The sequence below is a fragment of the Coregonus clupeaformis genome, unplaced genomic scaffold (genome assembly GCF_020615455.1).
Source record: "Coregonus clupeaformis isolate EN_2021a unplaced genomic scaffold, ASM2061545v1 scaf0140, whole genome shotgun sequence".
NCBI classification, from domain to species: domain Eukaryota; kingdom Metazoa; phylum Chordata; class Actinopteri; order Salmoniformes; family Salmonidae; genus Coregonus; species Coregonus clupeaformis.
Window position 1 is genome coordinate 539208 of NW_025533595.1, and position 143413 is coordinate 682620.

At 43.2% G+C, this 143413-nt stretch overlaps 6 protein-coding genes, 4 long non-coding RNA genes and 1 pseudogene across 18 annotated transcripts; 9 read left to right on the forward strand and 2 right to left on the reverse strand.

Annotated features, from left to right (window-relative positions):
- The first annotated feature begins 2523 nt into the window (after positions 1-2523).
- On the forward strand, positions 2524-6573 carry LOC121549685. Its single transcript, XR_005996850.1, has 5 exons — positions 2524-2922; positions 3864-3939; positions 4144-4368; positions 4507-4575; positions 6469-6573. It is a non-coding gene; the product is annotated as an uncharacterized LOC121549685 (long non-coding RNA).
- Positions 6574-6590: 17 nt separating this feature from the next.
- On the forward strand, positions 6591-9640 carry LOC121549687. The gene is made up of 3 exons (XR_005996851.1): positions 6591-6623; positions 9001-9052; positions 9184-9640. It is a non-coding gene; the product is annotated as an uncharacterized LOC121549687 (long non-coding RNA).
- Positions 9641-17610: 7970 nt separating this feature from the next.
- Positions 17611-32190, reverse strand: LOC121549688 (importin-4). Of its 4 annotated transcripts, none has more exons than XM_041861522.2 (29): positions 32092-32190; positions 27744-27830; positions 27496-27575; positions 27322-27363; positions 26990-27119; positions 26613-26792; positions 26441-26506; positions 26190-26291; positions 25994-26077; positions 25559-25714; positions 25347-25400; positions 25016-25125; positions 24563-24801; positions 24215-24328; positions 23837-23950; positions 23459-23582; positions 23170-23281; positions 22807-22931; positions 22547-22624; positions 21475-21532; positions 21246-21351; positions 20573-20766; positions 20059-20109; positions 19764-19889; positions 19273-19499; positions 18953-19085; positions 18558-18662; positions 18397-18466; positions 17611-18186 (listed from the first exon to the last, which is right to left on the reverse strand). In XM_041861522.2, exons 1-29 carry the CDS (start codon positions 32161-32163, stop codon positions 18056-18058), a joined length of 3270 nt encoding a protein of 1089 aa, XP_041717456.1. In that variant the 5' UTR covers positions 32164-32190; the 3' UTR covers positions 17611-18055. The 4 variants fall into 4 exon arrangements, with proteins under 4 accessions (XP_041717456.1, XP_041717454.1, XP_041717457.1 ...); XM_041861520.2 differs by having other exon boundaries at positions 26613-26822; XM_041861523.2 differs by lacking the exon at positions 32092-32190 and adding an exon at positions 28146-28555.
- LOC121549689 (homeobox protein NANOG) lies at positions 31182-34325 on the forward strand. The gene is made up of 4 exons (XM_041861525.2): positions 31182-31867; positions 32357-32709; positions 32840-32941; positions 33269-34325. The coding sequence occupies exons 1-4, from the start codon at positions 31489-31491 to the stop codon at positions 33431-33433; spliced, it is 999 nt and encodes a 332-aa protein (XP_041717459.1). The 5' UTR covers positions 31182-31488; the 3' UTR covers positions 33434-34325.
- Positions 34326-34725: 400 nt separating this feature from the next.
- Positions 34726-40351, reverse strand: LOC121549690 (transmembrane 9 superfamily member 1). 4 transcript variants are annotated; one of them, XM_041861528.2, is made up of 10 exons: positions 40062-40350; positions 39895-39937; positions 38714-38934; positions 38432-38563; positions 38200-38322; positions 37706-38064; positions 37325-37476; positions 36751-36936; positions 36096-36369; positions 34726-35753 (listed from the first exon to the last, which is right to left on the reverse strand). In XM_041861528.2, the coding sequence occupies exons 3-10, from the start codon at positions 38927-38929 to the stop codon at positions 35360-35362; spliced, it is 1836 nt and encodes a 611-aa protein (XP_041717462.2). In that variant the 5' UTR covers positions 38930-38934; positions 39895-39937; positions 40062-40350; the 3' UTR covers positions 34726-35359. The 4 variants fall into 4 exon arrangements, with proteins under 4 accessions (XP_041717462.2, XP_041717463.2, XP_041717461.2 ...); XM_041861529.2 differs by lacking the exon at positions 39895-39937 and having other exon boundaries at positions 40062-40351; XM_041861527.2 differs by having other exon boundaries at positions 39848-40351.
- Positions 40352-40459: 108 nt separating this feature from the next.
- fen1 (flap structure-specific endonuclease 1) lies at positions 40460-47516 on the forward strand. 2 transcript variants are annotated; one of them, XM_041861533.1, is made up of 13 exons: positions 40460-40565; positions 40766-40860; positions 40977-41079; positions 41221-41323; positions 41576-41639; positions 41755-41864; positions 44922-45058; positions 45254-45320; positions 45473-45604; positions 45799-45950; positions 46520-46634; positions 47250-47346; positions 47383-47516. In XM_041861533.1, the coding sequence occupies exons 2-12, from the start codon at positions 40779-40781 to the stop codon at positions 47325-47327; spliced, it is 1143 nt and encodes a 380-aa protein (XP_041717467.1). In that variant the 5' UTR covers positions 40460-40565; positions 40766-40778; the 3' UTR covers positions 47328-47346; positions 47383-47516. The 2 variants fall into 2 exon arrangements, with proteins under 2 accessions (XP_041717467.1, XP_041717466.1); XM_041861532.1 differs by having other exon boundaries at positions 47250-47516.
- A 1196-nt stretch (positions 47517-48712) lies between these two features.
- LOC121549691 (sialic acid-binding Ig-like lectin 13) lies at positions 48713-94036 on the forward strand. Of its 2 annotated transcripts, none has more exons than XM_045213697.1 (8): positions 48713-49220; positions 49480-49554; positions 49890-50276; positions 50404-50709; positions 50846-51112; positions 52086-52170; positions 52283-52340; positions 93760-94036. In XM_045213697.1, the coding sequence occupies exons 2-8, from the start codon at positions 49506-49508 to the stop codon at positions 94006-94008; spliced, it is 1401 nt and encodes a 466-aa protein (XP_045069632.1). In that variant the 5' UTR covers positions 48713-49220; positions 49480-49505; the 3' UTR covers positions 94009-94036. The 2 variants fall into 2 exon arrangements, with proteins under 2 accessions (XP_045069632.1, XP_041717464.2); XM_041861530.2 differs by lacking the exon at positions 93760-94036 and adding an exon at positions 52719-53185.
- On the forward strand, positions 85616-86071 carry LOC123483511. The gene is made up of 3 exons (XR_006658285.1): positions 85616-85702; positions 85798-85858; positions 86017-86071. It is a non-coding gene; the product is annotated as an uncharacterized LOC123483511 (long non-coding RNA).
- A 5688-nt stretch (positions 94037-99724) lies between the features above and the next one.
- Positions 99725-104955, forward strand: LOC123483510 (annotated as a pseudogene).
- A 16735-nt stretch (positions 104956-121690) lies between these two features.
- LOC123483512 lies at positions 121691-122486 on the forward strand. The gene is made up of 3 exons (XR_006658286.1): positions 121691-121722; positions 122204-122264; positions 122425-122486. It is a non-coding gene; the product is annotated as an uncharacterized LOC123483512 (long non-coding RNA).
- A 1679-nt stretch (positions 122487-124165) lies between these two features.
- On the forward strand, positions 124166-126110 carry LOC123483509 (B-cell receptor CD22-like). The gene is made up of 5 exons (XM_045213696.1): positions 124166-124221; positions 124451-124525; positions 124861-125247; positions 125367-125672; positions 125809-126110. Exons 2-5 carry the CDS (start codon positions 124477-124479, stop codon positions 126108-126110), a joined length of 1044 nt encoding a protein of 347 aa, XP_045069631.1. The 5' UTR covers positions 124166-124221; positions 124451-124476.
- Positions 126111-143413: the final 17303 nt, after the last annotated feature.

Sequence of the window (143413 nt, forward strand, 5' to 3'; positions counted from 1 at the left end):
GATAAAATGACGTCAAATCACGTTATATCTACAGTAGCTTTGATTGGACTGATCATGTCAACATCATACTTTCAAAATCTTAGCTAGCAGTCATCATCATGAATCAAGTCGACAATCTACTGGCAAATCCTTTTTAATCCTTGTCATATGAAGAGAAATAATGTAGAGAAATTATAGATAGAACGTATCGGTGCTCATCGGCCATTGGACATAAACATTACACAACAAGTTGGAAATCGCAAATTCAACAATGAGTGGTTTGGAAGCAATCAGTGGTTAACTGCAAGCATTGCAAAGCAATCACTAGCCTGCTATTCAGTGGAGTGGGTGTGTGGTCCCAAGACTGGGTTTAAGAGTCTCTTTGCCAAGCTTAAAATGATACACATTCAACATTGGCCATGGTGTCAATCCAGCATGATTTCTGCCGCGCTCAAATCAACTGTTAACTCAGAACTGGGAAATCTGACTTCAGTGAGTTCAAGACAACTGGGAACTCGGGGAAAAAAATGAGCTCCGACTGGGAAAATACGTTTTGAACGGTCATCCAACTCGGAATTGTAAGTCAAGAACTCTGGCCTCTTTCTAGAGCTCCGACCTGAAGAATACCGATGTCATCATGATTCAAACTAGTTTTTTTTCAGAATTCCCAGTTGTCTTGAAAGCACCATAAATCCAGAGAATGCCAGACTTTGATGACAAAATTTGCCCACGAAGGACCGCCGCGCCACCTTCCTGTTCAAGTGAGCACAACAAGGTGAGTCCCATGTTCTGAATTATGTCGCTGTACATTTAAAAAGTGCTGAACAAATAGTTATATTGACTACGTCCGTCCTAGCTTGCTCATTAATGTCTTAATCGAAATTACGGATTGCCTCTTATCCGCTTGTCATCCCTTATGCCATAGTTTGCACATCTCAATTGTCAGTAGAAACAACATTTGTTTAAGCAAGTCAGCCATATCAACTATGTTTTTTTAGTAAGTGAGGCTAAATAAACTGTTTCGCTGCCAGACAAGGCTCCGCTGATAGCCAGGTGTAGCAGTGGTAATATTTTATATTTGAGATTCTTCAAATATCCACCCTTTGCCTTGATAACAGCTTTGCACACTCTTAGCATTCTCTCAACCAGTTTCATGAGGTAGTCACATGGAATGCATTTCAATTAACAGGTGTGCCTTCTTAAAAGTTAATTTGTGGAATTTCTTTCCTTCTTAATGCGTTTGAGCCAATCAGTTGTGTTGTGACAAGGTATGGGGGGGTATACAGAAGATAGCCCTATTTGGTAAAAGACCAAGTCCATATTATGGCAAGAACAGCTCAAATAAGCAAAGAGAAATGACAGTCCATTATTACTTTAAGACATGAAGGTCAGTCAATACGGAACATTTCAAGAACTTTGAAAGTTTCTTCAAGTGCAATCGCAAAAACCATCAAGCGCTATGATGAAACTGGCTCTCATGAGGACTGCCACAGAAATGGAAGACCCAGAGTTACTTCTGCTGCAGAGGATAAGTTCGTTAGAGTTACCAGCCTCAGAAATGTGTTGGGACTGCTGTTGGGACAGCTTTATGTTGGCCCTAACAGTTTGTGGGCACCGTTTGTCGCCGTTATAGTGCAATTAATGTATTGTTTAGTATTGTGTTGTGTAGTGGCTTTGCTGGCATGCATCCCCAAATGTTTGTTTTTGTTTGGCCCACCAAGATTTACATGCTAAAATCGCCACTGGCTAGTTGTTGTGTATGTGTGTGTATATTTTGCAGTGAGCACATCATGGACTACGTGACGGTCCAGGTGGCTCCGCTCCGGTCTCCTTCGGCCTCGCTTCTCCCTCTACCTGTCCTCCCAGCTGCAGTATGGGGTGGACATCGTCTACCACCGCCAATGTGACTTCCTTCTGGGTGAGAAAGAGAGAAGGAGAGAGAGGGAAAGGGTCATTTCAGACACTTAATTTCAGACACTTCATTTCAGACACTAGATACAATTAATGGCATTCAGACTAACACCATGTAAAGAGATGCTTGTCGATAAAGGCCGTAATTAGAGTTGCAAAATTCCAGTAACTTTCCCAAAATTCCCAAGTTTTCTGAAAAACCTGGGAACTTTGCAACCCTAGCTGTAATTAGAGACAATATATAATGTATGTCTTGACCTCACCCACTCTCTTCCAGAGGAGATCCAGCAGGCCATGGAGTGCATGATGCTCTCCGAGAGACACACGCGTCGACCTGGCCGAGCCTGACGTCAGAACACACACACGGTCACCCCTATGTCCCACACACACACACGGTCACCCATATGTCCCACACACACACGGTCACCCGTATGTCCCACACACACACGGTCACCCCTATGTCCCACACACACACGGTCACCCCTATGTCCCACACACACACGGTCACCCCTATGTCCCACACACACACGGTCACCCCTATGTCCCACACACACACGGTCACCCCTATGTCCCACACACACACACGGTCACCCGTATGTCCCACACACACACGGTCACCCGTATGTCCCACACACACACACGGTCACCCCTATGTCCCACACACACACACGTCCTCTTGAGTTGTCAGATATATCTGTCACATATACTGTATGTTGATAATGGATTGGGTTTATGTAGTGTTTATAACTGTCACATATACTGTATGTTGATAATGGATTGGGTTTATGTAGTGTTTTTCATCAGGTCTCAAGGTACATTGTGTATATAGTATAGCATTCACCACCGATGTTTAGCACCCACCTGGGTGATACACAACAGCTATTTTGCAGCTACGTTCTGGTAATAACAGTAGCAGCCTTTCCTTCCCCAGGCAAGCCTTGAATGTCCCAGACTCCCTGTTCCTGCTGGAGGAGGCAGAGGGGGCACAGGACCTTTGAGCACGAGCTGCCTAGTCCCTATAGGATTCCTCAGGTAATGTCAATAATACAACCACAGTACAACCATTTCTACCAACCTAGTTAACACATTTTCAACAGTATTTCACGTCATTATTATTATTATTATTATAAATATGTGTAACCCCCATACAACCACAGTTAATTCCAATAGAGCTAACATTAATAATATGCATGTCAATCTCTCCTGGCTCAAAGTGGAGGAGAGATTGACTTGTATTTGTGAGAGGTATTGACATGTTGAATGCACCGAGATGTCTGTTTGAACTACTGGCACACAGCTCGGACACCCATGCATACCCCACAAGACATGCCACCAGAGGTCTCTTCACAATCTCCAAGTCAAGAACAGACTATGGGAGGCGCACAGTACTATATAGAGCCATGACTGCATGGAACTCTATTCCATATCAAGTAACTCATGCCAGGAGTAAAATTAGATTTAAAAAACAGATAACAATACACCTTATTGAACAGTGAGGACTGTGAAGCAACACAAACATAGACACGTGCATACAAACACACGATAACATACGCACTATACACACACGTACACATGGATTCTGTGTTATAGATATGTGGTAGTAGAGTAGTGGCCTGAGGGAACACACATAATATGTTGTGAAATCTGTTATGAATATATTGTAATGTTTTTAAAAATGTATAACTGCCTTAATTTTGCTGGACCCCAGGAAGAGTAGCTGTTGCCTTGGCATCAGCTAATGGGGATCCATAATAAAATACAAAAATACAATACAATACAAACATGGTTAACCCCCATAAAACCACAGTTAATTACAATGTAAACATAGCACACAAAAAGCCTTTTCACGACACAAATTGAACTTTACCCTCATTGAATCACCTTGTGAGTTGATAATGCGTTTATTGATTGAACACTGTTCTTACAACACTCCCTCTATGTGTCTCATTCTTCTGTATCTCGTTCACTTACAGCCATGGCAGCTGATGCGGAGCATGACTCAAGAGTGCCCCCTAGGGACCAGTCCTAGAACTGCACCAGAGGACGGAGGTTAGACCGAGTGAGGGTCTGATTTGTGATTCAAAATCCTTAGCAAGAAATCTGCATTATTAATGTTTTTTTCTCTCTCTATCTCTCTATCTCTGTCTCTGTCTCTCTCTCTCTCTGTCTCTATGTCTCTCTCTCTCTCTCTCTCGTCTCCCTCTCCGTCTCCCTCTCCCTCTCCGTCTCCCTCTCCGTCTCCCTCACCATCAGTTTGAAGGAGCTGAGCTTCCTGAAGCCACATGCAAAGAGATTGACATGCTTCTGGAGCAGCAGGACCAATTCCATGATGGTGAGAGAAGAGGGAGAGCAAAGAGTTAGGAGAGATAATAAGAGCTATAGAAACGGAAGAGGCGGGGTCGCAGACGGCAGGTGCAGATCTCCCAGGATGACATACGGATGTAGATCAAGGACAACAAGGCTGAGACTCTGCCCCTGGTAGGACTCAAGTCTTCCACTACTTCACTGAGAGATGAGATTAGTGATTACTTCAAAGAAGGAAGGGAGGATACGTTACAAAAGTGTTGGAACAAGACAGTCCCTGTTCTCATTGCCTTGTCTGTGCCTCTTCTTCAGCCTCAGGTGCTGATAAACCTCCCTACCCAGAAGCTCCTCAGCAGAGCTCTACAGCGCCCCCCTCTGGCTGTGAGTATTATAGCTCCTCAGCAGAGCTCTACAGCGCCCCCCTATGGCTGTGAGTATTATAGCTCCTCAGCAGAGCTCTACAGCGCCCCCCTCTGGCTGTGAGTATTATAGCTCCTCAGCAGAGCTCTACAGCGCCCCCCTCTGGCTGTGAGTATTATAGCTCCTCAGCAGAGCTCTACAGCGCCCCCCTCTGGCTGTGAGTATTATAGCTCCTCAGCAGATAGTAGTAATATGCTTTGATTCTAAGCAGCTCATAGTTCTTATATAGTATTATTGTATGCATGCTCCATGTGGGAATCAAACCCATAACCCTGATGTTGTCAGCACGGTGCTCATCAAACCCATAACCCTGATGTTGTCAGCACTGTGCTCCATGTGGGAATCGAACCCATAACCCTGATGTTGCCAGCACCGTTCTCCATGTTGGAATCAAACCCATAACCCTGATGTTGCCAGCACCGTTCTCCATGTGGGAATCAAACCCATAACCCTGATGTTGCCAGCACCGTGCTCCATGTGGGAATCAAACCCATAACCCTGATGTTGTCAGCACGGTGCTCATCAAACCCATAACCCTGATGTTATCAGCACTGTGCTCCATGTGGGAATCAAACCCATAACCCTGATGTTCCCAGCACCGTGCTCCATGTGGGAATCAAACCCATAACCTTGATGTTGCCTGCACCATGCTCCATGTGGGAATCAAACCCATAACCCTGATGTTGCCTGCACCATGCTCCATGTGGGAATCAAACCCATAACCCTGATGTTCCCAGCACTGTGCTCCATGTGGGAATCAAACCCATAATCCTGATGTTGCCTGCACCATGCTCCATGTGGGAATCAAACCCATAACCCTGATGTTGCCAGCACTGTGCTCCATGTGGGAATCAAACCCATAATCCTGATGTTGCCTGCACCATGCTCCATGTGGGAATCAAACCCATAACCCTGATGTTGTCAGCACCGTTCTCCATGTGGGAATCAAACCCATAATCCTGATGTTGCCAGCACTGTCCTCCATGTGGGAATCAAACCCATAATCCTGATGTTGTCAGCACGGTGCTCATCAAACCCATAACCCTGATGTTGTCAGCACTGTGCTCCATGTGGGAATCAAACCCATAACCCTGATGTTCCCAGCACCGTGCTCCATGTGGGAATCGAAACCATAACCCTGATGTTGCCAGCACCGTGCTCCATGTGGGAATCGAAACCATAACCCTGATGTTGCCAGCACCGTTCTCCATGTGGGAATCAAACCCTTAACCCTGATGTTGTCAGCACTGTACTCCATGTGGGAATCAAACCCATAACCCTGATGTTGCCAGCACCGTTCTCCATGTGGGAATCAAACCCTTAACCCTGATGTTGTCAGCACTGTGCTCCATGTGGGAATCAAACCCATAATCCTGATGTTGTCAGCACCGTTCTCCATGTGGGAATCAAACCCTTAACCCTGATGTTGCCAGCACCGTTCTCCATGTGGGAATCAAACCCTTAACCCTGATGTTGTCAGCACTGTGCTCCATGTGGGAATCAAACCCATAACCCTGATGTTCCCAGCACCGTGCTCCATGTGGGAATCAAACCCATAACCCTGATGTTGTCAGCACCGTGCTCCATGTGGGAATCAAACCCATAATCCTGATGTTGCCAGCACCGTGCTCCATGTGGGAATCAAACCCATAACCCTGATGTTGCCAGCACCGTGCTCCATGTGGGAATCAAACCCATAACCCTGATGTTGCCTGCACCATACTCCAACCAACTGAGCCACCTCAGAACTGCCACACTGTGAGGATAATGAAGGTATCACTGTGAGTCTTTTTTCTCCCTCTTTGCCCCAACACACCTCTCCTGCACTCTGACCTCTTGTCGCTATGGAAACAGTGTGCCGCCCTCACAATGCTCACTCGCTCCTGGGAGAGACGCAGCGGGGAGGAGACGGAGGAGGAGGGAAGGTCCGAGCTGGACAGAGAGATGGAGAGGGGGAGGAGACGGAGGTGGAGAAGGAGAGGAAGAGGAGGGACTCTAGCATGCGAGAGGTGAGTAGGTCTATATTTGCTATGTAACTTTCTGCATTTGTTTTCATCATGGCTATCAATCAATGAACAATAAAACAATTGAAGCTGTAATATATTCTGTGTCCAAAAGCTCTGACGAAGGCCTTGAGGACGATATGTAAAGCTTAATAAAGAGCAGTGATATTATCAAGAGCAGTGATATTATCAAGAGCAGTGATACTGTCAAGAGCAGTAATATTATCAAGAGCAGTGATATTATCAAGAGCAGTGATACTGTCAAGAGCAGTGATATTATCAAGAGCAGTGATATTATCAAGAGCAGTGATACTGTCAAGAGCAGTGATACTATCAAGAGCAGTGATACTATCAAGAGCAGTGATACTATCAAGAGCAGTGATACTGTCAAGAGCAGTGGTATTATCAAGAGCAGTGATACTGTCAAGAGCAGTGATACTGTCAAGAGCAGTGATACTATCAAGAGCAGTGATACTGTCAAGAGCAGTGATACTATCAAGAGCAGTGATACTATCAAGAGCAGTAATACTATCAAGAGCAGTGATACTATCAAGAGCAGTGATATTATCAAGAGCAGTGATACTGTCAAGAGCAGTGATACTGTCAAGAGCAGTGATATTATCAAGAGCAGTGATACTGTCAAGAGCAGTGATACTGTCAAGAGCAGTGATACTATCAAGAGCAGTGATACTATCAAGAGCAGTGATATTATCAAGAGCAGTGATACTGTCAAGAGCAGTGATACTTTCAAGAGCAGTGATATTATCAAGAGCAGTGATACTGTCAAGAGCAGTGATACTGTCAAGAGCAGTGATACTGTCAAGAGCAATGATACTATCAAAAGCAGTGATACTATCAAGCAGTTGCCGGTTTCTTATTTTTTCTCATCTTATTCAACTGTTACCATGCACCTGCAACAAAGATAACTCAGATATGCGAGTGCCTTTTGATTTTGTTTCCTTTATAAACAAATGAGGTCATGTGACACCGTGTTCTTCTATGTTACCAATGCCGCCAGGGGAAATCTCTAAACATTAGTTTACATAATAAAGACTTGACAGGGAATTCTAACATACCCAGGGGATGAGTTGAACAGAAGGACAATGAATACTGATGATATGTTCATATAGCTCCAGGCTGGTCTCATAGACTAGATCTAACACTCAAATTAGTATGATATGTTAGAGTGGTTGGTTGGTCGGGATGGATGGGTGGGCGTATAACGCGAACGTCTAGGAACCCAAAGGTTGTGTGTTCAAATCTCATCATGGACAACTTTAGCATTTTTGCTAATTAGCAACTACTTAGCATGTTAGCTAACCCTAACCTTAACCCTAACAATTCGTAACATATTGTACGAATTGTAATTTGTAACATATCATACGATATGTAATTCGTAACATATCATACGAAATGAATACATACCATACCAAACGTAACAATTTATAGTCTGGAATAACATATTTTTTATTTTTGTTATTTTACCTTTATTTAACCAGGTAAGCCAGTTGAGAACAAGTTCTCATTTACAACTGCGACCTGGCCAATATAAAGCATAGTAGTGCGATAAAAACAACAACACAGAGTTACATATGGGGTAAAAAAAACATAAAGTCAAAAATACAACAGAAAATATATATACAGTGTGTGCAAATGTAGCAAGTTATGGAGGTAAGGCAATAAATAGGCCATAGTGCAAAACAATTACAATTTATAATTAACACTGGAATGATAGATGTGCAAGAGATTATGTGCAAATAGAGATACTGGGGTGCAAATTAGCAAAATAAATAACAATATGGGGATGAGGTAGTTGGGTGGGCTAATTTCAGATGGGCTGTGTACAGGTGCAGTGATCGGTAAGCTGCTCTGACAACTGATGCTTAAAGTTATTGAGGGAGATAAGAGTCTCCAGCTTCAGAGATTTTTGCAGTTCGTTCCAGTCATTGGCAGCAGAGAACTGGAAGGAATGGCGGCCAAAGGAGGTGTTGGCTTTGGGGATGACCAGTGAGATATACCTGCTGGAGCGCATACTACGGGTGGGTGTTGCTATGGTGACCAATGAGCTAAGATAAGGCAGGGATTTGCCTAGCAGTGATTTATAGATGGCCTGGAGCCAGTGGGTTTGGCGACGAATATGTAGTGAGGGCCAGCCAACGAGAGCGTACAGGTCACAGTGGTGGGTAGTATATGGGGCTTTGGTGACAAAACGGATGGCACTGTGATAGACTACATCCAATTTGCTGAGTAGAGTGTTGGAGGCTAATTTGTAAATGACATCGCCGAAGTCAAGGATCGGTAGGATCTAGTCTACACTGCTTCGTTTTTCATGCTGACACTGTAGATGTCTAGATTAAATGTATTTTCTCTCCTGTATCCCCAGATCCCACGACAGTTGCTGGAGTCAGCAGCAGCCCCTCCATCTGAAGCATCAGGTCGGACATTGTTTCCATGTCACAGTTACTTAAAAATTCTAGAATGACACCCACAGAACTAGAATGAGATTTTTATTTCTATGATGACACCATTGCATTTTTGAAATCTGTTATGTGTTCTCTGTTTTCAGCTGAGGTTCTTCTGGATGCGTCCAAAGAGGTCAAATCCCTAGAGCAGATCTCTCCTGTGAGCAGACGGTGAGGAATGGAGAGAAAGAGAGAAACGGATGCTGGGAATCCCTCCCTAGATCAAAGCAGAGACATGGAAAGAGGGACAGAGAGAGGGAGGAGGAGAAGAGGAGGATATATTTGTATCACCGTTTGCAGTAGTAGTTGTCTTGGTCTTGGTTAGATAGCTCAGTGTCTGCTATTTTCAGGTGTCCTATGGAGGATATAGTGGAGGAACATGTGGCTCTACCAGACAGAGAACAGGAGACAGAGACTAGAGAGGTCACTGCTGAGGGTCTGTTGACATAAGGTCTTAATAATCACCCCTCTAGTCACTGAAATACTCTTTCTAACTCACCCATTACTGTACTGTTCCATCTATTCCCATAGGGCGGCGCAGCGTCGTCCGGGTTTGGCCGGTGTAGGCCGTCATTGTAAATAAGAATTTGTTCTTAACTGACTTGCCTAGTTAAATAAAGGTAAAATAAATTAAATAAAATATTCTCTATATCTATCTAACTCACCCATTACTGTACTGTACTCTACTGCTCCATCTATTCTGTCTAACTGTTACAGTCTGGGCAGTGTTTTAGACATGGCTATCCTCTCCCTCTCTGCTCCTTTCAGTGTGGTGTCCTCCTACCTCCTGAGTTTTGGGAAGGTCACCTTCTACTCTCTTCTGCCCCTGGAGGCAGACTGCAGTACTGCAGTTCACATGCTCTCCAAACTGCTAGGCCAGAGCTGACAGAGAGAACAGAAAAATAGAAATCGCATTCCAATATTGTGTATAATACTTCACTAACAAACGTGCATGCATTTTGTGTGTGTTGTAATGTGACGTGTGTGTGTTTGTCCAGAGCTGGTGTCTGCATCAGGCTGAACCCTTCAGCCCCATCACCGTAATCCCTGGACCACTCAGCACTGTGCACACCTGAGGAACACAGAGGATGTCCCACACACACACACACACACACACACACACACACACACAGAGGACGTCTGTCTTACACACACAGGGGGCGTTTGGCCATACTTTTAAAACTGATCATGTTCATTCAAGTCAAACATTTCATTCCTATGAGATCATCACCTCAAACTGTTTTGTAGCACACATGATGACCTCTTTGAGTTTTGTAACATTTTGTACAACTTTTTATAAGTGAAGCCTTTTTATAAAAAGTGAAATTACTGAGGAGTTTGTATTGTTGAAAGGTAAAGCTGTTAATATTGTGATTCTTTATTCAAAGTTGGTATTTATATTATTCATATCTATTGAAGTGTATTTATTAATATATTTAATACTATATATTTAGCAGGGGATATATTTTTTTATAATTTATTTGTCAACTGTCATGCAAGTTGATATTGTTGACAGAAACGTTTTTAATGAACCTTTCTCAGATGGTTTTTCTATAATATTGTGGTATGAGGTTGCTCTGTTCTTACGGTGAAGCATTTATGAGATGTATTACTCTTTAAAAAAGAGTCTACAAATGTAATTCTATTATTGGAACCATTATGTACCATTCATTTGTGATCTACTGAAGAGTTTGTGTTGTTGAACGTGGACTCATCCACATCTGAGATACGAAAACATGAACATCTGACTAACTTTGATTTGGGGCTGAACAATCCCTTCAAATTTCTGGTCAATAAATTGAATTAGATACTACCTAGTTTGCTTTACAGTAGAGTACAATTTAGGAATCGTCTGCAAAGGGACAATAAGGGACAGTAAAGGATGGCTAGTCAGACTCGGAAACTCAACAGCAGAGGTCTACTCTGAACTATGACCTCATCCCTCTCCTCTCTCCCCTTGACGTCATTGTGCCTGGCTGGCAGAAAAAATCAACATCTGATCTCATGGCTGAATTACTCAATACAATGAAACTTGTGGGCAGGAGGAGAAGGGGCTGTGCAGCCTGGATCGCTGAGTCACACCGCGCAAATGTAGCGGCGGGCTGCAATAAACAAAAGAGGCAGAGGTCACTGCTGTGGGACGTGAGGTAATGGTGACCGCCTGTTTCTCCGCTGAATGCAGAGCAGCCCAGGGGACAAAATGGGAGTGTTCATGTTTGGATAGAGAAGACGTGTTTCATGTTCTAAGCTAGCACTGAACTAGAAGAGAGCTGACATTACCAGTGTAAACCCCTTAGCCAAGATCATTATTGGTCTATTTTACTAGTCTTTTTAGGTCATTTACCATTTACTTTCCACATCCTGCTAAGGCCAAAGGTGGATGTCACCAAAGATCATGGTATACAGTGGGGGGAAAAAGTATTTAGTCAGCCACCAATTGTGCAAGTTCTCCCGCTTAAAAAGATGATAGGCCTGTAATTTTCATCATAGGTACACGTCAACTATGACAGACAAAATGAGAAAAAAAATCCTGAAATTCACATTGTAGGATTTTTAATGAATTTATTTGCAAATTATGGTGGAAAATAAGTATTTGGTCAATAACAAAAGTTTCTCAATACTTTGTTATATACCCTTTGTTGGCAATGACACAGGTCAAACGTTTTCTGTAAGTCTTCACAAGGTTTTCACACACTGTTGCTGGTATTTTGGCCCATTCCTCCATGCAGATCTCCTCTAGAGCAGTGGTGTTTTGGGGCTGTCGCTGGGCAACACAGACTTTCAACTCCCTCCAAAGATTTTCTATGGGGTTGAGATCTGGAGACTGGCTAGGCCACTCCAGGACCTTGAAATGCTTCTTACGAAGCCACTCCGTTGCCCGGGCAGTGTGTTTGGGATCATTGTCATGCTGAAAGACCCAGCCACGTTTCATCTTCAATGCCCTTGCTGATGGAAGGAGGTTTTCACTCAAAATCTCACGATACATGGCCCCATTCATTCTTTCCTTTACACGGATCAGTCGTCCTGGTCCCTTTGCAGAAAAACAGCCCCAAAGCATGATGTTTCCACCCCCATGCTTCACAGTAGGTATGGTGTTCTTTGGATGCAACTCAGCATTCTTTGTCCTCCAAACACGACGAGTTGAGTTTTTACCAAAAAGTTCTATTTTGGTTTCATCTGACCATATGACTCTCCCAATCCTCTTCTGGATCATCCAAATGCACTCTAGCAAACTACAGACGGGCCTGGACATGTACTGGCTTAAGCAGGGGGACACATCTTTCACTGCAGGATTTGAGTCCCTGGCGGCGTAGTGTGTTACTGATGGTAGACTTTGTTACTTTGGTCCCAGCTCTCTGCAGGTCATTCATTAGGTCCCCCCGTGTGGTTCTGGGATTTTTGCTCACCGTTCTTGTGATCATTTTGACCCCACGGGGTGAGATTTGCGTGGAGCCCCAGATCGAGGGAGATTATCAGTGGTCTTGTATGTCTTCCATTTCCTAATAAATTGCTCCCACAGTTGATTTCTTCAAACCAAGCTGCTTACCTATTGCAGATTCAGTCTTCCCAGCCTGGTGCAGGTCTACAATTTTGTTTCTGGTGTCCTTTGACAGCTCTTTGGTCTTGGCCATAGTGGAGTTTGGAGTGTGACTGTTTGAGGTTGTGGACAGGTGTCTTTTATACTGATAACAAGTTCAAACAGGTGCCATTAATACAGGTAACGAGTGGAGGACAGAGGAGCCTCTTAAAGAAGAAGTTACAGGTCTGTGAGAGACAGAAATCTTGCTTGTTGGTAGGTGACCAAATACTTATTTTCTACCATAATTTGCAAATAAATTCATTAAATATCCTACAATGTGATTTTCTGGAAAAAAAATTCTCAATTTGTCTGTCATAGTTGACGTGTACCTATGATGAAAATTACAGACCTCTCTCATCTTTTTAAGTGGGAGAACTTGCACAATTGGTGGCTGACTAAATACTTTTTTCCCCCACTGTATACTGACTTCACCTTCTTCCTCTCTGATGTCTGTGCAATGTGTGACCGCTGACCAGTACACAACATGAAAATCAACAATTCTCTCCAATTGTCATTTCACAGAGGGGAGGGGACTGAATGCATCACAAATTGATCGCTAAAATGTCTTGGCATTGGAAAATAATCTTACGTCCATGTAGAATTTATATTGGGTTGTTGGTGTGGTATGTAGGTGATAGGACTTGTCGTGAAACTCTGGTATGTTGCATGGGCCAGTCAGCATGTGTGTTAGTTGAAAAGGAACTCCCCCTTTTCTATACTGGGGACTGAACACACACACAGTTATGGAACATACACACGACACACACAGGCATGCAACCACACGTGCCACACATTCCTGCACACAGGAGAGACTTGTAAGGGTTATTGGGCAAACAGGTTTTTTTAACGCTTACAATGTGACACCACACTGCCAATGTTCCGTAAATCGATCATGGCTCATACACACCTGTCACACCGCCAGAGAGAGAGAGGGGGAGGAAGGGAGGGAAGGGGAGGGGAGGGGAGGAAGGGAGGGGAGGGAGAGAGGGGAGGAAGGGAGGAGAGGGGAGGAAGGGAGGGAGGGGAGGGGAGGAAGAGGGGAGGGAGGGAGGGGGGAGGGATGGAGAGAGGGGGGGAGGGAGGGAGAGGGGAGGGAGGGAGAGAGGGGGGAGGGAGAGGAGGGAGAGAGGGAGGGAGGGAGGAGGGGAGAGAGGGAGGGAGGGAGGGAGAGAGGGGAGGGAGGGAGAGAGGGGAGGGAGGGAGGCTAACAATCAGTTACGGTCCAAATATTTACAAGAGGTCAGCCAAAGTCACTCACTGCATATATCACAAATAAGCTACGTTTAATTATTGAGAAGCATAAATCTGCCAAAAGTGAATTGTAAAATGAAACATGTGGCAACATGCCCTTTTGACCCTACAGAACAGGTTTGCCCGTTGGCCCATCAATCTGACGTGTACATAGGATCGCTAGGTGTTCAAACACACCTGAGAAACCATTCTGAACAGTGCAGACTTTGTATTTTGTTTCAACTTTTGACCTAAAAGCCATTGACCTTGAAACACTAACCATGGATACATTGGCAGTGCTATGATTCACAAAGGGAGACCCCTGAGTTGATAGCGCGCGCACACACACACACACACACACACACAGGAAGAACAGCATGAATACAAAGACGGGGTAGAATCCCCTGGCAATAAAAACAATGTCAGTCCATCAGCATGCCCCTGACAGCCTAATAAACTTTGCATCTGACCGTCACATTACACACATTCACACCGACCGTTTAAATCATCAGGAGGGAGAGAACAACCCTGTACGCACCACCACACCGACCAGTCTCTACCACCCTGCTCATAGACGAGGAAAAAGGACCTGCTGTCATTCTGAACCATCCACTTGGACTTTAGTATCACAGACTAGCCTTTCTATTCTTCTGACCAAAGCAAGTGTAGAAGTAACTGAACACTACAGCAGTCTACTGGATAGATACTGAGAGGTAATCAGAGAAAGGAAAATAAGAGAAGGGTGGTAAAGGAGTAGTCCCATTTTACATAGTGGTCTGTTTTTTCAGTCAGGCTGGCCAAAGACACTGACATGGCGGAAGAGACGAACCACACCTCGGAGCCCCAGGAGGCACAGACCAACAGACAACCACACAGCCCAACAGACTCCCCCAGCCTGGGGAACATGGTACGCGCAGAGCTGGAATGGGACGTGCCCATGAGTGTCCCTTTGCCCATCGAGGTCATCAGTGCTGACCAGCCTTTCCCGTTCCTGGACACCACCCTGGCAGACCTGGGCATCGAAGAGTGAGTCCGCAAGTGGCAGGTTTGAGTGTGTGTGCCGTTGACATCTCTACATGACCAGTGAGATGATCAGTGTGTACTCGAAGTGTTGCAAGACATTTGACACCACATAATAATACACAATATGCTGTACACATGGAGTATGTTGAGATGGTGTTGGATGTTTTCTTTTTCTTTACATAGTTTTTCTCAGATGTGTATCGATGTTGATCGGTCTGGGGGAAGCCAGGTTCTGGTCTGAATTGTGAATTGTGTGCTCAGATCCGCAGTGAAGGAGCGGGTGGTGTGGGTGGACACAAAGCGGACGCAGGTGAAGAGCAAGTCAGGCAAACTGAAGGAGAAGGAGATCACCATCCTGGAGGTACGGGTCAAGGCCCAGATCCCCGGAGACAACAAGACCCAGGAGGTCCTCTACAGCACCGAGTCCCACACAGACCGCTCCTTCTGCCGGACCGGAGTGGACATCCTGCCCTGGAAGAGTCACACACAGACAGGTCTGGGACACACTCTCGTCAACAGCTATACAGTTGGATAGGTGTGAGTAAAATGATGATAGGTCTATGTAGTCTTCCTGGAGCTTTTGCCGTATTGCTTTCCACCGATCCAGTTCCTTCCGATGTGTAATCACAGACGGAATAGGGAATATGGCATGAGGTAAGGAGTTGGTTTGGAACCAGGCATAGCCCTAGCCTGGTCACCAGTATGTTTAACTACATTCCACTCCTTGTACTCCGTGTTTGACACATGACATAGTGGAATGTTAGATAAACAGACTGACAACCAGGCTAGCACAGGCCTAGGCTTTGTTGTCAAACTAAAAGGCACCCATGTTCTCAATATGAATGTCTCAATTTATCAATGCCAATGCCACCCATCCCCTTGGCCTGGTCACGGACATGACAAATGTTCAGCTGCCGAGTTCTCAAGGTGCTGTGGATTTAGACATGCACCAGCCGGCAATTCCTGTGACAAGAATCGAAGATGAGATCATGCTGCATGCCTTTGCATCATTAATAATCCACCCAGATATCTCACACTTTGACCCTGCCCCTCTGGTCTGCATAGCTTCAGAATGGTATTCTCTCAGTGGGCATTTGTGGTACTTGGCCCACTCAGCATAGACTTTACATAGTCGACTGTGGTTTCCTATTTGATATGACCTCATACTTAACCCTAGTACCACATTCCTGAGATGGCAAAGCAGATTCCTCAAGCTGACACTCATTATCATTCTGCTCATAGAAATGTTTTGATGTATTGGCATGCCTGTATTGAAGTCTTTTGTGCTTGTTTCAGAGGAGAAGGGCTTCCAGCCAGTGGGGATGACCATGGCCTTGGACATCGAGTCACAGCCCAAAGAGGAGATTCGAGAGGTGTGAGGGAACACTCAGGATCATCGGCAGAAAAAGCTATAACTTAATGATCAGTGCAATTACACATGGATCAGCCACTAGGGCTTTGAGTCGTATAAACATTTAAGCAAAAAAAAAAAAAAGCAAAGTCGACCGTAAGCTATCTATGCCTTCGCTGTTATACCATGTTCTACATCTAAATCAGGGATGGATAACTTTGATTGGGGTGGGGGCCACAAAATCTGAACCGCTGAAAATGTTGCTGCTTAAAGCAAGTTTGCTGCAATTCTACACATTTTCCCATAGGGTGGAGAGAAATGTTTGCAGTTTTTTTAATATATCAGCGTGAGACTGACTAACAAAATCAATGGGGGCCCCCCCAGCCACTAATTCGACCATGATCACTACAACTTTAGATGGCTGGCCGCTAGATTAATTTACCAATCTTAAACATTTTAGCTGACATGGGCTAATTGATTGACTATTAGTGTCTGACATAAGAGGAAAACTGCTGATGGACAAATTTCAAAATTGCACCTTGTATATTCTACTATTTTAACTCGCAAGAGTAAGTTGGAGACCCCAACTAAGGAAATTGATCCGAGGGCCTTCAAAAGGTCCGCCAGTTGCACATCCCTGATCTAAATCGTGCCATATATATATATATATATTTCTTTCCAAGTATTTGTTGTAATATTATTTTATAAACATTGTTTGCTATGTAATATTTTGCGTCTCTATAGACTTGGTTTGTCCAGCTATTGCTTGTAATATGCACATTCAAGATGGATTTCAGTAGGTGATGTAACTATTAGTTACTGATTGTGGGCTAAAAGAGCTGTTGATAGAATGAAACAGAATGAATAATTCAAAAAAAATGGAAGACATGTTTGTAGATTTGATTGCTGAACCCAGCAGAAAAAAAAATGTATGCACTCACTAACTGTAAGTTGCTCTGGATAAGAGTGTCTGTTAAATGACTAAAATGTAAAAAAATAAAAAATAAAAAAAGCTGTTAGGCAAGTGTGTTGAGTGTTTATCTGTAAGCAAGCATATGATGTCAATTGTGTCCGATGTAAAAAATAAAAATAAAATAAGTCATTATAATCCTGTCATTTGGGCACAAAGGAAGACCTGGACAATATGCACACCCTGGACGTCACGAGCCCTGGAGGTCACGAGCGCATTGTGGCAGATTTGCACCGATTCACAAAACCACCTTACTAAGCACGATGGGAAGCTCTCTGAATGAGGGACAGCGGAAAGAGAAACAATGGTACCGGGAAAAAAAGGGGTTTGATAACACGTGAGGGGAAAGGCAGAGAACAGTGCGTGACACCGACAAGTATGAGAAAAAGGCATTTATCATGAGTTCAGATCATTGCTTCACACTCAATACTAGTCATGCCAGTTGATCAAATGTGTGGTTAAAGGGGGACAGCAGCAAATAGATGGGAGGTTCACAGTTACAACAAGGTTAAACTGGTATCAGACTAGAAACAAACAAACAAAAACAACATTCTAGTGACACAAAAAAATGAAATCACATTTCATTATAAAAATAATTCTAAAAAAAAGCACAGACAATATAAATTAAAAAGTGAATGCTTGGAACATAACCTCTGAATAATTATAGAATACTAATAGTAGAATGGTTCAAGTGCAGGAGTTTGCTGGAGTTTTCCCAATTTGAACGTGTTCCAACTACTGTCCCATTTGTTATCTGTAGTAAAACAAATCCTACATTTCGCTGGCTTTGACTGGAGTGGAAGAGCTGGTTGGCGGGGTGTGCTAGGATTGGCTAACGGCCCCTGTCAGCTTCATCTTCTGCTCAGCAGGAAGTGACCTCATGGCGCCCTCGAATTCCTGGGAGTGGCGCTGAGCGACGTCTCGGAGCAGCATGACCAGGGTGTTCTGGGTTTCTGGAAGACAAAGTCCAACATTGTTATTACATTGTTATAACGTTGTTATATCCACATAAGACAAAACATTGTTATTACATTGTTATAACGTTGTTATATCCACATAAGACAAAACATTGTTATTACATTGTTATAACGTTGTTATATCCACATAAGACAAAATTGCTACACAACGAGGTGAGGAAACCTGTCTAGATTTAAAGTTCTCGCCTGTGTCAAGATCCTTGGTTCCCAGGACGTGGCTGGAAGCAGATACTATTGGCTGAATGTGACTCAGGACCTAAGGACACAACATAAATATCAGTACTAAAATACAACAGATGGGTATGTAACAACACAATGACATTAGTCAACATGGAAGATCATGGTACCAGTGCAGGGTTCTGTGAGTAGAGCATGGCCAAGCAGCTGTACACAGTCTTATTCTCCTCCATGTCCTCCTTCAGAGGGAGGCGAGCCAGGAGGGCAGGGAACACCTAGGACAGACGGACGGACAGACGGACAGAGAGAGGAGTTAGCTAAGCGAGCATCACCGAGGACACTCAGTTCATCAACTTATGTGTCTGTATGTCAATAAGCCTGTGGCAAACTCTTACATTGTAAATCTAACATACAGCATTTGGGACATTAAAGAACTGGAGACAAGTCTACAGACACAGGTCGCAGATATTCTCAGAGGGCCCAAATCTTCCAGAGTCTTGCACACACCTCCAGTTAGGCAGTGGCCCGGTATTAAATCCCATGACCGAACGTGCATAGACAGTACCTGTTCCAGAGGAACGCCCTCCATGTTGCTCATGATCATCCTGCAGAGGGCAGCACACAGGTTGTCAATCACCCTCCTGTCCTGTTCTTTGGACAGCAGGTTGGAGAAGAGGGCCAGCATCATGGGGTAGTCTCTGGGAGGGACAGGAGTTGAGGAAAAGACCCTGGTCTTCTGGGACAGGTCAATACAATAGTAACAGATTCTAATGATATGGTCAGTGCTGGTCAATGGGTCTAGCTACTCATCTGAACCATAGCATGGAGTTATCAGTGATCAATCCTGAACACACACACATACACTTCATCATTATTGAGGGATACTGTGCGACGAGGGGTCCAGCAGCCTGGGCCATAGCTCCCAGTGCAAACACGCTGTTGTTGCGAACCTCACTGTCGCTGTCTCTCACCCCAGCCACCAGGACAGGCAGCAGCTGATTGGACAGTTTGCCGGCACAGGCCCTGCCCCCAGACACGTTGACCAGGGATTGCAGGATCTCTCCGAGCGTACCCACGGAGAAGGAACGGTCAGCCACCGTGCACGACGACTTCTAGAGGAAGAGGAACAAATCCACTCATTCAATACATATCTAACTCAATCTAACTACGTATCTGACTAAAGGTTTATCCTTTCTGTGCTTATGGTGACTTTTTTTGCAAACTCAAAATAAATTGTAGAATTTCAACACAAAATGAACTAGGAATTAGGTCTATTCATGTCTATATGGATGGCTTGTCAACTGGAGTTAATGACTTATTGTTATTTTAACACGATGCTAAGGGAGAAAGGGTGTAGTGAGGGTAGTGGGACTCACGGCCTTGTTCATGATGAGCGGCAGCAGCTCGTTGAGATAGGGCTGGAAGGTGTCCGCTGGGACGGCAGAGGCCAGCAGGGGGATCCCCTCGCCTGCAAACTCCTGCAGCATGGCGTCGTACTCCGCCTAAAACGTTCATATCATACGCACCACGTTCATATCATACGCACCACGTTCATATCATACGCACCACGTTCATATCATACGCACCACGTTCATATCACGCACACCATAGACTTGAAAGTACAGCCGATCCTGCCAGTGATGGAGTGTGATAAAAGAGAGGAAATCCCACCTGCTGCTCGTCATCTTCTGCCTCGTCTCCTCCTCCGTCCTGACAGACAGTCTGTAGAGAGACGGGGGGGGTCAAAGGTCAAAGGCTTATCAGAATATTTTCCTATTTTTACTGTAGACATTTTAGGCTATGACGCTCTATAGATAAAAATACACCTTATGGAACAGCGGGGACTGAAGAGAAGCACACAGGCACATGATAACATACGCACTCCACACACACGTACACATGGATTTTGTGTTGTAGATATGTGGTAGTAGAATAGTGGCCTGAGGGAACACACATAATGTGTTGTGAAATCTGTTGTGAAATGTAATGTCATGTTTTTTAAAATTGTATATAACTGCCTTAATGTGTTTGGACCCCAGGAAGAGTAGCTGCTGCCTTGGCAGGAACTAATGGGCATCCTTAATAAATACAAACACATATCCTGATTTCAGATATCCTCAATTAATTAATCTGGGAGATCCCGTCTGAAGTGCGCTCAGGCCCAGCTTGGTTGGTCTGGGCTCACCCTCTTCTTGAGCACGTCTCGGATGGCCTGGCTGATCTCCTGCAGGAGCCCGGGGCTCTGCAGTGCCTCCCCCTGGCAGGCCTTCAGCACGGCGTTCATGGCCTCCAGCACGCCCATCACCACTTGGCGCTCACGCTCACTGTGGACCGCCTCCAGGAAGCTGGGCAGTACCACACCCAGCAGCTTCTGCAGAGCTGAGGGATGGACGGAGGAAGAGAAGCACAATTCCATTTTTTGTTTTAGAGAGAGAGACAGAGAGAAAGAGAAAGAGACAGGTAGAGAGAGAGAGAGAGAGAGAGAGAGAGAGAGAGAGAGAGAGAGAGACAGAGAGAGAGAGAGACAGAGAGAGAGAGAGAGAGAGAGACAGGTAGAGAGAGAGAGAGAGAGAGACAAGTAGAGAGAGAGGTATAAAGAGAGAGGTATAGAGGGAGAGAGGTAAAGAGATATAGAGAGAGGTATAGAGAGAGGTATAGAGAGAGAGAGGTATAGAGAGAGAGAGAGGTATAGAGAGAGGTATAGAGAGAGAGCGGTATAGAGAGAGAGAGAGCGGTATAGAGAGCGGTATAGAGAGGTATAGAGAGAGAGAGAGAGAGAGAGAGATAAATATAAGAGAGAGAGAGCAAGAGAGGTATAGATATATGTGATGTGCACAGAGAGAGTGTGAGCGAGATACCCTGGTGGTTGGCCTCAGTGGGATTCTCCTGCCACACTTTGTGCTGAGCTCGGCAGAACTGGCCCATGGCCCCGAAGGCAGCCCTGCGCACATCCTCGTGGGGAAACTGAGGGGAGGGGGACACAGAATGCATGGTCAGAGATACACACACACACACACTGACTGAATGCCCTTCATGGCTCATTACACAGAGGGAGAGGGGGTGGATGAGCAGCGCTACAGTACTTACATCACGCAGCTCATAGACCTGCTGAAAGCTGGACTCCAGGAAGGGCTGGAAGGCAGCACTGAAGGGGTGAACAGGAAAGAAAAAAGACAGTAACTACTAATGGACTTGACGCTTTTCCCGGTGCTCAAAGTGCTGACATTGTATACGAGGGGAAATACACTACATGACCAAAAGTATGTGGACACCCGCTCATCGAACAGGTCAGGCGCAGGCCAGTCAAGTTCTTCCACAACGATCAACAAACCATTTCTGTACGGACCTCGCTCTGTGCATGGGGGAATTGTCATGCTGAAACAGGAAAAGGCCAAACTGTTGCCACAAAGTTGGAAGCACAGAATTGTCTGGAACGTCATTGTAAGATTTCCCTTAACTGGAACTAATGGGCCTAGCCCGAACCATGGAAAACAGCTCCAGACCATTATTCCTCCTCCACCAAACTTTACAGTTGGCACCATGCATTGGGGCAGGTAGCATTCTCCTGGCATCCGCCAAACCCAGATTCGTCCGCCGAACTGCCAGTTGGTGAAACATGAGTCATCACTCCAGAGAACGTGCTTCCACTGCTCCAGAGTCCAATGGGGGCAAGCTTTACACCACTCCAGCCGACACTTGGCATTGCACATGGTCATCTTAGGAGTGTGTGCGGCTGCTCGGCCATGGAAACCAATTTCATGAAGCTCCCAACGAACAGTTATTGTGCTGACGTTGCTTCCAGAGGCAGTTTGGAACGCGGTAGTGAGTGTTGCAACTGAGGACAGATCTTTACGCTCTACGTGCTTCAGCATTCATTGGCCCAGTTCTGTGAGCTTGTGTGGCCTACCACTTCGCGGCAGAGCCGTTGTTGCTTCTAGACGTTTCCACTTCACAATAACAGCACTTACAGTTAACAGGGCAGCTCAAGCAGGGCAGAAATTTGTTGAACCGACTTGTCCAGAAAGGTGGCATCCTATGACGGTGCCACATTGAACGTCACTGAGCTCTTCAGTAAGACCATTCTACTGCCATTGTTTGTCTATGGAGATTGCATGGCTGACAACCACCACTAAAGATCTCTATGCTCTTGAGTCTTTACCCGGTGTTGAAGGCAATCTCTCCCAGGGCATCACAGGCATCCTCCTTCTCATCAATGTAGGCGTTTTCTACACTGAACCTGGGGAATGGAGAGAGAGCACACGGATTAGGATGGGGATGGAGAGGTCCCTCTGCCTAGCTCAGTTCCGGAAAAACAACATGTTTTCAATTGACACCTTTTATGACAGCTGCCTTGAAGGCTGCTTTGGGAACCTTTGCATTGTGCCTGAACTAAAAAAGACCATCATCTCAGACACGTACCCGGCGATGTCTGGGTCCACAGTGTCAGTCACCTCGTCATCCAAAATGGTGTCACCCTGAGCCTCGTCATCATCATCATCATCATCATCCAGCAGGACAAACGCCTTGTCCTCCTCAAGGTGAGCCTGATCAGGGAGAAAATAAAGAGTTCATCAGAGGATATATTCTTTCAGACATACCAGGATACCAGGATCAACTCCATTTCAATTCAGTCCATTGAAAATGCCATTATGTATCTGTGGACTTTTAATTCATGCATTTCATTTAACGTCCTGAATTGGCTGAGTTGAAATGGAATACACTGCCAAGTCCTGAGTGGTGATAATAGGAAGGGGTTTGGAGCCATGAAGCCCATTGACTGACCGTGACTCCCTCTGTGGACTTGAGGGACAGAAGCATGATGGTGGTGATGGCAGTGAGGTGGGGGTTCAGACAGTCTGGACTCACTGTGGACACGGCCGAGAACAGGCTGTACCTGCACAGAGAGAGAGAGACAGAGAGGGGGGAAGATGGAGAGATGGATTCAACACAAAGTCATCAACAAGTCAGAAAACAGCCATGAACTCTGAAAGCCCACCCCAAAAGGCTGGCAGGACTTCTACTAGAGAGCGTGAGTATCTCAGACACACACAGACACCCGTTAACGACGTACGTGCAGCGGCGCAGGTCTGGGTCGTCGATGGCGTTGGTGAGATTGAGTCCCAGCTGAACACACTCTGCAGCCAGGGGGCTGAACACCTCCTTACCTATGGTGCGGGCCAACACTGACAGAGTATCTGAAAGGACAATGTATCCCTATCAATCCCCATTCACAGGTGACTCACAGTTAAGTCATCTTTACTACACAAGACGGGTTCTGATAGCTCAGTTAGTTGGAGCATAGTGCTATGAAATATGAGAGTTTTAAGTTTGAAACCTACCAGGGTCACATACAGTATACTATCAAATCTAAGCTGTCAGTCGTATTGACTAAAAGTGTCTGCCGAGTGACCACATCAAACTGACTAAGCCTTAGAGATAGTTAGCCTACCCAGAGCCTGTGTCTGCAGAGCCCTCATCTCATCCCTGGTGTCAGTGAGGAAGCTCTTCAGACTCTCAATGACAGGCAGGAAGTAAGGAACTAGCTTCTCCTTGGCTGCATTGGCTGAAAGGAAGAGAAGGGATAAAGGGTTAATAGAGTTAGTGATATACACACCACTTGCATCTCAACAGTCTCAAGTGCCTTCCTATACTTGTGTCCTCTCCATCTGCACTGATCTGAAAACATAGGATCGTTTTTAAAACAACCGGGACTACCTTTTACCTTTCAGATCAGTGTGGATGAAGGAAGACACAAGAGCTAGATTATTGAGATGTAACATGCTCTGTTGAAAGGCCCAATCCTAAATGGACTTCTGCAGTGTGTTACCTATAGCTCCTATGGCACTGACAGCCAGCTCTTTGAGCTTCAGGTTCTCTGCGTTGCTGAGGGCAGACAACATGGTCTCCATCAGGGTGGGCAGGTAGGGTTCGATCTCCGACCCTGATAGGGGGATGAAACACTGTTAGTGAAAACATCAGCACAGAACAGAGGAGAAGACTAATTCAACCTCATCTTATGGGTTCCTTGAAAGTAGTCTAAGGACGAGACTAAAGAACAAGAGAGTCGGTGACTGTTTACCTAGCTACAGTTTATCTATTATAGAACATAACAGAACCAAATAATAGCAAGAGAGATGGGTATGGATCAGGATAACGTGAACGGGAGGATCCTCACCCAGGTTTTCCAGGAAGTTCTCCAGGGCGTAGAAGGCCTTGGTGACGTGTCCGATCTTGGCCTGGTTCAGAGCAGACATGTAGCCCAGCAACAGAGGCATCAGCTCGGCACAGTACTTACTGACCTCGGGCTGCAGGTGCTCCGAGAACTGGCCCAGGGCAAAGAGGCCGGCGCTGCGGACCACCTGGTTACTGTCTGACAGACTCTGGCACACTGTCTGCAACATGGAGGCCAGCATCCTGACAGACAGACAGAGTGGGATTAGCAGGAAAAATACAATCTCACCATTTGAATAATCTGAAAAAGTCAAACCATGCCTCTGGTTTATAGCTACCTCACACACTGAAGGACTGGACATTGCCAGGTGTAAAACTTTAAAACATTTAATAAACTGGTTTTTGGACAGGAAGCCACTGAATACACATCAGAAACAGCATTGCACAGGGGACTCACTTGGTCCGTATGTGGTCGGCACAGCCCTCAGCCAACACTGCCAGACACATCAGGCCAGCTTTCCTCTCATAAGGGTTCTCACTGGCCAGGCACGCTTGAGTCAGCGGCATCTGATGGACACACCATGGGTCAGACATACATACTTACTAAAACCATATGTACTTCTATGCATGGAAATTGGTGTACCTCAGTACAAGACCGCAAATTAGTAATAAATACTACTGCTGCTGCTACAATCATACCGCTACGTCACGGAGATGATAACAACATCAATTGAATTGACTGATTGGCAGGCAAATGATATATGAAGGAAGTGAGTGTGTTCACTAACCAGTTGGTGGAATAGTTTCTCAGGGGGCATGTGAAGAGCCATGGTGTCAATAACCTGCAAACAAAAACACATTCTATTTCAAACAGACATTAAAATTCACGCACAAAATGTGTTGCTCTCCAAAACAACATCCCCTATTTTCTGTGCATTATATTCTGCTATTCTTTATTTTCTTTGCTGTATGCCAGTCCAACAACAGAAGGGAAGTTGACCTGAGCAGCAAAGTGTTTGGGACTCTCGTTGTCAGTGTCGTCCTCATTGCTGTTCTCTTCGTCCTCAGGGTCCTCCTCCCCAGGTGGGGGCGCTGCACTCAGCACGGGGAACACTGTCTGCAGGATGGGATTGAGCAACTTCTGCTTTAACACTGTCTGAAGGGGAGAGAGAGAACAGCCAAGCATACATCACTTGACAAGCTCCACATATTTTAAGGAGAAAGGTTCATCTCTATGGTCTGAAGTGGTTTCCTCTCCTCTGAAAACACAGGCTAGGGAATTTGCGTTCACCTGTCCTTTTATTTGGTGAGAAGGGGGAAAGGAGACATGGGATGACGCCACTTGAGAGACATTATTGACATATACCTCAATTTAAGGACAAACAAGCTCACTGGAGGGTGAATGTAGGGCATCCATTTATATCGGGTGACTTACCTTGCTCTTGAGTCGGATGAGAAAAGCGATGCAGGACAGAGCCTTCACACGCAGGGAGTCGGTCAAAGTGATGTCTGCACTGACCTGAGACACACATGTACACATTTCATTGTCAACAAGACAAACCATGACATTTCCTACAATGGCATATAAGCTAAAAGTCATTAGAAATATTATTAGAGCTTCTTGTTCTCACCTCCAAGCAGAAGTGGACAATTTCAGCGATGTGTGGGACAATGATGGAAACCTCACTCTCCATCAGTTCATCCAACACCTCCATGGCCTCACTGGCCTGATCCTGGTCAACACATAGAAACAGTCCAATAACACCTCCATGGCCTCACTGGGACAATAGTGCTTTCAAGGCTCCATTTAACAGTCATCCCTGAAGACTGGTGCAATCATCAGTGCAGCTATTAAGGGCTGACATATTGAACTATCCCCTACCTGGTCTGCCTTGATGAGGTGTTTGAGAGCAATGATCAGTGTTGGGATGAGGGAGCGCATTAGGTTCTGAAAGACACAAGATATTTCATTTCAACACAGCCATGAAGGATACTGGTAGACTAAACTTCTGTTCACTCCAAAAGGGCATCAAATAGATTGATTCTGGCCTCACCATCTCCTCTGTGCCAGTGTAGGCAGTCATAGCAGTGAGGGTGAGGATGCTGTAGTACATGGCTGTGGGGTTGTCCAGGTCTTGCAGCACGGTGCCAAACAGCTGCAGCAGTTGGCGGTAGTGGGGCTTGAAGGACTCCGGGTTGGACTCCACCACTTTGCTGAGCAAGAGTAGACCCACCTGAGAGAAACATTTTGATCTATGCATATCCTGACCAATCAGTGAGCAACCATCAAGAGCTCCAATCAAATCCACATACAGCACAACCTCTCTGTGTTTACGTTGTCAGGACAAGCCAATGGAAGTCATTCTTTATTATCCCATGAATTACAACTAATAGATTGCAGTGTTTTAGTTCTACCTATAGAAGCTGGTACCTGTCTGTCCGTTGGGTTGTTGCTCTTGGTGGACTGGTTAAGGAGTGCGAATAGAGCAGGCCAGCGGTCTGGCGTCTCGTGTTTGACCATCACTGCACTGAGCTGCGAGAGGGAGTGGCGCACTGCGTGTCTGGAAACAGAGACAGGTGTTATTGTCAAGTTCAGATGTAGCAAGTTTAATTGGTGTGTACGGATGAGTTAGTGGTTATGGTCCGATACAGCTTCTAGCTATACATCTGTATGATAACCCATTGTATTTCCAGTATGTCTAGTTTTCCACCTCAAAAAAAATATGTGACTGTGTTTTTATGTAAAGGATCAAAGATACTTACTCTGTCTCCTGCTGGAAAGCTTGTAGGACCACTGCTTTCAGACTATGAAGCAAGAAAAACCCCATCTCAAATACAATGGAAATGTAAAACAAATCAAACTTAATTCAACAGTCCAATACAGAGGACTTGAAAATGGCTGATTGCTGGGGAATTAGACAACAAAGGGCATCCAACCTTTCTCTGTGATCAGGGCTAATCTTCTTCCAATGCTTCTTCACTCTCATCCTCAACATCACTGCAGCTGACTGGCGGATCTGATGAGAGGGGGGGGGACAACAATTAATTATCTGATGAGAGCCTGCAATAAGCCGCACAAAGAGAACACCACATGCAAACTCCTGGGTTCCACATATATATCACATTTAGCTGGCATCTTCACACAGATGATAAGTGTTAGTGTAACTCATGTGTAACCTACATACCTGTGAGTTCTGGGACCCAGTCATGACAGCACACAACGCTGGGATGATGGCTGGGTCTTTAAAAGCCAGCTTCAACTGGGCGGTGGCCTGTAGGGAAAAAACATATTGGATATGGCGAATACTAACTGAATAAAGAAAGCTAGCCAGGCAGCTAAAACGTTAGTGAACTGTCAAGTTTATAAAGTGATGGACAGTGTAGGAAAATAATTGTCTGTTAGCCACACTCGTTCGTGACATAATTTGGCTTGCTAACGTTACGTTAGCAATAGCTGTCCATTTTGATAACTAACGTTAACAGTTAACGTTAGATAGCCGGTTGGTGCTTGTTACCAAAGCATGCCAGGGTAACGTTAACTGTCAATCCCAATTTCACAGGCTCAATCAGGAGAGTCCACTCCTTACCTGCTGAATAACCGCATTGTCAGGCTGCGTGAGCTGTAAGAGAATCTGCTCTAGTTCCCCAGACATCTTGGCTCTTCCAAAATCTCAGTGCTTCTGAGATTTTATGTTATTATTCAAAATTATGCGCAAACTGTCACGCTAAAATATGATCCTTGACAGGGCTAAACTGGGAGAGCGCTCTGAATGGTCAAGTTTAGACAGTGCGCTAACTCGACTCATACGTCAACTAATTATCTCTAACTAGTTAGCAACTTTGCTAGCTAGCGTATCAAAATAGTTATGGGTAAATGTTCTCCACCGGTTTTAGGAACCCAAAAAAGGCGGCGGTTGAGGTTCGAGTGTCAATCCCAGTCTGGTTCATTCCATTAAATTGCCACGCGGGACAGTACCAAGCCATGGAGTGTTCCACGTGAACAGTGTTGTTAAGGGCACATATTGAAATACACACCAAAACCAGTTACACAAGTGTACAGCGCCTGCTTTTGGGCGGAGGGCAAACATGATCACCATTGTTAGTGAGCAAACTACAGTATAATATTCTTGCATGAGTGCATGTCTAATTCTACACGTTTTCAAGTTGTAAAAACGTTGTTGTTGTAGTTGAGCATGTCTCAATTGACATGCATAGTAGTATGAGGTGTAAATTTGCACTTTTAGGCAACAAAAGAGAGCGTCCCTCGTCTCACACCGTGACACTGAAGAAATCCATTACCGAAAAAACAACTTGCCTGACATTTAAGTCATTTAGCAGACGCTCTTATCCAGAGCGACTTACAGGAGCATTTAGGGTTAAGTGCCTTGCTTAAGGGCACATCGACAGATTTTTCATCTAGTCGGCCCGGGGATTAGAACCAGCGACCTTTCGGTTACTGGCACAACGCTCTTACCCACTAAGCTACCTGCCACCCTTACCGAGAGTCCTGTTCCTAGCTGTTGTTTTCATTGGCACAATATTTTTTGTATGCACAAGGTGAGGAACTCACTTTTTTTTATATAATAGGTATTTCTCCCTTGGTGCAGCAAAACAAAACAAGACTTCCACACAATCCTATTTTCACCTTTTAACAATCAAATAAAGACCTGCCCACGAACTGCTGGTAATAGATAGAGACACACTGACCTATGCCATAACATGCAGTTACATTTGTCCATGTTGTTTTGGGCATCTACAAAGGATACTAAATGCAATTCAAATAAAATATCCCTATGATTTAAATACTAAATGCATTTAGAATAAAAAAAAACATTTAGGATACTACTTTAGCTACATCTTCTATTCACTTGCCTACCCCCACAACTACCCCCCCCCCCCAAAAAAAAAACACATACACACCCCACACCTATCAACTCCCTCTGCCCAGGTAAAGATCAGTAGCTATGCTAATAGTCCCATAGGCTCAACATTATCACATATTTTCACCACTAACTGAACAATTACAAGTTCAATGCAGCCAAGGAGGTAGACTAAAAACAAGCATTTGAATGGTAATTCTTGGCCCAGTTTGGTCCCGTTTGTGAAAGCATTGCTACCAGGTGTTGACTGCATTTACATGTCCACCCATTGTAGCCGATTGTCTACATGTCCAGCCATTGTAGCCGATTGTCTCCAAATTGCCCGAAGTGAGCGACAAAAATCTGTATTTGAGGAGGGAAAATGGCTCAGGTAGAAAGTGATCAGTGATCACCTACCTTGTGTTTGAGTTGTACAGCATGGTCAACAGCACACTGTGAGAGACATGTAGATTCTGGCTTCAATTTGCACTTTTAAGCCAAACAATACAGATACATTACAAGACCTATAGATTAAATAATGGAGTGATAATCACATCTAACCAAGTGGAGTTGTCCCCTGACCCGGGTCTATGTCCTATGTCTGGGCAAAACTTGGGAGATTAAAACAGTCTGTAGGATACATACTAGTCAATGTTGGCATTGAATTCCAATAGCAAATTCAATACATTTCTGTAGGTTAAATGAATACATCTACAGTATTTCTACCACTCACAGCCACCATTGCTAAACACATTTTTGTAGCCTTTCTCTATAATTCAAGCATAATGCACCACCAGCAGTTGAGGTCCCTATTGCCTTGAGGCTACCTGAACAACAATGGGACAGCTCTGAAGAGACACTTTATGGCAGAGATGTAAGAGAATGAACATTCTGATCCGAGGAGAAATGTAATCATGTTTGACATGCGTTAGAAATGAGGCCTACACATAGAAGTGATATGACACTATGATTGACATGTGTTATAAATGAGGCCTACACATAGAAGTGATATGACACTATGATTGACATGTGTTATAAATGAGGCCTACACATAGAAGTGATATGACACTATGATTGACATGTCACTTATAGTGTTAACAATTCAAAAGTTGACTATAAAAAATGTGTAGGGCCTATCAAATTAAAATATAAGAGAAGCAGACTCTGCACAAAACTGTACTCATTAAAGTTTACATTTTGCAGACGCTCTTATCCAGAGCGACTTACAGGAGCAATTAGGGTTAAGTGCCTTGCTCAAGGGCACATCGACAGATTTTTCACCTAGTCGGCTCGGGGATTAGAACGAGCGACCTTTCGGTTACTGGCACAACGCTCTTAACCACTAAGCTACCACCACATGAATCAAACGTAGTCTTTTCAAGGTGAAGAGGGGATGAAATGTGAGATATACTACACAGACACACTATTACAAAATACTTTGACCATTAAGTGTCCACTCATTGTGTGACTTATTATTAATGAAACTTTTGAACTCATATATGTTTTAAAATATAAATGGTGATGATTTTACGGATATCTGATATATATGTTGGATAATGACTAATAAATTGCACCAAAATAAACCAACCATCAAATAGTTTCTGCCAAATACATTTTAAAAAACATTCTGAGAAAACTATTTTGATTCTTCAAATGACTCGTTCAAGAAATACAGTAAAACTTTAGGGGAGTGATTAAATGATTAAATGACTACAATATAAATACATGTCATTTCTTCTGAATGGACCTTTCAAGGGGCGCGGCCTCAACGCCACGATACCGGAATGGCTGAGACCTGACCCACACCTTTCCCTATAAATACCACCCCAGAATCGATGGAGAGTACAATATTAAAATTATTTCTTCAATGCAAGGGAAACGCTGTTACTACTACAACTTTGGTGGTTTCCAGGTGTTGGTAAAGTTAGTTTATACTAGCTAGCTACACCAAGAAGCTTTAAAACTTCTGCAAGGTTAGCTGCAGCATCCTCTAATTTTTTTGTGTGTGGCTTTTTGGGCGACCGTGACAAGTTTGGACATTTCTTGCTTGCAAAGAGGGCCAGTAGAAGAAATGGCAGATTGGAAGTTACCAGTAAGCTACAACCAATCCTACCACGGCTTTGCTTATGGTCTCATGTACCAAGCAGGGGCTGAGCAAAATCATCCCAACTTCTCCGGCTGGGCAGAGGCGGTGTACAACTCTGGGGTCAGCGGCGGCTACCACTTGCAAGCGCAGCATCAATCACCACCCAAGAGTCCCGAATACAACATTGGAGCTAGCAATTCCCACTACCCAGGTTCTGTCATGTATCTCGGCGACCCTCACAGCCATACTCCGAGTGGGCGCCTTTTCATTTCCCATAACCGGCCTCCATATGATCAGCGGCCGAAGGAGACGGAACAGCCAAGTAGCAACACTCCAAGCGAATCCGAGTCGCACAGATCACCAGGTAAATAGCTAGCCAAGTTAGTTAACATTACATTGGTTGTTTTGTGCTAGCTGGTTAAGAGCAGGTGTCTTTCCTTGTAAATATGGCCTACCGTACTCTAGGTAGTTTGTCTATGAAGCAGACTGTATGAAAACTAACTAAGTCGCTCTGGATAAGAGCGTCTGCTAAATGACTAAAATGTAAATGTATTGCCGACACAGTGGTAGTTATTGTACTGTACTTGCATTTGCTGGGTCTCTGGCTAAAGTAACGATCTCCCTCTCAAACAAGGTCCGTATGTTTGTATCAAACGCCATCTTGCTAACTACATGTTTGTGCTTGCGAACCGCCAAAAGTGTCCACTCTGGCGCGAGGGTTTACGGTTGGTCTGACTGCGTGGACAATGGTGCCACGCTGTGGCGTCATCGTGAACTGTTCAAATTCAACCAAGCCAAAATGCAGACTATGTACCGACAAGTGTACAACCTTCTCTCCTAATTTCTCGCTCAGATTCTTGGAGTTCGGAGAACAGCAACCCTCAAGCCAACCCCGCCACCTGTGTGAAAAAGGAGTTGGACGAGGAGACTGACAGTGTAAGCCCAGATGGTAGTGAGCATGTCTCCAGCTCCTACCCAGAGGAGAACACAAGCTTACAAATTATGGGGAGTGAGGACAACGCCGTGCAGTCGTTGCCCCCTTCTCTCCCAGAGAAAGCTGGCAAAAACAACCCCAGACAAAAAGCTCGGACTGCTTTCTCAACAGGCCAAATGGATGCCCTGACCCATCGGTTTAACATGCAGAGGTATCTCTCCCCTGCTGAGATGAAGGCCCTGGCTGAGCTGACGGGGCTAACTTACAAACAGGTGCGTTTCTTGATTAGCCTACTGTTATGAGCATAACCCACTCTTCACCAATGTGTCAAATCATACATTTAGCTGGTATTTGCTTCAGATGTTGGACTAATTTATATGCATGTGTTTTCCCCTCTTGTAGGTAAAAACATGGTTCCAGAATCGCAGGATGAAACTGAAGAGGCACCAGAAAGACAACAGTTGGGAATCGGCTGGCTACCTCAACATGCCACCACGCCCTCAGGTGAGCACAATTATAATGCTGTGTAAACCTGCAAAATAGACGTGTTCCTTTCCTAGTTGAAATGTTTGGTTATGTTGTACAATACTAAATTTGCATTTATAATAAATTATATATTTAACTCAAACTACAGTCTATTATTGCTCCACCAGTTGTCTAGCTTGTGCATGCTGTTGGTCGGTAACAGAGGCAATAGGCTTGGACATAGTGACGAGACCTGTCCCCAGTCTGGACAATGTCTTAACGGCAGGATGCAACATCGTTACACACATCAGCGCTTTAGCTTCACGCTGACCTTTGGTGATATTAACCACCATCTCTCTTTTCTAGTTTCAGGGAGAACCCCAAACGCAGCGCCAGGACCAAGAGTTCCGAGAGGCCATGTTCAAGAAGAGCCCTCAGCAGAACCTGCCTTACTACACTGGTGGATACCCTCAGCCATCCTCCTTTCCCCCCCAGCCCCCGGGAAACTGGCCCCCAGCTGTGACCCACTAAGTACCTAGATGGTTTCTACAGCACAGCATGGGCAGTGTAAAACACCACTCCAGCATCAAGTGACGAAGGGAACCCTACTCACACAAACGGCTCCATGCGCATGACCCTGTTTTCACTATGCTAGCCAATAACCCACACAGGTGAACGTCTCGGTGGTAAATCGACTGTTGTTTTTGTAAACGTATTACAATTTGTTTTGAAAGATTCTTACAATTAATGTTGAGATTCAGACACTGGTCATTCTCAAATGATGCCCGGGGTGTTGGCTAATTAGATCAATCCATCTTAATCATTTGCAGGAACTTTTATCCCTTGTTCATATGTTTTATCACAAAAAAAGTGGCCTTATTTTTATATACCTTCCAGAGTTCTTACCAGAGTATTTAATATCGTTGAAGGGTTCTTTGCTCCTTGTGCTTTGACACTCCCAACTCTGACAAAATGTTGCTGTGTCTGTTGGAAGTGGCAAGGTTTTATTCCATCACTATTAAACTACTGCTGCTACGTGGGACACTTCTCACTGCACTGAGGGTTTGTGGTTCCAAGCTGCAGCAGTATGATCTTCAATATTACTTCTATGTGTTTTGTTTTAAGTGTGTGGCACTGCCTTGCCCTCCATGTTAGGGTTTTGTTCAGTAGGCCCAAAACTGGAAAATGTATTGGAACTGACATGTGTTCAGATTGGGTAAAATCAAGTACTGCCTCTCCAGTTTTCAAGGTTTGGTGCCCCAGAACATTTCCCAGATTTTAAAAGTTATGCTTTTTTTTTTTTTTTTTTTTTTATTAACTATTTGTATCATAAACCCTGTTGGTGCACAGGCCACCTGTAATGAAATGATGTGGTCTTGGTGCTGGGATTTACTTTTCTGTCTTGATTACACAGGGCCTTTTTTTTAATATTTTAAAAAGAGGCAGATGTGTTTGGTGAACCTGCCAACTGATCTGGTATAAATGTAAATGTTAATAGCTCCACACTGAGCCACACCGAATGCTTTGACCAGGGTTTTTGGACTGGGTGTACAAATAAAGCATGTCTTATCCCAGCAAACACTAACTCCATACTTGGTTTGAGGTTGGGCCTCTACAACGTGTGCGGTATTAAGAGGGCAGCCATGTTCAGAGTGGGACGTACAGGTAAACAGTAACTTTGATTGGATAGGATTTCAGCAGCCATTTTCATTCTTTGCTGCTTTTGTATTAATCCCAAAGCTGTCCCAAGTAAATGGAGACTAACTTTACTGCAGCTGCGTCTTACTCGCTATAGCTAGCTCATTGTAAGTATTTTTATAGTGGAAAGTTGTAATAGATGTCTTTATTGAAAAGATTGCATTTACATTGGAACCAAACTCAGTCGATGGCAACTATATAGTACACAATATTGCGCCATCACTGGCATGCCATTATTCTAGAACTGATCCTTCTGCCAAACTGCAAGGCTGCATCATCACACTGGCACATTCACACTTTCACATACTCACGGGATACGTCCATCCCCTTATAGATCCCTTAAGATAAAGCCCGTTTCAGCCTTCATGGCATTCTGTATTTCATCCATATTTCTAGAAGGCCCCTGGATCCTGTTTCCCCCCCACAGGAGGTGTGTACACAGCCCCATCACAGTCATTTCCAAATGCATCCATCCCCACTTGAGGCAATCACTGGCCTGTATGTGATTGGCTGAGCAAACACTTTCACTTTGTTTCCACCAATCAGACTACCTTAATAACAAAATGACAGGACACACATTTGGCTGACGCACGCCAGATCTTACAGCGCCTGGGTAGGTATTTAACGTATCTGCTAACCACCTCCGTGTTATCTGGTGCCCGACAGCACAGTCAATGATGTGGCATGCAATGTCTGAGCAGGGGAACCCAACCTTAAACAGACATTCAAACTGGGCCGTTATGTGTACATTCCCTTCCCTTAGTCCATCTTGAGGCTGCGGTAGATGTAACGAATGAAGACCAGCGAGGTCCAGAAGGAGACCGTTCCCAGCATGAGAGAGAAGACCATCGCTGTGAGGAGAGAGTAACCAAAGAACTCTGCGCTCTGCACCAGGCCGCTCATACTAGAACGGTTGCAGTAGTAAAACGCGGAGTAAACGAAGATGAAGAGGCCCGTGGAACCCGTGCACAGCACGCTGCGCCACCACCAGCGGTAGTCTTCGCCCGACAGCAGGAAGTAGGTGAGCGCCAGCGAGATGCAGGCGCCTACTGAGAGGAGGATGGCGAACACGCAGAGGAGGATGCCGTACAGGGTGTAGTGCTCACGGCCCCACACGGTGGCAAAGATGTAGTACAGCTCCACTGAGATAGCACTGAGGGAGAGATTAGGCAGGAAATACACTCTTTATGTCATAGAGAAAGGGAGAGAAATGTTTAGCAACAAGACAAGGCTATACACAATAGATGGATTGTCGGTGTTCAGTGTTCTGTGACAAATAACTGAGCTACTAAAAAGCCAGACCACAAATAAAATGTGATCGATTAGTTTGATACATAATGAGTCATTGCCACCGAAGGGAGATTAGACAAGCTCAGAGCGACAGTCGTATAACTGAGACGGGGGAAAACGCTGACTCACGATTCAGCAATGGAACTCTGTGTTATATTGATCTTAATTTCACTAGGAACAAACACGCATTCACACACACACACACCTGAAAGGCAGGAAGCCCCCTATGGCCATGTGCACGGCCATGTGCTTGTACCAGGGCTGCGTGGGGATCTGGCGGGCAATGTTGCGTGTGCGACAGGGCGCCTGGAAGTTGCCTGCTTGGTTCTTGCCCACGATGCCCCCGATGACGGTGAGAGGGAAACCCACCAGGACCCAGGCCCCCAGCAGCAGCAACACTGTGGAGGCAGGCAAGGCCTGAGTGGAGCCGCTCCACCAGTGGACTGAGTTCACCACACTCCAAGTCAGGAACAGGGGAGCTGGAGGAGGGATGGAGGGTTAGGTGGCAGGGAGGGAGGGAGGGAGGGAATGAAGGAAGGAGGAAAAGAGGGTGGGTAGCAAGGAGAGATGGGTGGAGAGAGGGAAGAAGGGAGAGAAAAGGAGGGAGGGAGGGAAAGAGAGGGCAGAGAGTCAGGTGCAAGCAGAGACAGAGAGAAGAGACAGAGAAGCTTTAGGTTAATTGAGACTGAACAGTTCAAGGCACTGTACACACATCCTGCTGAAAAGTAAATAGACACATACTGTGTAAAAGTTTTATCGTAATTGAAACTCTACCAGACTTAACAAAAATATATATGGAATATAACATAACATTTACGATATGCATGGCATGATTCATAAGACCAAATCTGTCCAGTCACCTGAGAAGAGTGAGGAGGTGAGGAGGATATTCCAGACCCAGCGCTGGCCATGTATCTGTGTGTAGAAGCTACAGGAGCAGTATCCTGACACGCAGCTCGTCAACGCGTACAGCATGATGGCAGCCGAGTTGATGGCACCATGGCGATGCACGTTAAACATTCCCAGCAGCGCCATGACGATGATCCCTACAGCAACAAGACACACAGGGGTCAAATGGGAGAGCTTGGGGGAAGGAGTCTGTCGTGATAACAATACCTCTCAATTTCTACTGACTACTTTGTCACTGGCATATCCGTGTACATTCACACCCATGTTCTGTGTGTGTGCGCTTATCAGATTTCCAGTTCTTATGTCACACAGACATTCAATCCCCGTGCAATGGGAAGTAACAAGGGGAAAGGAATGCGATCGCATTTGCTGAACGCTAGAACTAGGTGTCAAACGTCACACAACCATAAACAAACGGTCAAATTCAACCTGATCTGCTCTTAGATTTTCCTGGATTACGATTCTGTATTCTGAGAGGCAGTAATTGTATGATTCTGAGTGTTAAACCGGTGTGTTGATGGTTACCTGTGGCCAGGGTTAGAAACTGAGCCCCCACTCCCAACACGGCACACAGCAGGCTTTTATAAGGGGGGAACCGGAAGACGTCCGTGTGGATGATCTTCCAGCCATTATCCCCTTGGTCCAGATCGTCACAACTGCCCTCCTCAACATTGTACCTACAGGAACAACAGGAAGCAAGAAAGAGCTTGAGCAATGGAAAAGTAATTCCCACACAATTTAGCTACCATTTCCAGACATAATCCCATTTAAACATGATTCATAGCCACAAATAGACCTACTCTTACATGCCCAAACTGTTGCATTCAATACCAATATGACCTCTCCGGTGAAACAGAGTATCATTACAATGTCTAATCATCCCCAGTCCGTCCCCTAATTGGTCACCTGGCGAAGTCGTTCTTGAGGACCCTCATGAGGATGATGATGACGAAGCCCAGCAGTAGCACCACCAGCACCAGAGAGTTGATGATAGATAGCCAGTGGATCTCCAGGGTCTTGGGGAAGAACGAGTAGTCCCTCAGCCTCTCTGCCCGCCGGGCGTGGGTCAGAGGGCTCTCGAACCAGTGCACGCTGTAGGTGAAGGACAGTGCCAGCCCGCCACCTGTCCCCACCGCCCCGTGTCCGGCACCACCGCCACCTTCCTCCAGGGGCACTGGCTTGGAGTCCTTCACTGAGACGTTGGCGAAGATCACTGAGTCGCCGTTGTACTCGATGTTGAAGTCCAGGTGTGTCCACAGCCCCACCTGTGTACACAAACACACACACAGACAGACACACAGACACACAGTGAGAGCAGATAGACATGTATCTGGGCTAAGCCATGGGTCTGTACTGGGATGTAAAGGGAGAGAGAACTAAAGGACGAACGACTGATCCACCTTATGACTATGAGGCAGGAAGCCACTCTCCTCCATGTACCCCACAAAGCCCCAGGTGGGAATGTCATCCAGAACAAACTCAAAGTAATACAGCTCCTCTATGGCGTCTCGGAGCTGGTCCACCTACAAGAAAGGAGCCATAAAGGAAAAACGTCACCAATTAGACTCAGGTACACCTTTCATTTATGCAATGTACTGTGAAGTTGTGTGTATTTTGTCCGAATGCAAATACCTCTTTTTCTGTTAATCTTAGCTGGCAGAGCGACTTTTTTTCTGTATTCTCCCTGAATTTGATTTCATACAGGGACTCTGCCATCCGATCTCCATCAAGCACTTCTCCCAGACTAAGGGACTTGTGGTGCACCTGGGGAAAAAAGGTTCTCAGACATTGTATGCCAAGTCCTAATAGAGATATTATATACAGTACTGCAAACATACATTTAATTTCACTGAAGAGCCGTACAAGCATAAAATCATTAGTCATATATTTGCATATGCATATGTATTCACTGACCTCTTTTGGCCTGCAAACAGGCAACATGTAGTAATGATATGTTTCCTGGGGGTTATGGTAAGGACCAACTTTATTGACGTATAGGGTTACGGGATCCCCCTGCTTGTAGCTCACTGTAGCCCATGTCATCTGTGGTAGGAGACACAGGACCAAGATGCAATAGCCTATCATCCTGCAGACTCCTTGCTGGGTAGGATGTTCCATTTCAGCCATCATGAGCCCTGTTGAAAATAAATAGAGTTTCAATTTATTAAGAATACAGTACCGCAAGAGTTGAACAGGTCAAGTGTCAAAAAGCCTAGACGTATATTCAGTGATTATAGCAAACTATTGCAAAACATTAGCATTTCACCATAGGTTCATATACACTGAGTATACAAAAGATTAAGAACACCTGCTCTTTCCATGACATAGACGGACCAGGTGAAAACTATGATCCCTTATTGATGTCACTTGTTAAATCCGCTTCAATCAGTGTAGATGAAGGGGAGGAGACAGGTTAAAGAAGGATTTTTAAGCCTTGAGACATGGATTGTGTATGTGTGCCATTCAGAATGGGCAAGACAAAATATTTAAATGCCTTTGAACTGGGTATGGTAGTAGGTGCCAGGCGCACCAGTTTGTGTCAAGAACTGCAACACTGCTGGGTTTTTCCACGCTCAACAGTTTCCTGTGTGTACCAAAAATGGTCCACCACCCAAAGGACATCCAGCCAACTTGACACAACTGTGGGGTCAATATGGCCAGCATCCCTGTGGAACGCTTTCGACACCTTGTAGAGTCCATGCCCCGTCGAATTGAGGCTGTTCTGAGGGCAACTCAATATTAGGAAGGTGTTCCTCATGTTTGGTATGCTCAGTGTACATGTATTTAGCCAATTCAACAGCCATCACCCATATAGCAACTGTCCATAGCTACCGTGAAACAACAACAACACATCGACAGTGCATTGCAGGAGTGAACTCTAAGCAAAGAGTCTGTAGTCAGTGTTGATTCTACTAACTACGTTATTACAGTTTCATAAACATGCATAGTACTTGCTTTCATCTAAAGATCTCTAGCTACATCGAAGAACTAGCTATCGTACCGTGCATCTACTAGCTCTAGAACAGACTTATTTCTATGGTATCAAACCTCTCTGTCCGCTGGATTCCTCAGATTCCAGGCCCAATAATACTTACTCGCGTCCTCTCTCCTCCTCAGCAATGTCCTGCTGGGATTAATCTAAATATTGATAAACATTTTTAATATTTCATTTAGGTTCAATTGTGCTACTTCGGTTATCTAGAAATCCAGATATGTATCGTACTTTTCAAGACACATGAATCGAATGGGACCACCACGTCACCTTAAAAAATTCAAATAACGACGGCTGACTTTTCCGGAGTGGGCGGGATGAAGAAGCAAAAAACACACCTCCACTACAGAGTTTCTAAACCTGTCTTTGCCACCTCTTTAATCTATCTTCAAATGATTATTCAGTAACCCCTAATATTTTACCATTTAAATAATATATAATAAACATAATTATTTCGTGTGTGCATAGTCACTGCTGTGATGTGTCCTGTGCACTGAGCTATAATAAGAACGGTAATGTGTTTCCTGAATTACTGATGTTTCTCTCGACCGGATTTCCCTTAATCTCACTAACCAATCAAATATGATTATTTACTTTCTGCCAAAGACACAGGCATTTTAATCAGTTATCGGTCAATCGATGAATGATAGTTCATGCCGCTTTATTCGAACACTCGATTTGTAATGCCTGGATTTGGATTTCGCGCGAAATTGACGCATTTTCTTCGCGCCCGAAACAGCGGACTCCGGGAAAGTGTTACGAGTAGAACAGTCGGTGAGTCGTGATAAATATGTATTTTATGAACGTCAATTTAGCATAAAATATCAACATTAAAATGTTATCATGCAACACCAAGTAAAATATCATACTAGAGCGCGAGGAGGACACAATCAGTCTTCCCTGTACACAATGCATAGCTAGCTAGCTGCTAACTTGCTCTCACTCTGCTACCTCTCGCATTCATTGTTATGCAGAGAACATTCCACCATGGGAATTCACGGGCTTGCAAAGTTGATTGCAGACCAGGCACCATCTGCCATAAAAGAACAAGACATCAAGAACTACTTTGGTAACCACCTAAAATTACTGTTATTTTTGTTGGCAACCAAGCTTTCTCGTCAAGCAGTGGTTGTTTGGAGTGTATCGTGCCATTGCAATGTTGTCATGTTCTCTTGACTACTTTAGGGCGGAAGATTGCAATAGACGCCTCCATGTGTATGTATCAATTCCTTGTCGCCGTCAGACAGGATGGAAATGTGCTGCAAAACGAGGATGGAGAGACCACAAGGTAGGTAGTTAGCTACATGTTCCCGCATGCCTACTGATCTACTCGTGCATGTGTGCGATATATAACGTTAACAAAGTCTAACCCCATTCTAATATGGTATTTTCAGTCAGTTTTGTCATGTGAATTCTCTTGCATCCTCAGCCATCTCATGGGCATGTTCTACCGGACCATCCGCATGCTTGAGCACGGGATCAAGCCTGTCTATGTGTTTGATGGCAAGCCCCCACAGCTGAAGTCAGGAGAGGTGAGACAGGCTGGGGTCACATTAGCCCCTATGAATCCGAGTGTGGACTGGACAAGCCTCCACTCTTGTCTCTAACTTTTAGATACACATTTTTTCAAACAGTCCCTTTACAATTCAGAATGTAGAATAAACTTCATTTTAACTTACTCTGTATCAATGACTGTATGATAAAAGGTTAGTCAACATGTATTTACTCAAATGTTTAACAATGTGTCAATCACTGTCTGTCTCTGTCTGTGTGTGTGGTTCTAGCTGGAGAAGAGAGGTGAGAGGAGAGCAGAGGCTGAGAAACTGCTGGCCCAGGCCCAAGAAGCAGGTAGAGCAAATCACCCACACCAAACAAACATTGATTTACATAATGTTAGCAAGCATACAGAAATTACACCATGGCGTTGTGTGTAATGACTACCTATTTTCCTATTCACCACTAGGGGAGCAGGAGAACATTGATAAGTTCAGTAAACGTCTGGTGAAAGTCACCCGGCAGCACAATGACGAGTGCAAGAAGCTGCTCACCCTGATGGGGGTGCCATACATCGAGGTTTGTCCAGATCTCTGTTCAGTTCCTTTCCTTAGCCAAGCATAAACAGTTAAATCTCATGTGAATGTAGTTGGTTACACCTATGTCCATTCTAGGGCTGACACCAATTAGTCGACTGGTCGATCGTTTGGCCGATAGGCTGTTGGTCGACAGATTAATTTTTTTGTCGAGCAGTAGCAAATAATATATATTTGTATTTGCGCCAATCTCAGTGAACTAATCCGTCGCGAGGCCTAGACTAAAAGCCAATTTATGCTTGAGCTGAAAATGTGGTCGGTGGCTCCATATGGAGGGTGTGATGCGATTGCGGAGCCTCCAGAGGCATGCAGAGGTCAACTCGAGCTCTGTACTGCATCGCCATGCGCCTCCCAAATGTTGTAACAATGTAGAGGGCACTGTATAGCTCCGCATTGACGTCATTGGTTGATGGTAGGTGAGGGCGGTACATCCTGTATAAACACAAACTCACTTCCTTCACAACTGCTCTGCACTGAATGCCCTGACTTTTGCAGAGGCCCTATCACCGTAAAGGCTGCATGGCCAATGCAGATGTCAGATTGACCATGCAGCACCCACATACACAATGCACTTCTCTCTCCAGAATGCTCTTCTCTCTCCAGAATGCACTTCTCTCCCGCCAATTTGTGCACATTAATTGTTTCATAACTTCATTTTGTGAATTGTTGGCGTTTGATTGTTAGTGTATATCAATTCCCCGTTACATATATCACCAGTAATACATTTACCGTTAATTCCTATAATTTCTAATCTGCAATGTTTGTTTGGCTACGGTAATTTCTGTAAATACATTCAATATATTATTATTCCATTTACCGTTCTCGTTGTCGGAGTGGACACATTGTTTGAAGAGCGCACAACCTATGCTACACTTGTGAGAAACAATTTTAGGTTTATTTAATTCCATTTAAGAGTTTTGTCAATTCAATTTAGTCATTGTCTTTTGTTTGGAGTGCTGTCAACGTTGTGTAAGGACGCGCACCCGATTATGCTTAGAAGTAGGCCTATATGCTACCTGTTCTGTGAAGTAGGCCTATATGCTACCTGTTCTGTGAAGTAGGCCTATATGCTACCTGTTCTGTGAAGTAGGCCTATATGCTACCTGTTCTGTGAAGTAGGCCTATATGCTACCTGTTCTGTGAAGTAGGCCTATATGCTACCTGTTCTGTGAAGTAGGCCTATATGCTACCTGTTCTGTGAAGTAGGCCTATATGCTACCTGTTCTGTGAAGTAGGCCTATATGCTACCTGTTCTGTGAAGTAGGCCTATATGCTACCTGTTCTGTGAAGTAGGCCTATATGCTACCTGTTCTGTGAAGTAGGCCTATATGCTACCTGTTCTGTGAAGTAGGCCTATATGCTACCTGTTCTGTGAAGTAGGCCTATATGCTACCTGTTCTGTGAAGTAGGCCTATATGCTACCTGTTCTGTGAAGTAGGCCTATATGCTACCTGTTCTGTGAAGTAGGCCTATATGCTACCTGTTCTGTGTGCAAAAGTAGGCGTAAATGTGCCCATTTGGGGATCTGATAGTATTTCTGTTTGGCTTAACACAACACAACTAATGAGCTGTGGAGCTTCTCAAAGTAATGTTTTCTTCAACTCAAACCGCAAGTGAACAAAGTCTGTTTTTACATCCATTGAGAATGACCATAGTTCCTCAATGTAGGCGGCAGGTAGCGTAGTGGTTAAGAGCGGAGTGCCAGTAACCGAAAGGTCGCTGGTTCTAATCCCCGAGCCGACTAGGTGAAAAATCTGTCAATGTGCCCTTGAGCAAAGCACTTAACCCTAATTACTCCTGTAAGTCGCTCTGGATAAGAGCGTCTGCTAAATGACAAAAAAATGTAAAATGTAGTTGAAAAATCTTTCCAGCTCTCCCTTAGGATAACCACTCGGCGTGAAAGAGAAAAATGTCATGCTCTGATCCAGTGGAAATGTCATAAAATAGGCCTACCTGATTACTTCTTATCAGTGCTTGACTTGGACTGAAATAGGTTCCTGTACTCATTTTGGGTGCTGGTACTGCTTATGTAGGTGCAGGAGCTCCACAATACTTTTTAGCTAGTATTCTATAAGAGGAACAGGGGCTCAATCAGTAGAACATTTGAGGTGTCGGTACTCAGCTTCGGTGAGCTCCTGTCCAAGTCCAAGCACTGCTTCTTATCCCTTGTGCAACTAGCCTACAGCTGTGTCTGTCCCGAGCTCACTGGCACAGGAAACTCTTGAGGGCCCAGAATATTTCATACAATGTTGCAAGTTCGCTTGTGCAAGCTTTGTCGGACCCAACTTAATTGATACAATGTTTCAAGTTCGTTGCAGACAGGCCATGCGTAGCCAATGTGATTTATAGTATATTTATTTTTATCAGGATATTTTCTACCTGCAGGCTGCAGTTTCTATTTGTTTGGCTTTATGTAGGCTATTTTTACATAATTGGCAATGACAATAGAAGTTACTTTTTAGGTTTGTATCACTTTCATTTAGATAGAATTGATTAACCACATGACAATGATTTAGAGATATTAAGACATTATTATAAATTAAATGAAACTGTTCCACGAAAATGTGCATATGAAAACCATAACTGGCACGCAGATCGGTAGAAATGGTAAGATAAATTGGCATTCCACATGAGAATGGTTGCAGACTCCTTGTGTAGCCTATTACCAGGAACTTCAGGAGAGTAATGGCAGAATCTGTGAAAGCCAGCAGGAGCGGGAGGAGAATAGTTCGGTCAGGTTTTTTTTCCTTCTGGTTATCTAGATTTCTGGCGCCCTCTTGAGGCATTTGTCTTATTTCATCAAACCGTAATCTTAAAGCATCAGACAAGCTCAATGCATATAGTTGAATTTATTAAAACACATAGGGTGTGTCTATATATGGAAAAATACACGTTTAAACATTTCCAACAATCAATTGGTCGAAAGAACAGCCTTTCGGTCGACCAATTTTTTTATTTATTTTTTCACGGACAGCCCGAGTCCATTCGTTCTGTTTTGAATGTATCTTATCTGGGGTCTATCTTCCATCTCACCCACTAGGCTCCATGTGAGGCAGAGGCGAGCTGCGCTGCTCTCGTTAAGGCTGGGAAGGTGTTTGCCACAGCAACAGAGGATATGGACGGTCTGACTTTTGGAACAGGCGTCCTACTAAGGCACCTCACCGCCAGCGAAGCAAAGTACTACTGCAGTTTCTATACTACCTTAATCATTACCCATCTTTCCTCCCATTATACAGTATGTGCAGCATCACAGCCATACAGTTTGTGACTCTATTTTAACAGTAGAAGAAGCGGTGTATGTTATTGGATTCGGCGTGTGCTGGATATTCGTTTTTTGAGGTTTCTTAAAACATTTCTGTTTCTCTATCCTAGAAAGCTTCCTATCCAGGAGTTCCAGTTCACTCGCCTTCTGCAGGACATTAATCTGACCCATGAGCAGGTATCTCCAAACATACCCCCCCTGTCTTCTGTTGTCAAGAACTGTCAGTGTTTTGTCATTTTAATGTGATGATGTGACATCCGAGCATGACCTTTTGATTGTAAGTGTCTTCTATCCCAGTCACTCTCCCCTCTGTATTGCCTCTGTCTCAGTTCATTGACCTGTGCATACTGCTGGGCTGTGACTACTGTGGTACCATCAAGGGAATCGGGCCCAAGAGAGCCATCGACTTGATCAGACAACACGGCTCCATCGAGGAGATTCTGGAGAACATCGACCCGTCTGTGAGTTCACCTGCTGTAGCTAAATAGTGTTCAGTGATACATTCTCTGTTGTTATGACTTGCTCCTCTTCAGCGCACACATTCACGACACTCCCACATTACTAACAGTCCTTAGTTTAATTTCAAAACAATGACGCAGCAGTTCTCCCAGTCCCAGAAGTCAATCTGAGTGTCTGTCTCCTTGGCCCCTTGCAGAAGCACCCTGCCCCAGAGGACTGGCTGTATAAGGAGGCCAGAGGTCTGTTCCTGCAGCCTGACGTGGTGGACTGCTCCACCGTAGACCTCAAATGGAGCGAGCCTGACGAGGACGCCCTCATCCAGTTCATGTGTGCAGAGAAACAGTTCAGGTGACTGATTCGATGATTGATAGTATGAACAATTAACCTCATTGGCCCCATTTTTACATGGCATAAGAGTAACACCTGTGTCAAACAGAGCTTTAATACTCTTAACTCAATGATTTATGTGAGTTTAGAATGGCAGGGGCGAATCTTAATTTCTCCCATTGAGGTCAATGCATGACTAAGGGGAAATTTGACTTAAGTGGAAGTTGGGATTTGCCCCAAATGGTGTAAATCGTGGAATTGATACTTCAGTCACACTTCTGTTTTCTAAATCAGAGACTAGCACTGCTTTTTCACTGTTGAAATGTTAACATTTACATTGTAGCCGATGCTATTATCCCGAGCGACCTTACAGGAGCAATTAGGGTTAAGTGCCTTGCTCAAGTACTACTGCAGATTGTTAACCTAGTTGGCCCAGTGATTCGAAGCAGCAACCTTTCGGTTACTGGCCCAACGCCCTTAACCGCTAGGCTATCTGCCACCCCAATCTCACACCACATGATGTTATGTCATGGTTGGTATGAGTGATGAAGTTTGACATCCTGTGAGATGTGTGTGTGATGTGTTTTCAGTGAGGACCGCATCAAGAACGGCTGTAAGAAGATTATGAAGAGCCGACAGGGCAGCACACAGGGACGACTGGACTCCTTCTTCACCATCACCGGGTCTCTGTCATCAAAGCGCAAGGTGCTTAGGACACTACATCACATACTTGACAGCATGGTACACATATGGGCTTCAGAGAGAGAGAGAAGTGTGTGTGTGGCGCTATAAACCTGTAGGAAGGACAAATTAAGCTTAATGACAATTGTGTTAGCTTTAAAGCACACAGTACAGTTGTCTATCATCTAAGATGAAGGGGGGTATGGAACGTGGCAATCCCACGTGTTATACATTGAAGAGGGGGGGGGGGGAGAATCACTTGGGTGCCAATATGTACAGTATGTCTTATATAATAGATAAGCTTGCCAAGAAAACTCAGTAGAGAGGAGAGTGCTGATCTGAACCAGATGTTCCTTGACTATATAAGTTAAAATGTATTTATGTCTAAGAGAGTCCAATGCTGGCTGCGTCCAGAAAAGGTCTCCCCTGCGCAGGTCGCTATTGAATAAGCCCTGGGGAATTATTAACAGTTTTCTCGACTACGAGCTGATTTTTTTTTTCTACAACGCCTGTACATTCGAAACAGTTGACAGTTCGGTTTATTACAGATTGTCTTTAGAGAAAAACAAACAAACATGAAGTCTCTTGACCATACTGTATACATGTTAAAATAATCCTCTCTACTTCCTCCTTATTTAGGAACCTGAGATAAAGGGATCTGCTAAGAAGAAACAGAAGACCGGTGCAACCCCAGGCAAATTTAAGAAGGGTAAATAGACTTCAAACAGGAAGTGAAGCAAGAAAAGCAGAAGTTAGTGCAGGAGTGTATGAATCACTTAGCTACGATTAGTTACTACAATTATAGTGCATCTGACCATGTCTGTTTTTTTTCATGTTGAGCTCGAATTGAACTAGTCAAGTTTTATTAATGTTATTTTTTTGTTGTTGAATAAAATAAATAATGGATTTTGGCTTGTGATTTAAAAACAAAAACAAATTAAATCGTACATGCATTCCCATTCAAGTCTGAGAGCTAGGAGAGAGGGAGATGCTTCTATTGCTGACACCTTTGTTTGTTGCATTTATTGTTGTTGCATTATAGATATGACTGAAACAAAATGTGCAAGAGTAGAGTCTTTAGAAAGGGGAAATGTTTTTATAGCACATTCATTTGCATACTTGCATAGACATTTAAAGCATCCTGTTAAATAAATACTGTAGTTTATATATTATGCATATAATTAGAAAATACACTACTTGCTTTTGAAAATGAAAATAATTTAAGCAAACCATTTTGTGCACTTATTAGGAATATGAAGTCATCACTATCGTGACACTTGTCCCATTTGAATTGCAACTCTTCAGTTTGTCAGAACCCGCTACAGGTGTGAGATAGGATCTCCTTTCCTGTGATCGGGGGGCCAGTATTAAAAAAAATATGTATTCACTAACTGGAAGTCATGACGTAAATGTAAATGATGGGTTTTCAAGATTGGAAGGCAAGTGTCGACTTCTTATCTATCTTATCTTTTCATTTTAATGTTCAGACTAAATGAAATGTTATTACTAGTAATGATTTAAAATGTTCAAAGTGCTGCTCTTGGTTCATGTATTAACTTCACAACTGAAAGACATACAGTATGTGATGTTGGGATTTAAGGTTCAGTGTAATACATTTGACATTGTAGTTATTTAGCAGGCACTCTTATCCAGAGGGACTTACAGATAGTGCATTCATCTTAAGATGGGTCGGACAACCACATATCACATTCATAGTACGGTAAGTATATTGTTCCTTAAAGCAGCTATCAGCAAAGTCAGTGCTATAAGGGGGTGGGGGACTCTACCTTCTGAAAAGGTAGGTTTTCGGAAGATGGGCAGGGACTCTGCTGTCCTCCCTTCAGGGGGAAGCTGGTTCCACCATTGGCGTGTCAGGACAGAGAAGAGCTTGGACTGAGCTGAGCGGGAACTGTCCTCCCGTAGGGGTGGGAGGACGGAGTGCTAGGGTGTAGGGTTTCAGCCTGAAGGAAGGAAGGGGCAATGTGTTGTGTGAGTTGCTACACTAAAAGTGTGTGCGTTTGTCCTGTTTCAGGTTCATCAGTTGTGTGGGAGTTCTCACATGGCTTGTCCTGAGAACATGATTTTTCATACAATGTCCCCCCACATTAACTGCAATTAATGTTATTATCCCACAATGAAAAACGTATTGTATATAATTGTTTCATTTCTGGCAGTAATGAAATGTATAGGCCATATAAAGCTGTTGAATCAGTGGCTAACACTCACTTAACCATTAAACATCAGTCAGTGGGCAGCTGGGGTCCATTTCATTTGAAACTGGTGAAACATGGCTAAGGCCACCTCTGCAATGTTTCAAGTGACTGAAACAAATTGTGCAACATTAGAAGGTTCATTAGAAAATGGAAATGTTCTTAACACTTATTTTTACAGTGTTTTCACAACTGATGAGGACACCCAGTACATAGACTATTCAAGCATCCTGTTAAATAAATACTGTAGTATTCTTTTAAATTAATTTCTAACACTTATTACGAAGTACGTCACTGATGAGATGTGAGATGTGTCACATAAATTTCATCATTTTAGTTTGTCAGACCACACAATGGGTGTGTGATAGTCTCTCCTGTGGACCGTTTACATCATTGGAAGGCAAGTGTCGACTTCTTCACTGTCTTATCTTTACATTTTAATGTTCAGATTACATTTAGGAAATTAATTACAAGTAATGAGATTCAAAATGTTCAATGTACGGCTGTTAGTTCATGTATTAGCTTCACAACTGAAATACCTATGTGATGTTGGGACTAAAGCTTACATGCGATACAGTATGTGTCATGTGAGTTACTATACCAATGTGTTGTGTGAGTTAAGCTACTCTACCAGTAAGTGTGTGTTTGTCCTGTTTCAGGTGATCAGTAGTGTGTGAGTTCTCACATGGCTTGTCCTGAGAACATGTTTTTTCTCATTGGCCTCTTTATGTCAGGTGAGTCTTCCACACAGCAACAACTAGTTATGAATCAGACAGAGGAATAAGCACAAGTGATGATATTTCATGGTATGAGCTATATTCCCATCTGTCTCAATGTGTAGAAAAGTGTACAGTTGACTCCTGATAAGTACAGTTTAATATTCTGGATTCAAACATTCTTTGCTCCAGATATGTCCATAATCCAGTTTAGGGCATGGAGTCATGACATCAGGAATCACCTGTACATTGAAATGAGTTCATATTTTTTGCTGAAGAGGGAGAAAATTGGGAGAGAGTGACTGTACTGAAAAGATCACATAACCTCCCTGATGTTGTCCTTTATGTTGCAGGTGTTTTGGCCTGTTTTGGCCAACGAGGTTTGATCGCCACAATGCCAGTTAGACTGGATGTACTGACTGGCTCCTGTGTGCAAGTCCCATGTGCATTTGAAATTCCTGACAAAAAGGACTATACATTTAACAGCACAATACTTACCTTTGGAGTGTGGATTAAAGAATCACCACAGTTTGCTCAGAGTCCGGACAATGTTGTATTTAACAGTAGTAAGAAGGTCAACAGCTATCAAGGGAACATAACTGGAAACATGTCCCAGAAGAACTGCACCATAGTCTTCTTCAATGTAAACTGCAGTTACTCTGATAAATACTTCTTCAGGATTGAAAGTCAACCATACCGTGCAACAGACATTGAAAAGTCTGTTAATATAGATGTCAGGGGTAAGAGACAATTTAACTGTTTACCAACTATTTTTTTCCAGTTTAGATTCCTTGCATCAAAGATAAGTTGAACTAATGGACAGTTGAGCTATTAGTGTAAAATATCTTTATTTTTAATGTATTACAGATTTGCCTCCCAGCCCCATCATTACTGTCTCAGGTGAGGTGAAGGAAGGGACCCCTGTCAGTTTGAACTGCTCTGCTGTCGCTCCCTGTCCCAAACACCCCCCTGAGTTGATATGGACTCTCCCAACACAGTTCACACCTGAGAACCAACTGCAGGAGAATCCAGACCAAACCAAATCAGTTCTCTCCATGGTGACCTTCACTCCGTCATACCTTCATCATGAGAAGAACATCACTTGTACTGCAGTCTACCCAGTAGGGACAAGCAACAAGACAGCTGAACATACCATGATGCTTAACGTTTCATGTAAGATTTAGTCACAGTTTCCTGTAGAATAGATCATTCTATCATGTTTTCACTGATGATATTCATAGAGTGGTTTTGATTAGACTGTTCAATATACCACATCCAGATACATTCTAAATGAACCCCTCTCCCTCAGTCTCTCCTAAGAACACCTCAGCCTCCATCAGTCCAGCTGGTCCAGTATTAGTGGGCAGCTGTGTTAATCTGACCTGCAGCAGTACAGCCAACCCTCCTGTGACAAACTTCACCTGGTTCCAGATCAGTGGGGGTAAACCAACACAGGTAGCATCTGGACAGAGTTACACCCTCAATGTGACTGTTGGTGATGGAGGACTGTACTACTGTGAAGCAAGAAATGGTCACGGCCGTGGGAAGTCAAATGAAGTGCAGCTGGCTATTAAAGGTGAAACGGGCACGTTGGGCACAATGTTAGATTAGACATAGGCTATATCTACGAAAGTATGTGGACACCCCTTCAAGTTAGTTGATTTGGCTATTTCAGCCACACCCGTTGCTGACAGGTGTATACAATCGAGCACACAGCCACGCAATCTCCATAGACAAACATTGGCAGTAGAATGGCCTTACTCAAGAGCTCAGGGACTTTCAACGTGGCACTGTCGTAGGATTCCACCTTTCCAACAAGTCAGTTCGTCAAATTTCTGCCCTGCTTGAGCTAACCCGGTCAATTGTAAGTGCTGTTATTGTGAAGTGGAAGCTTCTAGAAGCAACAACATCTCAGCCGCGAAGTGGTATGCCACACAAGCTCAGAGAACGGGACTGCCGAGTGCTGAAGCACATAGTTCGTAAATATCATCTGACCTCAGTTGCAACATTCACTACCGAGTTCCAAACTGCCTCTGGAAGCAACGTCAGCACTAGAACTGTTTGTCGGGAGCTTCATGAAATGGGTTTCCATGGCCGAGCAGCCGCACACAAGCCTAAGATCACCATGCGCAATGCCAATAATCGTCTGGAGTGGTGTAAAGCTCACCGCCATTGGACTCTGGAGAGGAGGAAACCGGATCTCTGGAGTGATGAATCCCGCTTCACCATCTGGCAGTCCAACGGACGAATCTGGGTTTGACGGATGCCAGGAGAACGCTACCTTCCCCAACGCATAGTGCCAACTGTAAAGTTTGGTGGAGGAGGAATAATGGTCTGGAGCTGATTTTCATGGTTCTGGCTAGAACCCTTAGTTCCAGTGAAGGGAAATCGTAATGCTACAGCATACAATTACATTCTATATTCCATATTAATGCCCATGATATTGGAATGAGATGTTCGACGAGCAGGTGTCCACATACTTTTGTTCATGTACTGTCCTTTAGAGATCTTTTTGTGAGAAATGACCATAATATGTGCTGTATTTTCAGGGCAAATAGAGCCTGTGGTGTTTGGGGTTGCAGCAGGAACTCTGGGGGTCTTTCTGCTTATCAGCCTGGTCTGTCTTTTTGGATGGTAAAAACTATTCCTGGCATCAATGCAAAACTATTTATTTATGTTGTGTTTGTCCTTTTGCATATGAAAACCCTCTCAGTGGATTCAGAATACCTTTCTAAATGTCTTCCAGGAGGAGAAACTCTAGGCTCCCCGATGGACTTGAAAGGACGGACAATCCACAGGGACAGGTGGGAATAAGGCTCAACATTCAAAAACCATCTACAAAGTGTATCTAAGGAAGTACTGAATTAATGATGAAACTACCCAAAGCCATGAGGTTAACATCATTTTAGAGAATGTTTAGGGTGAGATGACCACACTGAAAGCAGTTCCACATCCTGTAAGAACATTGAATGATAACAGAATAGCTGTTGGACTTTGACAGTATTTTCTGTAGATTGGAGCTCATTTGTTGTCAAAATGTAATTATTTTCTTCTGTCAGTTTAATTGACATTGTCATTGACATCCCCTCAGTATGTGTTGTGTAACCTGCTGACTTTAGAGTTTTACAAATGACTGAGCTTAGAACTTTACACCTGTTCCTCTCTCTGTGTTCTCTCCACAGAACTCCCCGGTTGGGACGGTGTGTGTTAACCAGACCCCAGCCGGAGAGAAACCAGAGGAACCTGCAGAAGACCAGCCTGAAGAGATCCACTATGGTGACATAGACTTCTCCAAACTACGGCCCAAAGAGACCCCAGCTGCAGCCCAGGACGGGAACAGGGTCCAGGGGCAGGAGAGTGAGTACGCTGAAGTCAATGTGACCAGGAGAGGGCCCCAGGAACCACACCTTAACTACATAGATGGGCATTATGCACAAGTGAATAAAAGAGGTGCATTTTAAGTATTTGGGGTATATACAGTATGTCTTGTGTGCACTGAGCTCCAACAGTACTGGGACAGTGCCATTTATTTAACTTTTTAGTCTCTGTTCTCCGGAACTTTTGATTTGAAATGAAACAGTTACTATGAAATTAAAATGCAGACTGTCAGCTTTAATTCCAGGGTATTTTCATCCATATCGGGTGAACTGTTTAGAAATTACAGCACGTTTTGTACATAGTCACCCCATTTTAGGGGACCAAAAGTATTGGGACAAATTCACTTATGTGTATTAAAGTAGTAAAATGTGTAGTATTTGGTCCCATATTAGCACACAATGACAACATCAAGCTTGTGACTCTACAAACTTGTTGGATGCATTTGCTGTTTGTTTTGGTTGTGTTTCAGATTATTTTGTGCCCAATAGAAATTCATGGTAAATAATGTATTGTGTCATTTTGCAGTCACTTTTATTTTAAATAAGAATACAATATGTTTCTAAACACTTCTACTGTACATTAATGTGGATGCTACCACGATGACGCATAATCCTAAATGAATTGTGAAAAATGATGAGTGAGAAAATATCATACTCCCCCCCCAAAATGCTAACCTCCCATGTTATTGCAATGGTGAAAGGTTAGCATGTCTTGGGGGTATGATATTTGTGACTCTCTGAACAAAAGAGAAGATAAATCATTGATAAAGTCAATCATAAATCAATCTGGATTAATACAAGTTGCAACAGGGAGACAACTTCCAGCATAGAAGCAGAGATAATGTCTAACTGGCCTCTTGGAGACCAGCCCTTTATTTCCTAATCAGACACACAAATGTTCTGTCAACACCAGCCTGAGAGGCTTGTAGGAAGTCAAAAGAAAAGACAGTGGCTTTGTCAGCTACTACAGAATCAGTGTTTCACAGAATACAATAATAATCAGTGTGTCCTCGGTCCTTGGACCTCCAGTCTGGAGTCAATCACTATCAACAGTTATGAGTTTAATCCATAACATACAGCATTGATTCTAGTGACCATCATCCCGAGTGTTAGAAACAGAATACTGGAAATCATTTACATTTTAGTCATTTAGCAGACGCTCTTATCCAGAGCGACTTACAGTTAGTGAGTGCATACATTATTTTTATTTTTTCATACTGGCCCCCCGTGGGAATCAAACCCACAACCCTGGCATTGCAAACGCCATGCTCTACCAACTGAGCTACACAGAAAGGGAAACTATATCAATATTGCTAACATTATGTTTATCACTCTAACCTGAATGTGAACTTTATTCATCTTAAATATTCCCATTACATATATATTTTTAATGTATATATTTTGGGGAGTTATGTCAGTTTTTATATGTTGTGTTGATCAAGAGACACAATTGAGGCTGAAATTGATGTTTGTTTATTAATTGCACTGTAATAAAAACTTTACATTAAATGTCCATGAAGTCTCAGTTTTATTGGTCCAACATGTTGCATCATTAGATCATAATGATTTTTATTGGAAATAATACAAAAGTGAGAAGAAATGCTAATGAATCTTTCCCCCTGAGCCAACCAGATGTATTTCCTCCACATGTTCGTAGCCAATGGCCATTCAGTAATCCCAGGGACTAGTGAGCAAATAAAAGGATATTGAGGTAACATTCTGCAAGAAATTTTGAAATTAATATGGATATTAAAGCTTGTCATGATTAGATATGATTCTTTGGGCTATAACTTGTAAACATCCAATGCCGTTATACTTCATTGCACGATGTCATTAAGGTACTGCTAAACACTGATTCTGCTCTATCACCTAATATCTACTCATATAGCCACTGACAGTGTGTGGTAGCATGAACTGCATGCAGACACCTCGTTTCATTGTATGTTCTTACATTTTAGAACCTTTGGGTTAAATACCCACATATACTCAATGCAAAATTGCAATGTGCTTGTCAGTGATTGTTTTTATCAGTCCCACCCTATCCCCATCCCCATTATTGCAGCATCAGTGTGTAATGTCAAAAAATAAAAAATAAAAAAATAAAATAAATAATCAAAATAATGTAGTGTCCAATAGTCATAGCTTTCTCTCTTCAAACATTCCCTTCTGATTCAATTCATTCCTGACCTTGTCCTCCAGAACCTTCAGCTCTCCCTCCTCCTGTTGGGGGAGGTCAGCTCCCACCTGCTGGGTAAAGTACGCCCTCAGCTCCTGGGTCTCCTTCTCCCAGAAGGCCTTGGGCAGGTCGAAGAGGGTTTATTTATAGAAAGAATACAGCTTTTGTGAAAATGGACTTTTCCTAGCAAATTTAGGAGAACTTGTGCAGCAGGTTAGGATAATTAACGTAATAGTTTGGATGATTAAATTAAGGTAAGGAAAAGGTTCATGGTTAGCTAAAATAAAAAATGTAATCATCTTTTGACGTCAATTTGACAAAAGTTGTTTCCCATCTAGACATTACCATTGAAGAGGGTGCCCATGTCCACCTTGCTGACCAGGCCCTGCAGGTCGATGGCTCCCTCCTGTGGCTCCCAGCCCACCATGCTCTTCCTGGCAGATAGAAGTGAAGCAATGAAAGAGGAAGTGTGTGCAGGAGAAATTGAGGAGTGTGTGATAATCCGTCAGCTACAATTACAGTTACTCTGTCTCTGACGAAGTCTATTTTACGTGTTGAAAGATAATGTGAGAACCGGGTATCATTTACTGAACTCAAATTTAACTAGGCAAGTTGGATGGATTTTGGTTTAAGATTGAGCTACATATTTGTTAAAATACCAAACACATTCCCATTCACGCCTGGGAGATAGGGGAGAGGGAGATTTTATTTTATTTTATTTAACCTTTATTTAACCAGGTAAGACCCATTGAGGTTAAAAACCTATTTTGCGAGGGCGACCTGGCAAGATGGCAAAACAGGGAAATAGCAGCATGTGCATAAAATATTACAGAAAAATACGAAATACACACAAAAGACAAAGAGTCACAAGTTCCAGATACAATTGAAGATTAGAAACAACTGCAGCTATCACAAACAGTGTTGTCGATCAGAGTCTTAAAAACAGGCAAGGACACTAACTCCCTGAACTTTAATATCTTTTGAAGCATGTTCCAGGATGAAGGGGCATTATGGGAAAAATACTGTTTCCCCATCTCAGTTCTAGCCTTAGGAACAGACAAGGAAAGCAGCGACTGTGAACGAAGACTGTATTGAGTGACTGATCTGGTCAGTAAGGAACAGAAATACAAAGGGAGTTGTCCTATCAATACTTTGTACACAAAAGTGTACCAGTGCTTTAGCCTCCTGGTGGAGAGAGAGGTCCATTGCACCATTGCATTCATCGCACTAATTGACAACATACTAACCAATTGAAAAATCACCTGTACATTGAAATAAGTTAATATTATTATCATGTTAATATTATGCATCCTCCATAAAAATTAATTAAATTCTACACGTGAAACCAACGTCAGTATGCTGCTAACAGTATAGCTTCCTCCACTGTCCTTATCCCCATACTGGGATCAACCTAGTGGTCATCTGCTCGCAAACACACGTCATCGCACTCCTTGACAACATACCAACCAATTGAAAAATCACCTGTACATTGAAATAAGTTAATGTTATTATTATTGGGAGAAACTGTAGCAATGATGTGTATCGCACTGCTTTGCTTTATCTTGGCCAGGTCGCAGTTGTAAATGAGAACTTGTTTTCAACTGGCCTACCTGGTTAAATAAAGGTGAAATAAAAAATAAATAAAAAAAAAACCTGGATCGCTGATGCTATGTAACGGCCAATGAGAGGCTTTGAAACCACCGATCGCTATATTGGTACCCCCAGAAGAAGCATCCTCCATAAGAATTAATGAAATTCTACACTATTTAAATCATATGTTTCAAGGACAAAATTACATGTATTTAAGTATTTTGTTGTAGAGGGGACGGTAAAATTAGTACTCTATAAAAAAAATACTTTAATGTCTTTACATGTTTCTTTTTTTATTTTTAATGTTCAGGTCATATAAAAAGCATGAGCTGTCACACCCAGAGAGAATTACTGAGGTGCTGAATAACAGAGAATAAACTGGAAGATACAAAAACAAATAGAGTTTCACACTATACATACAGTGCCTTCGGAAAGTATTCAGACCCTTTGACTTTTTCACATTTTGTTACGTTACAACAATACCCCATAATGAGAAAGCGGAAACAGTTTTTTAGAAATTTTAGCAAATGTATTAAAAATTAAAAACAGAAATACCTTATTTGCGTAAGAATTCAGACCCTTTGCTATGAGACTCGAAATTGAGCTCAGGTGCATCCTGTTTCCATTGATCATCCTTGAGATGTTTCTACAACTTGATTGGAGTCCACCTGTGGTAAATTCAATTAATTGGACATGATTTGGAAAGGCACACACACCTGCCTATATAAGGTCCCACAGTTGACAGTGCATGTCATAGCAAAAACCAAGCTATGAGGTCGAAGAAATTGTCCGTAGAGCTCTGAGACGAGATTGTGTCGAGGCACAGATCTGGGGAAGGGGAAGAAAAATGTCTGCAGCATTCAAGGTCCCCAAGAACACAGTGGCCTCCATCATTCTTAAATGGAAGAAGTTTGGAACCACCAAGACTCTTCCTAGAGCAGGGCCTTGGTCAGGGAGGCCCTTCTCCGGGGCAGGGACTGGGAGACTAGTCGGGATTGAGGCAAAGATTAACAGAGCGAAGTACAGAGAGATCCTTGATTAAAACCTTCTCAAGAGCGCTCAGGACCTCAGACTGGGGCAAAGGTTCACCTTCCAACAGAACAACGACCCTAAGCACACAGCCAAGACAACGCAGGAGTGGATTCGGAACAAGTCTCTGAATGTCCTTTAGTGGCCCAGCCAGAGCTCGGACTTGAACCCGATTGAACATCTCTGGAGAGACCTGAAAATAGCTGTGCAGCAACGCTCCCCATCCAACATGACAGAGCTTGAGAGGATCTGCAGAGAAGAATGGGAGACACTCCCCAAATACAGATGTGCCAAACTTGTAGCGTCATACCCAAGATAACTCAATGCTGTAATCGCTGCCAAAGGTGCTTCAACAAAGTACTGAGTAAAGGGTCTGAATAGTTCTAAAAGCATTACTGTGCCTTCTTCAGGGTAATGTCATGAATGTTTGAACTAGGTTGTGTAGACAAAAAGCGCAATTAGTGCAACCATTGACAATAGTGAGGGGTGCGTCATAATTATGAGGTTAAATAGAATGAATTGAGTGAAACTGTTAAAAGACAATAGTTTACAGCATATTGAATATATTAGGCTATTGTTATCATTAACTTTAGCATAACATTAGCATCAACATACATTATTGTTTAATTTAATTTCACATATATGTAATTGTTTCCAATTTCATTAAATGTTGTTACATGTAATCTTTTGGTTCAACCATAATGCATAATAAGCATCATCAACAGGGGGAACATATTGGGTGTACGCTGACAAGCTGTAGAAAGAATATATTCATTTATAAGACTTGTTCATAGAAAATGACTGTGCATTTGAGGGAGGAGGTGGGATGGTTAGCTTCAACAAAGTGTTCTTACACGTGAATGAGCTGCGGTGTTCAGCTATGCGTTGTTTTAATTGTCTTTTCGTTTGTCCTATGAAGGCTTTCCAACATGAACAGGTGATGAGATAGATTACTCCCTTTGTCTTGCCAGAGATGATAACCCTAACGAGAGTTTTCGACCTGTATGTGGGTCTCTGAAGATGGATGTTTTTGTAGTGCTATTGCACTGTGCGCATGAGCCACATTTGTAGTTCCCATTTGGAATGGGTGTCAGGAGTGTCTGAGTGGGCTCAGGGGGCAGGTCAGATCTCACCAAGCTATCCCCAATATTGCGACCACGCTTACAGACCACCAGTGGGGGTTCCTTGAAGAGGTGTGCAATTTTTTTGTCTGATTGCAGAACATGCCAGTGCTTTTTCAGGATTGCTTTCATTTTCTCTGAACACTTGGTGTAACACTGTTGCGTTGTTTTTCTTCTTTGGTTTAGTTTTTAGCATTTCCTCTCTTGGTTTTTGAGATATTTTCATCATTGCAGCATCAAGAGTTTTGTCCTTGTAGCCTCTCATTTTGAATTTATCTGTCATTTCCATAGCATTGCTGTCAAAATCTGATTTGTTTAACCCTGCATAACTGGCTATATGGTAGACCATTCTTGAGGGGAGGAGGATGCATACTATCCGCACGTAGCAAGGTATTGCAGTCTGTTGGCTTTGTTTATAAGTCTGTATGTAATGCATCATTCTCTTTGATGATCCATAAATCCAGGTAGATTATTATTCTCTCATCAGACTGCATGGTGAACTTGAGATATTCAGAGCTCTCGTTTAGCAGAGTTTAGAATTAATTTAGTTCCTGCTGACTTCCTTCCCAGAGCACAAAGACATCTATGTATCTCTTCCATAGGAGGATGTTCTAGAAAGTAGGGGGTGTGTCTCTATTTTGTAAATGAGTGCTTCCTCAAATTGTCCCACATACAGGTTCGCATAGTTGGGCAAAGGGGGAACCCATGACTACACCCCGAATTTAAAGGAAAAAGTCTGACTCAAAGATGAAGCAGTTATTGGATAATACCAGCTCAGTGAGTTGCAAGATGCAATCATTAGATGGAGCAAGGGTAGGGTCTCTCTGCTGAAGGAAGTATTGCAGGTCAAAAAATATAATACAAACGTTTGCATTGTCTGCAATAGAATATACTTGTCAAAAACACATGTAGACATTAAAAAATGCATTTCTATAGCTTCCAAAATCTTTTTTACAATAGAGGAGTAAAAATATGGGTGTGCGGTGGCTTCCAAACAGCGGACCCTGTCAGTCATCTAGTGTTAATACATATCATTGGATCTTGTCAATGATCTCAAGGCAGCTGGGACCATAGTCACCAAGAAAACAATTGGTAACACACTACGCCATGAAGGACTGAAATCCTGCAGCGCCCGCAAGGTCCCCCTGCTCAAGAAAGCACATATACATGCCCGTCTGAAGTTTGCCAATGAACATCTGAATGATTCAGAGGAGAACTGGGTGAAATGTTGTGGTAAGATGAGACCAAAATCGAGCTCTATGGCATCAACTCAACTCGCCGTGTTTGGAGGAGGAGGAATGCTGCCTATGACCCCAAGAACAACATCCCCACCGTCAAACATGGAGGTGGAAACATTATGCTTTGGGGGTGTTTTTCTGCTAAGGGGACAGGACAAATTTACCGCATCAAAGGGACGATGGACGGGGCCATGTACCGTCAAATCTTGGGTGAGAACCTCCTTCCCTCAGCCAGGGCATTGAAAATGGGTTGTGGATGGGTATTCCAGCATGACAATGACCCAAAACACACGGCCAAGGCAACAAAGGAGTGGCTCAAGAAGAAGCACATTAAGGTCCTGGAGTGGCCTAGCCAGTCTCCAGACCTTAATCCCGTAGAAAATCTGTGGAGGGAGCTGAAGGTTTGAGTTGCCAAACGTCAGACTCGAAACCTTAATGACTTGGAGAAGATCTACAAAGAGGAGTGGGACAAAATCCCTCCTGAGATGTGTGCAAACCTGAAACGTCTGACCAACAAGAAACGTCTGACCTCCGTGATTGCCAACAAGGGTTTTGCCACCAAGTACTAAGTCATGTTTTGCAGAGTGGTCAAATACTTATTTCCCTCATTAAAATGCAAATCAATTTATAACATTTTTGACATGCGTTTTTCTGGATTTTTTTGTTGTTATTCTGTCTCTCACTGTTCAAATAAACCTACCATTAAAATTATAGACTGATCATTTATTTGTCAGTGGGCAAACGTACAAAACCAGCAGCGGATCAAATACTTTTTTCCCTCACTGTACATTCTAAATGAGCCCCTCTCCCTCAGTCTCTCCTAAGGACACCTCAGCCTCCATCAGTCCAGCTGATCCAGTATTAGTGGGCAGCTGTGTTAATCTGACCTGCAGCAGTACAGCCAACCCTCCTGTGACAAACTTCACCTGGTTCCAGATCAGTGGGGGTAAACCAACACAGGAAGCATCTGGACAGAGTTACACCCTCAATGTGACTGTTGGTGATGGAGGACTGTACTACTGTGAAGCAAGAAATAGTCACGGCCGTGGGAAGTCAAAGGAAGAGAAGCTGGCTATTAAAGGTAGAAGCAGTGGCACATTCAATATATATATATTTTTTTATCTTTATTTTAACAGGGAAAAACAGACTGAGACGTGGATCTCTTTTATGGCTGTGCCCTGTGTAAACATGTTGACATGTACAGTTTTAGACATACAGACAAGAACATTTCAAACATACAAAACGAAAAACACAATTCAACAGAAACAATCACAGACAACATCATATTGATCCTCCATAACATTTTTAAAATGGGCAAGGGACACCAGAGTGTCTAACTTAAGTTGGATCTGCAGTTTGTTCCATAAATAAGGTGCAAAGGAACTGAAGGCAGTCCTACCCAACTCTGTGGAGACCACATAAGTCTCTAATGTAATCCACATCTGTGATCTGGTTTTAAAATGAGTATATCTAGTAGACATTAATGATGATATATATGGAGGTAGTTTTAAAAGAAGTGCTTTATAAATAAACAAGAGAGCATGTTGCTCTCGCCTCACAGATAGAGAGGCCCAACCCACATGTTGATATAGGATACAGTGATGAGTTTTGTAACTATTGTCGTGTATTAGGATTATGCCTTTGTTAAATGTTTTTATGATCTTAGTTCAAATGTAGCCGTTTGGAGGGTGACGCCCCAGGGGACAGGTGATTGGACGAAAAAGGGAGCAACCCATTTTTGCCATTGTTTATAAGTAGGAGCTAGACAAAGGGGGAGTCAGAAGCATTCAGATTAATTTGGGAAGGTGCTTCTCCAGACACCGCGGGTCTGTAACTTATGCTGTAAACGTGTGATATTAATAAAAGCCTCTAATCACGGTGCAGCCTAAGCGGACTCTTTGTTGACAGCAATAACCACCCACATCCGACGGGACACGATAAAATGGAGGCTCCGCTGAGATATTGATTGCATCGTTCTTGGTTCCTTTCCTGAGTCGCGAGTTGACTACTGCCCAAGTCGGCTTTAAAGGTGAGATTACTCACAAAATTTGGGCATTAGTTATTCCGCTGATTCATGAGAGGGCATTGAAGGTGTACAGTTAAAAGTACTTGGGTCGTTGTTGATGTGGCGCCATGGCGGTCGACTAGGAGTCTGTAATAATATTCTAAAATGTGGTTCCATTGGTAAACGTGTAACGATCCCGGCTGTCTGAGTCGGGTCCTGTCTGGTGACTAGTGTTCCTGTTCGTAATCTCCAGTTTCCCGAGGGTTCGGGAACGCTCCGGGGAGCGCTCTTGTTTCCGCACCTGCATCCCATCAGCAATCTGCACACCTGGTCCTGATCATCACCCTTCTTAGGCTCTGGCCCAACATCCAGTTCCTGCCGGATCGTTAGCCATGAACAGTATGTTTGTCAGCGTATCAGTCTCTGAGCCACTAGTGTTAGTTTTGTTGTTTTGCACCTTTTGACTTGCTGTGTACTGACCTCCGTTTTGTTCTGTCTGCAGTCTCTCACCCGAACCTTCACCCAACCTCTGCCTGATGGTCGGCGGCTGCCGAGCCAGTACCGGACCAACCACTGCACCCTCAACAACCCATCCACGCCACCCGCTCTGTTCCCTGGATTATTCAGCCTCACTGGAATCTATTAATAAACACTCACCTTTGTCTCAACGTACCTTGTCCTGGTCTGCTTCTGGGTTCTGGCTTAGTTAACCGTGACAGAACGATCCGGCCAGTAATGAACCCAGCGGACCTGGACTCTGTTCGCCATGCTATTACCCAGCAGGAGAAGATGTTGGGCCATCATAGCACGGTACTACAGGAGATCGCGTTGTCAGTTCGGAACCTTTCTACCGGTCTGACGGAGGTCCAGAACCAACGCAAGTGTCCGGTGGAGGATCCACTACCGGTTTCACCCATCTCGCCTGCCGCTTCTGAAGCTGTGTCCATCCGTGAGCCCAAGGTTCCGACGCCGGATAAGTATGAGGGGGAGCTGGGAAGATGCCGTTCCTTCCTTATGCAGTGTGGACTAGTGTTCGATCTACAGCCCTACTCTTATGCCACAGACAAGGCTAGGATAGCCTTTGTGATTGAGTTGCTGCGTGGTCGAGCGCTGGAGTGGGCTTCAGCCGTTTGGGAACGACAGGATCCCTGCATGGCTTCATACCAGGGGTTCACGGCCGAGATGAGGAAGCTCTTCGACCATTCCGTCCGAGGGAGGGACGCAGCTAGGCGCCTGTTTTCGCGCCAAGGAACTCGCAAGCGTGGCCGACTTCGTGATCGAGTTCAAGACGTTGGCTGTGGAGAGTGGGTGGAACGAGGAGTCTCTGCAAGCGGCCTTTTACCAGGGTCTGTCGGAGCAGCTCAAGGATGAGTTGATCTCCTATCCGGAGCCTAGTGACCTGGACAGCTTGGTAGCTTTGTCTATTCGGGTGGATAATCGAGTCCGAGAGCGAAGGAGGGAGAAGCAATGGGGTCCGTCCAATCGATCAGCTTCTCAGTTCCCAGTCGGGTCGGGTGGTGGACCAGAACACGTCGATCATTCTCCACCACAATGGATTAGTGGAGAGGTCCTCTCTCCCGATTCTGAACCCATGCAAGTGGGGCGGCACGGGTTAACCAAGGAGGAGCGTCAACATAGACGTAAGACCAACTGCTGCTCTCTACTGTGGTAGCTCGGGACATTACATCTCCACTTGTTCCCGGCGGTCGTCAAACTGCCCGGCTCGCTAAAGTTGGGAGGACTTTTAGCGAGCCAGTTTCAACCTCTCAGTACCTCTGTCAGACCCCGTTTCCCGGCTACCCTTGTGAACAGGAATCAGAGCTTAGCGCTTAACGCTTTTATCGATTCAGGTGCCGATGGAAGCTTTCTTGATGCCGAGTTGGTGGAACAGCTGGGGCTTTCCAAGGAGCAATTGCCGGAAGCCATTGAAGCGACCACTCTGAACGGCAGTAGTCTGGCACGTATCACGATGAGGACGGAACCGGTTAAGATGCGGTTGTCGGGGAATCATTCTGAGATGATTTCATTCTTCATTCTGCCGTCTTCCCATGTTCCTCTGGTCCTTGGATACCCCTGGCTGAAGGAACACAATCCCACGTTCGATTGGGTGACGGGCAAGGTAACGAGTTGGAGCCTTGATTGTCATGCTAACTGTCTCAAGACTGCCTGCCCCCATTCGGTTCCCAGTCAGGTGATTGAGGCTAAACCCTAGATTTGTCCCTGGTTCCCGAGACATATCACGATTTGGGGAAGTTTTCAGTAAGCAGAAGGCTCTGTCACTCCCTCCCCACCGACCATATGATTGTGCCATCAACCTGGTCCCTGGAGCTGTCTACCCCAAGGGAAGGTTATACAGTATCTCCCGACCTGAACGTGAGGCGTTGGAGACCTACATCAAGGAGTCCCTAGCTGCTGGTCTCGTTCGTCCCTCGTCATCACCCCTGGGGGCAGGATTCTTCTTTGTGGGTAAGAAGGATGGCTCTCTTCGACCGGTATTGATTATCGGGGGTTGAATGACATCACGGTCAAGAACAAGTATCCCCTGCCCTTGATGAGTTCTGCCTTCGACTCTTACAGGGTGCTACGGTGTTCACCAAGCTAGACCCTACGCAATGCGTATCACCTGGTCCGGATCAGAGAGGGGGACGAGTGGTTGACGGGTTTCAATACACCGATGGGTCACTCGGTATCAGGTGATGCCGTTTGGACTGACCAATGCTCCAGCGGTATTCCAGAGTATGGTGAACGACGTCCTGAGAGATATGATCGGTCTCTTTGTGTTTGTTTACCTGGATGACATTCTGATCTTCTCGAAGGAACCTTCCGACCACGTCCAGCATGTCCGGCAGGTTCTGCAGCGATTGTTGGAGAATCGCCTGTTCGTGAAGGCCGAGAAGTGCGAGTTTCACGCCCACACGACATCCTTTCTCGGGTACATCATCTCCAGGGAGAGATTAGGATGGACCAGGAGAAGGTTAGAGCGGTTCTGGAATGGGCCCAGCCCGGTACGAGATTGCAGCTCCAGAGATTTTTGGGGTTTGCGAATTTCTACCGCAGATTCATCCGGGATTACAGCCGTGTGGCCGCCTCCGTTAACTGCCTTGACTTCCAGTATCAGGACCTTCAAGTGGAATCCGGAGGCGGATCGAAAGCGTTTCTGGATTTGAAGAGGCGATTCACCAACGCACCGATTCTCTCTCAACCGGACACGGCCCGTCAGTTCGTCGTTGAAGTGGACGCGCGTCTGATGTGGGAGTTGGCGCCATCCTGTCGCAGCGATGCTCCACGGACAGTAAACTCCATCCCTGCGCCTACTACTCTCGTCGCCTTTCGCCTGCGGAGAGGAATTACGATGTGGGTAACCGGGAGCTTCTCGCGGTGAAACTTGCCTTGGAGGAGTGGCGCCACTGGTTGGAGGGGCGGAGCAAACCGTTTATTGTCTGGACGGACCACAAGAATCTTGCTTACGTGCAATCGGCTAAACGTCTCAACTCCCGTCAGGCCAGGTGGGCGTTGTTTTTCGGACGATTCAAGTTTGCCCTGACGTTCCGACCTGGATCTAAGAACGCGCAAGGCGGACGCCTTGTCCCGGATGTTCTCCAAGACGGAGGAGAGTGGGTCCAAGACCGAGACAATCCTCCCCCGAACTGCGTCGTGGGAGCAGTTATGTGGAAGATTGAGGAGGAGGTGCTGGCGGCCCTTCGGACTCAGCCCGGTCCCGGTAACGGTCCACCCGGTCGGTTGTTTGTGCCTGAGTCGGTTCGTCCTGCTGTCCTCAAATGGTCCCACGCCAGCAAGATGGCTTGTCACCCTGGCGTGGCTCGGACAATGGCGTTTCTTCGCAGACGTTTTTGGTGGCCTGCCATGGCCGAGGATACTCGGGGTTTGTTGCTGCCTGTCCAGTGTGTGCGCAGAATAAGAGTACCAATCGGCCCAGCTCTGGACTACTTCACCCCCCTTCCTATTCCCCGGCGACCATGGTCGCATCTGGCCCTGGACTTCGTCACGGGGTTGCCCGCTTCTGAGGGGAACACGGTCGTGCTGACTATCGTGGACAGATTCAGCAAGTTCGCCCACTTTGTGCCAATTGCCAAGCTTCCTCTGCCTCGGAGACGTCCGAGATCCTGGTTAGGGGAGGTTTTCAGGGTCCACGGTTTGCCCAGTGATATCGTTTCCGACCGTGGCCCTCAGTTTACCTCTGCTGTCTGGAAGTCCTTCTGTTTGGCCATTGGAGCTACTGTCAGTCTCACATCTGGTTTTCACCCCCAATCCAATGGTCAGGCGGAGAGAGCCAACCAGAAGATGGGAATCAACGCTACGCTGTCTGGTCTCTTCCAACCCCACCTCCTGGGTCTCTCAGTTGCCTTGGGTTGAGTATGCCCACAATACTCTTCCTACATCTGCCACTGGGATGTCTCCCTTCCAGTGCCTGTATGGCTACCAACCTCCCCTGTTTCCTTCTCAGGAGAAGGAGCTCTCAGTGCCTTCTGTTCAGGCCCACATTCGCGTTGCCACCGGACCTGGCATCGGGCCAGAAAGGCGCTCCTTAGAGTTTCCGGACCGGTATCAGCTCCAGGCGAACCGTCGCCGGATCCCCGCCTCCCACCTATACCATCGGAGATAGGGTTTGGTTGGCCACACGGGATCTTCCGTTACGGACTGAGTCTAGGAAGTTGTTACCGAAGTTCATTGGTCCGTTTGTGGTGGAGAAGGTGATCAATCCAGTGGCAGTTCGACTCAAACTACCGAGGACGCTCAGAGTCCATCCCACCTTTCATGTCTCCTGCCTCAAGCCTGTCTTCCTCAGTCCTCTGTTGCCTCCTCCGCCTCCTCCTCCTCCTCCTCGGATGATCGGAGGTGGTCCTGCCTACACGGTGCGTCGCATCATGGATTCCAGACGGGCGGGGCCGGGTCAGTATCTCGTGGACTGGGAGGGGTATGGCCCTGAAGAGAGGAGTTGGATTCCGCGGCGACAGGTCCTAGATGCGGACCTCATCAGTGACTTCTACCGCTCCATCCTGGCGCTCCGGGGAGTCCGCCCGGTGGCGTTGGTCGGAGGGGGGTACTGTAACGATCCCGGCTGTCTGAGTCGGGTCCTGTCTGGTGACTAGTGTTCCTGTTCGGAATCTCCAGTTTCCCGAGGGTTCGGGAACGCTCCGGGAGCGCTCTTGTTTCCGCACCTGCATCCCATCAGCAATCTGCACACCTGGTCCTGATCATCACCCTTCTTAGGCTCTGGCCCAACATCCAGTTCCTGCCGGATCGTTAGCCATGAACAGTATGTTTGTCAGCGTATCAGTCTCTGAGCCACTAGTGTTAGTTTTGTTGTTTTGCACCTTTTTGACTTGCTGTGTACTGACCTCCGTTTTGTTCTGTCTGCAGTCTCTCACCCGGAACCTTCACCCAACCTCTGCCTGATGGTCGGCGGCTGCCGAGCCAGTACCGGACCAACCACTGCACCCTCAACAACCCATCCACGCCACCCGCTCTGTTCCCTGGATTATTCAGCCTCACTCGGAATCTATTAATAAACACTCACCTTTGTCTCAACGTACCTTGTCCTGGTCTGCTTCTGGGTTCTGGCTTAGTTAACCGTGACAAAACGGCAGATAATTGGAATTTTAGAGCATAAAACGGTAGGAATTATGTATTGGCAGGTGTACAATTAAGGCAGATATGCATACATTAGGGCATTGTGAATCTGATAAAGACCCCAGGTTAAGGGGCCATCATATAGGGATGGGCCATAAATCCTGATTATGCATTCGGTGTTTCAGGTTAGTTCTAGGAACTATGAGGTGGACGGTTATATTGTAAGTTATTCTCATCTTGTAGTCGACGGGGTATTTGCATGGGGTAACCGCTCATATATAATATCCATAACTTACGGCAGCATAAAGTTAGCAGGGGATAAATGGACAATGATTTAGGCACAATGCAGGGTTACTAGTTGCGTGGGGTAGGCCGCAGTTAGCTAAAGGCTAAGGCTAATGTTAATGCTAAATGCTGGAGTGTGGTTCATGCCACATTGTACATAGAGGCTAATGCTAAAGGCTAAGGCTAAATGCTAATTGTGTTGCGTGCTACATGCTAACGTGTCCTTAGAGGTCTCATTGCGATGAGATAAGCCTCTTAAATGTGTTTGTGTGTGGGTGGAATTCAGAGTTCTACGCAAATGTGAGCTCTGTTATGTGTAATTGTCTGACTATAAGTGTAAAATAGAGAACTGAGGTAGAACGCTGGCGTTCAATTGTGTGGCAATCGTATTGTTAAATTGATTTGCGCATGCGCTTGATTTTACGGCGCTAAAACTACGACACGAGGTGATTTGCTAAAACTACAACACGGGATTGTGGGTAAAGGGTCATATTTCTGTGGGGTTACACTGCAGGGGGAGAAATAGCCACAGACAAGGGGTATTTGGACACGAATCTTCTAAATCGTTAAAGTGACTGTTGTTCGAACATGAAACTATTTGTTGGGATGTATTGAATTTATAAATCAAATATATGTTGACGGAGTATAATGAATTCAATTAAATGACGGATTAAAATAAAATAAAAATGTTTTTGAGCGATCTATTTAGTCCTGAGTTCAGTCTTATAGCGAATATGAGTGGGGGAATATTGAATGTGGATAACTTAGTTAAGTGTATAAACTTTAAATGCTTGTCTGTCCCGTTTTGTTCCCTTGTCATATGAGAGGCGATAGGACGAGAGCAAAGGAGAGAGAGAGGAGGGGCTAACGTGTGCGTGACGTGACAAGGTGTGACGCAGGCAGAGGATCAGTCAAAATCAGGCCAGTGCTTTTTTGTTTACAAATCTTCCCCTACAGGATGTTTGATGTTATGACAATTTCTCAGACGCTTGGCAACAGACTGATCATTTGAATAAAATTTGCATTTTGGAGTCTCTGTGCATTACTTGGCTTGATTAGGGGTTCGGTTGGAAAGTAGGTACTGACATTATTCTGTGAAATTAAGATACTTGGGTGCATATTAAACAATGGAATTTATGAGTGTGGTAGGGTTGTAGATTGGAAGTCGTTGTTTTTGGGATTGCTGTGAAGTTGACTACTGGTATTCACTTTCCGGATGGGTTAAGGTAAGTGGGCCACTAATTGATAAATCGGTAAGATAGGTGTAGGAATAAAAGATTGGTGTTAATTATTCATAAGTTTAATTGATTTTTAATTGATTTTTTTATTGATTTTTTTTATTTTTAATTTAAAAAAAAATTTGAATAAAATTTTGAATTGAATTTTTTGATATTCATATTTTTATGGATTTTTTGGGGTTGTTTAGGTTATATTAATAATTAAAGGGGGGAAGCCATAGGCTATATAGGCTATATAGGCTAAAATACAATATTTCACAATAAAGGAATATAAAAGAGTAGTTACAATGGGGAGAAAGGACAGCAAGGCTATGAAAGTTATTACACCGGTTGATATAGTGGAACATAGTAATCCTTTAGTTAAGGGTATTGCGAGGTTATCCGGCAAATGGAACAAACGTTGGCCTGACATTGAACAACCATGGCCAGTGGAAGGGACTCTTAACCCTGACGTCATCAACATCATGAAAGTGCTTCTGTCAATTTACAAGGCAGAGCAGAAGAAGGGAAACCAAAAGGAACGACGTAAAGAAAAGAGACAAAGGGAGCTGGGTGTTCTTAAGCTGTTTGAAGATGAAGGACAAAAACTGATGAAAGATACCAATGATAAGGGAAGCAAAGGTATGGAGAAAAGGCTAAAGGAAGAGAAGTCGACAGAGAAACTAAGGGTAGAAGTCAGTGTACCTTTCTCACATACGGATTCAGCGAAAAGACCCCCACCTTACGAGAAGGAAGTAGAGCTTAGGGATGTTTATCCTCAGCTTCCAGTGATCCTCCAGCAGGGTGATTATTACATCAGAGATGAAGATGAACGAATAATAGAGAGAGGACAAGCAGAAACGACCATAAAAATGCATCCAAGCTCCAAAGGTAAAAAGAAAACGAGAAGTCTGGAATGAGGTTAAGTAGGATGAAACTGGATGAGGACGATGATGATCAGAGTGATTTAGAGGGGATCATGGGTGGATATGATCCTGTGATCAAACGGAGGTTGGCCAGAACGGAGAGAAGGGGTGAGGAAGGTTGGAAGAAGAAGGATACAAGATATTACAGTGCTGAGGAAGGTTTGAAGAAGAAGGATACAATATATTCGAGTTCTGAGGAAAGCAAAGATGAAGACAGCGATAAAGAGGAGACTAAAGGTGCTGTGTATTCGAAATGAGTTTATCCTGCAAAGACTGGCACAGAAGAAATAGAAGGAGATATAGACCGATGCTTATCAGGCCTGGAGGAAGCGAGGACTTTGGGAGAGGTAAGAGAGCTAGAGGAACAGCTCGAGACGCTGAAGATACAGAAGGAGAAACTGCGGAAAAAAGAATCCAGAGAAGCTGAGAGAAAATATGCTTTAAGGTCAAGAAAAGAGGCCACGAGTAAAATGACACCAGTTATCATTCGGGGTCAAAACTTTGAATATAAGCCGTTGCAAAATACCGATATGTCAAATATACTTGAGAAGCTGCCTATTCTTCAAAATGTGGCCTATCCTTGGATTTTGAAATTGGAAGAAATTACGGTGGGAACACAGTCAGCCATAGGAGACGTTAAGATACTGTTGGCTAATCTCATTGGGATTCCAGATATGGAAGAAGTCTTTCAGAGAGCTGGACTCATTAGATATGTAGGGACTGCAGTGAACGATCCTGAATTGTTGGCTGCAAGTAGGAATCGTCTGTGGAGAGCATTGAAAGATACATTTCCAACAAATGTGCATCCTGATAATATTCTGATTGACCCGCTAGGACAACAAGAAAGTCCGAGAGCCTATATGTCAAGAGTTCATCAAGTGTGGAGAAATATTACTGGAAATGATCCAGATGTGAGTCAAATTGAGCAATCAATTTTGAGAGCTAAACTGCAAATGGGACTGCCCTCACCAGTAAGGAGCAAACTGGCAGAAGTGGTTGGACTTGGAAGCATGACAAAAGGTGTCTATACAGATCACATAGCTCATCAAGTGGATCTGTACAGGAAAAAGGAACACAATCAGAAAGAACAGGACGAAGAAACTCTCAGAAAACTCAATCAAATACAACTGGGGGAGAATAAAAAGGATAAGAAACAAGCTTTGGTTATGCAGAGTCAGTGTGCACCAAATCAACAATCACTGCCACAGCTTCAACCAGAACCGGTCCAACCACTAATGGCGGCACCAGTTGGTTCATATCCACAGCCAATTTCTGGACAGACACAGAATTGGAGAGGAAGATTAGAAAGGGGAGGAAGATTTAAGCCATACTTCCCGCAGTCTCCAGAGGTGTGTTATAATTGTGGACAGGTTTGTCACTATGTCCGTGAGTGCAATTGGTCAGGAGGAAAAATTAGAGGGAATTTTAGAGGAAGATACAGGGGCCAGTCAAGATCATCTGGAGGACCGGTGAACCCCTACAGGGGTCCGGAGCAAGGATTCTAGAGGTGCCTAGATGATCCGAAAGGGGGGTGTCAGCTGGTAGCATCAGGACCGGAAAAAGATCCAACAATTGAGGTGAAAATAAACAACCGACCATTGGAAGTGATGGTGGATAGCGGAGCTGCGTTCACCTGTGTTCGGCCTGAATATGCTACACATCTCCCTATGTCCAATCAACTCATTAGGACAATCGGATTTGAGGGAATAAAACAGCTGATTCCTCTTACGGAACCAATTGAGCTCTGCTATAAAGATCAGAAAATTACAATACCCATACTAGTATCAGAACATACACCTGTTGCATTATTGGGAAGAGATGCATTGTGTAAGTTGAACTGTACAATAAGATGTACACCAGACGGCTGTCTGATAGAAATGCCAAAGGAAAAGGTTTACCAATTGTCGATGATGACAGAGATGGATTCGTCTTCAGTATTCTGGATTGGAAATCTCAGTGAAGATTTTATGAAGCAGGCTAAGATATGGGAAAGATTTATTGTTGCAAATATGCCGGATGCATATCCATTCCATTGTACGCTCAAGTATTTCAAGAAGGCTGCTCAACCACACTCAGAGGAATGGTTGAGTCATCAACCAAAGAATGTTCAACTTAGCTCAAGTTGCATTATTTTAGGACCACAAGGAGCAGCTATGAAGATAAACACAGACGACTATCTGAATAAAGAATTTGAGATTGAGAAGAGTGTGCCACATGTTACCTTGTTGGTTTCGGAAGGCTATGAGCAAAAGCAAATAGGAGAAATGATGACAGAAGCAGAGAAACTTAGTTTCAGACCAATGAAAGAGAATTTGGCGATCTGGAGAAGTGAAGATCAACGATTTCTTAAAATAATGATTTCGGCTCAAGGACAAGGAGAGCCACAGGCTGTAGGAATGACACATGAATCTATTTGCAATATGAAGATGGATTCAGACTCTATGAAAGAGGAGATGTTGCAACAAGTTCCAGAAGGGTTGTGGTCTCAACACAGTACCGATATTGGACTTGTGAAATCAGCCCAACCTGTGAAAGTTGAAGTTAGACCAGGAGCCAGACCTCCATGGAAAAATCAGTATCCATTGAAAGATGAAGCAATCCAAGGGATTGAACCACAAATTGAAGGACTTTCAAAAGCAGGGGTTTTAAGGACAACAAAAAACCCTCGGAGTAACACGCCTTTGTGGCCTGTGGAAAAACCAGATGGAACTTATCGTGTAGTTCATGATTTGAGAGCAGTAAATGAGGTAGTGACTGACTTTCCAGCAGAAGTGCCAGACCCTCATACCTTGTTAGCCCAAGTTCCTCCTGATGCGACACATTTTACAGTACTAGACTTATGTGGAGCATTTTTCAGTGTTCCACTTAGTGTAGAGAGTCAGAATTTATTTGGGTTCACATATAAGGGACAATTCTATAAGTACAGTAGAATGCCACAGGGGTACCGGCATTCGCCTCATATCTTCAATAAAGTACTGAAGGAGGATTTGGTAGGGATAGATCAGATATTGCAGAGCACTGTCATTCAGTACGTGGATGATATAATGGTTTGCTCGCAAAATAAGGAAACATGTCATAGAGACTCAATTAAATTACTACAGGTATTGGCAGAAAAGGGGCATAATGTTTCACAGAAAAAGCTGCAATATTGCCAGGAGAAAGTTGTGTATTTAGGTCAAAACATAACTCATGGCCACAGAAACATTTCGGACAGGCAAGTGGAAACTATTCGTAAGGCTCCAAAGCCTAGAACAGTCAGAGAGATGATGACATTTCTGGGTATTGCTGGTTATTCCTCAGCTTGGGTAGAGGATTATACTAGTTTGATGGCACCTTTGAGAGCTATGGTTAGGGGTACTGAGAGTGGTCAACTCCATAGCAATCTTTCCTGGACACAGGAAGGCCATGTGGCATTTGAAACGATCAAACAGAGGTTGCAGGAGGCACCTGCACTTACACTGCCAGATTACTCGAATAACTTTTTGCTATATGTGTCTACTTCTACTGGAGGTAGATATGCGTGTGCGGTTCTTTGTCAACCGACAGGCACGGGGACGAATCCTCAGCCTATTTCCTACTACTCTACTGCTTATTCAGAGGTAGAATTAGGGTTACCACTGTGCTACAGAGCAATGGTGGGAGTATATTCAATGTATGACAAAGCATCATTGGTCACGATGGGCTACCCAGTAACAATTCTTACCCATCATAGTCTCAGAAATCTTCTGAACTATGGGAAATATACATTGACTATGCCTAGGCTCAGAGACTATCATAGGCTCTTAGAGCAGGAAGATGTCACCCTAGTGAGATGTGATACAGTAAATCCAGCCGAGAGTTTACCAACTTCAGAGGATGGTGAGCCACATGATTGTGTCCAAGAAGCAGAAAGATATTCGAGGCTTAGATCAGATCTACAAGCCTTTCCATTACGTGAGGCAGACCTGGAGTATTGGACTGATGGGTCTTGTTATCGGGTGGGAGATAAATTATGTGCTGGTTATGCAGTAGTTAGAGGCAGAGGAACGGGGTTTGTTGTGGAAAAGGCTGAAGTAATACCACAGCCTGCGTCTGCACAACTTGCTGAACTTGTGGGGCTAACAGAAGCATGTTTGTTAGCAGAAGGAAAGCGAGTATCCATATACACTGATTCAGCATATGCACATAGTGTATGTCATTTGTTTGGGGCAGTATGGAAAGGTCGAGGGTTTAAAAAAACGGATGGTTCTCCGATACAACATCATGCGCAGATAATGAAACTGTTGCATGCTATGATGAAGCCTAAAGAGATAGCGATAGCTAAGTGTGCAGCTCACAAGACAGATATGTCAAGAGTGACACAAGGGAACAAAGCTGCTGATGAAGCTGCAAAAGCCGTCGCAGGAGCGGATAAATTGGGAAAAGTTTTTCTGGTCACTCATGTAGTGGACTTGGAAGACAAAATTACGCTTCGGGATGTAATTTTGATGCAAGAAGCTGCTTCTATGATCGACAAACAGCTATGGCTAGACCGAGGAGCGGTCAAAGATGCTACTGGTCTGTGGAGAAACCATGAGGGGTTGATAGTAGCGCCTCTAGACCTCTTAGGTCTGATGATTCAGGAAGCACATGGGTTAGCTCATGTTGCAAGGGGGGAGGTTAACAGGAAGATCACAAAGGAATATGGTTTTTGGGCTCCATATTTGTTTGAACAAATTGATTATATGATAGGAAGGTGCACTATCTGTCTTAAAAATAATGTTCGAAGAGGGATACCTGTTCATCAAGGTTACATTCCTACACCAAGGGGTCCTATGCGTGAGTTGGTTATTGACTTTGTTGATATGATAAAACCAGTTGATGGGAAAAGATACATGTTGGTGGTTGTAGATAGATTTTCACGATGGACGGAAGCTTGTCCAACCAAGCGTAAGGATGCTCAGTCGGTTGCCAAGTTCTTGTGTAAAGAAGTCATAAGCAGGTGGGGATTACCCGATCGAATATCCTCAGACAATGGAAGGGAATTTGTGGATAAATCAGTTAAATTGATGTTGCAAAAATTGGGAATTAAGCAACGTCTTGGAGCAGTTTATCACCCACAAAGTCAAGGGATGTGTGAAAGAATGAACGGTGTCTTGAAAAAATCGCATTGTGAAAATTTGTCAACATACAGGTCTAAACTGGATAGCGGCGCTTCCTTTAGCACTAATGGTGTGTCGCTCAAGTGAGTTACGTGATCTATGTATGACACCCCATGAGTTGGTAACAGGAAGAAGGATGCCTACGCCTTGTTTGCGAACAAGCGGAAAGGGTCCAAGCTTGGCTCTGTTGGAAGATGAAATGAGAGCGTACGTTACATATATGGCCAATTTTCATAAAAAGTTGTCCACATATGTTTCTGACAGGCAAAGACAAGAAGAGGTGCAGAAGGCGCTTGAGGAGGATAAGAGGAATACAGTACAACCGGGAGACAAAGTATTCGTAAAGGTATTCAGAAGGAAGTGGTATAACGAACGTCGTGAAGGACCATTTGAAGTGGTTCGTAGTACTGGAACAGCTGTCCAGGTTAAGGGGTCTCCTACGTGGTATCATTTGTCACATTGTGTTAAAGCGCCTACAGAAGAGGTGCCACGCGCAGAGAGAGAGGATGGAGAAAGGGGAGAACAGGAAGAGGGAGAGATTGTCAATGTTGGGGTTAACGTTGATAATGGTGACACTTCTGATGATGCCAGAGATGACTATGCAGGGGATGGAAAGGAAAGGGGATTTGGGGAAATTGATTTCCAATACGTCCCAGAAGCAACAGGGAATATTTCAGTGGGATGTGAAGCAGCAGAGACCACCAAGGGCAACTCTGTTACAGGAGAAGCTAGTGATTCAGTTAGACAAAGTAGGCCTAGACCAGTTAGGAGAAAAGTCAGACCAAAACGTTACGAAAACTAGGGATGAAGTAACAACAATGACATCAACACTTCAGTCTGTTATAACAACAGTGGGAAGCAATTTAACTCTTTCAACATTGACAGTTATTAAAGCCATAAATATATCGCATTCGATTACAAGGGAACCAATAGCTCCAGCACCAATTTTAGAAGAAAAGACTGTTATTGAGGTTAGGAGGGGTGAGACAGCTCATCTTCCGTGTAGCTGTGAGAGATGGAGTGGGGGAGGGGACGTTCCTCCCACATGGAGAGATAATTATGGAGAAGAAGTATTGTTATCAGGACCAGATGTAGAAGCGGTGCCCCCTAGTCAAAGAAAATATATTTTGTACAACAATATGGAGGGGAAGAGGGTTGTGAATGATTGTTCACTTATTTTGCGTAATGTTACAGAGAAAGATCAGGGAGAATATATGTGTACTTATCTAGTGCAAGCATTAACATTTGTTCCGGTTAAGAATTATTGGTTAAAAGGCTATGTAGTTCGTAAAGTAACGCTTATAATGGAAAAATTGAGGTCTGTTGTAGCCTCCACAGTCACCGAAGGAGTTCAGGATAAGTTTATTACAGTAGTCACTCCAACAATAAATAATACACAGAGTATATCGGTAACTTTCCCACTAGAAGTAATTAAGGGTGTTAATTCATCAACTAAATCAACTACTTTAATGGTAACTTTGGAAGGATTTAATGGTACGACGGCAATAACAAATGTAGGAAGTATGACACCGACACCGACAACAACTTTTCTAAAAGTAAAGGATGTAGCAGGAATGACTCAGCAAATAGTGGTAGAGAATAATATAGGTTCATCTGAAATAGTACAGGATAATATCATGGAGGTACAGGATGAGTTCTTTGGGTTCAACCTAACATCAGAAGATACATCTGATCAATACCGCTCGTTAGGGAAAAGAGAAGCTAAATGGAAAGCATATGGATTTGATTAGTCTGTTTTAAAGATTAAAGATGAGTGGGCAGGGAGAAATCTTTGGTTCCAGCAGTTAACTCATTCTGTAAGATCAGTGAGGAATCTTGAGGGTCCATGTCTGTTGAGAATTCCAGCACCAGAGACGTGGGATTCCATTTTAGAGACGGTCGCTCAACCGCTATCAAGTGTGTGTCAGTCCTATGCGTTGAGATGGCTGTTGTATCAGCAACGAGCATTGACAGATAAAGTAATGTCGTTGTCACAACATTTGTTTAAGCCTAGGTATAAGTGTTCTTGGTTAAATGAATTACCCTATGTGAATTTGTTGGATGGTAAAGAAAGTCAGGTAACAGCGAACCCTGAAGCATTTGAGGTGAAAGCAGTGAGGGCTAAAAGTTGTTTTTGTTCTAATAAAACAGATGATGTAAAGGGTATGTTCATGGGAATATCAGATTGTGATGATTATATGATGACTTTGGATAAGCACGAACATAAGGTTAGAGAGGACAAATATAATGTAACTTTTTATGTACCAGGTAGTAAGAAGAGCAGGACTTTGATGGTGAAAGATCAGCTTTTGCCTGTCAATGTAACTATTGGGAATTTTAGAGATATTTGGTGGGTTTGTGGTGATAAAGCATATATATTCTTACCCTATGGATGGACAGGATGTTGTTACATGTCGACGTTGAAGCTTCCATATGAGGTTTTTACCATTAAAAGAGGGGTAGCACCGAACACAGATCAATCTGAAACTAGAGTTGAAAACAGGGTGAAAAGAGACATGGCTACATTTAATAATCTTGAAGCCTACCATTGGAGAATAAGTCTGGGAGAGAAGTGGGGACTCGGTCTTTTTCCATGGTATGGTGTAACATTTTTGGCAGATCATATTGATAATATTACATATACGTTGCAGGGGTTTGCGAATGAAACAATAAGAGGGTTTAACCTCCTGTCAAATACTCAAAGAAGTCACAGACTGACGCTGTTGAAACATGACATGGCTCTTGACTATATTTTAGCAAAACAAGGTGGCTTATGTTTGGCTATGAATCTAACGGGGGATGATTGTTATACTTTGATCCCAGATAGTTCCGATAATATCACGAGTGTTATAGATGCGTTGAAGAATATAAGGGATGCGTTTGGGAGATCTGAGGGAGCTGGATGGTCAGCGAAGTCTTGGTTGCAAGATCAGTTAGGCTCAATAGGAGCAGTGATGGTTCAGATTTTAGTTGCAGCTCTGATAGCGTTGTGTGTCATGTTTTGCTTTTGTACTTTGTTACTGACCTTTGCGAAAGCTATGATATTAAGATGGGTTGGTGTTGTGATGCCTGGAGACAACACTCAGATGCCGTTGTTGACTGTTCCGGATCTGGATGAAGATGGACAAGGGGGTCTGGATGGAGTACTAATGGATAAATATCCTTTTTGATTATTTGATCATTTTTCATTTTTTTTTCAATATTAGTGTGATTTTTTGTATGATTTTATGAATCAAAGGGGGGGAATAGGATAATGTGATTCATACATCATTTATATATCATTTTTATATTCTTAGTTGATATCATTTATATATCATTTTTATATTCTTAGTTGATATTGATGTTTAATTTGAAAGTGTTGTTTTGCAAAAGATACAGTTTGGTCTTTTCTTTTCTTCCAGAAGCATTTGGGGGAACATGTAGAGATTGAAATACTCAAACAAGGACAATATGAAGGGACAATGACTGGAGGAGATGAAACAAAGAGGGTGTGGAAAGATTCCGAATCCATCATCAACAATCCATTGGAAGTCGAGACTACGGGAAGATGAAGTGTAGTGGACTACATTCCAGTGTCTGCAATGAAATATAGACATATTTCATGTGTAATACATAATTTGTGTCATGCTCTTACGTATTAATTTTTGTAGAATGATGTTTGATGTTATTGGATACATGTGGGGATCTTAGATGTTTTTGTTTATTTCGTTGATGCTTAGGGACACGGAGTCTAGGCAGGGAGAGGTCCACTGTAGGGTCCAATGGGTTGACCAGCCTTAGAGTGGACATTTTTGGATAGTATTTTGTTTGCAGGGGCTTACATGTGTATTTAATTGCATCATAGTTTCAAATGCATTTACATGGTTTATGAGTTTATCTGGAGTATCTAGGTGGTTGCCTGGGGCAGAGGGACCGTGAGAGAATTTTACTGTCTTGATTGATGGATGGATGGATTTGGAACGAAGGTTGCCGGACAGTTTTTTCGCTCTCACACTCCATAAAGATTTGTTAATATTTCATAGTAATGTATTCACACTTCATAAACAGTTATTCATATTTCATAGAAAGGTATTTACACTCTAGAGAATAATGTTTTTTGGTTTAATGTTAAAGATACTCAATAAGATAAATTGTTACTTGTCATAATCCTATTCTGTTTGGTTTCGAGACTTTTAGGTAGTCTCGAAGGGGGGAAATGTCGTGTATTAGGATTATGCCTTTGTTAAATGTTTTTATGATCTTAGTTCAAATGTAGCCGTTTGGAGGGTGACGCCCCAGGGGATAGGTGATTGGACGAAAAAGGGAGCAACCCATTTTTGCCATTGTTTATAAGTAGGAGCTAGACAAAGGGGGAGTCAGAAGCATTCAGATTAATTTGGGAAGGTGCTTCTCCAGACACCGCGGGTCTGTAACTTATGCTGTAAACGTGTGATATTAATAAAAGCCTCTAATCACGGTGCAGCCTAAGCGGACTCTTTGTTGACAGCAATAACCACCCACATCCGACGGGACACGATACTATCACCCGTGATAAACCTGAGTGCACAATGGTAAATAGCATCCAGTGGTTTTAATGTGTTTGCCGATGCATGCATATAGATAATATCACCATAATCTAAAACGGACATAAAAGTAGCCTGCACAATTTGTTTTCTATTTACGGAGGACAGACAAGCCCTGTTTCTGTAAAGGAACCCTATCTTGAATTTGAGCTTTTTTCCCAATTCAGTAACATGTTTTTTAAAAGAAAGCCTATCATCTAACCATACCCCCTAAGTATTTATATGCAGAGACCTGTTTGATTTGAGTACCATCCAAGCTAGTGATTACAAAAGTGTTTCTAATTGAGAGTTTAGACCTAGAAAAAAACATGACATTTGTTTTCTTAGCGTTTAAAACAAGTTTAAGCTGTAAAAGAGACCCCTGTAGTATCCTAAAATCAGACTCCAACTGCATTAAAGCTTGGTCCGCTGTTGGAGCAATAGAGTACATCACTGTGTCATCTGCATATAAATGGAATTTACAATATCTGACATCATCACCAATGGCACAACATTAAGAACAATATAGAGATAGATACAGTGGGGGGAAAAAAGTATTTAGTCAGCCACCAATTGTGCAAGTTCTCCCACTTAAAAAGATGAGAGAGGCCAGTAATTTTTATCATAGGTACACGTCAACTATGACAGACAAATTGAGGGAAAAAAATCCAGAAAATCACATTGTAGGATTTTTATGAATTTATTTGCAAATTATGGTGGAAAATAAGTATTTGGTCACCTACAAACAAGCAAGATGTCTGGCTCTCACAGACCTGTAACTTCTTCTTTAAGAGGCTCCTCTGTCCTCCACTCGTTACCTGTATTGATGGAACCTGTTTTAACTTGTTATCAGTATAAAAGACACCTGTCCACAACCTCAAACAGTCACACTCCAAACTCCACTATGGCCAAGACCAAAGAGCTGTCAAAGGACACCAGAAACAAAATTGTAGACCTGCACCTGGCTGGGAAGACTGAATCTGCAATAGGTAAGCAGCTTGGTTTGAAGAAATCAACTGTGGGAGCAATTATTAGGAAATGGAAGACATACAAGACCACTGATAATCTCCCCTCGATCTGGGGCTCCACGCAAGATCTCACCCCGTGGGGGTCAAAATGATCACAAGAACGGTGAGCAAAAATCCCAGAACCACACGGGGGGACCTAGTGAATGACCTGCAGAGAGCTGGGACCAAAGTAACAAAGCCTACCATCAGTAACACACTACGCCGCCAGGGACTCAAATCCTGCAGTGCCAGAGGTGTCCCCCTGCTTAAGCCAGTACATGTCCAGGCCCGTCTGAAGTTTGCTAGAGTGCATTTGGATGATCCAGAAGAGGATTGGGAGAATGTCATATGGTCAGATGAAACCAAAATAGAACTTTTTGGTAAAAACTCAACTCGTCGTGTTTGGAGGACAAAGAATGCTGAGTTGCATCCAAAGAACACCATACCTACTGTGAAGCATGGGGGGTGGAAACATCATGCTTTGGGGCTGTTTTTCTGCAAAGGGACCAGGAAAAGGGACTGAAAACCTCCTTCCATCAGCAAGGGCATTGAAGATGAAACGTGGCTGGGTCTTTCAGCATGACAATGATCCCAAACACACCGCCCGGGCAACGAAGGAGTGGCTTCGTAAGAAGCATTTCAAGGTCCTGGAGTGGCCTAGCCAGTCTCCAGATCTCAACCCCATAGAAAATCTTTGGAGGGAGTTGAAAGTCCGTGTTGCCCAGCGACAGCCCCAAAACATCACTGCTCTAGAGGAGATATGCATGGAGGAATGGGCCAAAATACCAGCAACAGTGTGTGAAAACCTTGTGAAGACTTACAGAAAACGTTTGACCTGTGTCATTGCCAACAAAGGGTATATAACAAATTATTGAGAAACTTTTGTTATTGACCAAATACTTATTTTCCACCATAATTTGCAAATAAATTCATAAAAAATCCTACAATGTGATTTTCTGGAGAAAAAAAATCTCATTTTGTCTGTCATAGTTGACGTGTACCTATGATGAAAATTACAGGCCTCTCTCGTCTTTTTAAGTGGGAGAACTTGCACAATTGATGGCTGACTAAATACTTTTTTCCCCCACTGTATATATAATGAAGAAGAGATATACTTGTTTTTGTGGAACAGACCAGAGAAAGCATGCCTGCTATATGTATTGTGATGTCACGAGAGGCTGTGTCCTGGAGGGACGTTACATCCCCCTGAGGTGGCTGCAAACCCAGACAGCTATGGCTCCATCTGCTGGTATGGTCGGGAACTCCACCCCTGTATGGCCAATCTTCCCACGCAGCTGAAACAAATGAGGAGCTGATGAGCTGAAGGTTTGTGGAAGGGAAGAGACACACTGAGGGAGTGTGTGGGGGGTGAAGAGACACAGTCTCCAACCTGGGCTCTCTGGAGGACAAGAGTGCTGCACGTCCACTTCCATGAGGAATATAAGGATTTGGAGATACTTACCTTTGGGAAATACTCACCTTTGGATATATGCACCTGTGGAAATACGTGAGAGATTTTGGAAGGACTTTTGGCTGGGTTGGCCACTAGCTGCAACGTGGACTACAGTAAGGCTGGGGAAAAGTTATCTGAGCGAGTGAGAATTATGATTTTGGATGTGGAAGAGACATCCCTGAACTGTTAACCCTTAAAGAGCCACAAGAGAACAGAATTTTGTTATATTTTCGTTAATTTCCCAAGACCTATAATAAAATCCTTGTTTTGTTTGAACCTTGTCTCCTTGCACTACTTGAGCAATCCCGCTGAAAGCTGTGTAGCCTCTCGTGACGTCACAGATGGTGGAGAATACGGGCACGCTCAAGCGTTAATAGTGCATGTCAGAGGAGGATACCGAAGGTTTGATCACCCAGTTTTCCAAGTTGGCCGTAGGCTCCCCGCCGACTGAAATGGAGGACATATTGAAAGCCCTTGTTGCTGGCCAGCAAGCCCAGATGCAAGCAAACGTGGCTCTCTTGGAGGAGCAAAGAAAGCCAACCTTCTGAAGGCAGAGGAATTGCAGTTGCAGAGACAGAGGGTGGTCCAAAATACCCGCCCAATAAAGGCAAGTGACTTTATATCTAAGATGGGAGCTACCGATGACATTGAGGCATACCTGCATGCATTTGAGGCCACGGCCACTAGGAAGCCTGGCCCAAGCAACAGTGGGTTGGTCTGTTAGCCCCCTTTCTAACCGGGGAATCGCTGAATGCTGTCCGGGACCTGGGCCCTGACCAGGTTACTGACTATGATGCCCTGAAGTCTGAGATCCTCAGCAGATATGGACTCACAAAGTTTGGTATGGCCCAGCGCTTTCACAGCTGGACCTTCCAACCAGACCAACCTCCTCGGGCGCAGATGCATGAACTTGTCCGAATCGCAAGGAAATGGCTGGATCCGCAGAGGAATACAGCAGCGGCGGTGGTGGAGGCCGTTGTGGTGGATCGTTACCTACGCGCCCTGCCTTATGAGGCAAAAACGGTTCATCAGTCAACAGGCCTTGACCACGGCTGATCTGACCGTGGAAGCTGTGGAAAAGTACCAGGCCACAGCGGAGATGCTGAATGCTTCCCGAAAAGACCCCAGGAGTGCGGCCCCACCACAAATGGGAAGAACCCGTCCAAAGGACCCCAAGGTCTCGAACCCAGCCACGCCAGGACTTATCCCGGCTCCAGGGGGAGCCAGAAACCAGGCGGGTCCAAGAAGAGTACACCAGGAGGGGGAAACTTCGACAGTGTTACCGGTGTGGGGAGATGGGACATATCTCCTGGCAGTGTGGGGAAACCAGCTGATGAACCTATGCCCACTGCGGAGTCCTCCAGCTCAGCACCCACACACCGTTTTGCCTCGCTCTTGGGAGTCGTAGATGGCGGCCCAGATCGACCCCCACCTGCCCGGTAACTGTGAATCACCATGATGTGGAGGCCTTACTGGATTCTGGTAGCCGGGCCACCCTGGTGCGTAAGGATTTGGTGGGCCCAACGTGTCTGACCCCGGGGAAAGTCCTCCCAGTTTCCTGTGTCCATGGGGACACCAGAGAATACCCCATTACTGAACTTACAATGACCAGCACACGGGGAACCATACACACGACGGCGGGGGTGGTTGATTCCTCCCCGTCCCTGTCCTAATTGGACGAGACTGCCCAGCCTTTTACCCACTCTGGAGAGAGTCTCAGGAGAGGATAACCCGAGTACCTCGGAAACGGAGAGGCAAGACTCATCCTGGGAAGGCTCCGGTGCAATCCTCCGAGTTACTCACTCCCGCCCGGGCTCTGATAGGGATGGCAGGTGCCCAGACCGACACAGAGACGGAGTTACAGAATCTGGACAAAGAACTGTCTGGTCTGAAGGGGACCGCTGAGAGGTATCGTTTGTTAAAGCAACAGTTAGACATGAAGACAGAAGAGTTAGATATCCTCCAGGCTAAACTCCAACAGAGCTCCTTCCTAAGCAACAGGAGGAGCTGGAGAGGCTGCGCAGGACCATCGAGGAGTGTGAGGAGACCCTGCGCAGTAGTAAGGAGGTCCAGAAGAAGGCAGAGGAGAAGTACAAGGTGTTGGAGAAGAAGATGAAGAATGCGGAGGCAGAGAGAGAGAAGGAACTGAAAGCTGCTCAACAGAAGCTAAACTCAGCTAAAACCAAGGCTGATGCGTTCAGTAAGAAACTCAAGGAGAGACAACAGGAGGCTGAGTCCCTGGTCCTAGAGTTGGAGGAGTTGAAGAGAGAGCAGTCTGGCAAGCACCACGGCAATGCGGACGCCCTCTCCCGGCGGGATGCCTTCTTCGCTGCCTTTACCCCGACGAGGACGTCGGTCCCGAGGAGGGGGATGTGTGATGTCACGAGAGGCTGTGTCCTGGAGGGACGTTACATCCCCCTGAGGTGGCTGCAAACCCAGACAGCTATGGCTCCATCTGCTGGTATGGTCGGGAACTCCACCCCTGTATGGCCAATCTTCCCACGCAGCTGAAACAAATGAGGAGCTGATGAGCTGAAGGTTTGTGGAAGGGAAGAGACACACTGAGGGAGTGTGTGGGGGGTGAAGAGACACAGTCTCCAACCTGGGCTCTCTGGAGGACAAGAGTGCTGCACGTCCACTTCCATGAGGAATATAAGGATTTGGAGATACTTACCTTTGGGAAATACTCACCTTTGGATATATGCACCTGTGGAAATACGTGAGAGATTTTGGAAGGACTTTTGGCTGGGTTGGCCACTAGCTGCAACGTGGACTACAGTAAGGCTGGGGAAAAGTTATCTGAGCGAGTGAGAATTATGATTTTGGATGTGGAAGAGACATCCCTGAACTGTTAACCCTTAAAGAGCCACAAGAGAACAGAATTTTGTTATATTTTCGTTAATTTCCCAAGACCTATAATAAAATCCTTGTTTTGTTTGAACCTTGTCTCCTTGCACTACTTGAGCAATCCCGCTGAAAGCTGTGTAGCCTCTCGTGACGTCACAGAATCTTGGCATGATACAGTTGTAGGATCTTAATTTGATCACTATTTTGTTGCTGAGAAGTTTCTTGCACCGCAGGAAATGCAGATAAGCTTTGTGATATACATAAATTCACTAAACACCTGCACCAAAAAAGTGGTTATATTAATAGTATTGCACTTTTCATGTAGCCTTATTTTGGAGAGCTAATAGCCTAACCATCAATGGAACAACATTATGGACTAGACGTTAAAATACTTTTTGCTGCAGGATTATTTTGCTGCAACAATACTGGTCAAATTAAGATCTTACATCTGTACATCTACAGTACACGTGTAATTTGTAATATTAGACAATGTGCTAAATGTTTCCTCTTTTTGGAACAGATGACCATAATATGTGCTTTATTTACAGGGCAAGATGAGCCTGTTAACCCAAAGGTTTATGAGATTATAGGAAAAACCTTGCCGTTGTTTTTCCTTTTCAGCCTGATCGTGTTCTTTGCATGGTAATAAGCTATTCCAAGCCTCAATGCAAACATATTTATCATGCTGTTTGTGCTTTTGTATATGAAAACCTAAATGATTTATTCTTGTCTTCCAGGAGGAGGAGAACATCTAGACTCTCCAATGGGTTTGAAATGACAGACCGTTCATAGGGACAGGTGGGAATGTTAGTCATCTTTTAAAACCCATCTAGAATGTGCATTTAAGGAAGAATTGAATGAAAAATGTGTTGTATAACCAACTGTAACTATGAAGTCATTCTTCTTCTGAAGTGTCGGTCCTGACACCTGTTCCTTTCTCTGTGTTCTCTCCTCAGAACTCCCCGGTTGGTACGGTGTGCTCTAACCAGGCCACAGTCGGGAGAGGGGAACAGGAACCACCACTTAACTACCTAGATGGGCTTTATGTACAAGTGAATAAAAGAGGTGCATTTTAAGTATTTTGCCAATGGGTATTAAGTGTTTATGTAGATTCATGTCATTATGTATCTGTTTTCTATTGGTACTTTAGTTACTTTTATATTTGTGTGCTCTTTGATTATATGCATTTTGTATAATTTATTTTGAGCCAATTCATTTTGAGTGTTGAGTTCACAGAGCATCCGTTTAATGGGTTCCAGTATAGAGGAACTGCTGAGTTCAACTATCTTACTGAAGGCAGTTTAAGACCATATAAAGTCAATGATGACTTAGGAGAGAAGACACAGTTAGTTGGAGAGACAGTGGTCTGATACAAGACAGGAAGTTGGTGAAGTATGTCTACATGACGGCAGAATGGTGTTAACATCTACTAGTCACTGTTTCTCTGCATCTTTTGTGCAGTTACCAGAATAATAATATTATCTATTTTAACTTTATATCTATTTAGAAGTTATTGTGTCAGATTTTATGTTGAGTGTTAAACCAGACAAACAATTGGGACTGAATTTAAGGTTGTTTATTAATTGCACTGTAATCAAAACATTTACAATCAATTTCCATGAAATCTTTTGGTCTTATTGGTCCAACATTTTACATATCTCATTAAAATGTAATACATTGAGATGTTGTGTCACTGGCCTACACACAGTACCCCATAATGTGGAATTATGTTTTTTTTTTAAATAAAAAAAATAAAAAATGAAAAGCTGAACTGTCTCGAGTCAATATATATTCAACCCCTTTCTTATGGCAAGCCTAAATAAGTTCAGGAGTAAAGATTTGCATAACAAGTCACATAAGTTACATTGATTCACTCTGTGTGCAATACTAGAGTTTAAAATGATTTTTGAATGACTACCTCATCTCTGTACCCCACACATACAATAATATGTAATGTCCCTCAGTCGAGCAGCGAATTTCAAACAGATTCAACCACGAAGACCAGGGCGCTTTTCCAATGCCTCACAAAGAAGGGCACCTATTGGAAGATGGGTGTATCCCTTTGAGCATGGTGAAGTTATTAATTACAATTTGGATGTTTTATCTATACACACAGTCACTAAAAAGATACAGGCTTCATTCCTAACTCAGTTTCGCTCGTGGTAATGTGTTTCATGCCATTCCATTTGGACCGTTCCAGCCATTATTATGAGCCGTTCTCCCCTCAGCAGCCTCCACTGATTTCACCATTAGGCCATTGGTGACTTTAAAACAGTTACAAAGTTTAATGGCTGAGGATGGATCAACAACGTTGTTGTTACTCCACAATACTAACCTAAATGACAGAGTGAAAAGAAGGAAACATTTACAGAATCAACATATTCCAAAACATTCATTCTGTTTGCAATAAGGCACTGAAGTAAAACTGCAAAACATTTGGCTAAGAAATTAACTACATGTTCTGAATACAAAGTGTTATGTTTGGGGCAAATCCAACACAACACATCACTGAATACCACTATTCATATTTTCAAGCATGGTGATGGCTGCACCATGTTATGGGTATGCTTGTCATCAAGTTTTTGATTGTGCAAATGTTGTACAATCCAGGTGTGCAAAGCTCTTAGAGACTTACCCAGAAAGACTCACAGCTGTAATCGCTGCAAAAAGTGACTCTAACATGCATTGACTCAGGGGTGTGAATGCTTATGCAAATGAAATATTTCTGTATTTCATTTTCAATAAAACTCCAAACTTTTCTAAAAACATATTTTCACTTTGTTATTATGGGTTATTGTGTGTAAATGGGTGAGAAAACAAATACATAATCAATGTTTTATTCAGGCATTAACACAACAAAATGTAGAATAAGTCAAGGGGTATCAAAACAAAGCAGTATTGCAGTTCTTGACACAAACCGGTGCGCCTTGCACCTACTACCACACGTCGTTCAAAGGCACTTAAACATGTTTGTCTTGCCCAATCACCCTATAAATGGCACACATACACAATCCGGCCCTGTGTCGCGGTTCCCCAAATGCCGTAGTCCGGCCCTGGTTAGGAGAGCATTTTCACTAACCATACCCCCCCTCTACATAAACTGCTATTATGCTAAGCACAGGAAAAATGCTGGAGGAAAACCTGGTTCAGTCTGCTTTTCAAAAGACACTGGGAGACAAATTCACCTTTCAGCAGGACAATAACCTAAAACACAAGGCCAAATATACAGTGAAGTTGCTTACCAAGATGACATTGAATGTTCCTGAGTGGCCTAGTTACAGTTTTGACTTATATCGGCTTGAAAATCTATGGCAAGACTTGAAAATGGCTCTCTAACAATGATCAACAATCAACTTGACAGAGCTTGAAGATTTTATTTATTTATATTTCAGTCATTTAGCAGACGCTCTTATCCAGAGCGACTTACAGTTAGTGAGTGCTTACATTTTTATTTTATTTTCATACTGGCCATCCGTGGGAATCGAACCCACAACCCTGGCGTTGCAAGCGCCATGCTCTTCCAACTGAGTTACACAGGGCTCATTATTGAAAATAATGTGCAATTATTGTACAATCCAGGTGTGCAAAGCTCTTAGAGACTTACCCAGAAAGACTCACAGCTGTAATCGCTGCCAAAGGTGATTCAGTCATGTATTGATTCAGGGGTGTGAATACTTATATAAATCAGATATTTTTGTATTTCATTTTCAATGAATGTGCAAACATTTCTAAAAACATATTTTCACTTTGTTATTATTGGGTATCAATACTTTCTGAAGGCACTGTATACTTCATTGCAAGATGTCAGTAAAGATGCTGTTAAACATTGTTCTGATCTATCACCTAATACCTACTCATATATCCATTGACAGTGTTCGGTAGCCTGAACTGCATACAGACAAGTCTTTTCATCGTATTATTTTACCCACATATAGGCAAAGCAGTTTCCACCAAACTGAAATGAGCTTGTTAGTCCCTTTTCTGTCAGTCCCACCATATCCCCATCCCCACCATATTGCAGCATCAGCATAGTGTAGTGTCCAATAGTCCATACTTTCTCTCTAAATCATCTGGTCCCTCCACCTCTCAATTCCTGACCCTGTCCTCCAGAGCCTTCAGCTCTCCCTCCACCTGTTGGGGGAGGTTGGCTCTCAACTGCAGGGTAAAGTACGCCCTCGGCTCCTGGGTCTCCTTCTCCCAAAAGTTTGATGAGGTTTTTGTCTAGAAGGGATACAGCTTTTGTCAAAATTGACTTTTACTAGCAGGTTTAGGAGAACATATGCAGCAGGTTCGGATACTTAACGTGGCAGGTTAGGGAAATTAGATTAAGGTAAGAGAAAGGGTTATGGTTAGCTAAAATGCTAAACAAATTCAACTTTTGAAATCAATTTGACAAAAGCTGTATCCCATCTAGACATTACTGAAAGGGCGACCATGTCCACCTTGCCGCTCATGCCCTGCAGGTCGCTGGCTCTCTCCTGTGGAACCCGGGACACTCTTTTCAAGCCACTTAAATAAGAAGTGATTTTGGTAGCAGGTTAGGAGCAGGGCTGCATTACTGAATGGCCCCAGACAGCATATGATAGCAAAATGTGTAGAATAGCAGGAAATTAGCTTTAAAGCTGCAACATTTTCTGTCAGCTTCATGACAAAATGTGTAGAATAGCATTATAAAACTGTAAATACTTATCCCTGCACCATGACAAAATGGGTTGAAATGCACTCTGCACCATGGCAAAATGGGTTGAAATGCTCTCTGCACCATGGCAAAATGGGTTGAAATGCTCTTTGCACCATGGCAAAATGGGTTGAAATGCTCTCTGCACCATGGCAAAATGGGTTGAAATGCTCTCTGCACCATGGCGAAATGGGTTGAAATGCAGTAAGTAAAGGGGGGGTTGTGCCGCGGTGCCCCAAAGGCCGTAGTCCGGCCCTGGTTAGGAGAGCATTTTCACTAACCATAACCCTTAACTGTAATCCTCCTAACTTGAAAACGACTGAAAACTACGAAAATGTCCATTCCATATCGAAGTGGCGTGAAAAGAGTGTTTCTATGTGGCATCCAGCCCACCAGGCTCTGCTTGGCAAATAGACTTCAAAGAGGAAGTGAAGCAAGAAAAATAGGAAGTTATTGAAGGAGAAGTTGAGTGGTGTGTGAGAATCAGTCAGATACAATTACAGTTACTTTGTTTCATACCAAGTCTGTTTATCAGTTTGAAAAATGATGTGAGAACAATGTGTTTTGTATCGAACTCAAAGTTAACTTTCTTTTTCTGTCTTGTGTAAAATTAATAGTGGATTTTGGTTTATGATTTAGCTCAATAAAAAAAAAAAATCCACGTACATACCCATTGAAGCCTGGGAGACAGGGAAGAGGGAGATGGTTATATTACCTAAAGTTTCCTTTATTATATTTATTGATGTATCAGGGGAGGACTTAGCAATTTGGGGGCCTGTTTCAACATGCTGTTGAGGTGTTCTTCTACCCCCAAAAAGGGACATTACCCCCCCCCCCCCCCTACATAAACTGCTATTATGCTAAGCACAGGAAAAATGCTGGAGGAAAACCTGGTTCAGTCTGCTTTTCAAAAGACACTGGGAGACAAATTCACCTTTCAGCAGGACAATAACCTAAAACACAAGGCCAAATATACAGTGAAGTTGCTTACCAAGATGACATTGAATGTTCCTGAGTGGCCTAGTTACAGTTTTGACTTATATCGGCTTGAAAATCTATGGCAAGACTTGAAAATGGCTGTCTAGCAATGATAAACAATCAACTTGACAGAGCTTGAAGATTTTATTTATTTATATTTCAGTCATTTAGCAGACGCTCTTATCCAGAGCGACATACAGTTAGTGAGTGCTTACATTTTTATTTTATTTTCATACTGGCCCTCCGTGGGAATCGAACCCACAACCATGGCGTTGCAAGCGCCATGCTCTACCAACTGAGTTACACAGGGCTCATTATTGAAAATAATGTGGAATTATTGTACAATCCAGGTGTGCAAAGCTCTTAGAGACATACCCAGAAAGACTCACAGCTGTAATCGCTGCCAAAGGTGATTCAGTCATGTATTGATTCAGGGGTGTGAATACTTATATAAATCAGATATTTTTGTATTTCATTTTCAATGAATGTGCAAACAATTCTAAAAACATATTTTCACTTTGTTATTATTGGGTATCAATACTTTCTGAAGGCACTGTATACTTCATTGCAAGATGTCAGTAAGATGCTGTTAAACATTGTTCTGATCTATCACCTAATACCTACTCATATATCCATTGACAGTGTTCGGTAGCCTGAACTGCATACAGACAAGTCTTTTCATCGTATTATTTTACATTTTACCCACATAGAGGAAAAGCAGTTTCCACCAAACTGAAATGAGCTTGTTAGTCCCTTTTCTGTCAGTCCCACCATATCCCCATCCCCACCATATTGCAGCATCAGCATAGTGTAGTGTCCAATAGTCCATACTTTCTCTCTTCTCTCTCTGAATCATCTGGTCCCTCCACCTCTCAATTCCTGACCCTGTCCTCCAGAGCCTTCAGCTCTCCCTCCACCTGTTGGGGGAGGTCGGCTTTCACCTGCTGGGTAAAGGACACCCTAAGCTCCTGGGTCTCCTTCTCCCAGAAGGCCTTGGGCAGGTCCAAGAGGGTTTTGTTCAGAAGGGATACAGCTTTTGTCAAAATTGCCTTTTACTTAGCGATTTGGGGTCCCGTTTCAAAAAGCTGTTGTCTTGTCCTAACCCCAAAAAGGGATTTACCCCTCCCCCCTCCCCCCACTTTGTGTTAAGAATCAGTCAGTGGGCAGCTGAGGCCCATTTCATTTGAAACTGGTGAAACATGGCTAAGGCCACCTCTGCAATGTCTCAAGTGACTGAAACAAATTGTGCAAAAGTAGAAGGTTCATTAGAAAATGTCAATGTTCATAGCACTTACAGTGGGGAGAACAAGTATTTGATACACTGCCGATTTTGCAGGTTTTCCTACTTACAAAGCATGTAGAGGTCTGTAATTTTTATTGTGAAGTGGAATCTTCTAGGAGCAACAACATCTCAGCCGCGAAGCGGTAAGCCACACAAGCTCAGAAAACGGGACAGCTGAGTGCTGAAGCGCATAGTTCGTAAATATAATCTGACCTCAGTTGCAACATTCACTACCGAGTTCCAAACTGCCTCTGGAAGCAATGTCAGCACTATAACTATTTGTGGGGAGCTTCATGAAATGGGTTTCCATGGCCGAGCAGCCGCACACAAGCCTAAGATCAACAAGCGCAATGCCAAGAATCGTCTGGAGTGGTGTAAGGCTCACCGCCATTGGACTCTGGAGAATAGGAAACCAGTTCTCTGGAGTGATGAATCCTGCTTCACCATCTGGCAGTCCGACGGACAAATCTGGGTTTGACGGATGCCAGGAGAACGCTACCTTCCCCAATGCATAGGTCCAGCTGTTATGTTTGGTGGAGGAGGAATAATGGTCTGGAGCTGATTTTCATGGTTTGGGCTAGATCCCTTAGTTTCAGTGAAGGAACATCTTAATGCTACAGTGGAGGCTGTTATAACAGCAAAGGGGGGACCATGTCACGATCGTTACCGGATGAAGCGGACCAAGGCGCAGCGTGATAAACGTACATACTTTATTCAGTACTTAACACGAACAAAACAACAAACGAAACGTGAAGTCCTAGGTTAAATAACACAAACCTTTCGGAACAAGATCCCACAATTGACTAGTGCCAAACGGGCTGCCTAAGTATGGTCCCCAATCAGAGACAACGAGCTAAAGCTGTCTCTGATTGGGAACCACCCTGGCCAACATAGAAACTAAACGATCTAGAACAAAAACCAATGAAAACTAAACATAGAAAATCCACACCCTGGCTCAACAATTAAGAGTCCCCAGAGCCAGGGCGTGACAGACCAACTCCATATTAATATTAATGCCCATGATTTTGGAATGAGATGTTTGACGAGCAGGTGTCCACATACTTTTGTTCATGTTGTGTACTTTAGTGATCTTTTTGTGAGAAATGATCATAATATGTGCTGTATTTTCAGGGCAAGAAGAGCCTGTTAACCCAATGGTTTCTGGGATTGCAGCAGGAACTCTGGGGGTCTTTCTGCTTATCAGCCTGATCAGTCTTTATGGATGGTAAAAACTATTCCTGGCATCAATGCAAAACTATTTATTTATGTTGTGTTTGTGCTTTTGCATATGAAAACCCTCTCAGTGCATTCAGAATACCTTTCTAAATGTCTTCCAGGAGGAGAAACTCTAGGCTCCCGATGGACTTGAAAGGACGGACAATCCACAGGGACAGGTGGGTATAAGACTCAACTTTCAAAACACATCTACAAAGTGTATCTAAGGATGTACTGAATTAATGATGAAACTATCCAAAGCCATGAGGTTAACATCATTTTAGAGGAAGTTCAGGGGGAGATGACCACACTGATAGCAATGCTACGTCTTGTGAGAACATTGAATGATAACAGAATAGCTGTTGGACTTTGACAATGTTTTCTGTAGATTGGAGCTCATTTGTTGTCAAAATGTAATTATTTTCTTCTGTCAATTGTCATTGACATCCCCTCAGTATGTGTTGTGTAACCTGCTGACTTTAGAGTTTTACAAATGACTGAGCTTAGAACTTTACACCTGTTCCTCTCTCTGTGTTCTCTCCACAGAACTCCCCGGTTGGGACGGTGTGTGTTAACCAGACCACAGCCAGAGAGAAACCAGAGGAACCTGCAGAAGACCAGCCTGAAGAGATCCACTATGGTGACATAGACTTCTCCAAACTACGGCCCAAAGAGACCCCAGCTGCAGCCCAGGACAGGAACAGGGTCCAGGGGCAGGAGAGTGAGTACGCTGAAGTCAATGTGACCAGGAGAGGGCCCCAGGAACCACACCTTAACTACATAGATGGGCTTTAAGAGATAAAAGAGGTGCATTTTAAGTATTTTGCCAATGTGTAGTAAATGTTTTTACGTACAGTATCGTCGTTGTGTATTTGTTTTCTGTTGGTACTTTTGATACATTTATAATTGTGTGCTCTTTGATTATCTGCATATTTGTAGAATTTTCTGGGATTAAAAGTGTTTAACTGCTACTATAGTGGTGATACGATGATGTAGGCTACTCTTTATTTTAGACCATTCATTTTGAGTGTTGAGTTCACAGAGCATCTGTTTAATGGGTTCCAGTATAGAGGAACTGCTGAGTTCAACTATCTTACTGAAGGCAGTTTAAGACCATATAAAGTCAATGATGACTGAGGAGAGAAGACACAGTTAGTTGGAGAGACAGTGGTCTGATACAAGACAGGAAGTTGGTGAAGTATGTCTACATGACGTGTCACTGGCCTACACACAATACCCCATAATGTGGAATTATGTTTTAAAACATTTTTACAAGTCAATAAGTATTCAACCCCTTTCCTCAACCCCTTTCTTATGGCAAGCCTAAATTCTTTCCGGAGTAAAGATTTGCTTAACAAGTCACATAATAAGTTGCATGCACTCACTCTCTGTGCAATAATAGTGTTTAACATGATTTTTGAATGACTACCTCATCTCTGTACCCCACACATACAATTATCTTAAAAGGTCCCTCAGTAGAGCAGCGAATTTCAAACAGATTCAACCACAAAGACCAGGGAGCTTTTCAAATGCCTCGCAAAAAAGGACACCAATGGTAGATTGGTAAAAAGAAAACAAATCTGACATTTAATATTCCTTTGAGCATGGTGAAGTTATTAATTACACTTTTGCACATGCAAAACGCAAGAGGAAAACCTGTGTAGCTCCTCCAGTGACAGGCATGATTTGAATACAGGGCTTTAATGCTGGTCAACCCGTGAGAACTCATTGCTGCTTATCACACAGAGGTGCTAAACATCCTTTTAAATGTCCTTTATCTTCTTCTGTATACTTTCTTTGTAAGTATGCACTTAAACACGATAACAGTGGAAAAATAATTCGCTTTTTTTTGCGGTAAAGTTTCCTCGGTGCGTCGCTAAAGGCGTATCCTTACTTATAGTAATCCTTCACCTCACCAGAATAATTTGGCAATTTCCCAACAACCGACAGATAAAATATCTCCATTTCATTCCCCCCAAAAAATATTTGCAGAATGATTAACATACAGTGGGGCAAAAAAGTATTTAGTCAGCCACCAATTGTGCAAGTTCTCCCACTTAAAAAGATGAGAGAGGCCTGTAATTTTCATCATAGGTACACGTCAACTATGACAGACAAATTGAGAAAAAAAAATCCAGAAAATCCCATTGTAGGATTTTTAATGAATTTATTTGCAAATTATGGTGGAAAATAAGTATTTGGTCACCTACAAACAAGCAAGATTTCTGGCTCTCACAGACCTGTAACTTCTTCTTTAAGAGGCTCCTCTGTCCTCCACTCGTTACCTGTATTAATGGCACCTGTTTGAACTTGTTATCAGTATAAAAGACACCTGTCCACAACCTCAAACAGTCACACTCCAAACTTCACAATGGCCAAGACCAAAGAGCTGTCAAAGGACACCAAAAACAAAATTGTAGACCTGCACCAGGCTGGGAAGACTGAATCTACAACAGGTAAGCAGCTTGGTTTGAAGAAATCAACTGTGGGAGCAATTATTAGGAAATGGAAGACATACAAGACCACTGATAATCTCCCTCGATCTGGGGCTCCATGCAAGATCTCACCCCGTGGGGTCAAAATGATCACAAGAACGGTGAGCAAAAATCCCAGAACCACACGGGGGGACCTAGTGAATGACCTGCTGAGAGCTGGGACCAAAGTAACAAAGCCAACCATCAGTAACACACTACGCCGCCAGGGACTCAAATCCTGCAGTGCGAGACGTGTCCCCCCTGCTTAAGCCAGTACATGTCCAGGCCCGTCTGAAGTGCATTTGGATGATCCAGAAGAGGATTGGGAGAATGTCATATGGTCAGATGAAACCAAAATATAACTTTTTGGTAAAAACTCAACTCGTCATGTTTGGAGGACAAAGAATGCTGAGTTGCATCCAAAGAACACCATACCTACTGTGAAGCATGGGGTTGGAAACATCATGCTTTGGGGCTGTTTTTCTGCAAAGGGACCAGGACGACTGATCCGTGTAAAGGAAAGAATGAATGGGGCCATGTATCGTGAGATTTTGAGTGAAACCCTCCTTCCATCAGCAAGGGCATTGAAGATGAAACGTGGCTGGGTCTTTCAGCATGACAATGATCCCAAACACACCGCCCGGGCAACGAAGGAGTGGCTTCGTAAGAAGCATTTCAAGGTCCTGGAGTGGCCTAGCCAGTCTCCAGATCTCAACCCCATAGAAAATCTTTGGAGGGAGTTGAAAGTCTGTGTTGCCCAGCGACAGCCCCAAAACATCACTGCTCTAGAGGAGATCTGCATGGAGGAATGGGCCAAAATACCAGCAACAGTGTGTGAAAACCTTGTGAAGACTTACAGAAAACGTTTGACCTGTGTCATTGCCAACAAAGGGTATATAACAAAGTATTGAGAAACTTTTGTTATTGACCAAATACTTATTTTCCACCATCATATGCCAATAAATTCATTAAAAATCCTACAATGTGATTTTCTGGAATTTTTTTTCTAATTTTGTCTGTCATAGTTGACGTGTACCTATGATGAAAATTACAGGCCTCTCTCATCTTTTTAAGTGGGAGAACTTGCACAATTGGTGGCTGACTAAATACTTTTTTTCCCCACTGTAAATGGTAAGACACATTTGAATCCCAAGATTGATCAACACATTCACTGCCTTTAGTTTAACTACAGCAATAATTAGTTCCGTCTTGCTGTAAACGTACAATTCAGAAGAAATTAAATAATAAAAAGTGCAAATACATGAAATAAACTGGCGACAGAGGCAGTTACAACCTGGTTCAGTCTGCTTTTCAAAAGACACTGGGAGACAAATTCACTTTTCAGCAGGACAATAACCTAAAACACAAGGCCAAATATACACCAGAGTTGCTTACTAAGACAACATTGAATGTTCCTAAGTGGCATTGTTACAGTTTCGATCGGCATGAAAATCTATTGCAAGACTTGAAAATGGCTGTCTAGCAATGATTAACAACCAAATTGAAAGAGCTTGAAGAATTGTTTTAAGAATGATGTGCAAATGTTGTACAATCCAGGTGTGCAAAGCTCTTAGAGACTTACCCAGAAAGACTCACAGCTGTAATCGCTGCAAAAAGTGCATTGACTCAGGGGTGTGAATGCTTAAGCAAATTAAATATTTCTGTTTTTAATTTTCAATAAAACTCCAAACTTTTCTAAAAACATATTTTCAGTTTGTTATTATGGGTTATTGTGTGTAAATGGGTGAGAAAACAAATACATAATCAATGTTTTATTCAGGCATTAACACAACAAAATGTGGAATAAGTCAAGGGGTATGAATACTTTCTGAAGGCCCTGAGTATACCAAACATTAGGAACACCTTCCTAATATTGAGTTGCACCCCCTTTTGCCTTCAGAACAGCCTCAATTCATCGGGGCATGGACTCAACAAGGTGTCGAAAGCGTTCCACAGAGATGCTGGCCCATGTTGACTCCAATGCTTCCCACAGTTGTGTCAGGTTGGCTGGATGTCCTTTAGATGGAGGATCATTGTTGATACACACAGGAAACTGTTAAGTGCGAAAAAACCCAACAGTGTTGCAGTTCTTGATACAAACTGGTGCGCCTTGCACCTACTACCACACGTCGTTCAAAGGCACTTACATTTTTTTGTCTTGCCCGATCACCCTATAAATGGCACACATACACAATCCATGTCTTAGTTGTCTCAAGGCTTAAAAATCCTTCTTGAACTGGATTCACCTTGTCAGTCTATGTCATGAAAAGCGCAGTAAGATACTGCTAAACGTTGGTTCTGATCTATCACCTAATACCTACTCATATATCCATTGACAGTGAGTGGTTGCCTGAACTGCATGCAGACAAGACGTTTCATTGTAATTTCATACATTTTACCCACATATAGGAGAAGCAGTTTCCACCAAACTGAAATGAGCTTGTTAGTCCCTTTTCTGTCAGTCCCACCATATCCCCATCCCCACCATATTGCAGCATCAGCATAGTGTAGTGTCCAATAGTCCATACTTTCTCTCTTCTCTCTCTGAATCATCTGGTCCCTCCACCTCTCAATTCCTGACCCTGTCCTCCAGAGCCTTCAGCTCTCCCTCCACCTGTTGGGGGAGGTCGGCTCTCAACTGCTGGGTAAAGTACACCCTCGGCTCCTGGGTCTCCTTCTCCCAGAAGGCCTTGGGTAGGTCGAAGAGGTTTTTTTTTTCTAGAAGGGATACTGCTTTTGACAAAATTGACTTTTGCTAGCAGGTTTAAAGCAATTTATGCAGCAGGTTCGGATAATTAACGTAGCAGGTTAGGAAAATTAGATTGATGTAAAGAAAAGGGTTAGGGTTAGCTGAAATGCTAAAAAAATGCAACTTTTGACATTAATTTGACAAAAGCTGTATCCCATCTACACATCATCGTCGAAGAGGGTGCCCATGTACACCTTGCCGCCCAGGCCCTGCAGGTCGCTGGCTCCTTCCTGTGGTAACACGGCCATGCTCTTTTCATGAAATTTCAATAAGAAGTCATTTTGGGTGTAGGGCCCGATTACTGAACGGCCCCAGATAGCATATGATAGCAAAATGTGTTGAATATCAGGACATTTGCTTAAAAACAGCAAAATTTCTGATCAGCTTCATGACAAAATGTGCGGAATAGCATTATAAAACTGTACATTTTTCTCTCTGCACCATGGCAAAATGGGTTTAAATGTAGTAAGTAAATTCCTCGGGGGAAATAGACCTCAAAGAGGAAGTGAAACAAGAAAAACAGGAAGTTAGTGCAGTAGAAGTTGAGTGGTGTGTGAGAATCAGTCAGATACAATTATAGTTACTCTGTTACATACCAAGTCTGTTTTTCATGTTAAAAAAATATGTGAGAACCATATGTTTTGTATCGAACTCAAATGTAACTTTTTTTTTTGTCTTAAAGAAATTAATAGTGGATTTTGGTTCATGATTTAACTATATGTTTTAATCCCACATACATTCCCATTGAAGCCTGGGAGACAGGGGAGAGGGAGATGGTTATATTACCTAAAGTTTCCTTTATTATATTTATTGATGTTTCAGGGGAGGACTTAGCAATTTGGGGGCCTGTTTCAACATGCTGTTGAGGTGTTCTTCTACCCCCATTAAGTCACATTTAATTAAATGTATAGGCCATATAAAGCTGTTGAATCAGTGGATAAAACATAATTTGTCTTTAGAATCAGTCAGTGGACAACTAAGGCCCATTTCATTTGAAACTGGTGGAACATGATTAAGGCCACCTCTGCAATGTCTCAAGTGACAGAAACAGAAGGTTCATTAGCAGAGCAGAAGGTTCATTAGAAAATTGAAATGTTCTTAGCACTTATTTATGCATACAGTGTTTTCACAACTGATGATGACACCCAGTACATAGACTATTCAAGCATCCTGTTATACAAATACTGTAGTATTCTTTTAAAATAATTTCTAACACTCTTATTAGGAAGTACGCCACTGAAGAGATGTGAGATGTGCCACATACATTTCAGCACTTTAGTTTGTCAGACCACACTATGGGTGTGTGATAGTCTCTCCTGTGGACCGTTTACATCATTGGAAGGCAAGTGTCGACTTCTTCACTATCTTATCTTTACATTTTAATGTTCAGACTAAATGAAGGAAATGAATTACAAGTAATGAGATTCAATATGTTCAAAGTACTGTTATCCGTTCATGTTTTAGCTTCACAACTGAAAGACATACACAGCATGACCAAAAGTACAGTGGGGAGAACAAGTATTTGATACACTGCTGATTTTGCAGGTTTTCCTACTTACAAAGCATGTAGAGGTCTGTAATTTTTATCATAGGTACACTTCAACTGTGAGAGACGGAATCTAAAACAAAAATCTAGAAAATCACATTGTATGATTTTTAAGTAATTAATTTGCATTGTATTGCATGACATAAGTATTTGATCACCTACCAACCATTAAGAATTCCGGCTCTCACAGACCTGTTAGTTTTTCTTTAAGAAGCACTCCTGTTCTCCACTCATTACCTGTATTAACTCTACCTGTTTGAACTCGTTACCTGTATAAAAGACACCTGTCCACACACTCAATCAAACAGACTCCAACCTCTCCACAATGGCCAAGACCAGAGAGCTGTGTAAGGACATCAGGGATAACATTGTAGACCTGCACAAGGCTGGGATGGGCTAGAGGACAATAGGCAAGCAGCTTGGTGAGAAGGCAACAACTGTTGGCGCAATTATTCGAAAATGGAAGAAGTTCAAGGTGACGGTCAATCACCCTCGGTCTGGGGCTCCATGCAAGATCTCACCTCGTGGGGCATCAATGATCATGAGGAAGGTGAGGGATCAGCCCAGAACTACACGGCAGGACCTGGTCAATGACCTGAAGAGAGCTGGGACCACAGTCTCACAGAAAACCATTGGTAACACACTACGCCGTCATGGATTAAAATCCTGCAGCGCACGCAAGGTCCCCCTGCTCAAGCCAGCGCATGTCCAGGCCCGTCTGAAGTTTGCCAATGACCATCTGGATGATCCAGGGGAGGAATGGGAGAAGGTCATGTGGTCTGATGAGACAAAAATATAGGTTTTTGGTCTAAACTCCACTCGCCGTGTTTGGAGGAAGAAGAAGGATGAGTACAACCCCAAGAACAACATCCCAACTGTGAAGCATGGAGGTGGAAACATCATTCTTTGGGGATGCTTTTCTGCAAAGGGGACAGGACGACTGCACCGTATTGAGGGGAGGATGGATGGGGCCATGTATCGCGAGATCTTGGCCAACAACCTCCTTTCCTCAGTAAGAGCATTGAAGATGGGTCATGGCTAGGTCTTCCAGCATGACAACGACCCGAAACACACAGCCAGGGCAACTAAGGAGTGGCTCCGTAAGAAGCATCTCAAGGTCCTGGAGTGGCCTAGCCAGTCTCCAGACCTGAACCCAATAGAACATCTTTGGAGGGAGCTGAAAGTCCGTATTGCCCAGCAACAGCCCCGAAACCTGAAGGATCTGGAGAAGGTCTGTATGGAGGAGTGGGCCAAAATCCCTGCTGCAGTGTGTGCAAACCTGGTCAAGACCTACAGGAAACGTATGATCTCTGTAATTGCAAACAAAGGTTTCTGTACCAAATATTAAGTTCTGCTTTTCTGATGTATCAAATACTTATGTCTTGCAATAAAATGCTAATTAATTATAAAAAAATCATACAATGCGATTTTCTGGATTTTTGTTTTAGATTCTGTCTCTCACAGTTGAAGTGTACCTATGATAAAAAGATTACAGACCTCTACATGCTTTGTAAGTAGGAAAACCTGCAAAATCGGCAGTGTATCAAAAACTTGTTCTCCCCACTGTATGTGGACACCTGCTCATCAAACATCTCATTCCAAAATAATGGGCATTAATATGGAGTTGGTCCCCCCTTTGCTGTTATAACAACCTCCACTCTTCTGGGAAGGCTTTCCAGTAGATGTTGGAACATTGTTGCGGGGACTTGCTTCCATTCAGCAACAACAGCATTAGTGATGTCGGGCATTAATGTTGGGCAATTAGGCCTGGCTCGCAGTCGGCGTTCCAATTCATCCCAAAGGGTTTCAATGGGTTTGAGGTCAGGGCTTTGTGCAGGTCAGTCAAGTTCTTCCACACCGATCTCAACAAACCATTTCTGTATGGACCTCGCTTTGTGCACGGGGCATTGTCATGCTGAAAAGGAAAGGGCCTTTCCCAAACTGTTGCCACAAAGTTGGAAGCACAGAGTCGTCATTGTATGCTGTAGCTTTAAGATTTCTGTTCACTGGAACTAAGGGGCCTAGCCCGAACCATGAAAAACAGCCCCAGACCTTTATTACTCCTCCACCAAACTTTACAGTTGGCACTAGGCATTTGGTCAGGTAGCGTTCTCCTGGCATCCGTCAAACCCAGATTCGTCCGACAGACTGCCAGATGGTGAAGCGTGATTCATCACTCCAGAGAACGCGTTTCCACCGTCCAAAGTCCAACGGCGACGAGCTTCAGACCACTCCAGACGATTCTTGGCATTGCGCATGGTGATCTTAGGCTTGTGGGCGTCTGCTCGGCCATGAAAACTCATTTCATGAAGTTCCCGATGAACAGTCCTTGTGCTGACGTTGCTTCCAGAGGCAGTTTGGAACTCGTTAGTGAGTGTTGCAACCGAGGACAGACAATTTTTACCAGCTACCCACTTCAGCACTCGGCGGTCCTGTTCTGTGAGCTTGTGTGGCCTACCACTTCGCGGCTCAGCCGTTGTTGCTCCTAGACGTTTCCACTTCTCAATAACAGCACTTACAGTTGACCGGGGCAGCTCTAGCAGGGCAGAAATTGGACCTATGATGGTGCCACGTTGAAAGACACTGAGCTCTTCAGCATTGCCATTCTACTGCCAATGTTTGTCTATGGAGATTGCATGGTTGTGTGCTCAATTTATAGCCAAATCCACTCATTTGTTGGGGTGTCCACATACTTTTGTACACATAGTGTATTTGATATGGGGATTGTTCAATGCAATGTGTTGTGTGAGTTAAGATATTCTACCAGTAAGTGTGTGTTTGTCCTGTTTCAGGTGATCAGTAGTGTGTGAGTTCTCACATGGCTTGTCCTGAGAACATGTTTTTTCTCATTGGCCTCTTTATGTCAGGTGAGTCTTCCACACAGCAACAACTAGTTATGAATCAGACAGAGGAATAAGCACAAGTCATGATATTTCATGGTATGAGCTATATTCCCATCTGTCTCAATGTGTAGAAAAGTGTCCAGTTGACTCCTGATAATGTAGAGGGTTCTTTACACAGTGCTGATATTCTCTTATTCTTAAACAAACTTTAAACTTTAGAAAATGACACAGACACTGAGTATATGTAAAATATCTTTAGTTATGCAATTGTAGGCAGACGTTAATATTGAGTCAACAGCGAAATGTAGCTCTTCATAAGTTCTGCAAAGTGTCCAAACAATCTCTGCTTTTCGTACATGCACGCCCCTCCCTGGCAGATCAGGAGTCACCTTGTTTTCTTCTTGTGGCTATGTGTAAGCAACGAGAAATTGAAACAATACAGGTCTCTGTTCCTCAAGTTTATCTCTATCCCATGTCCTTGACTACACGCCCAGACCAGCTGCAGGGAGCTGGAGGGAACCATCCTTACGAAAAGCACAGCATTGGTAGTTAAGAAATGTCTCTGCTATTGTTAAGCATATTAATTGTTAACTATTAATATTAAACAAATCAGGTAAATACGTGATCTTTCTCTCACAGCATAATAGATAATATATTCCCCATTAATAAGTATAGTTTAATAGTCTGGATTCAATGCTGGATGAATGCTCCAGTTTAGGGCATGGAGTCACGACATCAAGAATCACCTGTACATTGAAATGAGTTCATATGTTTTGATGCAGAGGCAGAATATTGGGAGAGAGTGACTGTACTGAAAAGATCACATAACCTCCCTGATGTTGTCCTTTATGTTGCAGGTGTTTTGGCCTGTTTTGGCCAACGAGGTTTGATCGCCACAATGCCAGATAGACTGGATGTACTGACTGGCTCCTGTGTGCAAATCCCATGTGCATTTGATATTCCTGACCAAAAGGACTATACATTTAACAGCACAATACTTACCTTTGGAGTGTGGATTAAAAACTCCTCACAGTTTGGTGACAATCTGGCCAATGTGATATTTAACAGTAGTAAGACGGTCAACAGATATCAAGGGAAGATAACTGGAAACATGTCCCAGAAGAACTGCACCAGTCTTCTTCAATGTAACCACCAGTTACTCTGATAAATACTTCTTCAGGATTGACAGTCAACCATACCGTGCAACAGACCCAGACAAGTCTGTTAATATAGATGTCAGGGGTAAGAGACAATTTAACTGTTTACCAACTACTTTGTCCAGTTTAGATTCCTTGCATCAAAGATAAGAGTAGAACAAGTGGACAGTTTAGCTATTAGTGTAAAATATCTTCATCTGCAATGTATTACAGATTTGCCTCCCAGCCCCATCATTACTGTCTCAGGTGAGGTGAAGGAAGAGACCCCTGTCAGTTTGAACTGCTCTGCTGTCGCTCCCTGTCCCGAACACCCCCCTGAGCTGACATGGACCCTCCCAACACAGTTCACACCTGAGAACCAACTGCAGGAGAATCCAGACCAAACCAAATCAGTTCTCTCCATAGTGAACTTCACTCCGTCATACCTTCATCATGAGAAGAACATCACTTGTACTGCAGTCTACCCAGTAGGGACAATCAATAAGACAGCTGAACATACCATGATACTTAACGTTTCATGTAAGATTTAGTCACAGTTTCCTGTACAATAGATCATTCTATCATGTTTTCACTGATGATTGTCATAGAGTGGTTTTGATTAGACTGTTCAATATACCACATCCAGATACATTCTAAATGAACCCCTCTCCCTCAGTCTCTCCTAAGGACACCTCAGCCTCCATCAGTCCAGCTGGTCCAGTATTAGTGGGCAGCTGTGTTAATCTGACCTGCAGCAGTACAGCCAACCCTCCTGTGACAAACTTCACCTGGTTCAATATCAGTGGGGGTAAACCAACACAGGTAGCATCTGGACAGAGTTACACCCTCAATGTGACTGTTGGTGATGGAGGACTGTACTACTGTGAAGCAAGAAAAGTCACGGCCTTGGGAAGTCAAAGGAAAAGAAGCAGGCTATTATAGGTGAAACGGGCATGTCGGGCACAATCTTAGTACACAAACACTGTATATACAAATGTATGTGGACACCCCTTCAAAGTAGTAGATTCGGTTATTTCAGCCACACCCGTTGCTGACAGGTGTATACAATCGAGCACACAGCCACGCAATCTCCATAGACAAACATTGGCAGTAGAATGGCCTTACTCAAGAGCTCAGGGACTTTCAACGTGGCACTGTCGTAGGATTCCACCTTTCCAACAAGTTAGTTCGTCAAATTTCTGCCCTGCTTGAGCTAACCCGGTCAATTGTAAGTGCTGTTATTGTGAAGTGGAATCTTCTAGAAGCAACAACATCTCAGCCGCGAAGTGGTATGCCACACAAGCTAAGAGAACGGGACTGCCGAGTGCTGAAGCACATAGTTCGTAAATATCATCTGACCTCAGTTGCAACATTCACTACCGTGTTCCAATCTGCCTCTGGAAGCAACGTCAGCACTAGAACTGTTTATCGGGAGCTTCATGAAATGGGTTTCCATGGCCGAGCAGCCGCACACAAGCCTAAGATCACCATGCGCAATGCCAATAATCGTCTGGAGTGGTGTAAAGCTCACCGCCATTGGACTCTGGAGAGGAGGAAACCGGATCTCTGGAGTGATGAATCCCGCTTCACCATCTGGCAGTCCGACGGACGAATCTGGGTTTGACGGATGCCAGGAGAACGCTACCTTCCCCAACGCATAGTGCCAACTGTAAAGTTTGGTGGAGGAGGAATAATGGTCTGGAGCTGATTGTCATGGTTCTGGCTAGAACCCTTAGTTCCAGTGAAGGGAAATCTTAATGCTACAGCATACAATTACATTCTGTATTCCATATTAATGCCCATGATATTGGAATGAGATGTTCGACGAGCAGTTGTCCACATACTTTTGTTCATGTACTGTCCTTTAGAGATATTTTTGTGAGAAATGACCATAATATGTGCTGTATTTTCAGGGCAAGTAGAGCCTGTTAACCCAATGGTATTTGGGGTTGCAGCAGGAACTCTGGGGGTCTTTCTGCTTATCAGCCTGATCAGTCTTTATGGATGGTAAAAACCATTCCTGGCATCAATTCAAAACTATTTATTTATGTTGTGTTTGTGCTTTTGCATATGAAAACCCTCTCAGTGCATTCAAATACCTTTCTAAATGTCTTCCAGGAGGAGAAACTCTAGGCTCCCCGATGGACTTGAAAGGACGGACAATCCACAGGGACAGGTGGGAATAAGGCTCAACATTCAAAAACCATCTACAAAGTGTATCTAAGCAATTACTGAATTAATGATGAAACTACCCAAAGCCATGAGGTTAACATCATTTTAGAGAATGTTTAGGGTGAGATGACCACACTGAAAGCAGTTCCACATCCTGTAAGAACATTGAATGATAACAGAATAGCTGTTGGACTTTGACAGTATTTTCTGTAGATTGGAGCTCATTTGTTGTCAAAATGTAATTATTTTCTTCTGTCAGTTTAATTGACATTGTCATTGACATCCCCTCAGTATGTGTTGTGCAACCTGCTGACTTTAGAGTTTTACAAATGACTGAGCTTAGGACTTTACACCTGTTCCTCTCTCTGTGTTCTCTCCACAGAACTCCCCGGTTGGGACGCTGTGTGTTAACCAGACCACAGCCGGAGAGAAACCAGAGGAACCTGCAGAAGACCAGCCTGAAGAGATCCACTATGGTGACATAGACTTCTCCAAACTACGGCCCAAAGAGACCCCAGCTGCAGCCCAGGACAGGAACAGGGTCCAGGGGCAGGAGAGTGAGTACGCTGAAGTCAATGTGACCAGGAGAGGGCCCCAGGAACCACACCTTAACTACATAGATGGGCTTTATGCACAAGTGAATAAAAGAGGTGCATTTTCATTATTTGGGGTATATACAGTATGTCTTGTGTGCACTGAGCTCCAACAGTACTGGGACAGTGCCATTTATTTAACTTTTTAGTCTCTGTTCTCCAGAACTTTTGATTTGAAATGAAACAGTTACTATGAAGTTAAAATGCAGACTGTCAGCTTTAATTCCAGGGTATTTTCATCCATATCAGGTGAACTGTTTAGAAATTACAGCACGTTTTGTACATAGTCACCCCATTTTAGGGGACCAAAAGTATTGGGACAAATTCACTTATGTGTATTAAAGTAGTAAAAAGTGTAGTATTTAGTCCCATATTAGCACACAATGACAACATCAAGCTTGTGACTGTACACACTCGTTGGATGCATTTGCTGTTTGTTTTGGTTGTGTTTCAGATTATTTTGTGCCCAATAGAAATTAATGGTAAATAATGTATTGTGTCATTTTGCAGTCACTTTTATTGCAAATAAGAATAGAATATGTTTCTAAACACTTCTACTGTACATTAATGTGGATGCTACCACGAGGACGGATAATCCTAAATGAATTGTGAAAAATGATGAGTGAGAAAATATCATACTCCCCCCCCAAAATGCTAACCTCCCATGTTATTGCAATGGTGAAAGGTTAGCATGTCTTGGGGGTATGATATTTGTGACTCTCTGAACAAAAGAGAAGATAAATCATTGATAAAGTCAATCATAAATCAATCTGGATTAATACAAGTTGCAACAGGGTGTCACGGATTCTGCCGAGGCTGCTCCTCCTCCTAGTTCGGGCAGGCTTCGGCGTTCGTCGTCCCCGGAGTACTAGCTGCCACCGTTGAATGTTTCTATGTTTGATTGCTTTTGTCTGTCTATTACACCTGTGTCCGTTTGAGTCTGATTACGTGTTCTATAAGTTGCCTGTGTTGTATTGGTTAGGTTGTGTGTTGTTTTTCGCCTGTCCGTAGTGCTGCGTGTTTTTTCTCTGTTTTGTTGTTTTATTGTTTTACGCATAGTTGCGTAATTGCTCGCCTCTGTTTTGTTTTGAGGCCGTTCATTGTATCTTTGCCTTGTGGTTTCACAAGTAAACTTTGTTGGACTAAGCTTCGGTGTCCTGCGCCTGACTCCCACACCACATACACCTCAGCCTTGACAGAACAACACACCTGTATGGAGTCAGCAGGAGCAGTGGCGGCACCCAAGTCGCTGGAGGATCGGATCAGCGACCAAGACACCATGATCCGGCAACTTGGGGCCGCCATGAACGAGGTGTCCAACACTCTGCGCCGGTTGGTTACGGGAGAGGTGCCCACGCCTTCTCACACCATACCATCACCAACGGCCAGTCCTCCTCTCTCAGCACCGGAACCCAGTGCCATTCGGCTCTCGCTCCCGAGGGCATATGATGGTTCTGCAGCCGAGTGTCAGGGGTTCCTCCTGCAGGTGGAACTCTACCTGGCCACCATACACCCAGCGCCCTCGGGATACGAGAGCGTCTCCGCCCTCATCTCCTGTCTATCCGGCAAGGCGTTGGAGTGGGCCAACGCCGAATGGAGGGGAATAGACGCCGCTACCATCACCTACGCGGAGTTCTCCCGCCGCTTCAGGGCTGTCTTCGATCATCCACCTGAGGTGAAGGTGGCGGGGGAGCGTCTGTTCCACCTCCGACAGGGGAAGAGGAGCGCACAGGAGTTCGCCTTGGAGTTCCGGACTCTAGCGGCGGATGCGGGGTGGAATGAGAGGGCCCTCATCGACCATTACCGGTGTAGCCTACGAGAGGACGTTCGTCGTGAGCTGGCCTGCAGGGACACCAACCTATCCTTCGACCAGTTGGTGGACATCTCCATCCGTCTCGACACCCTGCTGGCTACCCGCGGACGTCCCTAGTGGGGGTCGTCCATTCCACCCTCCAGCACCTCCGAGCCGATTCCCATGGAGCTCGGAGGTGCTGGCGCTAGAGAGAGGAGGAGAGAGAACCCGAGGGGGCCATCCCTGCACCAACTGTGGCCGTGGAGGACACACCGCGGCCAGGTGCTGGGGAGGGTCTCTGGGAGAGGGGACAACAGGTCACGCACTGGGGAGTCATTTCAGGTGAGTAGGCGCCCCACTTACCCAGAGCTCTCTGTTGGTCACATGAGTATACCTGTGAGATTTCCACAGGTGGCACCTCATTCCCAGCATAAGGCGCTAGTAGATTCAGGCGCAGCTGGAAATTTTGTTGATCGTGCATTTTGTTATAGGTTAGGAATTCCCCTTCGGCCGGTAGAAGCCCCCTTTCCTGTTCATGCCCTAGACAGCCGGCCGTTGGGGTCGGGGTTGATCAGAGAAGTCACAGCGCCACTTAAGATGACGACGCAGGGGGGTCATGAGGAGATCATTCAGTTTTATCTGATTGACTCTCCTGCGTATCCCGTGGTGCTGGGGCTTCCCTGGTTAAGCGCCCATGATCCTACCATTGCGTGGCAACAGAGGGCTCTTATGGAGTGGTCTGCCCAGTGTGTAGGGAGATGTCTAGGTGTTTCCTTAGGGCGACTTCGGTAGAGAGTCCGAACCAAGTGCCCGCAATGTGCATTCCCCCTGAATATGAGGATTTAGCACTTGTGTTCAGCAAAACGAGGGCAACACGGCTACCACCTCATAGACAGGGGGATTGTGCGATAGATCTCCAAACAGGAGCGGCACTTCCACGGAGCCGTGTGTATCCCCTGTCTCAAGAGGAGACAGCGGCTATGGAGACTTACATAGCCGAGTCCTTGGCACAGGGATACATACGGTCCTCCACTTCCCGGTTTCCTCGAGTTTCTTCTTTGTGAAGAAGAAGGACGGGGGTTTGCGCCGATGTATTGATTACCGTAGTCTCAATCAGATCACGGTTAAGTACAGTTACCCTCTTCCACTGATTGCGACTATGACAGAATCATTACGCGGAGCGCGGTTCTTCACAAAGTTGGATCTCAGGAGCGCAGTACAATCTGGTGCGCATTAGGGAGGGGGATGAATGGAAAACAGCATTTAGCACCACCTCGGGTCATTACAGTATCTCCGTCATGCCATACGGGTTAATGAATGCTCCTTCAGTCTTCCAATCCTTTGTTGACAAGATTTTCCGGGACATGCATGGGCAGGGTGTGGTAGTATACATCGACGACATCCTAGTGTACTCTTCACACGAGCCGAGCATGTAGCCCTAGTGCGCTGAGTGTTGAGGAGACTGTTGGAGCATGACTTGTATGTCAAGGCAGAGAAATGCTTGTTCTTCCAGGAGTCCGTCTCCTTTTTGGGTTATCGGTTGTCCGCGTCTGGTGTGAGAGATAGAGGTTGACCGTGTGTTGGCGTCGCGTAGTGGCAAACTCCAACCACTGTAAAAGAGGTGCAGCAGTTTTTGGGTTTTGCTAATTACTACCGGAGGTTTATCCGGGCTTTGGACAGTTGCAGCTCCCATTACGTCCCTCAAAGGGGGGTCCGGTTCGCTGCAGTGGTCAGCTGAGGCAGACAGGGCATTTGTCAAACTGAAAAACCTGTTCACCTCGGCTCCGGTGCTGGCGCATCGGATCCCTCTTTACCATTCCAAGTAGAGGTAGACGCGTCCGAGGCCGGTATTGGGGCAGTCCTGTCGCAACGGTCCGCACGCCACCTAAGCTCCGCCCCTGTGCATTCTATTCTAAGAAGCTCAGCTCGGACGGAGCGTAATTATGACGTGGGGACAGGGAGCTGTTAGCTGTAGTCCAGGCCCTAAAGGTGTGGAGGCATTGGCTTGAGGGGGCTCAACACCCTTTCCTCATTCTGACTGACCACCGTAACCTGGAGTACATCCGGGCAGCTAGGAGATTGAACCCTCGTCAGGCTAGGTGGAACATGTTCCTGACCCGGTTTGTTTTAAGATCAAATACATCCCAGGGTCCCAGAACAGTAAGGCAGATGCCCTGTCCGGCGGTATGACACAGAGGAGAGGTCCTTGAGCTACTCCCATACTGCCGGAGTCTTGTCTGGTGGCTCCGGTGGTGTGGGAGGTCGATGCGGAGATCGGCCGGGCACTGCGTGCCGACCTACTCCCCGAGTGTCCTGTGGGGCGGACGTACGTTCCGCTCGAGGTTCGTGATCGCCTTATTTATTGGGCTCATACATCACCCTCCTCTGGACATCCAGGTATTGGCCGGACAGTGCACTGCCTTAGCGTGAAATACTGGTGGCCAACGTTAGCTAAGGATGTGAGGGTTTATGTCTCCTCCTGCTCGGTGTGCGCCCAGTGTAAGGCACCTAGACATTTGCCCAGGGAAAGTTACATCCCCTGCCCGTTCCACAACGACCATGGTCCCACCTCTCGGTGGATTTTGTGACCGACCTACCCCCCCTCCCAGGGAATACCACCATTTTGGTCGTTGTAGATCGATTTTCCAAGGCCTGTCGTCTCCTCCCAATGCCGGGTCTCCCTACTGCCCTACAGACCGCTGAGGCCCTATTTACCCACGTGTTCCGGCACTATGGGGTCCCCGAGGATATTGTGTCTGACCGAGGTCCCCAGTTCACCTCCAGAGTCTGGGGGCGTTCAGGACGCTTGGGGGTCTCGGTGAGCCTTACCTCGGGTACCACCCAGAGAGCAATGGGCAGGTTGGAACAAGTCCAACCAGGATGTGGGTAGGTTTCTGAGGTCCTATTGCCAGGGCCGGCCGGAGGAGTGGTCTAGGTATATCCCTGGGCAGAGATGGCCCAGAACTCTCTCCGCCACTCCTCCACCAATTTAACACCTTTCCAGTGTGTTTTAGGGTATCAGCCGGTCCTGGCACCATGGACGGAGCCAGATCGAAGGCCCCTGCGGTGGATGAGTGGATTCGGGCGCTCGGAGGAGACGTGGGGACGCTGCCCATGTCCATCTGCAGCGGGCCATCCGTCGACAAAGGCGGCGCCGATCGCCACCGAGTGAGGGACCGGTGTACGCACCGGGAGATCGAGTCTGGCTCTCGACTCGAAACCTGCCCCTCCGCCTGCCCTGCCGGAAGCTGGGTCGGCGGTTTGTGGGCCCTTTTAAAGTCCTGAGAAGATTGAACGAGGTGTGTTACAGGTTACAACTGCCTTTGATTACAAGAATATTAACCCCCTCGTTCCATGTGTCTCTTCTCAGGCCGGTGGTAGCTGGCCCACTACAAGAAGATGAGATAGGAGAGACCCCTCCGCCCCCTTTGGACATCGAGGGGGCCCGGCGTACAGGGTCCGGACCATCTTGGACTGGCGAGGCGCCGGATGAGTGGTCTCCAGTATCTCGTGGAGTGGGAGGGGTACGGTCCGGAGGAACGGTGCAGGGTGCCTAGGAGGGACATCCTTGATCCATCCTCCTGACTGAGATCCACCGTGGGCATCCCACGCGCCCGGGTCACGTCCTCCTGGCCGTCCCGAGGCCGGGTCGGCGCACGGCTGGAGCCACGCGTCAAGGGGGGGTACTGTCACGGATTCTGCCGAGGCTGCTCCTCCTCCCTAGTTCGGGCAGGCTTCGGCGTTGTCAGTCCCGAGTACTAGCTGCCACCGTTGAATGTTTCTATGTTTGATTGCTTTTGTCTGTCTATTACACCTGTGTCCGTTTGAGTCTGATTACGTGTTCTATAAGTTGCCTGTGTTGTATTGGTTAGGTTGTGTGTTGTTTTTCGCCTGTCTGTAGTGCTGCGTGTTTTTTCTCTGTTTTGTTGTTTTATTGTTTTACGCATAGTTGCGTAATTGCTCGCCTTTGTTTTGAGGCCGTTCATTGTATCTTTGCCTTGTGGTTTCACAAGTAAACTTTGTTGGACTAAGCTTCGGTGTCCTGCGCCTGACTCCCACACCACATACACCTCAGCCTTGACACAGGGAGACAAGTTCCAGCATAGAAGCAGAGAAAATGTCTAACTGGCCTCTTGGAGACCGGCCCTTTATATCCTAATCAGACACACAAATGTTCTGTCAACACCAGCCTGAGAGGCTTGTAGGAAGTCAAAAGAAAAGGCAGTGGCTTTGTCAGCTACTGCAGAATCAGTGTTTCACAGAATACAATAATAATCAGTGTGTCCTCGGTCCTTGGACCTCCAGTCTGGAGTCAAGCACTATCAACAGTTATGAGTTTAATCCATAACATGCAGCATTGATTCTAGTGACCATCATCCCGAGTGTTAGAAACAGAATACTGGAAATCATTTACATTTTAGTCATTTAGCAGACGGCTCTTATCCAGAGCGACTTACAGTTAGTGAGTGCATACATTATTTTTATTTTTTTCATACTGGCCCCCCGTGGAATCAAACCCACAACCCTGGCGTTGCAAACGCCATGCTCTACCAACTGAGCTACACAGAAAGGGAAACTATATCAATATTGCAAACATTATGTTAATCACTCTAACCTGAATGTGAACTTTATTCATCTTAAATATTCCCATTACATATATATTTTTAATGTATATATTTTGGGGAGTTATGTCAGTTTTTTATGTTGTGTTGATCAAGAGACACAATTGAGGCTGAAATTGATGTTTGTTTATTAATTGCACTGTAATAAAACTTTACATTAAATTTCCATGAAGTCTCAGTTGGTCCAACATGTTGCATCATTAGATCATAATGATTTTTATTGGAAATAATACAAAAGTGAGAAGAAATGCTAATGAATCTTTCCCCCTGAGCCAACCAGATGTATTTCCTCCCATGTTCGTAGCCAATGGCCATTCAGTAATCCCAGGGACTAGTGAGCAAATAAAAAGGATATTGAGGTAACATTCTGCAAGAAATGTTGAAATTAATATGGATATTAAAGCTTGTCATGATTAGATATGATTATTTGGGCTATAACTTGTAAACATCCAATGCCGTTATAATTGCACGATGTCATTAAGGTACTGTAACACTGATTCTGCTCTCTATCACCTAATATCTACTCATATAGCCACTGACAGTGTGTGGTAGCATGAACTGCATGCAGACACCTCGTTTCATTGTATGTTCTTACATTTAAATACCCACATATACTCAATGCAAAATTGCAATGTGCTTGTCAGTGATTGTTTTTATCAGTCCCACCCTATCCCCATCCCCAACATATTGCAGCATCAGTGTGTAATGTAGTGTCCAATAGTCATAGCTTTCTCTCTTCAAACATTTCCCTTCTGATTCAATTCATTCCTGACCTTGTCCTCCAGAGCCTTCAGCCTCCCTCCTCCTGTTGGGGAGGTCAGCTCCCACCTGCTGGGTAAAGTACGCCCTCAGCTCCTGGGTCTCCTTCTCCCAAAAGGCCTTGGGCAGGTTGAAGAGGGTTTATTTATAGAAGGGATACAGCTTTTGTGAAAATTGACTTTTCCTAGCAAATTTAGGAGAACTTGTGCAGCAGGTTAGGATAATTAACGTAATAGTTTGGATAATTAAGGTAAGGAAAAGGTTCATGGTTAGCTAAAATAAAAAATGTAATCATCTTTTGACGTCAATTTGACAAAAGCTGTTTCCCATCTAGACATGACCGTTGAAGAGGGTGCCCATGTCCACCTTGCTAACCAGGCCCTGCAGGTCGATGGCTCCCTCCTGTGGCTCCCAGCCCACCATGCTCTTCCTGGCAGATAGAAGTGAAGCAATGAAAGAGGAAGTGTGTGCAGGAGAAATTGAGGAGTGTGTGATAATCCGTCAGCTACAATTACAGTTACTCTGTTTCTCGACAAAGTCTATTTTACGTGTTGAAAGATAATGTGAGAACCGGGTATCATTTACTGAACTCAAATTTAACTAGGCAAGTTGATGGATTTTGGTTTAAGATTGAGCTACATATTTGTTAAAATACCACACACATTCCCATTCACGCCTGGGAGATAGGGGAGAGGGAGATTTTATTTTATTTGATTTAACCTTTATTTAACCAGGTAAGACCCATTGAGGTTAAAAACCTCTTTTGCTGGGGGCGACCTGGCAAGAAGGCAAAACAGGAAATAGCAGCGTGTGCATAAAATATTACAGAAAAATACAAAAATACACACAAAGACAAAGTGTCACAAGTTCCAGATACAATTGAAGATTAGAAACAACTGCAGCTATCACAAACAGTGTTGTCGATCAGAGTCTTAAAAACAGGCAAGGACACTGACTCCCTGAACTTTAATATCTTTTGAAGCATGTTCCAGGATGAAGGGGCATTATGGGAAAAATACGTTCCCCCATCTCAGTTCTAGCCTTAGGAACAGACAAGGACAGCAGCGACTGTGAACGAAGACTGTTTTGAGTGACTGATCTGGTCAGTAAGGAACAGAAATACAAAGGGAGTTGTCCTATCAATACTTTGTACACAAAAGTGTACCAGTGCTTTAGCCTCCTGCTGAGAGAGAGAGGTCCATTGCACCATAGCATTCATCGCACTAATTGACAACATACTAACCAATTGAAAAATCACCTGTACATTGAAATAAGTTAATATTATTATCATATTAATATTATGCATCCTCCATAAGAATTAATGAAATTCTACACGTGAAACCAACGTCAGTATGCTGCTAACAGTATAGCTTCCTCCACTGTCCCTATCCCCATACCGGGATCAACCTAGTGGTCATCTGCTTTCGCAAACACACGTCATCGCACTCCTTGACAATATACCAACCAATTGAAAAATCACCTGTACATTGAAATAAGTTAATGTTATTACTATTGGGAGAAACTGTAGTAATGATGTGTATCGCACTGCTTTGCTTTATCTTGGCCAGGTCGCAGTTGTAAAATGAGAACTTGTTTTCAACTGGCCTACCCTGGTTAAATAAAGGTGAAATAAAAAATAAAAAAATAAAAAAACCTGGATCGGGCTGATGCTATGTAACGCCAATGAGAGGCTTTGAAACCACCTGTCGCTATATTGGTACCCACAGAAGAAGCATCCTCCATAAGAATTAATGGAATTCTACACTATTTAAATCATATGTTTCAAGGACAAAATTACATGTATTTAAGTATTTTGTTGTAGAGGGGACGGTAAAATTAGTACTCTATAAAAAATACTTTAATGTCTTTACATGTTTATTTTTTTATTTTTAATGTTCAGGTCATATAAAAAGCATGAGCTGTCACAACCAGAGAGAATTACTGAGGTGCTGACTAACAGAGAATAAACTGGAAGATACAAAAACAAATAGAGTTTCACACTATACATACAGTGCCTTCGGAAAGTATTCAGACCCTTTGACTTTTTCAAATTTTGTTACGTTACAACAATACCCCATAATGAGAAAGCGGAAACAGTTTTTTCGAAATTTTAGCAAATGTATTAAAAACAGAAATACCTTATTTGCGTAAGAATTCAGACCCTTTGCTATGAGACTCTAAATTGAGCTCAGGTGCATCCTGTTTCCATTGATCATCCTTGAGATGTTTCTACAACTTGATTGGAGTCCACCTGTGGTAAATTCATTTCATTGGACATGATTTGGAAAGGCACACACACCTGCCTATATAAGGTCCCACAGTTGACAGTGCATGTCATAGCAAAAACCAAGCTATGAGGTCGAAGAAATTGTCCGTAGAGCTCTGAGACGAGATTGTGTCGAGGCACAGATCTGGGGAAGGGTAAGAAAAATGTCTGCAGCATTCAAGGTCCCCAAGAACACAGTGGCCTCCATCATTCTTAAATGGAAGAAGTTTGGAACCACCAAGACTCTTCCTAGAGCTGACCGCTCGGCCAACCTGAGCGATCGGGGGAGAAGGGCCTTGGTCAGGAGGTGACCAAGAACCCAATGGTCACTCTGACAGAGCTCTAGAGTTCCTCTGTGGAGATGGGAGAAACTTCCAGAAGAACAACCATCTCTGCAGCACTCCACCAATAAGGTCTTTATAGTAGAGTGGCCAGACGGAAGCCACTCCTCAGTAAAAGGCACATGACAGCCTGCTTGGAGTTTGCCAAAAGGCAACTAAAGACTCTCAGACCATGAGAAAAAAGAGTCTCTGGTCTGATGAAACCAAGACTGAACTCTTTGGCCTGAATGCCTAGCGTCACGTCTGGAGGAAACCTTTGTACCATCTCTACGGTGAAGCATAGTGGTTGGCAGCATCATTGCTGTGGGGATGTTTTTCAGGGGCAGGGACTGGGAGACTAGTCAGGATTGAGGCAAAAGATTAACAGAGCAAAGTACAGAGAGATCCTTGATTAAAACCTTCTCGGAAGAGCGCTCAGGACCTCAGACTGGGGCAAAGGTTCACCTTCCAACAGAACAACGACCCTAAGACACACAGCCAAGACAACGCAGGAGTGGCTTCGGAACAAGTCTCTGAATGTCCTTTAGTGGCCCAGCCAGAGCTCGGACTTGAACCCGATTGAACATCTCTGGAGAGACCTGAAAATAGCAGTGCAGCAACGCTCCCCATCCAACATGACAGAGCTTGAGAGGATCTGCAGAGAAGAATGGGAGACACTCCCCAAATACAGATGTGCCAAACTTGTAGCGTCATACCCAAGATAAGTCAATGCTGTAATCGCTGCCAAAGGTGCTTCAACAAAGTACTGAGTAAAGGGTCTGAATAGTTCTAAAACACATTACTGTGCCTTCTTCAAGGTAATGTCATGAATGTTTAAACCAGGTTATGTAGACAAACAGCGCAATTAGTGCAACCATTGACAATAGTGAGGGGTGTGTCATAATTATGAGGTTAAATAGAATGAATTGAGTGAAACTGTTAAAAGACAATAGTTTACAGCATATTGAATGTATTAGGCTATTGTTATCATTAACTTTAGCATAACATTAGCATCAACATACATTATTGTTTAATTTAATTTCACATATATGTAATTGTTTCCAATTTCATTAAATGTTGTTACATGTAATCTTTTGGTTCAACCATAATGCATAATAAGCATCATCAACAGGGGGAACATATTGGGTGTACGCTGACAAGCTGTAGAAAGAATATATTCATTTATAAGACTTGTTCATAGAAAATGACTGTGTATTTGAGGGAGGAGGTGGGATGGTTAGCTTCAACAAAGTGTTCTTCCACGTGAATGAGCTGCGGGGTTCAGCTATGCGTTGTTTTAATTGTCTTTTCGTTTGTCCTATGAAGGCTTTCCAACATGAACAGGGGATGAGATAGATTACTCCCTTTGTCTTGCAAGAGATGATAACCCTAACAGGAAGTTTGTACCTGTATGTGGGTCTGTCTGAAGATGGATGTTTTTGTGAAAAGTGCTATTGCACTGTGCGCATGAGCCACATTTGCAGTTCCCATTTGGAATGGGTGTCAGGAGTGTCTGAGTGGGGCTCAGGGGGCAGGTCAGATCTCACCAAGCTATCCCCAATATTGCGACCACGCTTTACAGACCACCAGTGGGGGTTCCTTGAAGAGGTGTGTGCAATTTTTTGTCTGATTGCAGAATATGCCAGTGCTTTTTCAGGATTGCTTTCATTTTCTCTGAACACTTGGTGTAACACTGTTGCGTTGTTTTTCTTCTTAGGTTTAGTTTTTAGCAATTCCTCTCTTGGTTTTTGAGATATTTTCATCATTGCAGCATCAAGAGTTTTGTCCTTGTATCCTCTCATTTTGAATTTAACTGTCATTTCCTTAGCATTGCTGTCAAAATCTGATTAGTTTAACCCTGCATAACTGGCTATATGGTAGACCATTCTTGAGGGGAGGAGGATGCATACTATCCGCTCGTAGCAAGGTATTGCGGTCTGTTGGCTTTGTGTATAAGTCTGTATGTAATGCATCATTCTCTTTGATGATCCATAAATCCAGGTAGATTATTATTCTCTCATCAGACTGCATGGTGAATTTGAGATATTCAGAGCTCTCGTTTAGCAGAGTTTAGCATTAATTTAGTTCCTGCTAACTTCCTTCCCAGAGCACAAAGACATATATGTATCTCTTCCATAGGAGGATGTTCTAGAAAGTAGGGGTGTGTCTCTATTTTGTAAATGAGTGCTTCCTCAAATTGTCCCACATACAGGTTCGGATAGTTGGGCAAAAGGGGGAACCCATGACTACACCCCGAATTTAAAGGAAAAAGTCTGACTCAAAGATGAAGCAGTATTGGATAATACCAGTTCAGTGAGTTGCAAGATGCAATCATTAGATGGAGCAAGGGTAGGGTCTCTCTGCTGAAGGAAGTATTGCAGGTCAAAAAATATAATACAAATGTTTGCATTGTCTGCAATAGAGATATACTTGTCAAAAACAAAGTGTAGATAGAAAATGCATTTCTATAGCTTCCTAAATCTTTTTTAAATAGAGGAGTAAAAATATGTGTGTGGTGGTCCAAACAGCGGACCCTGTCAGTCATCTAGTGTTAATACATATCATTGGATCTTGTCGTAAGATCTCAAGGTAGCTGGGACCATAGTCACCAAGAAAATAATTGGAGTAACACTCATGAAGGACTGAAATCCTGCCAGCGCCCATAAGTCCCCCTGCTCAAGAAAGCAATACATATACATGCCCGTCTGAAGTTTGCCAATGAACATCTGAATGATTCGTGGAGAGGAGGAAACTGGGTGAAAGAGTGTTGTGGTAAGATGAGACGGAAATCGAGCTCTGTATGGCATCAACTCAACTCGCTCGTGTTTGGAGGAGGAGGAATGCTGCCAGAGGGAAGAGGAATGACAAAGAACAACATCCCTAAACCGTCAAACATGGAGGTGGAAATATTATGCTTTGGGGTAGTTTTCTGCTAAGGGGACAGGACAACTTTACTCGCATCAAAGTGATTGAGGACGGGGCCATGTACCGTCATCTTGGGTGAGAACCTCCTTCCCACCCAGCCAGGGCATTGAAAATGGGTTGTGGATGGGTATTCCAGCATGACAATGACCCAAAACACACGGCCAAGAGCAAACAAAGGAGTGGGACTCAAGAAGAAGCACATTAAGGTCCTGGAGGGCCTAGCCAGTCTCCAGACCTTAATCCCGTAGAAAATCTGTGGAGGGAGCTGAAGGTTTGAGTTGCCAAACGTCAGATTCGAAACCTCAATGACTTGGAGAAGATCTACAAAGAGGAGTGGGACAAAATCCCTCCTGAGATGTGTGCAAACCTGAAAACGTCTGACCAACAAGAAACGTCTGACCTCTGTGGTTGCCAACAAGGGTTTTGCCACCAAGTACTAAGTCATGTTTTGCAGAGTGGTCAAATACTTATTTCCCCCTCATTCAAATGCAAATCAATTCATAACATTTTTTGACATGCGTTTTTCTGGATTTTTTTGTTGTTATTCTGTCTCTCACTGTTCAAATAAACCTACCATTAAAATTATAGACTGATCATTTCTTTGTCAGTGGGCAAACGTACAAAACCAGCAGGGGATCAAATACTTTTTTCCCTCACTGTGGACATTCCTAAATGAGCCCTCTCCCTCGGTCTCTCCTAAGGACACCTCAGCCTCCATCGGTCCAGCTGGTCCAGTATTAGTGGGCAGCTGTGTTACTCCTGACCTGCAGCAGTACAGCCAACCCTCCTGTGACAAACTTCACCTGGTTCCAGATCAGTGGGGGTAAACCAACACAGGAAGCATCTGGACTGAGTTACACCCTCAATGTGACTGTTGGTGATGGAGGACTGTACTACTGTGAAGCAAGAAATAGTCACGGCCGTGGGAAGTCAACGGAAGTGCAGCTGGCAATTAAAGGTAGAATATATATATATTTTTTAAATCTTTATTTTAACAGGGAAAAACAGACTGAGACCTGGATCTCTTTTACGGCTGTGCCCTGTGTAAACATGTTGACATGTACAGTTTTAGACATACAGACAAGAACATTTCAAACATACAAAACGAAAATATGGAGGTAGTTGCTTTATAAAGTGCTTTATAAATTAACAAGAGAGCATGTTGCTCTCGCCTCACAGATAGAGAGGCCCAACCCACATGTTGATATAGGATACAGTGATGAGTTTTGTAACTATCACCCGTGATAAAGCTGAGTGCACAATGGTAAATAGCATCCAGTGGTTTTAATGTGTTTGCCGATGCATGCATATAGATAATATCATCATAATCTAAAACGGACATAAAAGTAGCCTGCACAATTTGTTTTCTATTTACGGAGGACAGACAAGCCCTGTTTCTGTAAAGGAACCCTATCTTGAATTTGAGCTTTTTTCCCAATTCAGTAACATGTTTTTTTAAAGAAAGCCTATCATCTAACCATACCCCTAAGTATTTATATGCAGAGACCTGTTTGATTTGAGTACCATCCAAGCTAGTGATTACAAAAGTGTTTCTAATTGAGAGTTTAGACCTAGAAAAAAACATGACATTTGTTTTCTTAGCGTTTAAAACAAGTTTAAGCTGTAAAAGAGACCCCTGTAGTATCCTAAAATCAGACTCCAACTGCATTAAAGCTTGGTCCGCTGTTGGAGCAATAGAGTACATCACTGTGTCATCTGCATATAAATGGAATTTACAATATCTGACATCATCACCAATGGCACAACATTAAGAACAATATAGAGATAGATAGATATAATGTAGAAGAGATATACTTGTTTTTGTGGAACAGACCAGATAAAGCATGCCTGCTATATGTATCTAGGTATGATACAGTTGTAGGATCTTAATATGATCACTATTTTGTTGCACATAAGCTTTGAATTTACATAAATTCACTGAACACCTGCACCAAAAAAGTGGTTATATTAATAGTATTGCACTTTTCATGTAGCCTAATTTTGGAGAGCTAATAGCCTAACCATCAATGGAACAACATTATGGACTAGACGTTAAAATACTTTTGCTGCAGGATTATTTTGCTGCAACAATACTGGTCAAATTAAGATCTTACATCTGTACATCTACAGTACACGTGCAATTTGTAATATTAGACAATGTGCAAAATGTTTCCTCTTTTTGGAACAGATGACCATACAATATGTGCTTTATTTACAGGGCAAGATGAGCCTGTTAACCCAAAGGTTTATGAGATTATAGGAAAAACCTTGGCGTTGCTGTTCCTTTTCAGCCTGATCGTGTTCTTTGCATGGTAATAAGCTATTCCCAGTCTCATTGCAAACATATATACAGTGTTATACTTATTAAAATACTTATTTTCCACCATAATTTGCAAATAAATTCATTAAAAATCCTACAATGTGATTTTCTGGAGAAAAAAAATCTCATTTTGTCTGTCATAGTTGACGTGTACCTATGATGAAAATTACAGGCCTCTCTCATCTTTTTAAGTGGGAGAACTTGCACAATTGGTGGCTGACAAAATAAATTTTTTCCCCCACTGTATCATGCTGTTTGTGCTTTTGTATATTTAAATTTACATTTACGTCATTTAGCTGACGCTCTTATCCAGAGCGACTTACAAATTGGTGCATTCACCCTATAGCCAGTGGGATAACCACTTTACAATGTATTATTTTTTATTTATTTATTTATTTTTTTGGGGGGTAGAAGGATTACTTCATCCTATCCCAGGTATATGAAAACCTAAATGATTTATTCTTGTCTTCCAGGAGGAGGAGAACATCTAGACTCTCCAATGGGTTTGAAACAACAGACAGTTCATAGGGACAGGTGGGAATGTTAGAGTCATCTTTTAAAACCCATCTAGAATGTGCATTTAAGGAAGAATTGAATGAATACTGTGTTGTATAACCAACTGTAACTAGGAAGTCATTCTTCTTCTGAAGTGTCTGTCCTGACACCTGTTCCTTTCTCTGTGTTCTCTCCTCAGAACTCCCCGGTTGGGACGGTGTGCTCTAACCAGGCCACGGTCGGGAGAGGGGACCAGGAACCACCACATAACTACCTAGATGGGCTTTATGCACAAGTGAATAAAAGAGGTGCATTTTAAGTATTTTGGGGTATTAAGTGTTTATGTAGATTAATGTCATTATGTATCAGTTTTCAATTGGTACTTTAGTTACTTTTATATTTGTGTGCTCTTAGATTATCTGCATTTTGTATAATTTATTTTTAGCCAATTTATTTTGAGTGTTGAGTTCACAGAGCATTGTTTAATGGGTTCCAGTATAGAGGAACTGCTGAGTTCAACTATCTTACTGAAGGCAGTTTAAGACCATATAAAGTCAATGATGACTGAGGAGAGAAGACACAGTTAGTTGGAGAGACAGTGGTCTGATACAAGACAGGAAGTTGGTGAAGTATGTCTACATGACGGCAGAATGGTGTTAACATCTACTAGTCACTTTTTCTCTGCATCTTTTGTGCAGTTACCAGAATAATAATATTATCTATTTTAACTTTATATCTATTTAGAAGTTATTGTGTCAGTTTTTATGTTGAGTGTTAAACCAGATGAACAATTGGGACTGAATTTAAGGTTGTTTATTAATTGCACTGTAATAAAAACCTTTACATTCAATTTCCATGAAATCTTTTGGTCTTATTGGTCCAACATTTTACATATCTCATTAAAATGGAATACATTGAGATGTTGTGTCACTGGCCTACACACAGTACCCCTTAATGTGGAATAATGTTTTTAGACATAAAAAAAGTAAAAATTAAAAGCTGAACTGATGCCTCACAAAGAAGGGCACCTATTGGAAGATGGGTGTATCCCTTTGAGCATGGTGAAGTTATTAATTACACTTTGGATGGTTTATCAATACACCCAGTCACTACAAAGATACAGGCTTCATTCCTAACTCAGTTTCGCTCGTGGTAATGTGTTTCATGCCATTCCATTTGGACCGTTCCAGCCATTATTATGAGCCGTCCTCCCCTCAGCAGCCTCCACTGATTTCACCATAAGGCCATTGGTGACTTTAAAACAGTTACAAAGTTTAATGGCTGAGGATGGATCAACAACAAATCCCACAGATATTTCCATTGAAGCCTGGGAGACAGGGGAGAGGGAGATGGTTATATTACCTAAAGTTTTCTTTATTATATTTATAGATGTCTCAGGGGCGGATTTAGCAATTTGGGGGCCTGTTTCAAAATGCTGTTGACTTTCCTAACCCTAAAAAGGGACATTTACCCCCCCACCCCAAATAAACTGCTTTTATTATGATTATCCCACAATTAAAAACCTATTTTGTATAACAGTTTCATTCCTGGCGTAATGAAATATATAGGCCATATAAAGCTGTTGAATCAGTGGCTAACACTCACTTTGTGTTGAGAATCAGTCAGTGGGCAGCTGGGGCCCATTTCATTTGAAACTGGTGAAACATGGCTAAGGCCACCTCTGCAATGTTTCAAGTGACTGAAACAAATTGTGCAAGAGCAGAAGGTTCATTAGAAAATGACAATGTTCTTAGCACTTAAATGTAAAAACAATGCTTTCACAATTGATAAGGAAGCCCAGCACATAGATTATTCAAGCATCCTGTTATATAAATACTGTACTATTCTTTTGAAATAATGTCTCATACACTTATTAGGAAGTACGTCACTGATGAGATGTGAGATGTGCCACATGAATTTCATCACTTTAGTTTTTTACACCACACTATGGGTGTGTGATAGTCTCTCCTGTAGACAGTTTACGTTACCGTCTAGGGTAAGTATCGACTTCTTCACTATATTTTCTGTTAATTTGAATGTTCAAAATAAATTAAAGGACATTATTTACAAGAAATTAGATTTAATATGTTCAAAGTACTGCAATTCGTTCATGTATTAGCTTCACAACTGAAAGACATACTGAATTTGATATGGGGATGGTTCAATGCAATGTGTTGTGTGAGTTAAGATACTCTACCAGTAAGTATGTGTTTGTCCTGTTTCAGGTGATCAGTAGTGTGTGAGTTCTCACATGGCTTGTCCTGAGAACATGTTTTTTCTCATTGGCCTCTTTATGTCAGGTGAGTCTTCCACACAGCAACAACTAGTTATGAATCAGACAGAGGAATTAGCACAAGTGATGATATTTCATGGAATGAGCTATATTCCCATCTGTCTCAATGTGTAGAAAAGTGTACAGTTGACTCCTGATAAGTACAGTTTAATATTCTGGATTCAAACATTCTTTGCTCCAGATATGTCCATGCTCCAGTTTAGGGCATGGAGTCAGGACATCAGGAATCACCTGTACATTGAAATTAATTAATATGTTTTGATGCAGAGGCAGAATATTGGGAGAGAGTGACTGTACTGAAAAGATCACATAACCTCCCTGATGTTGTCCTTTATGTTGCAGGTGTTTTGGCCTGTTTTGGCAAACGAGATTTGATCGCCAAAATGCCAGATAGACTGGATGTACTGACTGGCTCCTGTGTGCAAATCCCATGTGCATTTTATATTCCTGACCAAAATGACTATACATTTAACAGCACAATACTTACGTCTGGAGTGTGGTTGAAAGGATCAACAAAATTTGGTGAAGGTCAGGACATTGTGATATTTCACAGTAGTAAGACGGTTAACAAATATCAAGGGAAGATAACTGGAAACATGTCCCAGAAGAACTGCACCACAGTCTTCTACAATGTAAACACCAGTTACTCTGATAAATACTTCTTCAGGATTGAAAGTCAACCATACCGTGCAACAGACCCAGACAAGTCTGTTAATATAGATGTCAGGGGTAAGAAGACAGAGACTATTTAACTTTTATAAACTTTTCTAAAATGATATGAGTAGAATAAGACCAAGTAGACAGTGTGACTGTCAGAGTAAAATATATTTATTTTTAATGTATTACAGATTTGCCTCCCAGTCCCATCATTACTGTCTCAGGTGAGGTGAAGGAAGGGACCGCTGTCAGTTTGAACTGCTCTGCTGTCGCTCCCTGTCCCGAACACCCCCCTGAGCTGACATGGACTCTCCCAACACAGTTCACACCTGGGAACCAACTGCAGGAGAATCCAGACCAAACCAAATCAGTTCTCTCCACGGTGACCTTCACTCTGTCATACCTTCATCATGAGAAGAACATCACTTGTACTGCAGTCTACCCAGTAGGGACTAGCAACAAGACAGCTGAACATACCATGATGCTTAACGTTTCATGTAAGAATTAGTCCCAGTTTCCTGTAGAATAGATCATTCTATCATGTTTTCACTGATGATTGTCATAGAGTGGTTTTAATTAGATTATTCAATATACCACATCCAGATACATTCTAAATGAGCCCCTCTCCCTCAGTCTCTCCTAAGGACACCTCAGCCTCCATCAGTCCAGCTGATCCAGTATTAGTGGGCAGCTGTGTTAATCTGACCTGCAGCAGTACAGCCAACCCTCCTGTGACAAACTTCACCTGGTTCCAGATCAGTGGGGGTAAACCAACACAGGAAGCATCTGGACAGAGTTACACCCTCAATGTGACTGTTGGTGCTGGAGGACAGTACTACTGTGAAGCAAGAAATAGTATCGGCCGTGGGAAGTCAGAGGAAGAGAAGCTGGCTATTAAAGGTAAAACAGGCACGTTGGGCACAATGTTAGATTAGATATACACTGTATATACAAGAGTATGTGGACACCCCTTCAAATTAGTAGATTTGGTTATTTCAGCCACACCCGTTGCTGACAGGTGTATAAAATCGAGCACACAGCCATGCAATCTCCATACTCAAACACTGGTAGTAGAATGGCCTTACTCAAGAGCTCAGTGACTTTCAACGTGGCACTGTCATAGGATTCCACCTTTCCAACAAGTCAATTCGTCAAATGTCTGCCCTGCCAGAGCTAACCCGGTACACTGTAAGTGCTGCTATTGTGAAGTGGAATCTTCTAGGAGCAACAACATCTCAGCCGCGAAGCGGTAAGCCACACAAGCTCAGAAAACGGGACAGCTGAGTGCTGAAGCGCATAGTTCGTAAATATCATCTGACCTCAGTTGCAACATTCACTACCGAGTTCCAAACTGCCTCTGGAAGCAACGTCAGCACTATAACTATTTGTGGGGAGCTTCATGAAATGGGTTTCCATGGCCGAGCAGCCTGTACACAAGCCTAAGATCAACAAGCGCAATGCCAAGAATCGTCTGGAGTGGTGTAAGGCTCACCGCCATTGGACTCTGGAGAATAGGAAACCTGGTTCTCTGGAGTGATGAATCCTGCTTCACCATCTGGCAGTCCGACGGACAAATCTGGGTTTGACGGATGCCAGGAGAACGCTACCTTCCCCAATGCATAGGTCCAACTGTAAAGTTTGGTGGAGGAGGAATAATGGTCTGGAGCTGATTTTCATGGTTCGGGCTAGAACCCTTAGTTCCAGTGAAGGGAAATCTTAATGCTACAGTGGAGGCTGTTATAACAGCAAAAAGGGGGACCAACTCCATATTAATGCCCATGATTTTGGAATGAGATGTTCGACGAGCAGGTGTCCACATACTCTTGTTCATGTAGTGTACTTTAGAGATCTTTTAGTTAGAAATGACCATAATATGTGTTGTATTTTCAGGGCAAGAAGAGCCTGTTAACCCAATGGTGTTTGGGGTTGCAGCAGGAACTCTGGGGGTCTTTCTGCTTATCAGCCTGATCAGTCTTTTTGGATGGTAAAAACAATTCCTGGCATCAATGCAAAACTATTTATTTATGTTGTGTTTGTGCTTTTGCATATGAAAACCCTCTCAGTGCATTCAGAATACCTTTCTAAATGTCTTCCAGGAGGAGAAACTCTAGGCTCCCCGATGGACTTGAAAGGACGGACAATCCACAGGGACAGGTGGGAATAAGGCTCAACTTTCAAAACACATCTACAAAGTGTATCTAAGCAATTACTGAATTAATGATGAAACTACCCAAAGCCATGAGGTTAACATCATTTTAGAGGAAGTTCACGGGGAGATGACCACACTGATAGCAATGCTACGTCTTGTGAGAACATAGAATGATAACAGAATAGCTGTTGGACTTTGACAGTATTTTCTGTAGATTGGAGCTCATTTGTTGTCATAATGTAATTATTTTCTTTTGTCAGTTTAATTGACATTGTCATTGACATCCCCTCAGTATGTGTTGTGTAACCTGCTGACTTTAGAGTTTTACAAATGACTGAGCTTAGAACTTTACACCTGTTCCTCTCTCTGTGTTCTCTCCACAGAACTCCTCGGTTGGGACGGTGTGTGTTAACCAGACCACAGCCGGAGAGAAACCAGAGGAACCTGCAGAAGACCAGCCTGAAGAGATCCACTATGGTGACATAGACTTCTCCAAACTACGGCCCAAAGAGACCCCAGCTGCAGCCCAGGACAGGAACAGGGTCCAGGGGCAGGAGAGTGAGTACGCTGAAGTCAATGTGACCAGGAGAGGGCCCCAGGAACCACACCTTAACTACATAGATGGGCTTTATGCACAAGTGAATAAAAGAGGTGCATTTTAAGTATTTGGGGTATATACAGTATGTCTTGTGTGCACTGAGCTCCAACAGTACTGGGACAGTGCCATTTATTTAACTTTTTAGAATCCGTTCTCCAGAACTTTTGATTTGAAATGAAACATTGACTATGAGGTTAAAATGCATACTGCCAGCTTTAATTCAGGGTATTTTAATCCAAATCGGGGGAACTGTTTAGAAAATTACAGCACGTTTTGTACATAGTCCCCCCATTTTAGGGGACCAAAAGTATTGGGACAAATTCATATGTGTATTAAAGTAGTAAAAAGTGTAGTATTTGGTCCCATATTAGCAATGACAACATCAAGCTTGTGACTCTACAAACTTGTTGGATGCATTTGCTGTTTGTTTTGGTTGTGTTTCAGATTATTTTGTGCCCAATAGAAATGAATGGTAAAAATGTATTGTGTCATTCTGCAGTCACTTTTATTGTAAATAAGAATATAATATGTTTCTAAACACTTTAATGTACATTAATGTGGATGCTACCACGAGGATGGATCATCCTAAATGAATTGTGAAAAATGATGAGTGAGAAAATATCATACTCCCCCCCCAAAATGCTAACCTCCCATGTTATTGCAATGGTGAAAGGTTAGCATGTCTTGGGTGTATGATATTTGTGCCTCTCTGAACAAAAAAGAAGAGAAATCATTGATAAAGTCAATCATAAATCAATCTGGATTAATACAAGTTGCAACAGGGAGACAACTTCCAGCATAGAAGCAGAGAAAATGTCTAACTGGCCTCTTGGAGTCCAGCCCTTTATATCCTAATCAGACACACAAATGTTCTGTCAACACCAGCCTGAGAGGCTTGTAGGAAGTCAAAAGAAAAGGCAGTGGCTTTGTCAGCTTCTACAGAATCAGTGTTTCACAGAATACAATAATAATCAGTGTGTCCTCGGTCCTTGGACCTCCAGTCTGGAGTCAATCACTATCAACAGTTATGAGTTTAATCCATAACATACAGCATTGATTCTAGTGACCATCATCCCGAAAGTGTTAGAAACAGAATACTGGAAATCATGTGTTACATAAAGGGAAACTATATCAATATTGCAAACATTATGTTTATTACTCTAACCTGAATGTGAACTTTATTCATCTTAAATATTCCATTACATATATATGTTTAATGTATATATTTTGGGGAGTTATGTCAGTTTTTATGTTGTGTTGATCAAGAGACACAAATGAGGCTGAAATTGATATTTGTTTATTAATTGCACTGTAATAAAAACTTTACATTACATTTCCATGAAGTCTCAGTTTTATTGGTCCAACATGTTGCATGTCTCATTAGATCATAATGATTTTTATTGGAAATAATACAAAAGTGAGAAGAAATGCTAATGAATCTTTCCCCTGAGCCAACCAGATGTATTTCCTCCACATGTTCAGAGCCAACGGCCATTCAGTAATCCCAGGGACTAGTGAGCAAATAAAGGATATTGAGGTAACATTCTGCAAGAAATGTTTAAATTAATATGGATATTAAAGCTTGTCATGATTAGATATGATTCTTTGGGCTATAGCTTGTAAACATCCAATGCCTTTATACTTCATTGCAAGATGTCAGTAAGGTACTGCTAAACACTGATTCTGCTCTATCACCTAATATCTACTCATATAGCCACTGACAGTGTGTGGTAGCATAAACTGCATGCAGACACCTCGTTTCATTGTATGTTCTTACATTTTAGAACCTTTGGGTTACATACCCACATATACTCAATGCAAAATTGCAATGTGCTTGTCAGTGATTGTTTTTATCAGTCCCACCCTATCCCCATCCCCAACATATTGCAGCATCAGTGTGTAATGTAGTGTCCAATAGTCATAGCTTTCTCTCTTCAAACATTCCCTTCTGATTCAATTCATTCCTGACCTTGTCCTCCAGAGCCTTCAGCTCTCCCTCCTCCTGTTGGGGGGAGGTCAGCTCCCACATGCTGGGTAAAGTACGCCCTCAGCTCCTGGGTCTCCTTCTCCCAAAAGGCCTTGGGCAGGTCGAATAGGGTTTATTTACAGAAGGGATACAGCTTTTGTGAAAATGGACTTTTCCTAGCAAATTTAGGAGAACTTGTGCAGCAGGTTAGGATAATTAATGTGGTAGGTTAGGATGCTTAGATTAAGGTAAGGAAACAGGTTTGGGTTAGCTAAAATAAAAAATGTAATCAACTTTTGACGTCAATTTGACAAAAACTGTATCCCTTCTAGACATGACCGTTGAAGAGGGTGCCCATGTCCACCTTGCTGACCAGGCCCTGCAGGTCGATGGCTCCCTCCTGTGGCTCCCAGCCCACCATGCTCTTCCTGGCAGATAGAAGTGAAGCAATGAAAGAGGAAGTGTGTGCAGGAGAAATTGAGGAGTGTGTTATAATCCGTCAACTACAATTACAGTTACTCTGTCTCTGACAAAGTCTATTTTACGTGTTGAAAGATAATGTGAGAACTGGGCATCTTTTACTGAACTCAAATTTAACTACACAAATTGGATGGATTTTTGGTTTATGATTTAGCTACATATTTGTTAAAATCCCACAAACATTCCCATTCAAGCCTGGGAGATAGAGGAGAGGGAGATTTAATTGTAATTTATTTGATTTAACCTTTATTTAACCAGGTAAGACCCATTGAGGTTAAAAACCTATTTTGCGAGGGCGGCTTGGCAAGAAGGCAAAACAGGGAAATAGCAGCGTGTGCATAAAATATTACAGAAAAATACAAAATACACAAAAGACAAAGAGTCACAAGTTACAGATACAATTGAAGATTAGAAACAACTGCAGCTATCACAAACAGTGTTGTCGATCAGAGTCTTAAAAACAGGCAAGGACACTAACTTTAAAATCTTTTGAAGCATGTTCCAGGATGAAGGGGCATTATGGGGAAAAAATTGTTTCCCCATCTCAGTTCTAGCCTTAGGAACAGACAAGGACAGCATTGACTGTGAATGAAGACTGTATTGAGTGACTGATATGGTCAGTAAGGAACAGAGATACAAAGGGAGTTGTCCTATCGACACATTGCACACAAAAGTGTACCAGTGCTTTAGCCTCCTGGTGGAGAGAGAGGTCCATTGCACCATAGCATTGCACCATAGCTATATTGCCATCTGTCCCAATGTGTAGAAAAGTGTACAGTTGACTCCTGACTTTTCTACACATTGAGACAGATGGGAATATAGCTCATACCATGAAATATCATCACTTGTGCTTATTCCTCTGTCTGATTCATAACTAGTTGTTGCTGTGTGGAAGACTCACCTGACATAAAGAGGCCAATGAGAAAAAACATGTTCTCAGGACAAGCCATGTGAGAACTCACACACTACTGATCACCTGAAACAGAACAAACACACACTTACTGGTAGAGTAGCTTAACTCACACAACACATTGCATTGAACAATCCCCATATCAAATACAGTATGTCTTTGAGTGTTGAGTTCACAGAGCATCTGTTTAATGGGTTCCAGTATAGAGGAACTGCTGAGTTCAACTATCTTACTGAAGGCAGTTTAAGACCATATAAAGTCAATGATGACTGGAGGAGAGAAGACACAGTTAGTTGGAGAGACAGTGGTCTGATACAAGACAGGAAGTTGGTGAAGTATGTCTACATGACGGCAGAATGGTGTTAACATCTACTAGTCACTGTTTCTCTGCATCTTTTGTGCAGTTACCAGAATAATAATATTATCTATTTTAACTTTATATCTATTTAGAAGTTATTGTGTCAGTTTTTATGTTGAGTGTTAAACCAGACAAACAATTGGGTCTGAAATTAAGGTTGTTTATTAATTGCACTGTAATAAAAACCTTTACATTCAATTTCCATGAAATCTTTTGGTCTTATTGGTCCAACATTTTACATATCTCATTAAAATGGAATACATTGAGATGTTGTGTCACTGGCCTACACACAGTACCCCTTAATGTGGAATAATGTTTTTAGACATAAAAAAAATAAAAAAATAAAAATAAAAAGCTGAACTGTCTCGAGTCAATATGTATTCAACCCCTTTCTTATGGCAAGCATAAATAAGTTCAGGACTAAAGATTTGCATAACAAGTCACATAAGTTGCATTGATTCACTCTGTGTGCATTACTAGTATTTAACATGATTTTTGAATGACTACCCCACACATACAATAATATGTAATGTCCCTCAGTCGAGCAGCGAATTTCAAACAGATTCAACCACGAAGACCAGGGCGCTTTTCCAATGCCTCACAAAGAAGGGCACCTATTGGAAGATGGGTGTATCCCTTTGAGCATGGTGAAGTTATTAATTACAATTTGGATGTTTTATCAATATACAGATTCACTACAAAGATACAGGCATCCTTCCTAACTCAGTTGCCGAAGAGGAAAGAAACCGCTCTAGGGGATTTCACCCCCAGGAGGTTGGTGGCACCTTCATTGGGGAGAATGGGCTTGTGGTAATGGCTGGAGTAGAATAGGTGGAATGGTATCAAATCCATGAAACACATCACTGAGCACCACTCTTCATATTTTCAAGCATGGTGATGGCTGCACCATGTTATGGGTATGCTTGTCATCAAGTTTTTTAGGATAAAATAAATGGAATAGAGCTAAGCAGAGGCAAAACGCAAGAGGAAAACCTGGTTCAGTCTGCTTTTCAAAAGACAATGGGAGACAAATTCACTTTTCAGCAGGACAATAACCTAAATCACATACACCAGAGTTACTTACTAAGACAACATTGAATGTTCCTAAGTGGCCTACTTACAGTTTCGATCGGCATGAAAATCTATGGCAAGACTTGAAAATGGCTGTCTAGCAATGATTAACAATCAACTTGAAAGAGCTTGAAGAATTTGTTAAAGAATTACGTGTAAATATTGTACAATCCAGGTGTGCAAAGCTCTGAGAGACTTACCCAGAAAGACTCACAGCTGTAATCACTGCAAAAAGTGATTCTAACATGTATTGACTCAGGGGTGTGAATACTTTATTTTGTAATTTTTTTGGGGGGGGGATGGATCAGCTTAATATTGCAGATAGAGTGTATCTTCTATCAATGTAATTGTCTGCATCACTTCCAATCCCCCCATGTTTTTTAAAATATATATACTCCCCTTTATTACTTTTCAACCCCGCCATCCTTTCCCTACTTGGAGTAAATTAGTGAACAACAATGCCCAGGCCTCTACTTCCGGTCTATACTTACTATCTACACCTTATGGACAAAGTTAATTTTACAATAATTATATTATATATATATATATATATATACATACACACATATTTGTTTTGCTCCTGAACTTCTTCTACTCTCAACCTCTCCGATCATTTTCATGATTTCCATCCGGTTTGCTTCTATATGCCATATCTTTCTAACTGTGCTCTTTCCCAAAAGCTCCCAACATACAACCTATATACTGAGTGGCGCAGTGGTCTAAGGCACTGCATCACAGTGCTAGCTGTGCCACTAGAGATCCTGGTTCGAATCCAGGCTCTGTCGCAGCCGGCCGCGACCGGGAGACTCATGGGCGGCGCACAATTGGCCTAGCGTCGTCCAGGGTAGGGGAGGGAATGGCCGGCAGGGATGTAGCTCAGTTGATAGAGCATGGTGTTTGCAACGCCAGGGTTGTGGTTTTGAATCCCACGGGGGACCAGTATGAATAAATAAATAAAAAATAGAATATGTATTCACTAACTGTAAGTCGCTCTGGATAAGAGCGTCTCTGCTAAATGACTAAAATGTAATATACTTATTATGGACACAGTATGCTTACATTATTAGCTATCTTTGTTATTATTTGTTGTTATTTGTTATTAGTCCCATCCTTCAATCTCTATTCAATACCTCCCATCTATCTCTTAACACCATCCAATAGGATTTCTATTTGGCCATATATATTTCAACCGTACTGTGATGTTTTAAATGTAAATGTAAATGGTTGAGAAAACTAATCCATTTAATCCATGTTTCATTCAGGCATTAACACAACAACATGTGGAATAAGTCAAGGGTTATGAATACTTTCTGAAGGCCCTGAGTATACCAAAAATTAGGAACACCTTCCTAATATTGAGTTGCACCCCCTTTTGCCTTCAAAACATCCTCAATTCATCGGGGCATGGACTCAACAAGGATGCTAGCTTAAAAATCCTTCTTGAACTTGTCTCCTCCTTCATATACACTGATTGAGGTGGATTTAACAAGTGACATCAATAAGGAATCATAGCTTTAACCTGGATTCACCTGGTCGAGTCTATGTCATGGAAAGCGCAGTAAGATACTTCTAGACGTTGGTTCTGATCTATCACCTAATACCTACTCATTTATCCATTGACAGTGAGTGGTAGCCTGAACTACCACTGGGGGTTGGGTGCGAAGGGGCCCAAAATGCCGTAGTCCGACCCCTGGTTAGGAGAGCATTTTGCCTGCTACGGAAAAGTCCATTCCATATCGAAGTGGCGTGAAAATAATGTTTCTATGTGGTATCCAGCTCACCAGGCTCTGCTTGGCAAATAGACTCCAAAGAGGAAGTGAAACAAGAACAATAGGAAGTTGTTGAAGGAGAAGTTGAGTGGTGTGTTAGAATCAGTCAGATGCAATTACAGTTACTATGTTTCATACCAAGTCTGTTTTTCATGTTGAAAAAATGATGTGACAATAATTTGTTTTGTATCGAACTCAAATGTAACTTTATTTTTCTGTCTTGTGTAAAATTAATAGTGGATTTTGGTTTATGATTTAGCTAAAAAAAATAAAAATCACACACACATTTCCATTCAAGCCTTGGAGATAGGGGAGAGTTTCCTTTGTTGTATTTAACAATGTATCGGGGCTGACTTAGCAATTTGGTGTCCCGTTTCAAAATGCTGTTGTCTTGTCCTAAACCTAAAATAATAGTGGATTTTAGTTTATGATTTAGCTAAAACATTTTACAAATCCCACAGATATTTCCATTGAAGCCTGGGAGACAGAGGAGAGGGAGATGGTTATATTACCTAAAGTTTCCTTTATTATATTTATAGATGTATCAGGGGCGGGCTTAGCAATTTGGGGGCTCGTTTCAAAATGCTGTTGACTTTCCTAACCCCAAAAAGGTACATTTACCCCCCCCACACACACACACACCCCCCACCCAAATAAACTGCTTTTATTATGATTATCACACAATTAAAAACCTATTATGTATAACAGTTTCATTCCTGGCGTAAATAAATGTATAGGCCATATAAAGCTGTTGAGTCAGTGGATAAAACACACTTTGTGTTGAGAATCAGTCAGTGGGCAGCTGAGGCCCATTTCATTTGAAACTGGTGGAACATGGCTAAGGCCACCTCTGCAATGTTTCAAGTGACTGTCACGATGTCGAAGGGAGTAGACCAAGGCGCAGCGTGAGATTTGTACATCTTATTTAATTAAGTGCACACACAATAAACAAAACAACAAACAATACGTGAAGTCCACGGTACAAACACAAAACCAACTGGAACAAGATCCCACAACTATTGTGGGAAAACAGCCTGATATAAATATGGCTCCCAATCAGAGACAACCAGCAACAGCTGACACTTGTTGCCTCTGATTGGGAACCACTCTGGCCAACACAAAAATACAAAACTAGAATCCCGACATAGAGCAACAACACATAGAATCTACACACCCTGGCTCAACATATAGAGTCCCCAGAGCCAGGGGTGTGACAGTGACTGAAACAAATTGTGCAAGAGTAGAACGTTCATTAGAAAAATGCAATGTTCTTAGCAACTTAAATGTAAAAACAATGCTTTCACAATTGATAAGGAAGCCCAGCACATAGATTATTCAAGCATCCTGTTATATAAATACTGTACTATTCTTTTGAAATAATGTCTCATACACTTATTAGAAATTACGGTCACTGATGAGATGTGAGATGTGTCACATGAATTTCCAGCACTTTAGTTTGTTACACCACACTATGGGTGTGTGATAGTCTCTTCTGTAGACAGTTTACGTTACCGTCTAGGGTAAGGTATCGACTTCTTCACTATATTCTCTGTTAATTTCAATGTTCAAAATAAATTTAAGGAAATTATTTACAAGAAATTAGATTTATTATGTTCATAGTATTGCTATTCGTTCACGTATTAGCTTCACATTACAACTGAAAGACATACTGTATTTGATATGGGGATGGTTCAATGCAATGTGTTGTGTGAGTTAAGCTACTCTACCAGTAAGTGTGTGTGTTTGTCCTGTTTCAGGTGATCAGTAGTGTGTGAGTTCTCACATGGCTTGTCCTGAGAACATGTTTTTTCTCATTGGCCTCTTTATGTCAGGTGAGTCTTCCACACAGCAACAACTAGTTATGAATCAGACAGAGGAATTGTGATGATATTTCATGGTATGAGCTACAGTATATTCCCATCTGTCTCAATGTGTAGAAAAGTGTACAGTTGACTCCTGATAATGTAGAGGGTTCTTCGCACAGTGCTGATATTCTCTTATTCTTAAACAAACTTTAAACTTTAGAAAATGACACAGACACTGAGTATATGTAAAATATCTTTAGTTATGCAATTGTAGGCAGATGTTAATATTGAGTCAACAGCCGAAATGTAGCTCTTCATAAGTTCTGCAAAAGTGTCCAAAACAATCTCTGCTTTTCGTTACATGCACGCCCTCCTGGCAGATCAGGAGCCACCTTGTTTTCTTCTTGTGGCTATGTGTAAGCAACGAGAAATTGAAACAATACAGGTCTCTGTTCCTCAAGTTTATCTCTATCCCATGTCCTTGACTACACGCCCCAGACCAGCTGCAGGGAGCTGGAGGGAACCATCCTTACGAAAAGCACAGCATTGGTAGTTAAGAAATGTCCTCTGCTATTGTTGAGCATATTAATTGTTAACTATTAATTATTAAACAAATCAGGTAAATAGTGTGATTAATAAGTATAGTTTAATAGTCTGGATTCAATGCTGGATGAATGCTCCAGTTTAGGGCATGGAGTACACGACATCAGGAATCACCTGTACATTGAAATGAGTTCATATGTTTTTGCTGAAGAGGGAGAATATTGGGAGAGAGTGACTGGACTGAAAAGATCACAGAACCTCCCTGATGTTGTCCTTTATGTTGCAGGTGTTTTGGCCTGTTTTTGGCGAACGAGGTTTGATCACCACAATGCCTAGATAGACTGGATGTACTGACTGGCTCCTGTGTGCAAATCCCATGTGCATTTGAAATTCCTGACCAAAATGACTATACATTTAACAGCACAATACTTACCTTTGGAGTGTGGATTAAAGAATCACCACAGTTTGCTCAGAGTCCGAACAAGTGATATTTAACAGTAGTAAGACGGACAACAGCTATCAAGGGAAGATAACTGGAAACATTTCCCAGAAGAACTGCACCACAGTCTTCTTCAATGTAACCACCAGTTACTCTGATAAATACTTCTTCAGGATTGAAAGTCAACCATACCCGTGGAACAGACCCAGACAAGTCTGTTAATATAGATGTCAGGGGTAAAGAGACAATTTAACTGTTTACCAACTATTTTATCCAGTTTAGATTCCTTGCATCAAGATAAGAGTAGAACAAGTGGACAGTTTAGCTATTAGTAATATAGATGTCAGGGGTAAGAAGACAGAGACTATTTAACTTTTATAAACGTTTATAAAATGATATGAGTAGAATAAGACCAAGTAGACAGTGTGACTGTCAGAGTAAAATATATTTATTTTTAATGTATTACAGATTTGCCTCCCAGTCCCATCATTACTGTCTCAGGTGAGGTGAAGGAAGGACCCTGTCAGTTTGAACTGCTCTGCTGTCGCTCCCTGTCCCGAACACCCCCTGAGCTGAGTATGGACTCTCCCAACACAGTTCACACCTGAGAACCAACTGCAGGAGAATCCAGACCAAAACCAAATCAGTTCTCTCCACGGTGACCTTCACTCCGTCATACCTTCATCATGAGAAGAACATCACTTGTACTGCAGTCTACCCAGTAGGGACAAGCAACAAGACAGCTGAAACATACCATGATGCTTAACGTTTCATGTAAGATTTAGTCACAGTTTCCGTAGAATAGATCATTCTATCATGTTTTCACTGATGATTGTCATAGAGTGGTTTTGATTAGATTATTCAATATACCACATCCAGATACATTCTAAATGAGCCCCTCTCCCTCAGTCTCTCCTAAGGACACCTCAGCCTCCATCAGTCCAGCTGATCCAGTATTAGTGGGCAGCTGTGTTAATCTGACCTGCAGCAGTACAGCCAACCCTCCTGCTGACAAACTTCACCTGGTTCCAGATCAGTGGGGGTAAACCAACACAGGAAGCATCTGGACAGAGTTACACCCTCAATGTGACTGTTGGTGATGGAGGACTGTACTACTGTGAAGCAAGAAATAGTCACGGCCTTGGGAAATCAAAGGAAGTGAAGCTGGCTATTAAAGGGTAGAAGCAGTGGCACATTCAATATGACACAACATTAAGAACATAATAGAGATAGATAGATATAATGTAGAAGAGATATACTTGTTTTTGTGGAACAGACCAGATAAAGCATGCCTGCTATATGTATCTAGGCATGATACAGTTGTAGGATCTAAATTGATTACTATTTTGTTGCTGAGAAGTTTTTTTGCACCGCAGGAAATGCAGATAAGCTTTTGTGATTTATATAAATTCACAGAACACCTGCACCAAAACATGGTTGTATTAATAGTATTGCACTTTTCATGTAGCCTTATTTTGGCCAGCTAATAGCCTAACCACCAATGGAACAACATTATGGATTAAACGTTCAAATCCTTTTGCTGCAGGATTATTTGCTGCAACAATACTGGTCAAATTAAGATCTTACATCTGTACATCTACAGTACACGGTAATTTGTAATATTAGACAATGTGCAAAATGTTTCCTCTTTTTGGAACAGATGACCATAATATGTTCTTTATTTACAAAGGGGCAAGAGGAGCCTGTTAACCCAAAGGTTTATGAGATTATAGGAAAAACCTTGGCGTTGCTTTTCCTTTCAGCCGATCGTGTTCTTTGCATGGTAATAAGCTATTCCAAGCCTCAATGCAAACATATTTATCATGCTGTTTGTGCTTTTGTATATGAAAACCTAAATGATTTAGTATTGTCTTCCAGGAGGAGAGAACATCTAGACTCTCAATGGGTTTGAAACAACAAGGAGCAGTTCATAGGGACAGGTGGGAATGTTAGGAGTCATCTTTTTAAAACCCATCTAGGATGTGCATTTAAGGAAGAATTGAATGAAAAAATGTGTTTGTATAACCAACTGTAACTATGAAGTCATTCTTCTTCTGGAAGTGTCTGTCCTGACACCTGTTCCTTTCTCTGTATTCTCTCCTCAGAACTTCCCGGTTGGGACGGTGTTCTCTAACCAGGCCACACAGTCGGGAGAGGACCAGGAACCACCACTTAACTACCTGAATGGGCTTTATGCACAAGTGAATAAAAGAGGTGTATTTGATATTTTGCAATAGATATGAAGTGTTTATGTGATTAATATAATTATGTATCTCAGTTTTCAATTGAGTACTTTAATTTTTTGCTATATTTGTACTCTTTGATTATCAGCATGTTGCCCAAGAATTTTCTGGGATGAAAAGTGTTTCACTGCTACTATAGTGGTGATACGATGATGTAGAAGCTACACTTTATTTTTTAGCTAGTTCATTTTGAGTGTTGAGTTCACAGAGCATCCGTTTAATGGGTTCCAGTATAGAGGAACTGCTGAGTTCAACTATCTTACTGAAGGCAGTTTAAGACCATATAAAGTAAATGATGACTGAGAGAGGGACACAGTTAGATTGGAGAGACAGTGGTCTGATACAAGACAGGGAAGTTGGTGAAGTATGTCTACATGAAGGCAGAATGGGTATTAACATCTACTAGTCACTGTTTCTCTGCATCTTTTGTGCAGTTACCAGAATAATAATATAAACTATTTTAACTTTATATATATTTTAGAAGTTATTGTGTGAGTTTTTTTGTGAGTGTTAAACCAATTGAACAATTGGGACTGATTCATGGTTGTTTATTTATTGCACTGTAATCATACTTTACATTAAATTCCCATTAAATCTTGGGTTTATTGGTCAACATTTTACATATCTCATTAAAATGGAATACATTGAGATGTTTTGTCACTGTAGACTACACACGAGTACCCCATAATGTGGAATAATGTTTTTAGATATTAAAAAAATACAAAATGAAAAGCGGAACGAATAATATGTATTCAACCCCTTTCTTAAGACAAACCTAAATAAGTTCAGGAGTAAGTTTTGCATAACAAGTCACATAAGTTGCATTTTATTCACTCTTTGTACGTACCAGTATTTAACATGTGATTTTAGAATGACTGCCTCATCTCTGACCCCACCATACAATTCTCTGCCAATGTCCCTCAGTCGGGCAATTTCAAACAGATTCAACCACGAAGACCAGGGAGCTTTTCCAATGCCTCACAAAGAAGAGGCACCTATTGGAAGATGGGTGTATCCTTTGAGCATGAGTGAGATTATTAATTACACTTTGGATGGTTTATCATGCACACACCCAGTCACTAAAAGATACAGGCTTCATTCCTATCTCAGTTTGGCTCGTAGTAAATGTGTTTCATGCCAGTCCATTTGGACCAGTTCCAGCCATTATTGTAGGCCGTTCCTCCCCTCAGCCTCCACTGATTTCACCATAAGGCCATTGGTGACTTTAAAAACAGTTACAAAGTTTAATGGCTGAGGATGGATCAGCAACGTTGTTGTTACTCACAATACTACCCTAAATGACAAAGTGAAAAGAAGGAAACATTTAAGAATCAACATATTCCAAAACATTCATTCTGTTTGCAATAAGGCACTGAAGTAAAACTGCAAAACCATTTGCTAGAAATTAACTATATGTCCTGAATACAAAGTGTTATGTTTGGGACAAATCCAACACAACACATAACTGAATACCACTATTCATATTTTCAAACATGGTGATGGCTGCACACACTGTTTATGTTTCACCGTGGAAATTGGAGGAAGAGAAGCTGGCTATTAAAGGTAAAACAGGCCGTTGAGTACAATCTTAGATTAGATATACACTGTATATACAAGAGTATGTGGACACCCATTCAAATTAATAGATTTGGTTGCTTCTTCACACCGTTGCTGACCAGGTGTATAAAATCGGCTTTGACCATTGTCCATGCTCAAACACTGGTAGTAGCATGGCCTTACTCAAACTCAGTGACTTTCAAAAAGCACTGTCACTTAGGATTCACCTTCCAACAAGTCAGTTCGTCAAATTTCTAACAACCAAAACTAACCCAAGGTACACTGTAAGTACCTGTTTATTATGTGATGGAATCTTCTAGGAACACTTGCTAACAACATCTCAGCAGCGAAGCGGCATAAGCCACACAAGCTCAGAAAAGCAGGACAGCTGAGTGCTGAAGCGCATAGTTAAGTAAATATCATCTGACCTCAGTAGCAACATTATGAGTTCCAAACTGCCTCTAGAAGCAACGTCAGCACTACACAGAACTATTTGTGGGGAGCTTCATGGAAGAAATGAGTTTCCATGGCGAGCAGCCCCCCTTTTGTAGCCCTAAGATCAACAAGCAATGCCAAGAATCGTCTGGAGTGGTGTAAAGCTCACCGCCATTGGACTCTGGAGAATAGGAAACCGGTTCTCTGGAGTGATGATACTACTTTACCATCTGGCAGTCCGACAGATAAATCTGGAGTTTGACGGATGCCAGAGCATACCTTCCCCAATGCATGGAGTCCAACTGTAAAGTTTGGTGGAGGAGGAATAATGGTCTGGAGCTGATTTTCATGGTTTGGGCTAGAACATAGTTCCAGTGAAGGACATCTTAATGCCTACAAGTGGAGGCTGTTATAACATAGGGGACCAACTCCATATTAATGCCCTTGATTTTGGAATGAGATGTTTGGCGGAAGCAGGTGTCCACATACTTTTTGTTCATGTTGTGTGCTTTAGTGATCTTTAGTTAGAAGCCACCCAATGTGTGCTGTATTTTCAGGCAGAAAAGAGCCTGTTAACCCAATGGTTTGGGGTTGCAGCAGGAACTCTGGGGGGTCTTTCTGCTTATCAGCCTGATCAGTCTTTTTGGATGGTAAAAGCTATTCCTGGCATCAATTCAAAACTATTTATTTTATGTTGTGTTTGTCCTTTTGCATGTGAAAACCCTCTCCAGTGCATTCAGAATACCTTTCTAAATGTCTTCCAGGAGGAGAAACTCTAGAGCTCCCGATGGACTTGAAAGAATAGGACAATCCACAGGGACAGGTGGGTATAAAGTAACTTTCAAAACACATCTACAAAGTGTATCTAAGGAAATACTGAATTAATGATGAAACTATCCAAAGCCATAGAGTTAACATCATTTTAGAGGGAAGTTCACGAGATGACCACGCCGAGTAAGCAATGGCGTCTTGTGAGAACATCAAATGATAACAGAATAGCTGTTGGACTTTGACAGTATCCTTTGATTGGAGGCTCATTTGTTGTCAAAATGTAAATTATTTTCTTCTGTCAGTTTAATTGACATTGTCATTGTTATCCCCTCAGTATGTGTTGTGTAACCTGCTGACTTTAGAGTTTTGCAAATGACCAGGCTTAGAACTTTACACCTGTTCCTCTCTCCTGTGTTCTCTCCACAGAACTCCCGGTTGGAGACGGTGTGTATTAACCAAGACCACAGCCGGAGAGAAACCAGAGGATGCCACCCAGAAGACCAGCCTGAAAGTCCACTATGGTGACATAGACTTCTCCAAACTACGGCCCAAAGAGACCCCCAGCTGCAGCCCAGGACAGAACAGGGTCCAGGGGCAGGAGAGTGAATCAGCTGAAGTCAATGTGACCAGGAGAGGAACCCAGAACCACACCTTAACTACATAGATGGGCTTTATGCACAAGTGAATAAAATAGGTGCATTTTAAGTATTTGGGGTATATACAGTATGTTGTGAGCTCCAACAGTACTGGGACAGTGCCATTTATTTAACTTTTAGAATTCGTTCTCCAGAACTTTTGATTTGAAATGAAACATTGACTATGAGGTTAAAATACATACTGCCAGCTTTAATTCCAGGTATTTTTAATCCAAATCGGGTGAACTGTTTAGAAATTACAGCCGGTTTGTACATAGTCCCCATTTTAAAGAGACCAAAAGTATTGGGACAAATTCACTATATTTGTATTAAAGTAGTAAAATATGTAGTATTTGGTCCCATATTGTACCCCCAATGACAAGATCAAGCTTGTGACTCTACAAACTTGTTGGATGCATTGCTGTTTTTGTTTTGGTTGTGTTTCAGATTATTTTATTACCCAATTAAAGAAATTAATGGTTAATAATGTATTGTGTCATTTTGCAGTC

Excerpts from the sequence above, each read along its gene's own strand:
- LOC121549689 (XM_041861525.2), top strand. The coding sequence starts at position 31,489 with ATGGCAGATTGGAAGTTACCAGTAAGCTACAACCAATCCTACCACGGC. Across the intron at positions 32,710-32,839 it reads CGGGGCTAACTTACAAACAG|GTAAAAACATGGTTCCAGAA; the intron begins GTGCGTTTCTTG and ends CCCCTCTTGTAG. Across the intron at positions 32,942-33,268 it reads ACATGCCACCACGCCCTCAG|TTTCAGGGAGAACCCCAAAC; the intron begins GTGAGCACAATT and ends TCTCTTTTCTAG.
- LOC121549688 (XM_041861520.2), bottom strand. The coding sequence starts at position 32,163 with ATGGCGTTTGATACAAACATACGGACCTTGTTTGAGAGGGAGATCGTT. Across the intron at positions 19,890-20,058 it reads CAGAAGATGACGAGCAGCAG|GCGGAGTACGACGCCATGCT; the intron begins GTGGGATTTCCT and ends TGAACGTTTTAG. Across the intron at positions 19,500-19,763 it reads CGCTCATCATGAACAAGGCC|AAGTCGTCGTGCACGGTGGC; the intron begins GTGAGTCCCACT and ends CTCTTCCTCTAG.
- LOC121549690 (XM_041861529.2), bottom strand. The coding sequence starts at position 38,929 with ATGATGGCTGAAATGGAACATCCTACCCAGCAAGGAGTCTGCAGGATG. Across the intron at positions 38,065-38,199 it reads TCCTGCCTCATAGTCATAAG|GTGGGGCTGTGGACACACCT; the intron begins GTGGATCAGTCG and ends TTGTGTACACAG. Across the intron at positions 36,937-37,324 it reads GTTTCTAACCCTGGCCACAG|GGATCATCGTCATGGCGCTG; the intron begins GTAACCATCAAC and ends TTGTTGCTGTAG.
- fen1 (XM_041861532.1), top strand. The coding sequence starts at position 40,779 with ATGGGAATTCACGGGCTTGCAAAGTTGATTGCAGACCAGGCACCATCT. Across the intron at positions 45,605-45,798 it reads TGGAGAACATCGACCCGTCT|AAGCACCCTGCCCCAGAGGA; the intron begins GTGAGTTCACCT and ends GGCCCCTTGCAG. Across the intron at positions 45,951-46,519 it reads TGTGCAGAGAAACAGTTCAG|TGAGGACCGCATCAAGAACG; the intron begins GTGACTGATTCG and ends ATGTGTTTTCAG.
- LOC121549691 (XM_041861530.2), top strand. The coding sequence starts at position 49,506 with ATGGCTTGTCCTGAGAACATGTTTTTTCTCATTGGCCTCTTTATGTCA. Across the intron at positions 50,277-50,403 it reads TGTTAATATAGATGTCAGGG|ATTTGCCTCCCAGCCCCATC; the intron begins GTAAGAGACAAT and ends AATGTATTACAG. Across the intron at positions 52,341-52,718 it reads CGGACAATCCACAGGGACAG|AACTCCCCGGTTGGGACGGT; the intron begins GTGGGAATAAGG and ends TTCTCTCCACAG.
- LOC123483509 (XM_045213696.1), top strand. The coding sequence starts at position 124,477 with ATGGCTTGTCCTGAGAACATGTTTTTTCTCATTGGCCTCTTTATGTCA. Across the intron at positions 124,526-124,860 it reads CATTGGCCTCTTTATGTCAG|GTGTTTTGGCCTGTTTTGGC; the intron begins GTGAGTCTTCCA and ends TTTATGTTGCAG. Across the intron at positions 125,248-125,366 it reads TGTTAATATAGATGTCAGGG|ATTTGCCTCCCAGTCCCATC; the intron begins GTAAGAAGACAG and ends AATGTATTACAG.